General features: G+C 37.3%; 1 protein-coding gene across 3 annotated transcripts; it reads left to right on the top strand.

The window, feature by feature from the left end:
- Nucleotides 1–25,598: 25,598 nt before the first annotated feature.
- LOC114655114 (cortexin-3) lies at nucleotides 25,599–111,119 on the top strand. 3 transcript variants are annotated; one of them, XM_028805992.2, is made up of 3 exons: nucleotides 25,627–25,675; nucleotides 47,348–47,403; nucleotides 110,239–111,119. In XM_028805992.2, the coding sequence occupies exon 3, from the start codon at nucleotides 110,280–110,282 to the stop codon at nucleotides 110,571–110,573; it is 294 nt and encodes a 97-aa protein (XP_028661825.1). In that variant the 5' UTR covers nucleotides 25,627–25,675; nucleotides 47,348–47,403; nucleotides 110,239–110,279; the 3' UTR covers nucleotides 110,574–111,119. The 3 variants fall into 3 exon arrangements, with proteins under 3 accessions (XP_028661826.1, XP_028661825.1, XP_028661824.2); XM_028805993.2 differs by lacking the exon at nucleotides 47,348–47,403 and having other exon boundaries at nucleotides 25,599–25,675; XM_028805991.2 differs by lacking the exons at nucleotides 25,627–25,675; nucleotides 47,348–47,403 and adding an exon at nucleotides 86,760–87,344.
- Nucleotides 111,120–135,000: the final 23,881 nt, after the last annotated feature.

The raw sequence follows: 135,000 nt of genomic DNA, 5'->3' as shown, positions 1-135,000 counted from the left end.
GGAGGCGTGATGACGCAATATATTTTGATATATATCAAAATACTCGCGCTTCGCAGCGGCGAAGTACCGCTTTAAAATTTTTATTAAGAAGAAAAGTAAACCTTTTTAAACTGAGGGAAAATTAATCAATAATTATTTCTTAAGGATCTCTTTTTGCACACCATATTGTCAGTTCACCCTTCCGGTTGTAATATGACCAAGCTGTGTGCTGAGCTTACTCTTGAGCATGAAATCTAACGTGGTTCGTGCCCTTCAGAATGAAAACAGCATTTACCTTTTTAATAAAAGGCGAGCTTTTAAGCCTGAGAAATCACCCTGTAAATGCACACATTTAATTGCACATCTGTTAATATGTATGCTTACACAGTATTAAAAGACACTCAACAATTAACGTCATTTACCTTCGTTCCTGCGTTTGACTCGTGCTGTAAATCTCTTCCTTGTTTTCACTTCACGTGATTACGTAGGAGGCGTAATACGTGATGACGTGTTACGTGACTCCGCCTTCTCCATTAAAGTATATGGACAAAAAACAGGTTCCAGTTATGACCATTACGCGTAGAATTTCGAAATGAAACCTGCCTAACTTTTGTAAGTAAGCTGTAAGGAATGAGCCTGCCAAATTTCAGCCTTCTACCTACACGGGAAGTTGGAGAATTAGTGATGAGTGAATCAGTCAGTCAGTCAGTCAGTCAGTCAGTGAGGGCTTTGCCTTTTATTAGTATAGATATATACATATCTACATATATATATATAGACATACATACATATATATATAGCTATATCTATATCTATCTATCTATCTATATCTATCTATATATCTATATCTATATCTATATCTATATATATATATATATATATATATATATATATATATATATATATATATATATATCTATATCTATATATAAATATCTATATCTATATCTATATATATATATATATATATTGTGGAGGATTGCCGGCTTTTTACTCTGGCCCTCACCCCCAGGCCGCCAGGAGGAGCTCTCCCAGCAGCGTGGATGTGCCCCGAGTTCCAGCAGGGCCTCATGGACTATGTAGTTTGTATACACAGCCCTGCTGGATACCTTGGGGACCACCGGGAGTCGCTTTAGGGGGGCTCGTAGGCTCTTATATGCCCTATAACCCGGGAGTACGTCACAGTCACGTGACATGAAGGAACGACGTGCTCCTGGGGTGAAGAAAAGGACTGTTTACCCTGACCCGGAAGGAAAAAGGAACTGTGGACTGATTGGGCAGGAACACCTCTGGGTCAGGGTGTATAAACGGATTGTGGGAAAGCCCAGACATTGAGCTGAGCTGGGTGGAAGGGTGGCAATGCGTCTGGGAGTGGAGGATTGAGTTTATTGTTATTGATTTATTATTGAGTATTGTGGAGAGGAGGGTGCTTTGTGCACTTTATTATTATAATAAATATTCATATTTGGACTTTTACCTGGTGTCTGACGTGTAGTCTGAGGGTTCAAGGGGTCACGGAGACCTTAAACTATCACAATATATCTCTCTCTCTCTCTCTCTCTCTCTCTCTCTCTCTCTCTCTCTCTCTCTCTATATATATATATATATATATATATATATATATATATATATATATATATATATATATATATATATATCTATATATATATATATATATATCTATATCTAAATCCCCGCAAAGTACTGCTTTTAAATTTTTATTAAGAAGAAAAGAAAACCTTTTTAAATTGAGGGAAAATATACCAATAACAATTTGTTAAGGATCTGTTTTTTTGTGAAGCTGCCTTCACACACCCTCTCCGCTGTTTTATAAACGAACGCCATATAAGGTCTTCCTTTTTCCTTGCTTCGCCAACGGAAGCAGCCTTTTTATTTAATCTACGGGTTGTCCGCTGTTTTTTTGTTCGTTTATTACGATTGTTATAGTTCTGTTTGTATACCACGTTGTCAGTTCAGCACTCCGGTTGTAATATAACCAAGCTGTGCAAGCACACTCTTGAGAATGCAACGTATAGTTGTACAGGAGAAAAGCAATCATGCCTCAAATCAATGGCAACCTTTTGTAGGTCTATGAACTTAATTTAAACTTTAGGTTTACACGGTGCTTTGTTTCCGACGTGAAGCATTCTACGTGCTGTTAGCTAAGACCCGGCACTTAAAAGTTTCTCGCTACAGCAATTTTTTATCGTTACAAAGTCATCGAAAGTCTTGTTTATACCTCGTGTCTTCTCATTAAACTTGTATCTCGCGAATATGGTATTGCAAACGGCAGCGGGAGCGTTTCTCATTAAACTTGTATCTCGCGAATATGGTATTGCAAACGGCAGCGGTAACGTTTCTATATGCTTAATTTAAACTTACGTTTTACGCCGTGCTTTGTTTCTGCAGTATCGAAGTGATCACTCGTGCTGCATTCAGTCAGTTGATGTAAGCCGCTCTCTTGTGCCTTCTCAATTGTGTAATGAATGTTTTCTTCATCGCTCTTTGGGGCTCTTCCTTGTTTTCAGTTCACGTGATTACGTAGACGACGCGATACGTGACTCCGCCTCCTCCATTAGAGTATATTGACAAAAAAGAGGTTCCAGTTATAACCATTACGCATAGAATTTCGAAATGAAACCTGCCTAACTTTTGTAAGTAAGCTGTAAGGAATGAGCCTGCCAAATTTCAGCCTTCCACCTACACGGGAAGTTGGAGAATTAATGAGTGAGTGAGTGAGTGAGTGAGTGAGTGAGTGAGTGAGTGAGTGAGTGAGTGAGTGAGTCAGTCAGTCAGTCAGTCAGTCAGTCAGTCAGTCAGTCAGTCAGTCAGTCAGTCAGTCAGTCAGTGAGGGCTTTGCCTTTTATTAGTATAGATGTATATATATATATTTGGGAGGTACCTTGATGACGGAAAGACAAAAATAGCAACAAACGTTAACAACCAATATGACGGCAAAAATGGTACAAAATAATTCATAACAAAAGTAAATTTTAAACCAAAAACACGATGGAAGATTCAGAATCAAAAAACCTCTAAACGAGTGCTCAACCTCATAAATTGGTGGAGAAAAATTTATAAAAATAGCTCACCCTCAACCCCTCACCCGTAATACAATGAGCTACATCCAGGACACCACTGACATCTTAAAAAAACTGTCTGCTTTAGGCCCCTTACCTGAGGGAACCATATTGGCCATAATGGGTGTTGAGGTACATTACACAAACATCCCCCATGATGATGGCATATTGGCATGTGAAATGTACCTCAAACAACATGATTTACCCACAAAGTCAGTAATAGAAATGATAAAATTCACTCTGACACATAATCTATTCTCTTTTGGACACGATTGCTACTTGCAACAAATGGAGACTGCAATGGGCTGTCGGTTTGCACCTCACTATGCAAACCTATGTATGGCAAAATTGGAGGAAGATTTCATGTCAATGTGCATCGTAAAACCAATGCTGTATCTCCGTTACATAGATGACATCTTCATAATCTGGACTGCCAGTGAGAAGGACCTCCTCCATTTTCATAATGAATATAATTCTTTTCACCCCAACATAAAGCTGAAGCTGAATTATTTAAAAACAGAAGTCAGCTTCCTTGACTCCACCATTCAACTGAAAGACAACACCCTTGTAACTTCTGTTTTTCACAAACCGACAGACAGACGGACCTACCTGAAAAGTGATAGCTTCCACCCCAAGCATATAAGGTGCTCTGTTATTTTCAGCCAAGCAATACGGTACAATCGTATTTGCTCAGACCCGACAGACCGGGATAAACAAGTGCAGGAGCTCAGACAAGATTTCATCAGACAAGGTTACACCCCCAAAACAACAGACACTCAAATAAGAAGAGCTACTGCCATACCCAGAAACAACCTTCTGGAATATAAAAACAAAGACAACAAGAACCGCATCCCCCTTGTTGTCACCTACAACCCACATCTTGAAACACTTCGAAAAATTATAAAAGAACTTCAGCCAATACTAAACAATGACCAAACACTGAAAAATGTATTTCCTGAACCTCCCCTCCTGGCATACAGACAACCACCAAACCTTCAGCAACTAATTGTCCGAAGCTCCCTAAGTGAACCAACAGAAAATGGCACATCTCCATGCCTACAGAAAAGATGCAAAACATGTGCCCACATCTATGATACAGACCATATAGTTATACCACACTGCTGACTTGAACATCACATAAAGGGATCATTTTCCTGCAGATCATCTAATGTAGTCTACCTAATTCTCTGCATGAAATGTCCTGACACTGCACTCTATGTGGGAGAAACTGGACAAACACTCCGCCAGAGAATGAACTTACACAGGTTCCACATTAAACATGGCAACACAGATGTTCCTGTAGCGGCCCACTTCAATAGCCATGGACACTGTGAGAGAGACTTTAATGTCACAGTGCTTATGGGCAACTTCAAAACACAGCAAGAGAGAAAAGAATGGGAAGTTAAACTTATGCTAAAATTTAATACATTACAACATGGCTTAAATTAAGACAAGAGTTTTATGGCCAGATATGAGGACTGTTTACATCTCTCAGAATGACAGACAACCTGTCTACAGATCCACATTGTTTTGAAAAACTCATTACAAACTTCAAAAGACTTTGTTGGACAGTTATCTTATCCAAAGATCTTGACCATACATTGTTCTTCTCTCTCTTGTTAAATTAACCCTAGCCTGAATGAATCTATTAATTTTTTACATTTAAAATTTCTCATTTAAAGATTTACCAATGTTGTTTCTTGTCCTAGAGTGTGTATATAAACACAGAGAACTCCAGTTTCTGTATTACATCTTGCCTGAAGAAGGGGCCTGAGTTGCCTCGAAAGCTTGTATATTGTAATCTTTTTAGTTAGCCAATAAAAGGTGTCATTTTGCTTGGCTCTTCTCTACACTCATTCATTACAGTAATCTACTAATGTGATGTCAGTTTAACAAACTTCATTTTATGTATACTCTATCAAGGTCTGACTTCTGAGCGTGTTAAACCTACTTTTGCACTTGATGGTGGAAATCTTTTTTAGATTTTAAAACTTTATTACTTTGACCACAGATATGTTAGCAAAATATGGCCTGGTTAGATGATAGGCCAGCAAGGCAAGAACACCCTGTTATGAATGTCGTTTGGAGATGGACACTCAAAAATGAGGCTGCAGGTTTTTGTACATTTATTGGATTATTACTGTGACTCGTACAGAGTACAGTGAAATTCTTACTTGTTTGTGCTATTCTACATGCGACACATTACTAGTCTCTGGTGTCATGATTGGTGAGTATAACTGCCTTACCTCGAAACTTCTGTCTTCCTTATTTGAAAAATTTCAGAACATATTTATCATATTTGGATTTACTGTTGAGACACATAAAGTCATGCATTTCACAATCATACCTCACTTTTGCCCATACCCTAATCCTTAGCTCCAACATTTTTTCTGGAAGTCACCTGAGGCCCATTTGAGTCCTATTCATAAATGCATTTTTAGAGTAAGCAGGCCACTCACTCTCATTAAGCTTTCTTTTATTAACAGGACAACCAGATTTCTTTTTTTTTCTTAATACCATGTTATATCAATCCAAATTTAGGATACCACTTTTTCTTACAATAAATAAATAAAAACGTTTCTTTGTTCTTTCTTATAGATGCAGTTACTTATTCAGGTATTGCTTTGCACATGTCGATGTACATAGCTACTTGCTAGATGCAACATTTAACCTTTTGGCTTTATTCCCTGCTTGTTTTGGCTTTGTTACTCTTTCTTTCCCTTGTTCATTTTCAATTATTGCCTTTGGACAGATCAAAGTCAAAAAAGAGAATGAAACCAAAACAAATCAAATATTTGGCCTACTTGAAAAGAAACTAACTACACTTTCTCCAGTTGAAAGGTAGTTTTAACTGGCATCACGGCCGTACTGTATACTGTAGTGTACATCACAGACATGACAACCACTGTCATGTCACCTGTTACTCATGTCACATTAAAATTAAACAAGACAAAATACATTTATATTTTTTCCTAAACAAATTCCATACAATAAAAACCTTCAAAATCATATGTACTATGACAGTACCGTTGTTATGGTGTGACTTGGATGTCTCTGAATTGTAATTAACTAGCATTATCCTAGATTGTTAAATAACACAAAAAACCTGCTCACAGTGTTTTGATTAATTGTTCTCCCAGTTTTTGATCTTTGTGTAGTGTTTATAGCTAATAGCTTAGTGTTTGCTAACAGCTTCATGGGAAAACAGTTTCATGGTTTTGACCCATATTGTCTTCTCACATCTCTCTGCTGGTCCTTCCTTCTCATTTTGCATTGTGCCCTCCCTTTTCGGTTTGCCTTGTGTTGAGATATGAAGTTATGATCAAGGTAAAAAGGGGTGCAAGACCTACAAAAAGTCCCACTAAGCAGGCCATGACCTTACATGATCTAAGCAGATAAAGCCTTACTTCATGTAGCCGGTCCAAACTACTATCAGCATACCTTTACCCTTCTTCTTTCGGCTGCTCCCATTAGGGGTCACCACAGCGGATCATCTTCTTCCATACCTTTCTATCCTCTGCATCTTCAGCATACCTTTACCCTAACAGGCCAAAAAAATGGGAAGCTGGCTATAAAATCTCAAAACACTTCAAATAGTTTCAAAGTGTCCAAAAATCCCTTCAAAAGAAACAATCATCTCTGGCTTGAACAAGTTCATTCAAGTCAGTTTTGGACTTATCTGTTCAGGCCTCAGGCTTCAACAAATAAATCCAAAACAAGAATATTGATCAATTAAGAGCTTATTAGAAGAAAGTACAAAATGAGAAAAACAAGGATGTTGCCTAAGAAGGCAGCCCAAGGCCAATCTGTAATCCAATATTCAGAATCCACAGACAAAGAAAGAAGTCCACAAAGCCAGAAAAATCAAATGAAAACAATTCTTACAATAATGAACTCCTAAAGCTTTCAATAACAACAGGCGTGATGCCAGGATGAACCTTATCTCTTAAGAAACACAAAATTACATAAACCCAAGTAAATATATAACAACACTTGCAGCTAACTCTGCTCTCCCCTCAGAATTTGCTACTGTCAGCAAGGTGTCAATCCTTATTTCCCACACCTACAGAACATCTATATTTGAACAATGCCATCAGTGACTATCTGAAGGGAACTGTTCAGTGTTCAAGAGTGGCAACTACTCACAATAACCTAACAGACCAATACTTGAAATAAGGTATCTTTAGCCACTCTTTTACATCAGACTGCAATATTTATATCTGGCATTCATATAGTTAGGGTATGAGTGTATTAACGGCCTTTAGAGATTTACTTAGCAACATGCATTCATTTTCAATTAAATCATAAAAAGTTATTACACAATTTTCAGAAAAGTACACTTTAATGGTTCTGTAAAATGTACAAAAAAGGAAGTTAAACATTTAATGTACAAGGATTGTTCAATAAACTGGCTTTTAGTACTGGTGAACAGCTTGCTTTGCTGTGGGCTGTTGATATGTTCTGGAAGTCTCCTTAGAGTAAATGATCTGCTGCCTCTTTTTATTTGACTAGCCTAAAAATGATGTTTTTTAAAACATCATTTTTTAAAAACATGTTTTTATTTTCTGTAATATTAATCTATTTATTTCATTTTTTCTTACTTATTATGTGCAGAAAATGTTTTTCTGTTGACCTCTTCTCTCCTGCAATCTATTTTTTATTCTTTGCAATTTACAACCAATACATCTTCACATAGGAAGTGAAGGAAATAATTAGCACATGTTAGTCAGAGTTTTAACAAAACGATAAAAAAGTGTCATCGCATTTAACTTAACACACTACACATATTCATGAAAATAATTTAAAACAAACAAATCTCACTTCATAATTAGGAAAGTGAAATACTTAAGACTGCATCCCAAAATCAATATTGTATATATTCCTGTCTCTGCTATAAATGCCCCCCACCCCCATTCTTTGTTAAAGAGTTTAGCTTTGTGTTGTAATTTGCAGCATTCAGTGGATTCAGAAACTATTCTTCATTTTTTGCACAATTTATTATGTTGTAGATTTAATTTTAAATGATAAATTTGCAAATTTTGTCCACCTGTCACCACTCAATAACCAGTAATGACGAATTGAAAAAGTATTTTCAGAAAAGACTGCAAATATATTAAAAATCAAACAATGAAATCATTCATTTACATAAGTATTCAGACCCTTGGCTGCAGCACTCCAAATTGTGATCAGGTGCATCCTGTTTGCTTTATTTCTACAATACAATACAGTTTATTTTTGTTTAGCCCAAAATCACACAGGAAGTGCCGCAATGGGCTTTAACAGGCCCTGCCTCTTGACAGCCCCCCAGCCTTGACTCTCTAAGAAGACAAGGAAAAACTCCCAAAAAAAACCTAGTAGGGAAAAAAATGGAAGAAACCTTGGGAAAGGCAGTTCAAAGAGAGACCCCTTTCCAGGTATCTCCTTGCGATATGTCTATAACTTGATTGTTGTCCACTTGTGCTAACTGAATTCATTGTACACTGTTAAAGAAAGGCATACGCCTGTGTTTATAAGGTCCCAAAGTTCACACTGCACGTCAGCACAAAAAACAAACTGTGATGTCCAAGGAACTCATTGTTGACTTCTGCAATAAAACTGGTGAGGCACCGATTAGGCCATAAGTATAATTCTAAAGCGCTGATTGTCCTCAGGAGTACAGAGGCCTCAACAATAGTGAAATGGAAGAAGTTTGGAACCACCAGCACTCTGCCTAGAGATGGTCAGATGGCCATAGTAAGTTACTGGCTAAGAGAGGCTTTGATCTGGGAGGTCACTTTAACAGAGCTTCAGAAGTGCTGCTGAGACTGAAGAACCTGCCAGAAGGACTGGTTTGAGAGAGGAATCAAGGAGGCCATTTACGTGAAAAAGGAACGACCATCTCTGAACAGAGGAGGGGGCCTAAGGGTACATCTGTCGCCATCTTACAATGCTGTGATTGCAGCCATTCCTCAACCCTCTATGAATGGTTCACACGTCTACTAATCAGTGGACAATTTGCATATCACTGATCAACTGGCCCTTTGTCAATGGTGCTAGTCTCTGTGATTAAGCAAAGGTACTGTTTATAAGGTTGGGGAAACCTGCAGTCAATTGAGACTGAGGAAGAGACTTGGATAAGTCTCGAAATATTTCTCCCACTTAAAAACTTTGTCCAGATGAACAGAATCAAATTTCTAGGATCTAAGCAGCAGTCAATCAATCAGGTGTTTATGGTAGAGTGACTAACTTCCATTTTGAGTTTGCCAAATTGCATTTAAAGGACACTTAGAGCATTAGTACAAAGATTTTCTGGTCTGATGAGAACAAAAATCCAAGCACTATCTCTGGCGCAGACCAGGCACTGCTCATCACTTTTGTAATACTATCCTTAAGGTGAAGCATGGTTTTGGCAGCATACTGCTATGAGAATGCTTCTCAGTGGCAGGAACAGAGAGACTGGTCAGAACCGAGGGAAAGATGAATGTGGACAAATACAGGGAGGTCCTTGAAGAAAACTTGTTCCAGAGTACACATGACCTCTGACTGATGAAATAGTTCTCCTTTCAGCATGGCAATGACCAAAAGACAACACAAGACATCCAAGACATTTCTTGAGTGACTAAGCCAAAGGCCATAGAACATGTGTGGAGAGACCTGAATATAGAGGATTATAGACGCTTCTCTTTCAGTATAACAGAGCTTGAGAAGATCCGCCAGGAAGATAAACTACCCAGATTCAGGAGTGCAAAGTTTGTAGACATCCAACCAAGAAGATTCTAAGCTGAAATTTCTACCAAAGTGGATCCTACAAAGTTCTAAATTAAGGGTCAGATTACTTATATTAATAAAAACTTTCATTTACTGATTTTTAATAAATTTTGAAACCTTTCTTAAAGCAGGATTTCACTTAGCTAATACAGCTTGTTGAGTGTTGAAGGATATCTACAGGTGGTTAAATACTTTCTGAATCTAATGTAATATCTACCAAAAGTCGATTGTGTCATATTATCCTGCTTAAAGAACCTCATGCACACACTCACACTGGAACATTTTAGAACTTCTTACTAACCTAACCTGCCCATTTGTTGAGTTGTGGGAAGAAACACGAGTATCTGAGGGAAAACCCACCGAAACGTGGGGTTACCTATAAATGCTATAACACAGAAAGCAGCTGGACTGTGAAACAAACATGGAACCCAGAATCTGTGAGAGAGTAGCTATAATCAATACCCAAACAAGCCATCCTACTCATGTACCAAGTAAAATGTATAACTATGAGGGAAAAGAGTTGAAACTGCCTTCCTGTTAAACTAGGAAATCCTGACCTCATTTTCTAATTTATATGTACCAGTACAAACAAAATCATATCTAACATTTACCTTTATATTTTGTTCTCTGAAAACAGTTTACATATAAGAAGTCTTATTCTTTTTAACCAAGTATTACCCATACCTCTTCTATATTGGGACTTTACATAATAAAAGGGTTGAGGGTTGTTTCTAGAATATACTATTTATTTTTATGCCGAATGCTATAATTGAAATACTTGAGAAATTTGAGCCATATTTATTTTCTGTGGGTCTTAAACATTTCAGTGATTCCAATTCTGAGCACAGGTTCACAAAAATTAAAACAGCTTAATTAGATTTGTGCATATATCAATATGTTCCAGAGCAGGACATTTGGGGCACAGTTTTGTGTACATCTGTTTTAACATCTCTTTAACTCCCTGAAGACCTTCATTTAGATTGGTCTTTAACCTTTTCTTGCAGTCTACATGTTAAAAAGTAAAAGTCCTCTACAAGAAATATCCTTATAAAAGGCTGGCTGTGTCTGGCTGCCAGTAGGGAAAAACAATAAAAAGCAGAAGCTAATCTATGCCCAACACAATGAGGCACACCTACAGAATATGTGACTGCGGAGTCGCAACTTGCCTGATTTCCATGTAATCAGCTTTTTTTTTGCTTAAACTTTTTGTCTAAACATGCAGCATTTTACCCTAATGTCACTTCTGTAATTGTTACATAGGTTTTCCCTATAATATGTATATATTTGTCTTTTTTTTACTCATTTTCAAATGGCCACTTTTCTTACTGTTGCCTGCAGCAATATTCTTTAATTTGGTGAGTCTGTTGGCGGATATCAGTATGTACTCTATGTACTAAATGGTTTTAAAGACTACCGTTTTTTTCTATGATAGGCCAGAAAAGAAAAACAAAAAGAACAACTTTATTTGTCATTAGGGAAGGCTTTAGAAAAAGCCTTTTGGTCTAGTAAAGCATGATTTTAACAAAATCAATTTGTGAAGTGACTCATATGGTATCATTTCAAAACAGAATGTCAGAGAGCACTTTTATTTCCTACATCCAATTATGCGTCGTCTTTTTATATAAGACTTGGAATGAGCAAACAATGAAAACAGTGCAAAACCCTGCATGCGTCTGCATAAATTCTGCTGCATTAATATGCTGGAAGTCAAAATCATCATCTAAGCTCTAAAAAGAAAGAAAATGACTTATTAAAAATATACTTTTTCGAATCATTTGCAGCCAAAAGAGTTTTTCACTATGGCTTAGCACCCTGTCAGCCTAAAATAAGTTTTTTTTATAGCAGCATTTCTGATTAACTCTTTGCATCCAATTGTACTGAAATAGATTTAAATCCAAATAAAGGCAATGAATTCTAGCATTCAGAATAATACATTTTGAAAAGAAACAAAGCAATCACCCTGTGACCCTGTGTTCGGATTCAGCGGGTTGGAAAATGGATGGATGGACAAAGCAATCAAATATACTAGTTGTAAGGATACCTCAAGAATTTTATTGTTAAGAAGGTCTTAAAGAAGCCATTTTCTAGTATCGCCAGCAATGCTTGTTATAGAGCATTATGCAAAACAATTCCTCATTAGCTGATGAACTCTCTCATTTGATCATAAGTCGTGAAAAATACATGCAGAATAAGCAGGAAATAACATAGCTGAAATAATGTGGCTCAGCATTTAGTGTTGCTGCTTCCCAAGTCTTAAGTCCTGGGCTTAAATTCTGCTTTCAGTGACCATATGTGGAGTTTGCACTCTTTAGTTTTGTGTGTTTGAGGTACTCCAGTTTTCCCTCTATATTCCAAAAGACATGAGGTTTAGGTGATTGGTGACTACAAATTGATCTCTTTGTTATGAGCTTTAATGAGCTCTGTGATTTGGGATAGGCATTGTGTTGTGATCAGAGACATTTATAGTACTTCCCATTTTAAATAATAATCAGAAGTCCCGGAACTTCAAGGTTGATTGGGGTGCTTGACTGATCGTGCATTCACATGCAAATGCAATTTGTTGGATTATTAATTTAATTTTTACTCATGGGTAGAAACTGGTTTTTAGGGATTATTTATTTATTTATTGATGAAGCACTGAATATAGAACATTGTTGTATGGTTTAAATAAAAGCAGTTAAGCACTTTGCACCTACCCTTGCTGACTGTGTGTGTGTCCTCATTTACCCAGCTCATCCTCAGTTTTGTTATCGACCATTCTGGGTTGAAGGTATCGGGGACTGTGGAGCCATCCAAGATTGACTTAAAGTATAATCTAGATATGGCAATACATCTTTAGGTCCTCTGCCGTCCTTGTACGTCACAATGATGTGTGTGTGTTAGGTTGACTGGTCTTTCTAGTCGTTCTGATGTGTATGAGTATGGGTGTGTACATGAGTGTGCTCTATGATGGACTGGCATCCTGTTCATTGTTGATACATTTTTTGGTCACTCTGGTTATGTGTAACAAATAAATTGGTTTTAAAAAGTAGCTTGATGCATGATATGTAGAATTCTGCAACCAACCCACAAATGAATTTAATATTTCATTATCTAGGTATTTTCATTCGCAAGGAATTTAATCAAAATAAGGAACTACATCTTGGACAGGGTCTTTCAGACATTTCTTCTAAAATAAAACAGTTTAGTCAGCTCTTATGTTATTGGAAAGCTGCATTCCGCTCCATTGGTGAAAGAAGTGAATGCTCTCTAAGTGAAAAGGGAGCTGTTTTGTGTCAGACTGAGTTAAACTGCGGGATAACTGAATCACTGTGGAAATTAAGTTTTTTTTCTTACCTACTGCTCTGTGTTTCCAGAAGTAAGAGTTACAAAATAATTGAAAATATTATGCTACTATCTCTCAGTCTTTGCTAAAATCCGACCAAAGACCATTTATCTTTCAAGTATTTCTGTTTAAAGTGCAGCAGTTTTATTTAACATACAAAATCATAAACTCTTCTTTAATATGGAAGGTTGATCATTCTGGTTAGATTAGACACTGACAGATCACTTACATTGTAACCATCCTGTTTTGTTTTACTAGAGAATGAGAGCACCATCGGAGTTAATTTACTGATAAACGTGCTTGCTTCTCTTGTGCAAAGGAGGTGTCAGAGGGAAAAAAAAAAACAGTTTTGCTACATAATCATGAAAGCATTACACTTTGAAATATAAATCCTATTTACATAAAATGTCTTTACTGAGAATGCATGGTACACTTCAAAACTAATCATTTACATTTTCTCCTAATATTGCTGCATTGACTTCTGATTATTATAAAACCTTTAAACATAGAGTGAGAGCTTTGCAGTGAACTGCTAATATGTTTCCAGATATACAAAGTGAAAGAATACAGCCAAGAAAATGTAAACCTCTCATTATTAGATGGTACAGAAAACAGTTGCATAACATTTTTTAAGATTATATCAAGAATGAGTTCTTACATAATATTAAAAAATACATTTTGCACTGTAGACAGAGAAATCAGCTGACTTCGCGAATACCATTATCAGTTTAGTGTTCAATCGATGAGAGTCTGAGCCAATAAAATTAGAAATAATGAAAATAAACCAAATCCTTCTGACAAAATGTAAAAAAAAAAATTAAAATCATTGTCACTGGAGTCCAAAACTGATTGTGAATGTATCTCTCACTTTGCCTGCATTACTGATCGGATGCAAGAAAGGAACCAATGGTGGATGGAACACCAGAATGTCAGCACACATTAACACATTCACTTACTTACATGATAGCATGAAGACTCACCACTCAATTTAACCTACTTATCTTTGGGATGTGAGAGGAAACGAAAAATTCAGGTAGACACACGGCACATGCACAAATTCCAGACAGGCAGTAACAGGGCCAGGGACTGAAATGTGTGTTGTTGTTTTATTGGACACCATTAACATGAAGTGCCATTGGTAGAGATGCATAGAAAATAACAATACAGTATCTGTACAATAAAACAAGAAAGGCTACAGTATAAAAATACAGCACTTCCACATACCAGGAGAAGCTTGAATGAATCAGTGACTTAAGCTTTGATAAGCAAGTGTAAGGTTCTCCTTTACTCTGGATTTCTTTCCACATGCCAAAGACTTTATAGAAGTGTCCAAGTGTATGAGAGCAAAGCTAAACATTTTACTGCAACTCCCTTCACAAGTATGATGACAAATCAAAATGGTTCACTGCAATACTTTTGACCTTCTTCTTGTTTATCAAAGCTTTCACATTTCCGGGAGTGGATTTCCGATTCCTGCAATGTGACCTCTTACTGGACTCAAAAAGTTGTTTGACACATAATTTTCCTATAGTAACTTTGTTAATGTCTAATTGCAATAGATACAATTTGTGAATTACAAACACAAAATATTTTGTAATTTTTAATAACTGAAGTTAAATGCTGAACAAATACATATTTTTTCTATAAATACAAAAGGAATAAAGGGAAATGTAAAGATTCAAAAAGCAGTTGCTTATAATAATAATGTTCTCCAAAATCCTTCACTGACAGAGATCCACAGTCATGCAAAAGTTGTTTAAGTACATTTAAGTTGCATGAAGATGTTCTCCAAAATCCACCAATTACAAATCTCCATAGATACACAAATTAGATTTACTGTAAATATGGCGAAAAAGAATTGTGCTAAACAAAATCCTTTGCTAATAAAGACCAATCTTTTTCCATAGCCTCCTGTCCTCTGCATCTTGCTCTGTTACACTCACCACCTGCATGTCTTCTCTAACCACATCCATAAAAGTCCTCTTAGGCTTTTCTCTTTTCCTCTTACCTGGCAGTTCCATATCCTTAGCATCCTTCTCCCAAAATACCCAGCATCTCTCCTCTGCACATGTCCACACCAGCGCAATCTCGCCTCTCTGACTTTGTCTCCCAACCATCCAACTTGCACTGACCCTCTAATGTACTCATTTCTTATCTTATCCATCCTTGTCATGCCCATTGCAAATCTTAGCATCTTAAACTCTGCTACCTCCAGCTTTGCCTCCAGCTTTCTAGTCAGTGCCACCGTCTCCAACCCATATAACATAGCTGGTCTCACTACCGTCCTGTAGACCTTCCCTTTCACTCTTGCTGATACCCGCCTGTCACAAATTACTCCTGACACTCTTCTCCACCTATTCCACCCTGCCTGCACTCTCTTTTTCACCTCTCTTCCACAATCCCCATTACTCTGTACTGTTGATCCCAAGTATTTAAACTCATCCACCTTCGCCAACTCTACTCCTTGCATCCTCACCGGTCCATTGATCTCCCTCTCATTTACACACATGTATTCTGTCTTGTTCCTACTGACCTACATTCCTCTCCTCTCTAGAGCATATCTCCACCTCTCCAGGGTCACTTCAACCTGCTCCCTACTATCGCTACAGATCACAATGTCATCAGCAAACATCATAGTCCACGGGGACTCCTGTCTAATCTCGTCTGTCAACCTGTCCATCACCATTGCAAATAAGAAAGGGCTCAGAGCCGATCCCTGATGTAATCCCACCTCCACCTTGAATGCATCCGTCACTCCTACCGCAAACCTTACCACTGTCACACTTCCCTCGTACATATCTTGTACAACTCTTACGTACTTCTCTGCCACTCCCGACTTCTTCATACAATACCACAGCTCCTCTCGAGGCACCCTGTCATATACTTTCTCCGGGTCCACAAAGATGCAATGCAGCTCCTTCTGGCCTTCTCTATACTTCTCCATCAACATCCTCAGAGCAAACATCACATCTGTGGTGCTCTTTCTTGGCATGAAACCATACTGCTGCTCACTAATCATCACCTCCCTTCTTAACCTAGCTTCCACTACTCTTTCCCAAAACTTCATGCTGTGGCTCATCAGTTTTTCCCCCTGTAGTTATTACAGTCCTGCACATCCTCTTATTCTTAAATATCTGCACCAGTACACTTCTTCTCCACTCCTCAGGCATCCTCACACTTTCCAAGATTCCATTTAACAATCTGGTTAAAAAACCCACTGCAAATATCTCCTAAACACCTCGATGCTTCCACAGGTATGTCATCTGGACCAACGGCCTACCATTCTTTATCCTCTTCATAGCTGTTCTTACTTCCTCCTTGCTAATCCATTGCACTTCCTGATTCAATATCTCTCCACTTTATTCAGCCTACTCACTCTCTTATTCTCTTCATTCATCATCATCTCAAAGTACTCTTTTCATCTTCTCAACACACTCTCCTCACTTGTGTGTATGTTTCCATCTTTATCCTTTAGCACCCTAACCTGCTGCACACTTTTCCCTATTTAGTCTCTCTGTCTAGCCAATCGGTACAGGTCCTTTTCTCTCTTCTTAGTGTCCAACCTCTCATGCAACTCATCATACACCTTTTCTTTAGCCTTCACCACCTCTCTCTACACCTTACACCTTATTTCCTTGTACTCCTGCTTCTTTCTGCATCTCTCTGATTATCCCACTAATTCTTTGCCAACCTCTTCCTCTGTATACTCTCCTGTATATCCCCATTCCACCACCAGATTTCCTTTTAATCTTTCCTTTGTGCAAATGTCACGCCAAGTATCCTTCTTGCTGTCACACTTACTACTTCTGCTTTAGTTGCCTACCTGTCTGGTAACTCTTCACTACCACCCAGTGTCTGTCTTACCTCCTCCCTAAACTCAACCCTGCAGTCTTTCTTTTTCAGCTTTCACCATTTGATCCTTGGCCCTGCCCTCACTCTCCTCCTCTTCTTGATCTCCAACATCATCCTACTGACAGCCATCCTATGCTGCCTAACTACTCTTTCCCATGCCACCATTTTGTATTCTACAATCTCCTTTAGATTGACCCTCCTGCATAGGATATGATCTACCTGTGTACATCTTCCTCCACTCTTGTACATCACCCTGTGTTCCTCCCTCTTCTGAAAATACATATTAACCACAGGCATGCTCATCCTTTTTGCAAAATCCACTACCATCTCACCTTCTGCATACCTCTCCTTGGCACCATACCTACCCATCACCTCCTCTATTCCCTTCACCAGAATGTCCATTGATATTCTGCTCCAATCACCACTCTCTCTCCCTTGGGTGCACTGTCCATCACTTCATCCAACTCACTCCAGAAATCTTCTTTCTCATCCATCACACACCAAACTTGAAGGGCATATGCACTAACAACATTCATCATCACACCTTCAATTTCCAGCTTCATAATCATTACTCTGTCTGACACTCTTTTCACTTCCAAAACACTCTGGACATATTGTTCCTTCAGAAAAACCCCTACCCCATTTCTCCTCCCATCCACACCATAATAGAACAACTTAAATCCACCTCTGATTCACCTGGCCTTACTCCCCTTCCATTTAGTCTCTTGAATGCACAATATATCAACCTTCCTTCTGTACATCCTTACCAGTCATACTGCCAGCATTCAAAGTTCCTACCCTCACTTCCACTCTCTTTACCTTCCTTCTGTCCTCCTGCCTCTGGACCTTCCCTGTCTTCTTCTCCTTCTTCGACCAACAGTAGCCTGATTTCTGCCAGCACCCTGTTGGATGACAGTACTGTTGGCTGGCATTGTTAACCAGGCCCTCAACCGATCCGGTATGAAAATCTGTATTGTTGTGATATATTGATCTGGCGAAATTTTGCACTGGATGCCCTTCCTGACGTAACCCACTCCATTTATCCGGGCTTGGGACTGGCACAAAGAAACAGACTGGTTTGTGTATTCCCTGTGACTGGGTTTGTAATGTTTATAATGAGCCTCATAAAATAGAAAATTAGCACATACTATATTTAAATAGGAGGTGATTTTTTTTTTTCTTATAATAATCAAGCTTGTTATGTATTTAATATTGCTTATGTTACACCTGTGTTATGTTTTTAAATTAATGTGGTACAGATCAATAAAAGAAATAATTGTCCAGGAAGGTCTTGATACTGGCAATTTAATATGCTTAGCTTTAGAACAGAGTTCACAATGGGTAAGCATATCTAAGTAGTTTTTTCAGTAACAACTACACAACTCTAAAACATTTTCCTTTCGTTTACTTTTTACTAAGCTTGTTATTTTAAAAATATATACTTATATTCAAATACTACAGTATGAATTATTCTCAATCAGAAAACCATAACAACTAATTAAAGTTATTTATTTATAGCAAGTTATAGAAGTTTTTTATCTCCTTATTTTGGTTCTTAAAGACTTACTTGTTAGTTTAATTGGCAACTTTAAATTTGCCCAGCGTCATGGTGAGACATCTAGGATTAGTACCTGCCTTAACTTTCTAATACTGCCAGGATTGGCTTTGGCGTCTTGAGAGTTTACACTCTGAGTACCCTGAAAAATGGACATTTAGAGTTCTGACATCTAGCCATTCATGTCAATAAGGAATACAGTTTAGTAGCACCAGTACAATCAATTGAAAAGAAATACTGGAGAGAAAGTTGTAAGAATGGACAAGCATTATGGAAGATAGAGGATTGAAGATAAATATGATGAAGCCAGAATATATGAGGCTTAATCGTGATCAGATGTGATGGTGTGAGTTGGCTTCACGTTCCCCCTTCCCTTTGGGAGCCTCTTTAACCCGCCACCATCAATAATCATAACGAAGATCAGCTAAACACATGCATCTACACCACAGACCACTTATCACATAATGATTCAGAAGTTAGCCTGCAGGTAGAGCTATTGAAAACAGAGGATACATTTAAATATCCAGGATCAGTGGTAGCCTGAGATGGAAAACTAGATACAGAGATAAAACATAGAGAGCAGTATGGATGGAATAATTGGAAGAAGGTATCAGGAGTAGAGTGTGATCAAAGAATTAAGGTGAAGGTTAACGGTAAGGTTTTAAAAACAGTGGTAGAACCAGCAATGATGTGGTGTATAGAGTTGAGAAATGGAGAGCAGGAGAAGAAGTTAAATGTGGCGGAAATGAGAATGCTGAGATGAATGTGTGGAGTTACAAAAAAGAACAGAATAAGAAATAAGACAATCCGATGTTCAATGAAAGTGGTAGAAATATCTAAGAAAGCACAGAAAGGTAGGTTGAAGTGGTATGGACATGTGATGAAGAGAGACAATGAATATGTGGGCAAAAGAGTGATGGGAATGGAAGTACATGAGAAGAAAAAACAAGGGAGTCCAAAGTAGAGGTGGATGGATAAAGTACAAGAAGATTTGAAGGAAAAGGGCTTGACTGGAGAGGAGGTGAAGGATTGAACAGTTTGGAGAAGGATGATCAAGCACATCAACCCCACATAGAAGTGGGAAATGAAGAAGAAGAAGAAGCCACAGTATAATCAAACTACTGTAAATAGCAGGAACTACTGAAACTATTAAAAAAGGAGACGATTAAAAACCTGGAGAATATAGGCACTGTCTTCAGAAATGATGAGGTCTCATGACTTAATTTAGGAAGAGAGTACCAAAGAGAAGAAGGAACAAAGCTGTGTAAGCAATTGCATGGGGTCTTGTAATAGATTTTGAAATTCAAAGGAAGACTCAGAACGTATCAGTTTTATAACAGGTGTATATAACGTAAGCAATGGACAGGGACATTCCCAAAATCCTTTTCCTTGAGGGATAAAACCAAGTAACAAAGCACAAAGGTCTAGTTTGTCAGCCTCATATTGTTTCATAATTATTGTGCAGCAGTTTTTATTGCAGCTGTGTTATTATTATGTAATGATAATCACAAGATATCATTATTATGATAGGGGATATTAATGCTAAAGAAGGTCAACAAAGAGGTGGTTATTTCGTCAGGGCAGTTGGATTAGGAAACAAAACTAAGAGAGATTCATAAAATGATGTCATTTAAATAACCAGATAGTGACAGATGGTTTAAGCAGATTGTTGACTTGAAGAAGTCTAGACAATTGGTAACTCAATTAAATAGACTACATTACAAACAAATGTTTCAGAAATGCCATGTCACAGTCATATCCAGGTGCGGACCATAAGAGTGATCATTTTACAGTGATAAACGAGCTGTTGGCCAAACTAAAGCTTCTAAAGAAGCTTAAGGGTAATATGAAATTAAACCAACTTGACAGTGAATAACAGGTTAGATGCTTTGGTAGTGGAGAACATATAAATTTGGTTGTAGTTTAAAAAGGCAGTGGTGGATGTGTCTAATGAAGCAATGGCAAAACCAAGAAAAATGAAGAGGAAGAAAACTTGGTTGACAAGTGATGTTATGGATTTTATGAAGTAAAACAAAAAAAATAAAATAATCGCACCAAAGAACAGTGCCAAATGTAAAACACTGAGCAAAGATATCTAGCAAAAATGTAGAGAAGTGAAAATTAATCGAAACTGAAAAACTCTGCCAAAGTGTAAATTCTAGTACATCTACTAGGTGTTTGAAGGAGAAGCTGGACTGATACTCATGGCAAAGGATAAGTTACTGGCTAGGTGGTCTGAATACATTGCTGACTAGTGGAAGAAAGCAATAATTCCTAAAAATATACAAAAGCCACTGAATATAAAATTGTAAGTCAAAGAAGCAGTGGGGAGAATGAAAAGAACAAGGCCTAAGGAAATCAGATGCCATTGCTTCAGAAATAATTAGAATACTTTGGATTGGAAATGCTGACATATTTCCTAAGGAAAGAAAAGCTTGAATTCCTTGCAATTACAGGGAAAATTTAAATGAAAGAAAAACTGGGTTTGGCAGAAAATGACATTCATGAGTTAGATCAAGGGATGCATAGGTAAAATCTTTGAGGAGCTTATCAGAAATCCTCAGTATAGAGTCAGAAAGAAGACCATGACGCTAACATATTTGTGGTGCTCTTTAAGCAAAATTGAGTTTAGCATTCATTACACCTCCCGTTGAAGAGATGCTTCATCAGGGGATGGAACTAACCTTTTGGCCTTGTCAATCCACTGGCCATCTACACAAATGAAGAACAGTTGTTGTACAAACAGGACAATTTCATTTCAGAGGTTGAAACTCAGGAATGTTCCTTTGAATTTTTCCATCAGCCTTGCAATTAACTTGTACATCAGGGAATGATCCTGCATTTTGTTTTCTCACAGTGGTGCTGTAGCTGCGGTGGATGGGGCAACTTTCTTCCCTTTAGATATTTGTCAAATAATTCTAACTTCAAGCAGAAGACTTAAACAAGTTCCTACATGTATGCATTGGCCTTATTCTTGCCTTCAAATTGTAAACTGAGCTGATTTATGCAATTATGTCACACAAATAATGAGCAAATGCCATTCCTTTGCTGTCATTTAGAAAATTCAGAAAGGTGTTGGCCTATTGACTTTGCCTGCTGAATGAAAATAAGAACACTGCGTTCAACACATATCCCTTGCTAAATCAGTACACATCATTATGCAGCAACACTTTGTGATGCTCAGCTAACATTTCCTCCAGCAGGGTTCTGGAGAGGTGATGTTGCAGATTGAAACTCTTTAAAATGAAGCATACAAGCCTCATCTTTTTATCCATGACATCTTTCCTTTTCCCATACATAAAAGACTAACACTAGATGAGGCATTCAATGTCATTTTCCAAGCCATTTGCATTCATAAACAAAAAGTGCCATTGCGGCTGGAATAAATTTACATCAGCAACTGGAAATTAAACATTATTTTTTTATTTCATATTTGACATTTTCTTGTTTATTTATTTGAATTGTTTTTGCAGTTATTCTTGTTATTATTTATCACTTATGTGTTATTATCTTTGTAGTTCTTTTGAGACCTCTTATTAGTTATGTAAGAGCCATTTGCTAGTTATTTAGGTTATGTCAAGTAGACAGAAGTATTTGCTTAGTTACGTTAAATGTTGGCCTATAAAAAAAGTGCATAGTCTAAGAGGGGTTCTTAGAACCCCACAAGTTGAACTGAATTGGTATATTCTAATTGTTTCTTGTCCCTCCAACCATAGATTAGTCTCAGTTAGTGATCTGCCTTGCCATAAGTAAGGCATTGAGGGCACACGGTTTCACAACATGCTCTGTTGTATGTGCAGCGGCGTACATATAAAACGTACTGAAGGTGAAGTAAAGCATCTTTTAGTATAAAAAACAACTGAAGTTTAACAAGAAAAGTCTAAGTTTAGAGAAGAGACATTTTGTTCCCATTTGTTTTTCTTTTTATTCTACGGGTGTAACAACCTTTTTTCTTTATTGTTGTGTGGACTGTTTACTTTGATTTTTCACTAAACCTTTTAAAATGAACTTTTGGACTGAGAGATTTCTTTTGGCATGTTTTTGACCCATGCTTGATCCTGCCTTACCTATTAGCAGCTACAAGTTATATAATAATAAGTAATAAGACATGCAATATGTCCTATGTCCTGTTTTGACTCTTTCAATTTTATTCCTATATACAGTATGTGGAACATAAATATTGAAGGAAGCATACAGAAGATTTATGAATTGTGTGAAAACAGCGGGAAAATAGGTTATAGGAATCCTGATTTTGTTAGTATACAAAAACAATGCAAAATATGCATATTTTTTTACTTTTCATAATATTTTTTTCCAGATATTCCTAGAAAAGTACATTATACATTATGTAGCATCGCAATTACTAATCAGTTCTCTCCACTGATTCAATAATATTGGTCATTTTAGATCTTAAGTACTTGATTGTCTAACTTACTGGGTAATATTGTCATGTAACCAGTAGTCTTGCTGGGCCATGCGTGATTCTCAAATGAGAATACATGTCTGAGGACAACTCATCAAAAAGTTTATGGTAAATAGCAGTGAACTCCTCCACTGAAAAGTCTCCACCGACAGGGCATCTTCTTAAAACACCTGTCCCCCGTTTCTCCAGTCCATGCACGTTAAATCGCTGGGGTTTCCGGGTGAGAACAAAAGAAACTGAACAAAAGACCTGACACTGAAAGAAAATGAAAAGTTATAATTGTTGTTATCAATGCAGGAGTTCCGTACATGGTAACAGAAGCTTTGCTTTTTGCACATTGTAATGAGCACTGTGACAGGAGAGACAGACAGACATGTATGTAGACCACTGCAGGCATTTAGCTCCATGCATTTAAGAAGTGCTTCTATCTGCTATACCTTTCTGTCATTTTGGCTACTGCATCACTATATGGCAAAACATCAGGAAACAGAGTTTAGATAAGTGTTGTTGTCCATGTATTTATGACAGGTTAAAATTCTGCAGCTATATTCTGGTATGACATGTTAAGCATTTTCAAATAGACATTAATGTTAACTTCCTTTAGTTATCTGTTTAGACGTGCTGGCAGAAGCTGGATATTGTATAGCTTTGTCCTTACTTATACAGGTGTCTTTAGGCAGATTTACTGATCTGAGTGTTTAGAGTGCTGAAATCTGCATCTCCTGTGGCTTTTTGTTATCAACTCTCTTAACAGCAGTACTTTTCACTTCCTTTTGATAGGGAGTGTCACATCATTTACTTTTAATGCATTTTTGCAATTCATATTTTCACGAACTTAGATGCCAATTCATTCAACCTTACATTGACTCCAACATTATTATCCTAACTGAATCACAGAGCATGCACACAGTACTTGTGACAATGTTCATTCACTTTTACACAAGTCCATAGAGGCCTTTGAATGCCAAAGTATAATCTGATATTACAAAAAGAGTTTTCCCTTGCAACAGGTTATGTTTCTTTTTTTACACCTACAATGTTCTCTCTGCAAACACAATAATATTTATATGTTTATTTGTTGTTTTGTTTTTTTGGAGACTTTTACTGTAGACTATTTAGTGCAATCAGAGGCTGGCTATCTGTCAGTTCTGATTTACAGGTGTACCACTGCTCTTTACAGTTCAAAGTTACTGCCCCAAATTCTTACCTGCATTTACTAATCAACATGCAAACATTTCACAAATCTCTGCACCACAATTAGTGACTTATGCTGCATATTAATATCTGGTATTTATTTTTACTTTGAAATGTATTGTTTTTTTTGTCATTGCTGGGTCTTCACTGTAACTTGTACTTGTATTTTTTAATATTTCTTCACAAGTGGGAAGAACAACAAATATTTTTTATTGTGCTATAAGGTATATTGACAGTAAATTAAATTGAACTGAACCTGAAGCTGTTATATTTTGCAATTGCTGACCCATCCAAACCATACAATATAAATATGCTTGGCAAAATCTAGTTGAAGTTTTAATCACAGGAGTATTGAAGCAGTTCTTCTCTACCTTTCTGTCTGCTCTTCCTATCAGGAGTGATCTACAATAATGCCATTACACACACATAAACCAAACCAAATTACCTTCCCATTCAGGGAACAGCTAAAGAAGAAAGATTTTCTCATTTCAGCATTGCTTTATTTAAAAAGATAAGCACATTATTATTACTGCCTGTGTGATTCCACCCTGTGTGGCCCTTGAACAAGGCCCTTAACCTATAATTCCTTGGCATGACGTTAACCTGCATCCAGCAGGAAGACCCGCTTGCAGGGAAAACTTGGCACTCAAGCCACCATAAAAAAATCTCATACTGTTCCATTCCATTCAAACTAGTGTTGTGCTGAGGTGTCACCTGTTGCATGGCTTCACTTGGGTCCTAATTTGGGATCCTGAGTTGGGTGCAGCAACACACTGTATCAATGCACGTTCCCAACCTCTACCTACCTCTAAATACTCTTATAAAAAATTACAATGTGGTTTTTGATCATTACATACTGAAAGATGTCTATATAGAAAAGCCATGTTTCCACAGCACACTTATATAGCACCTAATCTTCAACATTACTAATACATTCAAACATGTTGGCTCTTATTTTTTCAGCTCCTGCAGAAGTAGACTAGCTAGGAATTGAGAATCACTTTTACATTCTCTAATAAAGCATTTACCCTGCAGTATGTGCTATACACAATAAAAAGCATTGATTCTAATAAAAAAAAATACACTTGGATAGACCTAATGTGTTTTTGCAATGCATATTGACATTTTTAATATATATTTCAGTATTCTTATAGTTAAGACCTTGTAGAATTTGAATCGATTTGAAGCGTATGGTAAGAGTTTTATAGTAATGCTTAAATGTGTGAAAAATCCCATTGGAAAACTATAGACGCGAAAGAATAGACCCACCTACCCTGCTGAATGATAATTTAACAATCAAGCTTAGATGAGAGAGGTGACCATCTACTGTATTGTACTGTAAATGGCTCATAAAGCAGCATGGAAGATCACTGTTGGCAGTTACTCTAAACAAGAAAGGGCAGCACCTTCCTGTGTTTCCTTCCTATGCTTTAAGGGCTGTTACTGTAGAGCAAGTTCTCAGGTTCAGTCGTGGAGACCCCTGTGACTGCAGATTTTTGTCCCAACCAATTTTGCAATCAGTGAGTTATTTTATATTTAATTAATCTCATTATTTAATTAGCCACTGTTCTTTTCATTCTTATTTTGCATTCAGAAAAGTGCAATACTATGAGGTTTATGTATACTTAAAAGAAACAAGTATTTTTGCTATATCTTTCAATGTTTGACTCTGTGTTGTCATTTTCTTTTTAGTTCACTTTTTCTTAGATGTTCTTTGCACTTTTAATTGTATCTGACTACTGACAATGATGAGATGAGCAGACACCATTGCAAACACTGAATGTTAATAGGAAGATATTTCACTATTACCCAAGTATGTGCTTGTTAGTAAATAGTAGCTTGAATAATCAGAATATTAAAAAAATTAAAAAACAAAAATAATGAATTCTTATATCAATCTAACATGATTCTTGCTTAATTCTGTAAATATTTACCCTATCCAGTTTGTAATTATTGGCTTGATACCAAAAAAGGAACATAAATTGGGAATTAACAGCTTTCTTAATTAAGATTGGAGTCTAATTAAAACCAGAAGCTGGATGGGATGAAAATCTGCAAAGAGCCCTGGGACTGAACTTGAGAACTACTGCTTTGAATTTACCTTTGGATTAGAACACCTCCTTTTTATTCATTTCACTCCCTGTCAGACAGTACGTGGTCTACCACCTAAACACTGACACTCTGTGCTTGCTCATGCAAATGAGTTTCAAGTACTAGAGAGATGTACTAGGTATACAGTACTTTAATTTAAGTTTAATTTTTTTTTTAACATGTGGCTAGAAATCAACATTCCCTAAACTTAAAGAAACGACTGAAGTTTAAAAACAAGTGTTTAAAGTTTCATCATTTTAGTCTTTGAAGAATTAAATTATTGCCTTAATTTGAAATGATAGGAACCCTACAGCACTTTGGCATCCATACACTTTATCTGCCTTAATATGTAAAGCCACATTGTCATCTGTAAGTCTTTATTCTAAGGCAGTGGCTTTAGTGTGAAGTGAATTTAGAAAAGCACAGAAGTGCAAATTTTACATTTATAAGACTTTTGGCAATATTTTCATTTTTGCTGCACTTTTATATGCTTAACCCTTTTTTTCACACTGATTTCCCTTTTTCTGTGTATTTTTCCCCTTATTTTTATACTAATAATGACAATTAACATTGAGCAAAGCTGTGCAGACACTTGGACCAACAACATTGAATGCCCACAGACTACAACTACTCTACCGTCAGACTCACTAACATGTGTCATTAGTAGATAATGAACTAAATAACCTGAACACCTGAAAAAGTAGAATAAAAGTAGGATGTAAATATCATAAACCAAGTTAAAAAACACTAAATTATTACCATCTAACATTCATAAATGCTTTACATACTCTAATAAAAATTTGGTCACTCAAGTCTGTGCACCTTTGGGATACATGAATAGAACCAGATTATCAGGAGAAATATGTGCTTATAAAAGGAGAGAAATCCACAGGATGTGTCTAGACTAGGATTCAGTCCCAGAACAGACTAATTCACCTGATGACTTTGTATTTGAGATATTAAAAGACTGAGCAACAATGTTAGGGTAGTAGACTGAACTGGGTCCCAAAACCTAACCAGAGCACCCTGTTACATATACAATTAGTGCCTAGTGTTGCTAATTAGACTAGCCAATTAGAAGCCAGTTTCTCTCCCTAATAATGATTGTACTATAAACTTTTAGATTTACGTTTTAGAGCCATTGGAAGCACATAGGTAGCTAACAGGCTCAGAAATAAGCTGATGTGATATTGCTTATACAAAACAGCACTCCTTAATGGTAGTATAAAATGTTCAGTATTGTGCTCGATGGGTTTGTCTGAAGGCAATATTTTGTGCTGGCAATTGTATTTACTCTTTGTCTGAAAGGAAACAATCACTGTTAAGTATAAAACCTGTGCTCATTTAATATTAAATTGATTTTACTCTGGCATAATGTATTATTCATAACTGCATTTTTCTCAGTCTTTTGGTATTTTGTTTACATAAATGCTATTGTGTTGTGATTGGAAATGAAGAGCATCTATTTTTAATATCAGCTGACGAAAACTATGGAGGGAAGAAAAATGGCTGTTTGTGCAGATTTGTAGCAAGGCCCCTCATCCTTGTGTACTATAAAACATGTTATCTATATATTTTTTTTGGATTTATACTTTTCAGTTTACTTGATAACAATATGCCACTTCAAGAAGCTAATATGTAAAAAATGTATTTATATATACATATACAGTCATATGAAAAAGTTTGGGAACTCTTCTCAGCCTGCATAATAATTTACTTCACTTTCAACAAAAAAGATAACAGTGGTATGTCTTTCATTTCCTAGGAACATCTGAGTACTGGGGTGTTTTCCGAACAAAGATTTTTAGTGAAGCAGTATTTAGTTGTATGAAATTAAATCAAATGTGAAAAACTGGCTGTGCAAAAATTTGGGTCCTCTTGTAATTTTGCTGATTTGAATGCCTGTAACTGCTCAGTACTGATTACTTGTAACACCAAATTGGTTGGATTAGCTCGTTAAGCCTTGAACTTCATAGACAGGTGTGTCCAATCATGAGAAAAGGTATTTAAGATGGTCAATTGCAAGTTGTGCTTCTGTTTGACTCTCCTCTGAAGAGTGACAGCATGGGATCCTCAAAGCAACTCTCAAAAGATCTGAAAAGAAAGATTGTTCAGTATCATGGTTTAGGGGAAGGCTACAAAAAGCTATCTCGGAGGTTTAAACTGTCAGTTTCAACTGTAATGAATGTAATCAGGAAATGGAAGGCCACAGGCACAGCTGCTGTTAAACCAGGGTCTGGCAGGCCAAGAAAAATACAGGAGCGGCATATGCGCAGGATTGTGAGAATGGTTACAAACAACCCACAGATCACCTCTAAAGACCTCCAAGAATATTTTGCTGCAGATGGTGTATCTGTATATCGTTCTACAATTCAGCGCAATTTGCACAAAGAACATCTGTATGGCAGGGTGATTAGAAAGAAGCCCTTGCTGCACTCACGCCACAAACAGAGTTGCTTGTTGTATGCAAATGCTAATTTAGACAAGCCAGATTCATTTTGCAACAAAGTGCTTTGGACTGATGAGACAAAAATTGAGTTGTCTGGTCTTAACAAAAAGCGCTTTGCATGGTGTAAGAAGAACACCGCTTTCCAAGAAAAACACCTGCTACCTACTGTCAAATTTGGTGGAGGTTCCATCATCATGTGGGACTGTGTGGCTAGTTCAGGGACTGGGGCTCGAGGGTCGGATGAATTTAACCCAATATCAACAAATTCTTCAGGATAATGTTCAAGCATCAGTCACAAGGTTGAAGTTGCGCAGGGGTTGGATATTCCAACAAGACAATGACCCAAAACACAGTTCAAAATCTACAAAGGCATTCATGCAGAGGGAGAAGTACAATGTCCTGGAATGGCCGTCACAGTCCCCTGACTTGAATATCATCGACAATCTATGGGATGATTTGAAGCAGGCTGTCCATGCTCAGCAGCCATTAAATTTAACTGTACTGGAGAGATTTTGTAAGGAAGAATGGTCAAAAATACCTCCATCCAGAATCCAGACACTCATCAAAGGCTATAGGAGGCGTGTGGAGGCTGTTATATTTGCAAAAGGAGGCTCAACTAAGTATTGATGTAATATCTCTGTTGGGGTGCCCAAATTTATGCACCTGTCTAATTTTGTTATGATGCATATTGCATATTTTCTATTAATCCAATAAACTGAATGTCACTGCTGAAATACTACTGTTTCCATAAGGCATGTCATATATTAAAAGGAAGTTGCTACTTTGAAAGCTCAGCCAATGATAAACAAATATCCAAAGAATTAAGAGGGGTTCCCAGGGGTTGTATATAAGCTACATGTGGTCATCGTGACAAAAAACAACTCAAAGACTCCCTAGCAGTTTTACTATATTTGTGAACTTGGAGAGGCATGAACTAACTCTTAAGAATTACCCTAGAGCTGAGGACGTTGGCGCACCAGTGCTTGCTGCTCCACTGGCTTTTGTAAGAAGATACAGGCGATATCATATCTGTATTGCTGGCATATAAATCCTATTAATCTTTGTCTCAAGAAAATGCCTCCAGATAGAAAATGTCCTCTGTTGCTGAGGTGTTTCACTTGCATGTTGTTAAGCCACGGCGTTTGCTTCCTTTCAACATTGCATCCCTTCATCTGTGTCACGACTATTTCTAGGTGTTCTGCCATTTTATAGTTACTAATCAATATTTCTGAATGGGTTGGAACCTTTGACCACAAATACAATGGCAAAAGAAAAGCTGTAAAGCCAGTTGTAGGACAAACAGAAACTGAACAATTGCTTGAATCAAGCGATAGTGATGCCAATGTGAATTAATCATCAGACATTGACTTCTTCTTCTTCTTCTTTCAGCTACTCCCATTAGGGGTTGCCACAGCGGATCATCTTATTCCATATCTTTCTGTCCTCTGCATCTTGTTCTGTCCTCTCTCACCACATCCGTAAACCTTCTCTTAGGCCTTCCTCTTTTCCTCTTCCCTGGCAGCTCTATCCTTAGCATCCTTCTCCCAATATACCCAGTATCTCTCCTCTGCACATGTCCAAACCAACACAATCTCACCTCTCTGACTTTGTCTCCCAACCGTCCAACTTGCGCTGACCCTCTAATGTACTCATTCTAATCTTATCCATCCTCGTCACGTCCATTGCAAATGTTAACATCTTTAACTCTGCTACCTCTAGCTTTGTCTCCAGCTTTCTAGTCACTGTCTCCAACCCATATAACATAGCTGGTCTCACTACCATCCCGTAGACCTTCCCTTTCACTCTTGCTGATACCTGTCTGTCACAAATTACTCCTGACACTCTTCTCCACCCATTTCACCCTGCCTGTACTCTCTTTTTCACCTCTCTTCCACAATCCCCATTACACTATACTGCTGATTCCAAGTATTTAAACTCATCCACCTTCGCCAACTCTACTCCTTGCATCCTCACCGGTCCACTGACCTCCCTCTCATTTACACACATGTATTCTGTCTTGTTCCTACTGACCTTCATTCCTCTCCTCTCTAGAGCATATCTCCACCTCTCCTGGGTCTCCTCAACCTGCTCCCTACTATCGCTACAGATCACAATGTCATCAGCAAACATCATAGTCCACAGGGACTCTTGTCTAATCTCGTCTATCAACCTATCCATCACCATTGCAAATAAGAAAGGGCTCAGAGCCGATCCCTGATGTAATCCCACCTCCACCTTGAATGCATCCGTCACTCCTACCGCAGACCTTACCACTGTCACACTTCCCTCGTACATATCCTGTACAACTTTTACGTACTTCTCTGCCACTCCCGACTTCTTCATGCAATACCACAGCTCCTCTCAAGGCACACTGTCATATACTTTCTCCAGGTCCACAAAGACGCAATGCAAATCCTTCTGGCCTTCTCTATACTTCTCCATCAACATCCTCAGAGCAAAAATTGCATCTGTGGTGCTCTTTCTTGGCATGAAACCATACTGCTGCTCACTAATCATCACCTCACTTCTTAACCTAGCTTCCACTACTCTTTCTCAAAACTTCATGCTGTGGCTCATCAAGTTTTTCCTCCTGTAGTTATCACAGTCCTGCACATCCCCCTTATTCTTAAATATCGGCACCAGTACACTTCTCCACTCCTCAGGCATCCTCTCACTTTCCAAGATTCCATCAAATAATCTGTTTAAAAAGTCCACTGCCTTCTCTCCTAAACACCTCCATGCTTCCACAGGTATGTCATCTGGACCAACAGCCTTTCCATTCTTCATCCTCTTCATAGCTGTCCTTACTTCCTCTTTGCTAATCTGTTGCACTTCCTGATTCACTATCTCCACATCATCCAACATCTTCTCTCTCTCGTTTTCTTCATTCATCAGCCTCTCAAAGTACTCTTTCCATCAGTTCAACACACTCTCTTCACTTGTGAGTACGTTTCCATCTTTATCCTTTATCACCCTAACCTGCTGCACATCTTTCCCAGCTCGGTCCCATCACACATTGAAACAGACAGTGCAACTGGCACTGTCCAAGTTTCAGTGATATTTGTGTTTGGTGTCTACTTCATACTACTGCTGACAAGCCTGTGCCTACTTGTTGCTCTTTCATAAGTAACCCTATTATAAAGATGTCTGTTGATCATAATAATTGATGAGCGAACCCTGATGAATTTGTTTTGCCTCAAATTCGGCAAAATCTTGGAAATGTTTGCGAACTTTGCTGCATTCCACAAGATGCATTGAAGTCAATAGGGAAGGAGCATCTGAACAGGTTTAAAGTGGATAATAATGGTGCAATGATTTTTTAAGTATTCCTAAAGAGCTAGCAAAATGTCTGCTAACTATGCTGGACCAATTATTGTGGCCAAATATGTGATCTGAGCTATGAGGCAGCAGATCTAAGCACCACAGCACCTTGGCTCAGACAACAAGATTTAGATGGAACAAATGGGAAAGGGTAGTTGCTAGGTATTTGTAGTGGAGAAGGGCTAAGTGAGTTTTTCATGGGATGATTGTGCATTTTAGTGTATTTTTGTGGGGCAAATATAAAGTCACATTTTAAATAATAGCACTGTGCTCCTCTGTGGTGATGTGAATATTGGCAATAAACAGAATTGACTTTACTGGTGAACAACAGATTACATACAGAAGCGGTACAGGACACTTTAAGGGGCAATAATCCTTATTTTTCACCCTCAAAAAAACATTTAAACCCCCAAAACACTCTTTTTTTTTAGTTTTGCATTTTGAAATTGCAAAATCGCTTGCAAACTTAAATTTTTCCGCAAATCAAAACTTTCCCGTTGCGCTCATCAATACTCACAATGTGTTAACTTACTGAGTTGTGATTCAGGTACTTGAGATTAGAGCAGCAAGTGGGGGGAAACTAAGCAACATATGATTTGTGTTTCAACTGCCACAATTTTAAATTAGTCCTCAGCTTCCCATTCATTTTTTGAAATCACAGTATTATAAACTCATTTATTTGGTTTCATACTAATGTTTTCTTACTGGTTTAAGTATTTCTAAGCAGTCCTTCCAGTACTTTCCTTATTTCAACCATTCACAAGCATTCATCACAGCATCAAAACACACTACAGTACAGCTCAGCTGAAACATTTGGAAAGCATCTTAAATCCTTTTTAATTAAGACTTGATTGGTAATCATTTATCATGGGGCCAACAGAAAAGACAATACAGTAATAATGATCGTGTGCTATTAATTTGAAAATAACATTCTAGAATCCAGGAACCATAATTGTGGGTGTGTGGCGTATAAATTTTATTGTTATGTCTATGCTGTTTTCTCCACATACTTGCTATTAAATGAAACACTCATTAGGATAATGGATGACTTTGGTTAAGTGTACCCTACAATACAACATCCTATCCAGAGCAATTTCTGGCATGTAACAACAGCTACTGGGATAAGTTAGCAAGAATGACGAGTTTAGAAAATGAAGGGGTTAAGGTCTCAACCTAATTGGGGGAAGAATGTGTGTTTAATTGTCCTGTGATAGTAAATCAAAAAATTCAACAGTAAAAATAAGAACAAGGAGTAACTCTTCACATTGAACACTTTAATGAAACCAATTTAAATAAATCAATAGTCTTGAGCTAGAAATACATTATGTCAGTGTTAATGTTGTGATCAGAATTCTAACTAATTTGAATTTGGAGAAATACTGTCTTATTTCCTTTTCTTTCAATAGAAGCAAAATCATTTTTAACTATTGTAATATTATTCTGGTTCATAAATATGCTGTATTTTAATTTACAAATCTCTCCATATTTGAAAGTTTGTTTGTTGTATCTAATTTGTACCTCATGCATGAAAAAATGATCTGCTTAAAAGCTCTTGACAGTTGAACTGCTTGGGGTAGAAGATAAATGGATTATTTACTTCTTTTTATTTACAGGCATATTCCCATCAGGCCAATCGTTTAATACTCATCTGCATCTAGTTTAAAACCACTTTAACAAATTTCTTTTTAGCGTAAATTATAAAAAGATCTATTTTAGGGTCCTACTCTTTCAAATTTCTAGAAGGTATGTGATTTTACTGAATTTGCAGGTTTTTATTGATGTTTTGCAAAATAAATGAACCTGCTTTATTCTTTTTTAAAGTTTAAACCAGAAAAAAACTGATAGAATGAAATGCATTAAGCTCACTGCTAAGCACTTCCCACATTATAATATAATGCTGGCAATTCATTGTATTTTTACTGTAAATATTTGAGTGATGTGCTCATTAAAATCACTGGCGTGCTGTAAACTTAAAATAAACAGGACAAATTCCATTTATAGCATTGAAACATACAGTATCTAAATTAACATTGACCTATTATTGATCTAATATATTCTTACTATTTTCAAATGACATCTTGGCACCATTATGTAGTGGTGAGGCTTCTTTGTGGCCATTGTCATTTCGGATTGCTTTGACTTCGAGACCCTGCAGAAACCTGGACTACCACAGCCCTATAGTTCATTGAGCAAGTTTTGAGTATGGTTCTATATATATATATATATATATATATATATATATATATATATATATATATATATATATATATATATATATATATATATATATACATACATGCACATACTGTATGTACACATATGCACATACATGCACATATACATACACATATATAAACAGAAAGAGAGAGAGAGTGGTAAAGATATTGTAATGAACCAGTTGGGTGACAAAATGGAATAACACTCTTACTAAGTTGGTGGACCTTAAAGGGACTACTTGTTACGCAGCTGTAGAATTTGTGTCTTCTTCCTTCGCTGTCTTCTTACACTGTGGCTGTGCTTCTCTAACCCATGAGTGTGCCTTTCCCCACCTTGACCTTCTGCATTAGGCACTTGTGTTGATTCAGAGTTTTCCTCTGTTCATGTGGGATCCAAAGGAAACAACTCACTTGCTCCTGATCTCCATAAATTAATCCATGGTGGGGTCTTTCCCAAGACTTGCCATGAACCACATGCCAAGACTGATGGATTTTTTTAAAGATGAGCTTTATAAGCGTTTCTGTTTTCCATTAAAGTGCCCTCCCCTAATGCTCTGCACAGGTAAATTTCATAGGAGACTTCTCTACCCCTCTGACAATCATCAGGAACCTGGCAGGGTCTCTCTCTGTCTCTCTCAGATCCAGGAATCCAGCTTCCATTAGTTCAGTCTATGGATATTACAAGTTTCATTATTACATATACGCACATGCACACACAGAATTTATACTGTATATATAAGATAAAACATTGTACAGTGGAACCTCAGTTCACGAACGTCTCGGTACACGTACAAATCGATTTATGACCAAAAAGTTCGCCAAACTTTTGCCTCGGTTCACGACCACACAATCGGTATACGAACAAGCCAGGTTCCCTTTCGGTTTGTACATGTTCAGTCTCTCCCTGTTCATTTCCTGTGCAGTGAGCAAGAGAGAGCGAGAGCGCGTGACACCCACACGCACACACACAGGCAGCGAGAGAGAGCGAGCCGCGCACACACACACAGGCAACGAGAGAGATAGAGCCGAGCACACATACAGGAGCGCGCTAGAGAGACACACAAACAGGCGCTCCAGGCTCGCAAAAGAGAGAGAGAGAGCGAGAGAAGGAGGGATGCATAAGGTAGAGAAGGCTTGTTTTTGTTTTAAATTCTGTTTACAGTGATCGGTTCGTAGCCTGCATTGTTGCAATGTTACTTTTCTTGGTGGTTTATTAAATTACGGATTTTTCAAATGTTCATTTTTCCCCTGTGCTTAAAACTCATTAAAAAAAAGTGTTTTTAGTGAGCGGTTCCTAGCACTATAGCGTGAACTATTGCAGTGTTAGTTTTCTCTGTTGTTCAAGATTTTCTCAGTGTTATTCAATGTTTTTACATTTAGTTTACTATTACGCTGTGCATTGTATGGTATAATTAACTTTATTTGTGCTTAAAAATTTAAAAAAATATATATTTACATACAGTTCGTACAGTCTGGAACGGATTAATTGTATTTACATATAATCCTATGGGGGAAATTGTTTTGGTTCACGACCAAATCGGTTTACGACCAGAGTTTTGGAACGAATTATGGTCGTGAACCGAGGTTCCACTGTATTCTGAACTGAAATTTACAGTAATCTGGTTAGAGGCAGTAGAATAAGAATTAAAAATTAAAATGAGGCAAAAAGAGAAACAAGAAGAAAAGAAGAAAAGTTCAATGCTCTCAGTTTTACAATTAATGCTTTATTATCATCCATGAGCTACTTTTATGCATTGTATGTTTTGTGCATTCTGATTAGCTGATTTTCAAAATAACTAATTAAGCTGATAAAACTCTTGCAGTACTTTACAAATGCTGAGAAATTATTTGTTGAAGATGCTTAGGTCTTACTGCAACAATGTCCAATTCTTGCATAATACAGTTCTGCCTGATGTATTCAAGAATGTGTCCTGATGATAAAAGTGACTAAAAAATAATTGCATCCTGTCAAATGTAAAACCACTTTTCACTTAACATTTCTTTACACATATTTTCTTCACAATGTCCAGCAATGGCATACCTTTTAACTGTGCACTTTGTGAACCCTTCAAGGTATCATGTTTTAAAGCTGTCTGTTGTTCTGTTAAATGTCTTGCCTTTCCCACAGAAATGTCAGTAATCCAGTTTGATGAGTCATTGATTCAGGATGTCTATAACCTGGCCATCCATCCAGCTATGCACCCATCCTTTATAACATCTATTTAACCTAGCTCAGTACTGCAGAGATCACGGCCTATTCTTGCAGTATCATGCACAAAAAGGTAAATCATCCTGGATTGGGAACCAGTAATTACCTGAAAACCAATTATTTTTCTCACATGCATTGTATTATTAAATTTTCATAATAGTCTTGTGGGATTTCTCTGTGTTCTTGTTTCCTTTAAGGGACCCATGTTTGGAAAATAGTTGGTTTAGTATTATACATTTTTGCAGAAATCATTTTCTGCTGTTTTTCCCACCTTTTTAAAAAATGTTCCATTAGAGAGTTTAAAATTTATTCATTCCCTGAACAGAATTTCATTAAATCAATTTACAACCTAGATAAGTTTATTAGAGTTTTGGAATGGTGCAGTGGTCACCATTGCTACCTTGCAGGTTTCACTAGATTGGGTTCAAATCCTGGCCCTGACACTATCTGTGTGTTGTTTCAGGGGCTACATGGGTTGTTCTCCCTCACAACCCAAAAGTAAACTAAGGGCATATGTGAGTGAATTTAAATGTAGCAAGAAACCTTCTAGCTTTCCATCCAACACTGGTGTCTACTTTGCACCTGATGCTGATGGCATAGAATTTTGCTCTCTGATATTGGATTGCAGTATACGGTTTCAGGAGAATCAAGTTTAAATATTAATTTAAGTCTCTTTTTCCAGGGCTTAATTTTACACACCTTTTTCCTTATATTGTGACAAGAAATTAAGCATTCCAAATTTTGCAAAAAGAACTTTCCCCTATTTTCTTGGGGCCAAGCCTGCCACTGTGACCATTGTGATTTCAGATCAGGTCAGATTGGGGAGCATTCACTGGTATAGCGCATTGCTGTACCCACCACATGACGAAACAGCTCGGGATCCCAGTTGGCAACTCCCCCAGGCAGACACATGATCTAGTCCCACCCTCTGGAAAGGACCATCTATCTGCCACAGTCAGGTGTTACGTGGACATCCCCTTGGCCTGGTCCAGCTGCTCGGGTCCTCAACAGTGAGGATCCTACAAGCTGTATCACCCTCGGGAATCGCACAACATAGCCATAGTGCCGTAACTGATGCTCCCTCACAATGCAGGTAATGTGCCTCATTCAGGACTCCATGAGCAACTGGACATTCGACACAAAGTCAAACCAATGGTACCCAAGGATTCTCCAAAGAGACACAGTACCGAAGGAGTCCAGTCTTCATCCCAGGTCACTGGATAGCGTCCATGTCTCGCAACCATATAGCAAATCATGAATCACTAGGATTCTAAAGACTTGGACCTCCGTCCTTTTGCAAAGATAGCAGGATTGTCACACACCCCTTTCCAGCAACCTCATGAACCCCCTTGCTCTCCCAATCTGTTTACTGACTTCATAGGAAGAGTCACCAGAGATTTCAGTTCACATACAGTATATAAAGGGAAATGTAAGCGAGTTCTCAGAAAACAGAAATTTGATGCCTGAAAAATGGAGGGCACTAAAAAGTAGTAAATAGACACTCTAAAAGACAGGCTTTTCATCTGGGACTTCACGAGTGCCAAATGTACTGTACATAAGACTGCCAGCTTTCACATTGACGTCTTTCTGCCCTGACTCACCATATAATTCCCAGTTGTTCTAAGTAAATAGGGCCTCGAGAAGCTGACAGGAAGAAATATACATTTCTAGATATACTTCATGGTTGAATGAACAAAAGGATGTAACTGTGGGGGAAACAGAAAAGGACATAAGTCAATAGAAGAGTTTATTCATCAAATTGTTCCCATCTCATATATGTATACTTAACAAAGACTAACAATATGTGACATCATATGTGATGGAACACAAAAAATAAGTGAGAATGTGCCATTTGGTACAAAAGTTCCCCAAATGTAAAAGAATTAATTATTGGCTTGCCCTGCTCTAATGTTGTCCAGGTTCAGAGAAAATAGTCTTAACAAATTATATAAAAAATTAAATTCCTTTAAAAATAGAAAAGAGTTCCACTTTAATGTATACCTTTCAAGTTAAAAGAAATAAAGTGTTCAGTCATTCATCTGTGTCACTTATGTTTTGGGGGGCATCTTAGTGGAAAACTCACTCACAGAATAAATGCCAAGGAGGCCAAGGTATACAGAATCTTGGAATTATTACATAACACATACATGAGAGAGATAAATAATACCGTAAGAACACAAAAGTACCAAATGAATAAAAGAAAAACCACAACCCTTCTGCCTTTACAGGTGCTGACCACTTGTGTACCACAAAGCACTCGTTTTTCTTACCTTTCAGCAGTTTCTTTTCCCCAAAAACCTGATCTCTCTTCCTCCCTACCATGGGCTTATGGCTGTAATGATTTTAATCTGTGGAACTAATTTCTCAGCGTTCCTAGTGAACTGTTATGAACACAGATATCAAAGTATATATTAAACCTAAAAAGTCTGCAATTGAGTTAAAACAAGTTCAAGAAGATCCATGGGTCCTTTACATACTGTCCCACCTCCTGATTGACCCTGGTAGGAGATCATCATGTATATTATTATTTATCTTTTCTCCTCCCAGATTTACATAGTCATCTTTGTAATTGTAGACATACTGTATTATCTAACGACACACATTCCCCTTCCAGGCTAAATCTGGGAACAAATAATTGCTGGCACATTTTTTAAAGGCACACTCTTTGTACCTTTGAAGAGGTTACTTAATGCAGTGACCCATCTTTTTATTGAGAAATGATTCCAACTGCACATTTTTCCAAAAAGCATTAATTTGGATCAAGGTCATCAATTTATCTTTATATTTTGGAGGCACTATTGCAGAAAGTTGTGATCTAAGGTTAATCTTACCTCTAGGTATCACCTGGAAAGTAATGACCAAAATGACTTCATTAATCAAGAACTAGGAAAATACTTCTGTTGCAAAGTACCGCAAATTCTTGCCTATACACCTTAAAACTTAAACGTTGCTTCTGACTCCTTGATCCTAAGTGTGCCAAAGAGTTTGTTGACAAGACAGGAGAGTCAGTTCAATAATGTGAAGTAGGAGAGAAGGTGTGTCTCTCTAAATGGGACACCCACCTGAAGTATCATCCTGGAAACACATCCAGATATATTGGCTTTGCAGGATGGGTACATGAATTGGTCTAGTCATATATTTGGGATCTGCACTGGCAATCGGAAGGTTGCCGGTTCGAATCCCGTATATGCCAAAAAGGGACTCTGCTATGTTGGGCCCTTAAGCAAGGCCCTTAACCTGCAATTGCTGAGCTCTTTGAGTAGTGAGAAAAGCGCTATATAAATGCAAATAATTATTATTATTATTAATCCAGGGACCTCATGTATAAATAGTGTGCAAACACAAAAATGTTGCGTACACCTGTTTCCACCCTTACTTCAAGATGTATAAAAACTAAACTTGGCGTAAAGCCATGCACATTTTCATGGCAGCCCCACACCACGCATATGATCTTTTCTGCTCTGCTTTTTTTTTTGCAAACTGGCAGCACCCAGCATCAAAGCAGTGTTACTGTTTCTGTGGTCTTTCTTTATTACATTTACATCCATGACACAGACTGTATCAAATACACTGAAATTAATTGCATATCGTTTACAAATTTAAGGTACTTGATTGTAAACATTCTGTAACAATATAATAGTGCATGGAATGGCCAGACTATTCCAAATACCAAAGCTGCTTGAGCATTGCTACTCTCAGTGCACTAAAGAGAGTATTTTAACCTGTTTATTGTATTTGTGTGCAGTATCATAGCTGCACAGGTTGTGTCGAGAGCACAGAGGATTACAGCTTACTGCAGAAGATACAGCTTCCAGCCCTGGGGAACATTTATAGCACACACTGTCTGAGGAAAGCTACTAGCATCTGCATTCCATTCATCCATGCCACAGTCTATTTGAACTTCTCCCCTCTGTCAAACACTTCAGAGCCTTTCCTGCATGGACATTGAGGCTCAGAAACAGTTTCATCCCAAGAGCTATAAATGCACTCAATCAGTCCAGCGTTCTAGGCTTGCATCTGGTTTTCAATGTATTACAGGTGCTTATTGGTTACGTGGAGAAAAAAAACAGAAGGAAAGGAATTGGGGGTTGGTACGTTTGAAAGAGACAATACTACTGCAATAAATTATTCCATCCACGGTCGTGCACATCCCAGCAAACATCTTGTGGGAGGCAGAGACAATCCCCAGACGGGGTTCCCACTTATCACTACCACTGTGCACTGTGCCCTACACATGTTTAATACATGCTTTAATGCATTTTTTCATGAAAATGATATCAATTATACATCTTAGTATTCTAAATTGTTCAGAGACCTGTAATATCATGAATCTAATGTATCCATTGTCTTTAACAAAACAATGGATAGAAGGTGCTATTTACATCGATTTGCATATTCAAATATGTGGAATTCTGGGAGGAGTCAGGGTGGGGCTGTAGGCACATGCATTTGCGTTAAAATTCACATTGATTGGGATTTATAAAGGGGAAGTGCATGGAACTTTACTTACACACAGTTTTATACATCTGAATTTTTTTGTGCATACGCATATTGCTGTTTTTGTCTGTACTCCATGTTTTGGTGTGAATTTTATGCGTGAGGCCCCATGTGTACAAAATTGAAGCAGATGGAGAACAGGAATTTGAGATATTGAAAATTTTGTATTCTAAGTTTCCTGGTTCATGAAAGAACTATTTAGTATATTAGAAGGAATATGGACTACAAGATCACTCCTTGGATAGGGTGGAGGACATTTGTGAACCTCAATTGCTAACAAATTTCTAATTTCTGAATGGCAACATTTGAAGCTTGAGCCCTAAGAAGTCAGTTCTGTCATTTTTGAAGTTTGTTTAATGCTAGAAGACATTAGTGGTGTGCAGTTACTTTTTCTATTGCAGCGTCACCTGTACTGTGTGTTGCCCTGTCTGCCATAAGCTGTTCTGCCTAGAATGGCCTCACCATCTCTAGCTAGAGAAACAGTCACCCTCAGCTCCTTGAAAATTACCTGTTCTTTAGCATATTTGGGAAGAAAAATGAATGTTTCCTCTTTGATCACAACACTTTGTCTCCTTCATTTGAGCCTTTGGCCATCAAATGAAAAATATTTAACAGGAGATTGACCTTTTTATACTTTTTCTCATTTATTTATTTACTTTATTACAACTATGCTGTTTTGTAATAATGCCATTATCCCTCCACCATTTTAGATATTTAATTCTTATAATGCTACTCATCATTAAGGAAAATGTTCTATGTATGTGAGTTTATATGTGACATAATATGGTTTGATGGCCATCTCATTGAAGACATTTTTCTGAGAAAGTGAAAGCTAGCTTCAAACTTCTGTGATCTGTGCAACATCTGGGATCTATTTTATGACAAGAAGGAAATTTTTAAATATTATGTATTGTTACAGATAAAATGAATGCCCCAAACAAATACCAACAAAATATACAGCAATATGGATTTACCATAAACTTTCTTTTAATGATATATGAAGACTCACATGAATCTTATAAACCTGCATTGGAGTGATCATTGCACATGCTCAAAACAAAATTTAAAAATGTTTGTGCTGTTAGTCTTCACCCCAAAATAGTCTCTTCATTTTTATAAACAGAGTGAGAGTAAGGCTGGTGCAGTTATCTTAGAAAAGAATTGTACAAGAGAAAGAAGAAAAGCCAATATTGAAAAAAGTTAGCTGTCCTTGTGTCACATCTATCACAGAGGAATTCCAAATTATGTATGTTCATGAATCTTTATTAAAAGACAGAGTATCCACAGAGAGATGTTACACAACCTCAGAGAATGCAACATATCTTTTACATTGCAGATCATCAGTAAACAGGTCAGATGTCTATGGGGAGTGATGAGCTAATAGCTAGATTTAGTAAGGTAGCCTTACATTTTCTAATCTTACTTTTAAAACCTTTTTAAAACAAAGCATGAATTTTAAAGGCTATGTGGCTGAAACATGATTATGAAGAGTGAAGAATTTATTGGAAGAGACCCCACTGCTAGGTGGTATATTTGTGATTAATCACTCATGTTTCGGTAAAACATCAAATTAAATATAGTTTAGTAAGCTATTGACTTTTCACACACCAAAGAACCCCTATGTCACTATTTAGGGAGTGGATGTAGTGGTGGTGCCCTTCTACAAGTACTTGGAGGTACATATCAATGACAGGTTGTACTGATCTTATAACACAGAGGAACTATAAAAGAAAGGGCAGATCAGACTCTTTCCTTAGAAGAACTGTGGTCCTTTAATGTGGGGCATGACATCCCTCAAATCTTCTACAACTCTGTGATGACCAGTGTAATTTTCTATCTTTTGGTATGCTGGACTGGTAACATCAATTCAAGAGAGGTCCATCGAATCAACAAGGAACTTAAAAGGGCAATCTCAGTTATAAGACACTCTCTGGATTCCTGGAGGTAGCAGTACAGGAGAGAATTAAAACAAAACCTGCTGCCACTATGAACAACTCTGCACATCATCTCTCTGACACACTAACAACTGAGGACTTTCAGCTAATGAAATATTCAGCAAAAGTGTGTTAGGAAAAGTTACTGGTGCTCCTTTATACCAACAACAGTATGCCTGCATAATGCCTCACTCTGACTGTGATAATCATTTTTTAGTTATTCTGGTGTGTGTTGACACCACAGTGTGTGGTATACCTGTATACATACAGTATATTTATATCTATTTATGTATTCATTTCTATGTTGATAAAACTGAGTCGAAAAGTCCACACCATAAATGTTTTAGTCTATTTGTTCCAACAGGTGAGTCTGCACTGGCATCCTTATTGAGTTTCTGTGAAAAGCCAAACTTCTCCCTGGGGATGAATAAAGTTCTATCTATCTATCTATCTATCTATCTATCTATCTATCTATCTATCTATCTATCTATCTATCTATCTATCTATCTATCTATCTATCTATCTATCTATCTATCTATCTATCTATCTATCTATCTATCTATCTATCTATCTATCTATCTGTGTGACCCTAAAGTACTCCAGTGTCAGTAAGTGAGTGTGTGCTGAAATAGACAAGCGACCTACGTATCCAGATTTGATTTACTGCCTTCTACTCAATGCTGACGGAATAGTCTTTACAAAATTGGATTGGATTAAAATAAAAATAATAATTTGTAAATCATTTTGGATAAATGCATCATATGTATTAAAACAGAGTCACTAACAATGATCTCTGTTCATCCATCCATTCAGTCATTCATTTCCAAGCTTGCGTAGTCTAGTCCAAGGATGCTGAAGGCAGAGGTCTTTCATAAAACCATAGTGTGTAATGAAGGATCTAGTTCCCAAGGTGTGTGTTATAAGTACTAAATAGGTTATTAGAAAATCAGTCTATCCATGTCTGTTCTAACATGCTTAATTAAAATGTAAGGTTTTGAGCAGAGGAGTCTATCCTGGCAACTTTAGCTGCTAAGTATGAACCAGCTGTGGTGGAGGTGCAGTCTGTTACAGTGAACATGCGACTCATTTACACCAGGCCAGTTTATAGTCATTCATGAACCTGTTCTTAATGAGATGTGGCGAGAAAATCAGATTCATATGAGTGATATATAATGATTTTGTATATATATATATATATATATATATATATATATATATATATATATATATATATATATATATATATATATATATATGTGTGTGTGTGTGTGTGTGTGTGTGTGTATATGTGTGTGTGTGTGTGTTTGTATATATTTACGTATATTATGACCACTAGGGGGAGTACCAGAACCCCACACCCCAGACACAACTGCCAACACACAGTACTGGGTTCAAACAAAGATTAATTTATTCATCAAAGTACCTTTAACACACTTGTTTTAAAATCAGTCCAGCACAGTACCATACAGTACAGCAGAATCCCATCATTCCTTTCATCTGTCCATCATTCCTTCCTTTTCAACTCCACTCCTCTCTGAGTGAACTTTGTCTATTTTCACTCTCAACTCTGACTGCCTGAGTGAGGCAGAGGATCTCCGTTTAAACCATATGCTGTAGTACTTCTGGTTTAACAGTGTGTCCTCCTGGAAGCATCTCCAGGTCAAACAGAACATCTTGGGAGGTTCTAGTACTGGCACCCAAGGACCCCAACAAGGACACAAACCAGAATTCCAATTCCCATGTGGCCATGCAGGTGTCCAAATGGAAGCCATACAAGACGAATGCTCCCACCAAGTATACTGGGGGGACACCTGGTACTGGGAGGCAGTCTCCCTCTGTCCTTCCATTATGGACTCCCATCTGTGAAAAGTGCCACCATCCTTCTTTACTATGTATAATACCCATACAGCACCTTAAATGAATAAAAGATGTCCCTTTACTGCACGATTTTTAAATTGAAAGATTTCAGGTCTTATGCTGGTATAGATATAAAAAAATAGAGTGTTTTTTTTATGTAATGTTGCGAGTACTCTGCTATAGATAATTTAACATTGATTGTTCTATCAAATTTCTTGAAAAATTCAATTGCCTACAACTAATATTGCTTGTTTATTTGACATTATATTTAACATTGTTTGATAGAGGTTAATAAACTATGACAGCTTTTTTCACTTTTAATGAAAGCGTAATTACTTTTTTAATACCAGTACTAGCTGTGGACAATTACCTTTATTCAAATAGGCAAACTAGCCCCGTATTCTTGTACATGTTTCAGTCCTGTGTTCAAATTTGAAATTTAACAATCATTCAGTTGCAATCATTCCTCTCAATTAATCACTCATTTAATGCTAGTGTAGCGAGTAGGACATTAAAACCCAGGGGAATGCCCCATGGAGACATTTGCTTAGACTGAGCCATGAGATTCTCATTAACCTTGTGCACATGTAAGTATCTTTTATATGGAAGTCAGTAGTTTATTAAGCAGAATGAAACATGTTTTTATTTTTTTCTGACTATTTATTGATAATTGACACTATTCTGGTTGCATGGTGAACAAGATCTGTGAGCCAAGGTAACTATTGTAAACTATTTTCTAGATAAAATGTAAACTACTGAATACTGGTGCTAGTTAATAATGCAATAATGTACTCTACTGAACTTGTCTTCACACATAGTATGGTACTTATTACCACCTCTGGAGCTGAGAGATGGCAGTTTTAGTTATTTTCTTCCCTTTCACACAAATACTCTGTATGTTTTTGTTATGTGTTTTTTGCCTTAATAGTCCTGTTATAAGAAGGACATTAGGTGAAAGGGCAAATAAAGATGATTTACCTGGAGACAATATTGCCAATGCTGCTTTATTTTATGAAAGTAAACCTCTTTCTTGCATTTTAGGACATCAGTAAGGGCAGCTTAACCATACTGTCTTAGTATTTCAGAGAACTGGTGTTCATTCCTGCTTGTGTTAATGTCCATTTGTCTGCATTAGTTTTATTTTGGATTCTCCGTTGTTATCCTTCACCTACATAATTATCATACAGACAGCTGGATAAAAAAAAAATAATCCAAAATTAGAGCATGCACTTGGATAGTTCATTAATCAATTTTTTAAGCAAAGAAAGTTAAATAAAATGGGTTGATATAAAACAGTCAGCATAAAGTACTACTACTATACTTTTGACATAAACAACAGTGTCTTTTTATTTTTATTGCTAAATGAAACTCTCTTGACAGCAAAAAAAATAGAGTACACCTGTCTATCCTTGCCATATCTATGTTAACCATTTCCATGTTAATCATCTTTACTTTTATTTAAATCACAAAATAAAATTGTCTGGCTTCAATTGTAAATCTGTACATTTTTAAAAAGTGTGGCTGCTCCGTAATATCAGACAGCCATTTCTTTTCTTCCTCTAACTTTCTCACAGTGATGCTTGCACCAGCTTCCCAGAGGGAACATTGCTAGTGTTGGCTGCTGCTGTGACTGTGCACCCTACTCAGAAAACTTCTTTGTGTCTGTTTTTTTTTTCTGTGGGGCCATCAGTATGTTGAGACTGACAGCTTGTCAAAGTATAAAATAATTCAAAGCTGGGTTTAAAAGCAAACATAAAATCCAAGACACTCCTGGCAGTATGGAGTTTATTATAGGATGGCAGAGGATTTTCTGTGCTGAAAATAGACTGGACCTCCTAAAATAAATCTTAAGTGATGGGAAATTAAAAAAAAAATCACTGACACATTGTGAAGGCTTTTTGCAAAATTTCTTGCCATAATGTTCTTAAATTTTACAATTTAAAGGTGGGGGAAACAAATCTAGACTAGACACTATGAAATCATTGGAGTCTGGCACATTTATGTCATGGCCCCTATTAAACCTGACTAAGAATGAGGCATTATTCCATACTGTATGGATAACAGGAGAAATTAAATAATCAATTACATTCTCTTTCCCATAACAACTTTCATTGAGTACTTTATAATGCACATAATACAGATTCAGAAATTTGCGATGTGCAGCCATTTTTTGAGCTAGAAAGTAACAAAGATAAAAGGTCTCTATTCTTTAAAATTAAATACAAAAACTATTTGAAACCAATTGAATATGATTCATAAAAATCACATTTTGAAAATAGCATTATGTATGCTGTATATATTAATAGGTACATCATTCAGATCAAGTAAATATCAAAAGTCATATTGAAAATTCAGCAACAGCTCCAAAGGATTAAATCAATACATATAATGTCATATGTTTTTTCTGTATTAAGATCTTAGAGTCAACAATATTTAAATGAAAAACAAACAATAAAGTAAAACCATTGTATTGCATTTATTGACTAAGTGAGCACAGCCTTTAAATAATCCTTCATAGGGAAGCCCTCACTTGCTTTGAACACACCATTAGATGTTAGTGAGCAGTCTCTATCAACTTAGCACTGCTTTTTGCAATTTTGTCTTATTCTTCTTTGCAGAAGAGTTCAAGCTCAGTCAAATTGTGAGGAGATCATTTGTGCCCAGTTCTTTTAAGGTAAGTCCACAAATTTTGTTTTTAGGACTGAAGTTTAGGCTCTGACTGTGTCATTTCATAACACTGATCTTCATTTTTTAAAGCCATTAGAACATTAATGCCATCTTTTTTTTAAAGTAACAGACTCAATTGACTGTACTAATTCCCTCCATAATTGCAAACACTTCAACTATGTCTCATCTATTCGATACTATAGTTTAGTGGGCTATGTGCTACCTGTACAGATCATTGTCATTTTAGTGAAAATGCTAGGTTTCTGGGAGGTGTTGCACTAGAATATCTTAATATTTAGGGTTGTTTATTTTCACCTGTCTGCTGATCAGAGCCAATGTCCCTGTTGAAGATCAAACCCATTAGCATAATGCTGCCACCCTCAGAATGGAGAATAGATAATGTGATCTTTTTCATCATGGGACTGATCCTGGACTCACTAGAGACACTAACACAAAAGAACATGATGGCAAAATTAGAGGCATTGCCTAAGCTGGCCATCATCTTCATCATCTCCATGGTGAGCTGTCCTTGAGCAACTCATTCTACTACAGTTTGGTATGAAGAGCTGCTGGGTCTTTTTATCCCTTACACCAATTAAAAAATGTCTTATCATCTTTATTATACCTAGTTAGAACAGACATGTTGTCATAATGACAATGTTTAATTAATGGCACTATACCCTTAATGTACTTAAAGATATATTGTGTGTGTAGTTCTAGACCTTGCACTTGTAATTTTTATTGATTTTAGAAATTGGGTAAGGGTAAGAAATAGGAAGACTCAAAGATTCAGTGTGAGGTACAGTACACACACAAAAGGGAGAAAAGAGGCAAAGCTAATTTAAGCATCGTTTGAAACATACTTAATTAAGGGGCAACATTAATAAATTATGTCAGATTCTATAAATGTTTTAATTAGTTCCTTATAATGTGAATTTGATTTGTTTGTAATTTTCAGTAAAATAAGGGGAATGTTTTCCATCAGTACGTTGCAGAAGATTTTTAGGGTACCCTGCTAGCATTTTAGTGAGATAAACCATAATATGTTTTTCATTAAGCAATGACATGTTAGCAAGTTTTACTCTCGGTAAAGCTGTTAAGGGGTTAGGAAGCCAAAATTAAAGGTCAATGAAAATATTGTTTCAAAAATAATTTGGAACATTTCCCAAACATCTGACTCAGTGAGGGATGTAGAAAATTAACATCTACACTGGTCAACCAAGCTCTTGATTAGATACGAGTACATTTTTATTGTCTGATTTGAGATATGTATAATGGATAGCTCAGAGTTAAATTGAACCATGTTTTGCATGAAATGATGATGAACGAATTTCATTGATAGTTGATTTCTAATCATTACCTGAAAGATTTTATTTCCAATGCTGCCTCAGATTACCTGGAGTGCATTTTTTGAAGAAACCAGTAGAATTTTGAAATGCAGCCAACATTTGTAACTGTAAAACAATATAACTGTCACAGAAGATACTGAATGAAGATTATTATTCAAGTTGGGCAGGAATCATTTGGAAAAGTCTCAAACTTGCATATAACACAAATGTATTGCTGAAAGGTTATTTTTTAGGCATAGTCATTCATAGCATGCAAAGTATAATTATCAGTATAAAACTCTGTAAAAGCTTCAGTAACCGGGGACTTCCACATTTTATAAATCATGTAGTTTTCATTATATTGAGAATATATGATTGTCTTGTAAACATGCAATTGATAGTACCATATTCCGAGTGAGTGTTAACCCTCCTGATTTTCTCAGTAGTTAATAATGATAGGAGCACAGAGCAACGTATGCAGAGATGCTAAGGCAGGATTTCTGCTCCATGATTAACCAACCCTGTACTGTTTCTATTTTTTCCAATATCTGCCACATTTGCAAACAAAGAATATTTATAATACAATTATCAGAGTTGAAAGTTAAGCAGCCTCATGCTGTCTTCTAATTTAGATATCTGAATAACTGACATTTTTTGTCCATGGCTTGTTTCTCAAATGAATGAAGTTATAATTTTGTCATATATTTGTATGTAAAGGAGAATTTTTTTATATCAATGATAAGCAAAACCTGCGAGATTCTTCTCAACATGAATTTGGTGAAATCACAGAAATGTTTTGGAAATACGGTGAATTCCATTTAAATGCATTGAAGTCTATAGGGAAGGGGGAATTGAATAGTTTATAGGCTTATAATGATGTAACAGTGATGTAACTGTCCCTGAGAGCTACAAAAGCAACTACCAACTATGCTGGACTGATTATAATGGTAAAAAATGTGATCTGAGCTGTGAAGAAGCAGTGTTAACCACTGTACCACTGTGTCTCTGATAACCAAAGACGGAGATAAAAGGATAACCACAAAAAAACAATAAATGAGCTACAAACTAGCAATAATAGTGAAAAAAAAAAAAATATATATATATATATATATATATATATATATATATATATATATATAGTAAGAAGACGCTATATAGCGCCTGACCCGACACAGATTGGACACGGGAGGCACGTGTGAAATACCAGGGGCCTCATGTATAAACGGTGCATGCGCACAGAAATGTTGCGTAAGAATGTTTCCACGTTCAAATCGCGATGTATAAAACCTACACTTGACGTAAAGCCACGCACTTTTCCATGGTAGCTCATACACTGTCGTACGCAAGTTCTCCGCTCGGTTTTGCAGACTGGCGGCACCCAGCGTCAAAGCAGTGCTACTGTTCCTGTGTGGTTACCCTTTCTTAGATCCACAGCCACGACGGCGGCTTTATCAAATACACTGAAATTAACCACATATCGTTTATAAATTTAATGCATCTGATTGTAATTAACCTGTAACAAATATAATGGTCCACAGAATGGTCGAACTATTCTAAATACCATAACTGCTTTAGCGTTGTTACTCTCACTGCACCTTCTTCTTCTTCTGTCAGCTGCTCCCGTTAGGGGTTGCCACAGCGGATCATCTTTTTCCATATTACTCTCACTGCACCACTCGGAGTATTTATATCACTGTATCTGAGTGTGAATCACAGATCTACAGGGATTGGAAAGAGAATTATTGGTATACAGCATCAAGCACTCGCTGCCTCAGCCATTCGCTATTTGAACTGCTCTCATCCTACCAACGCTTCACAGCCTTTCCTGTTCAGACCTCACGGTTCACAAACAGTTTCATCCCAAGAACTATACACACACTCAATCAGTCCATCAAGTGCTCCTTGTAGAACTGTTTGTACTTGCAAGTTACAGTGAGGTAATTGTACTTATAATACAGTTATAATTTTGCACAACCTGAGCCACTTTATAAAGCACGTATTTACATATGATGACAATATCATTTTTAAGATGAAATGCAGCAAAATATGTTGATTATATTATACAGATAAAACTTTAACTTTAACTACATGGTGCCGCAGCGCTAGCGAGCTTGAGCTTCGTTCACGGATTGTTCCTGCCTCGTGCTGTATTCATGCTGTGGCTGGCGCGACACTGGAAGGATAGATAGATAGAATAATTAAACATTACGAAGATATTTCGATGTTCCTTAAACGTTTTGAAGAATCTGCGTTCTAAGCTTACAGACTTAAGGCTTAACGTCTATTACAGAGCTGATTGTGTAGCGATTGGGTATTCGGAAAAAGAAAAGTAAGGACAGGAATTGGGGGTTAGTACGTTTGAAAAAGATAGTACTTCTGTAATAAAGCATTTCATTGAAGGTCGCGCATGGCACAGCAACCAACTTGCTGTAAGACATGAACAATCACTGCGCCACCGTGTTCCCATGTTTAATAACATGCTTTAACTTATATCATCATGAAAATAATATCACGTATACTTCTCAGTATTTGAATTATTCAGAGAGCTGTAATATTACGAACGTAATGGATTCTGTGTCCTGTCGGAGGAAGAGCATGTAGTGATTTAGGCACATAGAGCACATAGAAGATCAAATACACAACAAAGCATTTAACGTGCTACTTTAGTTACGATGGGATTTGAGAAACTAGTAAATTAAACGATTTTAAGGTGAAGTTTATGATGTTCTACTTTAATGACAAAATAAACTACGTGGTTAAAGTGGAAATTTCGAGATTAAAGTTGACATTTTGTGCTTTTTTCACACTGTGTGCCTTTTTTTCACTGTACCCTAATAAGCTTTCATATGACACTCAGACGGTGGGCTACGAGTCGCCTTGTCACGCCGACTTTGATATGTGACAACTTTTTTTATTTCGGGCACTATGCGACTTTATGAACTTGAGCTTTCGAGTTTCACCGACACACTATGTCACTCGATCAACATCTTTTGTTGCTTATATAACTCTTTAAACCAACAAATAGTACGTTTTTCTTGCCTCCATTTGGTATTCGCTGAAATTCTTCTGTTTTTCCTCGTACTTTGCCATTGCCTTTTCACAGAACATTGGGCTTAAGGGCTATTTGTTTTGATTTGCATATCCAAAGAGGCGTAATTCTGGGAAGAGTTGGAGCGGGACAGCAAGCACGTGCACGTGCGTTTATTTCCATGCTGAGCGGGATTTATGTAGCGGAAGAACGTGGAAGTTGGCGAACGCACAGATTCTTGCATCTGGATTTTTCTGTGCGTAAGCACATTTTGGCTTTTGTGCTTACGTCATGTTATAGTGCGAATTCTATGCACGGCATTATGCATGAGGCCCCAGGACTTTTATTTATCTTCAGCTGGAGGGCACGTCTTCTCCTTAATCCCCCCAGCCACAACACAGTCCCAAGCACTAGTCACCATCAGTACAGCACAAGCACAAACACTTTCTTCTCCTTAGCACCACCACTCCTCCTTAGCAACCTTGTCCTCCTCCACCCGACTCTGGCCACTGAGTGGTGGTCGCTGGCTCCTTTTATAGGTCACCTGGAAGTGCTCCAGGTGTTTGATCACCGAGTTCCGGCGGTACTTCCAGGTGTGACGAATCTGTTGCCCACACAGGCTCAGGAGTCCCAAACACAGCACCCCCTGGCGGTACCTGTGGGACCCAACAGGGCTGCCCCCAACTCCAATTCCCAGGGAGCCCTATGGGAAACCCAGGCACTACTCCAGCCCAGGGGGGTGGCCATCTAGTGTCCAGGGGGAGGTATTGCACTTTCCAGGGCTGCTCCCCCTGAATATAGTGTGCAGGGGCGTCCCGGCAGGGCATGAATGCCAGCCGCTTGCCACTATATATATATATATATATATATATATATATATATATATATATATATATATATATATATATATATACTAGCAAAATACCCGCGCTTCGCAGCGGAGAAGTAGTGTGTTAAAGAGGTTATGTAAACATATATATACATATACATATATACATATCTACATATACACATATCTACATATACATATATATACATATACATATACACATCCACATATATATACATATATATATATATATACACATATGAACATATATATATACATACATATACACACATACATAAACACACACATATACATATATACATACATACGTAGTGCATTGTAACATGGGCTGTGATTGTTACATGGGATGGAGACGACAAATCACAGCTTCCCGCTTTCTAATCGGGCCTGTGATTGGTGCTTTGACTGATGCCCAGATCCCACAGTATGTCCCCTTAGGAGAGGCGTTAGGCGAGTGTAATTGAATAGCGGTGCTGCAAGTTTAGCTTTACACCTGTTTTTAAGGCTTATTGACTGAAAGGGGCTTTCATGAAAAAGTTAGGGCTTTGCTACAGGATACATCCTCCACAAGTTAAGGAAGTAAAAATAAAGGTATATATTTCTGTTTTATTTAAACCTTTTAAGTTTGTATGCGGGCGGCATGGTGGCACAGTGAAAGGTGCCAGTTAGGAGTCCCGGGTTCGCTTCCCTGCGTGGAGTTTGAATGTTCTCCCCGTGTCTGTCTGGGTTTCCTCCGGGTACTCTGGTTTCCTCCCACAGTCCAAAGACATGCAGGTTAGGTGCATTGGCGATTCTAAATTGTCCCTGGTGTGTGGGTGTGTGCGCCCTGCGGTGGGCTGGCACCTTTCCCGGGGTTTGTTTCCTGCCTTGTGCCCTGTGTTGCAAGGGATTGGCTCCTGTATTTAGGATATAGCGGGTTGGATAATGGATGGATGGACATTTGTATGCATAGCCCCATTTGCCCGTTTTCATTTTTTTTCTTTCTTCAGTAATATTTCAGCAAACCCGGAGCTTGTCAGTTCAAATCCTGGTACTGACACCACTGTGTGACCCTGAGGAAGTCACTTCACCTGCCTGTGCAGCAAGAAACAAAAGTAATGTAACAAATTGTACCTCAGATGTTGCAAGTTGCTGGAATAAAGGCATAAGTAAAATAGATAAATATGTATTATACACATAGGAACTATTCATTTATTTTCAGTTAAGTCATCTGCAGCAAACCTTTATAAATGAGGGTTTCTCCTTTTTAGATAGTGCAAACTGTTTCTTCTTCATTGAGGTTTTCTCTTGGAGAGCTTTTTTCATTTCATTGAAAATTAAAGCAGCAGCTGCCAAAACATGTAGCTTTCTTATTAATTTTTCAACATTATGTAAAATAACTTTATAAAGTAACATAAAAGGTTTAAATACTGGTTCTCCCTTTACACTAAAATATTGCTAAAGAGATACAAAAAAAGTAAAATGCACATGTTGTTTTTTTTTTAAGGAGATTAAATATTACTGAACAAAGAAAAAAAAAAACTAAAACAGCCAAATGGGGCTATGCATACGAACTTAAAAGGTTTAAATAAAACAGAAATACAGTCATCCCTCACGTATCACGGGGGTTACGTTCCAGAGCCCCCCGCGATAAGTGAAAATCCGTGAAGTACCGACCTATATTTATTTTATTATTTATATATATTTTAAGGCTTTATAAACCCTTCCCACACTCTTATAAACCTTTCTGTCTCTCTTTTTAACCTTTCCCACACTCTTATAAACACTTCCTATGCTCTTAAACACTTTCTACACTCTTAACACCGCAGAGCAACACTACACGCAGCGATCAGACGTTGATGTGTCTGCCACTCGCTTTGTGAAGAGGGGGGCAGGTGAACGCACATTAAGCAGAGGTGGACTTTGTGCTGCTTCTGCCAAAATGCCTGCTTGTCACTTTGCGCGTTCTGAAGGAGGAGGAGGAGGAGTGTGTGTGTGAGGGCTGAACGCACGTTCGCTCAAACCCCCCTCTCCGAGGCGCGGTACGCTCCTGCCACTTCGCGTTGTGAGGGGGGGGGGGGGGGGGCGGGCTTGCTGAATGCACGCTAAGGAGAAGTGGACTTTGTGCTGCTTGTCGCTCTGCGTGTCAATAAGCCTGTACAGCAGCTGTTTTCCTGTCTCACTGCCTTGTCTTGCATGAACTTAAAATGTTTTATAATAGAGAGATGTTACTCATATCCTTAGTCCGACATCTACATATCATATGTGTTAACAAAGTGTGTTTTATAAGTTTACATGTGTTTAAAAGCGTGTGGGATGGGTATTGTAAGGCTTAAACTATAAAAGTGTTTATTTATATGGTCTTTCTATATCGCGGATTTTGACCTATCACTGATGGGTCTAGAACTAACTTCCGCGATAGGCGTTTCATGTAATTACGTAGGAGGCGTGATGACGCGATACGCGACTCCGCCCCCGTCCATTACAGTATATGGACAAAAAATAGGTTCCGGTTATGACCGTTATGCTTTGAATTTCGAAATGAAACCTGCCTAACTTTTGTAAGTAAGCTGTAAGGAATGAGCCTGCCAAATTTCAGCCTTCCACCTACATGGGAAGTTGGAGAATTAGTGATGAGTCAGTCAGTCAGTCAGTCAGTGAGTCAGTGAGGGCTTTGCCTTTTATTAGTATATATATATATATATATATATATATATATATATATATATATATATATATATATATATATATATATATATATCATTATGTTCATGGAGCTCCAGTCTTGGGGCACACATTAGGCGCACAACAAAGCAGTGACATGAGAGTGGCTCATTCCATTGTTTGAAGTGGCGGTACCGGGTGCAGCTGGAAAGTCCTTTTTTGTTTCTGATCTCTCACAGATGCTTTGCACTTTTTTATTCCATGAAGAAGATAAAAACGACTTGTAAAAAATAATGAATTTTGTGTTTTTTTTCTTTGAGGAGGGCTCCTTTAAGGCTTTGTTTTGGATTGTAGCTCCAGCACATAGCTAATTATGCAAGCAAATTAGCTATACCACGTTGCACTAGGGGATCAGTATCATCAGGTAGTGACACCGGGCATGGTCGAAGCAGATCAACAATGATTCTTCAGTACAGATGCATGAAAGTTCTGCCCATGGCTGCTTTAGCTCTGTGATGTCACTCTTACCTCACAGAGCATTATAGAGCAGTGGGTAAAAAACATTTGTCTAAACCAGCCACAAGGCAAATTTACAGGAAAATATTCTGTGAACATTGTCACTGGCAATTATAGCATATTTTCTGTGAAGAATGGCAATTAATATAGGGATGTTCTAAATAAAATATATCAACAATTTGGAAGCATATTCAATTTAAAAAAGTTAATTCCCGGAACTAATGGAAATTGTAGACCTGCCAAGCTAATAATGTCGTTTAACACTTTACATGAGGTTGCTAATTCTAAATGTAAAATTTTCTGTAATTATAATTCCTAAGTGTGTGAAATACTGTGGGACAGTTAAAGTAAATTTCAAGTTTAGCAGATATGCAAAGCCATTAATAAAAAACAGAATGCCCTTGTTCAAGCTAATCTTAAATCTTGGAATTACATACATTTTCTTTAAAATAGTAATGCCATAGTAATGGTGACAATTGATCAAGTTCCTTCTTTACACTTATGTGAATTTCTAATTGTTTACAAACTGCAAGGAGTTGTATAGCAAAGGAAAATAAGGTTGGTGAGAATGGCAGCCCTGTCTACTTCCACATTCTTGCCCTTCTGGATTCTTGTAAAAGTTCAAGCAGACTTATTAGTAAATTGACCTGCAAAGATTTTTTGGGATGTTGCACACAAGAAGTGAATTGTCAAGTTCAAGGATGTTTACAAAATTTTATCTCATGAAAGGAATTTTTAAAGTACAACTTTACACAAACACTAGATTTTCTCACACAGTGTTTTCTTTATTTTCTTAAAAAATTTCAGATATTTTAACCATTTGGCCATCTTAAATATCATAGCCATTATGGTGTCACTGATGACATTATGTGAGTATCATGTGCCTACTAACCACACAGCATCACAGCAACCAGAAAAAACATGGCAGCAACAACAAAAAAAATACAATGTCTATATACCATATAAAAAGGTGGCAACATGGTAGAAATAATAATCAAAAAATAAAAGAAAACATAGAACATTAATTGCATAATCCTGACAAGTGAAATAATAAAGTATATATTTTACATGAACATAAGTATTGGGACTATAGTAGTTTAATCTATGCAAATATTTCAACTTTAAATCCACATCTATGATGTTTGGCAAGCAAGTAACTGTATTCAGCTCTATCAAATGTTTTTTCTGGGTCCAGATATTGCAGGACCTCAGGGAACTCTGTTACCGTTGAGGTATATATTACATTAAGTGTATGTCAAAGGTTTTATAGTAGTTATGTTCCTTATACAAATCTAATTTGATCTTGCAAGACTGACATACTCTTTCTGTTATATTTGCTAAAGTTTTGGCTAGAATCTTAACATCTTGTTTCAATAAAAACACTGGACTATAATATACACTTTCTAAAAGGTTTTTTAGTTTTCCTGAGAAAAAACAGTAATTGACCCTTGGCTGTTCTTCCATGAGTGAGAAAGCAGGCAGCAAGGAAAAGCAGGACTGGGAGACAAAAGAAAAATTAAAGTCTAAAATGTGTAAGGAGTCAAAAACCATAAGTTATAATGAAACCGAACGTTCCAAAAGTAAAATGTTGGCCAGAAATCATTGTTGAAAAAAACAAGCAAAAATCCTAACTCCCCAAAGTATTTTTGAAGTAACTACACACATGGTAAAAGTTTGTTTTAATACCGAGAGAATATATCAGCATATCAGATACATGGGAGTGATCAGGTAATACATTATGTGACCCTTCCATGTCACATGACTAGCAATGGGCATAGTGACTGCAAACAAAAACAGTCGCAGCCATGCAAAAAAACTCTAACTAGAGTCACCTGCTATCTAAATCATGAAACATTAACTATAAAAAAAATTAATCTATTGAAAAATTATTTAAATGTGCAAAATAACAATGGAGTGTGAGTCAGGACTGAGATTCTCAACACTGGAGTAGCACTTTAGGTAAAAGATTGTCTTCGGCAGCAACCATTAATGATCTTAAATTATCAAAGAGTTTTAAATTGTGTTGGATAGCCATCTGTGTCTGCTAGCATATGAAGAATATGACAACTGGTTTTAACATGGAGGGAGAGCCCAGTTACTGCCATAATTTCTTGTAGGTTCTTTAAGGCTGCTGGTGGACTCTTGGTAACTTACAGGATGAGCTTTCTCCCTAACTGGTTATCAATAAGTTTGATTAATAGTTACTGTTTGCAGATAACTCTGCAGTTTTAGAGAGGTAGGATGAAACTGCTGTGTTTTATGGACTGGAGACTGAACATCTATTTCTAAACGTGTTCATGAATGCACTATATGTACTTTATAAAGACTGTTGCTGCTGTCACCACACCAAGAGCTTTCTGCTACATCCTCCACTGCACAGGTATGTCCACGTGCAGAAATATAAAGTCACTGAAGACTGTATTTAAGGCAGAAGTTTTTACAGTACTGTGTTGTAAATTAAATATGCTCAGAAGTGTTTTCTGAAACCTTAACTAAATGGTTGAATAATTAGTTTAAAGTGTGCAAGCTTTACAGCATTGTAGTCTAAGGTATTGGTTGGCTATGCATGTTTTTTCTACTATGGATAATGAAAAAGTAATACTATAATGCATGTATGACTTCATAAGCTGTTACTAAGCTATTTAAGCATGCTCTGCTATTGTAATGTTAGAAGTATGAGCTAAAGCAGCTGATTTTGGAAACATGATTTTAGTTTTGGGAAATTGGATAATGGCAAAAAGATAAGATTAGTAAATGAACGGATTAATTAGAGGAAAGAGATGAAAAAGCTGATCAGAGGCAAGACAGGAGAGGAATAAGCCAGTAAAAGAATGTTCTTACTGACTTCTGACACTTCACAAGAAATGGGCTGCCTGGAAAAGACTTAACATCTGGTAGTACCAGGTTGTATTTGTGTATATTGCCACACTTTGGTTTTGCTTTTGTTTTATGACACAATCTACTGTATTTGATCTGTAAAACTTATGTATAACTTTTCTTTTGCTCTGTCTAATTGTCTGAGACTACAGAAGGGGAAGTGCTGAACTACAATACCTGACAGTGTGGTAAGAGTATAGGATTTGAGGCATTCTGTTAAGGTCTACATAATGAAGAGTATAAAGAGAAGAAATATGATCACCCTAGGACTTATCTATTAGAAAACAAACACATACTCAATTATTGGCTAATACACACACCACAATACACTGAGATGCACCCACCTACACAGCCAGAGAGAACTCTTCACCCCACTGTATTATATACTCATGAACTATTGCCTCTAAAATTTTTACATGCAGTTTTATTCTAATTAACAACTGTGAACTTTGCATTTTGAACAATCAATTGTATTTTGTACAAAAGTTACACAAATGTGAAAAGGTAACAAAGTAGAATTGTTACTAAATATACTTCAAAAATTACAATTGTCCTCCATAATCTACTCAAATTCAGCAATTTCAGTCAATATAATTTGTTACTTGACACCACTGTCTAGCACTAAGTGGGTGTATCTCAGTGTATCGCAGTATGTGCATTGGTTAAGAACTGAGTATGCACTTCTTGGAAGCAACTTATAGCTTTCTCTAATTCTAAGAGTGGTGCCAAAAAGTAGAACAGAGCAGAGACAAGGTCAGGAACAGGCAATAGGGTTAGAATACCCAAGAGGAATCAAAAGTACTGATCAGCAAAGCCCAATACCAAGAAACAAAATTCAAGGTTGAAACTGAGGAACTATTCTGATTTGTTTGCCCTAACTACACTAAAAAGATCGTTTTGTTTTTTTAAAGAAAATCCAATCTTTTAAGGGAGTTGCTTAATGATGTCACATGCTGCAGTATTGGTACTCATGAGTTACCAGCGGGTATTGTCAGTATACACAAATGGCAGTACCCTTGAACAATGAGGTACAAAGATGGTACTGAAATGACATAATCATCATACCAAGAAAATATTGTAAATAACAAATAGACAAACATGCACACAAAATAGTTAAAATAGCCGCAAAAGCCAAGTTATAGCAACTTATCCAGCATTTAATTTTCTTTATATATATATTTAAAGACAAAAAAGCAAAGGGGTACAAACAAATAAGCAAAGTTCAATATCAAAAACAGAATAAAATTCCCATCCCAAAAGTACCCCTCTCCACCCCACTTCCCTGTGCTGGCCACATGCCCTACACATCCTGATTACTACAGAATAAGTTGCTTTTAATAAGTGCAACACCTTTTTTCTAAAGATAGTAAATGGAGAAGAGAAATAAATGTGAGCTGCTGGAAGTTCTAAAAGAATTGCCTTGTAAAATAAGTTCTTCCAGGAATTTACTAGACAGCAACTAAGAAACCTCACTGAAGTTTTTAGAGGGATGAAAAATCATGAAAGATCAACAAGTAAAAAAAGCTGTGGAAAACAAGGAATGAAGAAATACAAACTGAGAGAAAGAGAAACGGAAGCAGAGATTCACAAAGATGTGGCAGAAGGGCAGGACCAAAACACAAGCATTAATTACCAACTGGGTCAGGGGTTAAATGCATTAAACATCATTTTAAAGCAGTAATGCAGCTAATAATAATATGCTAATATGACAAAGTCATGATTCCCAGGAACATGATTTCATTGCTGAATAATTGTGTTGTTTTTAGTTATCAATTAGTTGTTTTGAATTTGATTTGCCTTGTTCATTTTCTTTGTGGACATTGTCTTAATTTTTTTAGACTAAATATCAGACAAATGACTAACTCCCCCCCAACTTGATTCTTAAAATTTGATGCAGGACATTGGCCCTAACTAGTTTTTGGACTTTTCTGTAACATCTTCTCAACTTTAACTACTTTTGTTAGTATTTTAGCTCAGTTCACTGATCATTTCTGTGTTCCCAGTTTTAAATCCAGCTTGCTCTTTCTTTTCTTGTCCCAGCCCCTTGTTGACTTGTCACCAAATTGTTTTGTTTGGCAATACAAGCCTATAGTATGTACACATCAATGTGATTCATTACAGTACCTGCAAAGGAGGAATCACTCCCAAAATTTCCTTATGTAAATATGGAAACAGTGATAAATTATTACATCAATTTCATATGATTCACATCAATCATTTTTCTTTATTTATGCCTTTTTTTGCTCCACCACATTTATTTGAAAATGAAAAATTTGTATTAATATGACCCAAGGCTTTCACCATTTTAAGAATATTCTAAAAAAGTCTAAATCTAAGGGAGCAAAGGCTAAGCATTCAGTTGGAACTGTGCAAACGATATAACAGTAAAGTTTAATCCTTGCTTTAACACACCTCTAATACCAGTCTGCAATACACAGCAAGGACTGAATTCTTAGTAGGGAAGTCACTTATATTATTTAGTTAGGACATCTTGCTAACTGCAATGTGAGCTTGAAGAACCGATTAAATATGTAGAACCTGCCTAACTTTCCCATTATAAACCGTGACAGAAGGTCAGTACAAGAGCACAGTTTTTCTCCCCTGCCGTGTTTGATTGCTGTCACATCTTTCACAGGTGCTGATGTGATTTGCTGTAAGAATTTCTAAGCTTTTCTGACTGAGTGAACACATCATTGTGGGAAAGAGGCTTGAATGATAAATTGATTTTTTTATGTAAATATAACCATAACACTGCTCAAACATAAACAGTATGTCTGAATATTAAAAATCAAGACCAGAAGATATATTTATGAAAAAATATATACAGGTTTTGGAACATTTTATTTGTGACTTTTAATTGAATTAATCATTCTTTCAACTGTTACAAAATGTTAGAATTAAAATGACTCTTGAGATATTCTGGTAATGTTTGCCATTAATGCTCTCTTCTCGGTATTCAAATGTGGCACTTGCGGTCCTTTCATTGGATTGGCTGGCCCACTGTTATCCCAGCTGTGGAGTGGCCATTGGGGGAAGGCAGCTTGATGGCTGAAGTCTCCAGGACTCTAAACAAGTCCAAATCATTCTACGTGATATCATCTACTGTTAAATTATGCTCTGTATTTGTTTTACTATTATACTGTATTGAGGATTACTTGTGTTTTGTTCTATGTATTTTATTGTATTAACCCCCTTCTCTTTGACACCTACTGCACATCCAACCTACCTGGAAAGGGGTCTCTCTTTGAAGTGCCTTTCCCAAGGTTTCTTCCATTTTTTTTCCCTACTAGGGGATTTTTTTTGGGGGGAGTTTTTCCATGTCATCTTAGAGAGTCAAGGCTGGGGGGCTTGTCAAGAGGCAGGGCCTTTTAAAGCCCACTGCGGCACTTCTTGTGTGATTTTGGGCTATACAAAAATAAATTGTATTGTACTATATGATAATAGCTTAGTCAAAGCTCCAGAGACCTGTGATTGAGTCCTAAGCCTAGATCACTGCATGGAGTTTGCTTATTTTCCCTGTGTCTCTATGAGTTTTATTCTAGTTGTCAGATTAATTAGCAAATTGGAGTTGGGTTCATTGTAAGAGATTGTGGGCATTTTCATGAGTGAGGCTTGCAATAAGTTGACATCCCATCAAGGGTTGCTTTTCATCTTTTCCTCTATGCTGTAGGGATAAGAACCATTTCTTTAAGACATTCAACTGGATTCACAGATTAAAAACAGATTCAAGATTTGAATCCCTGAAAAGTGACTGCCTGTGTGGAATTTATACTTTCTCAACCATGTCTCCAGGTACTCCAGTTTTCCCCCACATCCCAAACATGTGCTTATTAGATTAATTGCAAATCTAAATTGGCCCAGAATGGATGAGAGCAGCTGTATGTGTTTAACTGAGACTAAGTGTGCCCTTAAGTACACTGGCATGCCCTGTAGGGTTGAAGCCTGCCTTGCTCTCAGTTCTGCTGAATAGGCTGTGGCACCAGCAACCCTGAACTGGATAAAATGGCTTTATTCAGAATTGGTAACACCCCCCCAATGTAATCTTAAACTAGATCAAATGCTTGAAAGTGGATGAAAAATGTTTGGGTTTGAAGATGGATGAATGTAACAAAAAGGCAAAATGACACAACCCACATATAGTTCTGTAAGAAGAGTCCCACAATGTAGATTAGTCTGAATGGCTTATTAATGCAGATAGAAAAGTAATACATTTTGTGTTTTTTCCCTTTTCCCCTGATTTTCACTGGTCTTTGTAGTGTTTCCCATGGAAAGAGGGGTTAGTCTATATAACACTGCATCTTCTTCATATACTGTCAGGAAACATTGCTTGCGGTTTAAAGATTAACTGTATATCTTGCTGCAGGCTCAATATATGACCTCAAGCAAAACTTTTAACATTCCTGCATTGTAACTTTAAATGTCAGTGAAGTCTCTGCAGTGCATGTGTTAATACTTACACTTTATGATAACTTAGGTAAAAAATAAGCACTGGTTGTCTGATTAATTTAACATAACGTTCTCAAACCCATTTAATCTAGGGCTGCTAACCATCCTCATTGCCCAGACATGTCCTCATTTTGAATGCGCCATGGACTGTCTGGGAGGAATTTATAACATTTTGAAAATGTCCAGAATTTTGGCTCCTAAAATTTGAAAATCTCCACGTCCTTATCATTGGTAAAAATTGAAAGCCATACACTAATCAGCATTTGCGGAAGTAGTGCGCACACTTTTTTTCCCAGAATCTTCACTTCCATTCCGGCAGTAAACAATACAGATATTGACGAGAATAATCGATTTCTGTCCAACTTGGCTTTTTCACTTCATCTTTTGAGTTCAGCTTTATCTTCTTGGCGAGCAGACAGTTCATTATTAATGTTCCTTTCCTTAATTATTTGTAGTTCTAATTTGCCTTAACTAAGTGAATTTATTCAAAAATGAAATTACAATTTCACGATTTCTATGTAAGATCTTATTTTTGATTCTTCTTTTAGCAGCTCTCATACATCCAATAGCTGTCGGCCATATTTAAGTGTGAATAAGTATTGCTTTGTAATATTTTAATGGAAAATATTGTTATTACCACTCGTTGTTCCAAAATGGATTTATAATGTGAATGAATGAGTCAACTACGAGGGTTGTTCAAATATAAAAAGGAATTTATGAGTTACATTTTATTTATTGAATACAATCAAACAACTTATACACTATTTTTCTATGTGTATATCTATATGTACTCTCCTGCCTCTGCAATCTACTTGTTCCAGTGCTCAGGAAGCTTCATTATCCCACAAGAGAAAAAGTCTTTTGACTGCATGTTGACCCATTCTTGCCCAGCGTCAATAACCTTGTCATTCAACTTGAATTTCTCCCCTCCTAAAATTCCTTAAGTGGACTGAAGAGATGATAGTCGCCCTCTGAATAACTTGCACCAATCGTACACTCTCGACTGAGAGAGACACTCATCTCCAAACTGCTTTTTAAGTCTTGAATAAATCTGAGATGTAATGACTTCTTCATTTGTCAAATATTTAAGAATAATTTGCTGCACAACACTACTGTGTACCTCCTGTTCTGACATGTTGATTGCAACTGAAAGGAAGGGGGGAAAGAGCAACTAGCATTACTAATGACAAGTTCAAACATTCCTGTTTATAACTGAATGCCCCTCGTATTAAAGTTTCAGTTGATTAAAATAATCACACTTTTATTCTGTTATATAAATGTAATATCTTTTTAGTTATCTGTTGATAAAAGTAATAAGTCACTTCTTCAAGTAATTTAATAATATTTTCATAATTCTTTCATTTACATAAATTCAGAAATACCCATTACGCAGAAAAGAAAGTGCAAGTTCACAGACTACATGAACAGCAAGTATCCTTGTTTTTTGAAAGAGCAGAACAGATTCGATTAAGGAGCTAATGCTCCCAAGATTCAATTTCAGTACCATGCTGTGTAAAGATTTCTGTTCACATTTATTCAAGAACCCAGATTTACTGAGAAACATAGCTTCAGTGGAAAAATGTAAAAGAATGTAGATAAATGAAAATAAACTAAATTGAAAAGAGTAAAATTATTTTTATTTTACTAGAAGTGAATTTACCATGTGTATCATTTTTTACAGGTTTTCGACGGTTAAGCTATTCAAATAAGCATGGAAGGAATGCACTCTGTTAATTTAAGAGGTTTGACATATTAAATATATTTAATGGGTTATTAGTTTGCCAGTGACTATGATTGTGCCCATCATATTATAATTATAGTGGTAAACTGCTACTAAAGGTTTATATAATTTAAAAAAAAACAAAAGACAGCATAAACGGCATATTATGGCATCATAGGGAAAGGCGTCCTCAAAAGTCCTCATTGTTCGACCCAAATGTCCTAATTTCCAGAGAAACAAAGTTACCAGCCCTACATTTAATCCCTTTTCAAGTCTTGTAGGGGCCCAAAGCCTAACCTAGTGAACACTGATTTTTGTCAACATGACACATAGTCAGGCTCAGACACTTGTCAAATTACGGACTAAAGTAGCCCCAAACAGATGATGGAGCAGAATTGTCTGGCAGGCATGTATAAGTTGTGCCACTTGATTTACAAGCATTTCAAGAATATTCTACACATGACTTGTATTTACTCTTCTATTGATATAAGATATGACAAATCAAATATTTTAGTAAATAATGATTTACATTTTAGCAGAAATTACAAATGAATCTCTGTCTGAGAAATTACAAAAGAATCTCTGTCTGAGGTTATGTCATTTTTATATAAAAGCTACATTTTTGAACAAAAACGATCCTTGAAAAACTCCTTGAAATTATGATGTAGTGAAAAGTTCATAGCCCTGTAAAATTTGATTCCCATGTGCTTTATGAAATTTCAAAACGATCACCACACATAAGACTCTGACAGCATGTTCACATCATAGAAAAAGAAAGAAATTCCTAAAGAAGCAGCAACTACCCCTGTGTCACGTTAATGCACTGATCACAGTTCAAGGTGACATACTTCAGAATTGGTAACGGTATTATTGTCATGAAATAAAAACATTGCCAATGTTAAAGCAACACTTAAAAAATAAAAAAGTCATTTGGGAGAGAATTGATCATAAACATTCCATAGCAATTGGAGCTCATCTTGTACCAAACAACTTTTGTAAAACTAACTCATTAGATAAAATAAAGAACTGTTTGCTTTACAGCACTGTGCTTTTGTCTGTCTGTCCTGTATTCTTCTGAGCTTGGTTGCATTCTATACCAGTTGACTTCATTAACCACCATGCTATTAATTTTGTTGTGAAAAGTGCCCCCCCCCCCCCCCTTACTGAATGGATTAAATTTAAATAATAAATATTGACTATATGCTGTCAACTGATTTACTTACAATGTGATTTTCATGTGGCTCTGAATTTTTCACTTCAACGATAACACCATCAGCATTACAGTTTTTGTAAAATTGTTGTGACTGGTAATTAATTTGCCATTTGCACATGTATACGTCATTCATACTCTACAAAATGTAATTTAGATGCATCAGATAACCAATATAAAAAGCTGCAAGGAAAGTAAATCTTCCAAAAAGGGTGATTTGAGACTTTGTAATGAGCAGGATTTAATAGAGAACAGGCTACATAATAAGAATGAACAAATGAGAGCACAATTACAATCTGCATTTTTGAAAAACTGCATTTTTGTCTGTCCATAATAAAATGCCACGCAGGAGTTTTCAGAAGTATATGTTTCTGGAGTAAAGGTATCTGGAGAGACATCAGAAGTCTTCATTTTCAGGGGTGGAAAATGCTAAGGTAGTGTGGACAAAAGGGGAAAACACAGACTAATGTATATATTTTTAATCAAAATCATAGTAGTGTAGATGGGCCCTGAAACAATTGATGCTGCGATTTAAATAGTTGTTAAATACAGATCTACTACATTCTTTGCAGAGTTCTGGGATGGCATTTAATGAGCCCAGAACTCAGAAAATGAAAGTGTTTCTCTACCAAACCATCCATAACAGAGCATTTTTGTATTATCATCAGTTTCCAGTGTATAGTTTAAACCAGAGCTTGAAGTGTGCCAGCATGCACTTGAATGAAGCAGCAGCAATTTTCCATTTTTCTCCATAGCATACCAGCATTAAATATTGCAGACCAGCAGTAAATAGCTGCGTATCAGAACCTTCTGCTCTGACCTTCAAGAGGGACCTCCCTTGGGATGTAATGAACAAATATCATCCCAATCGAATAAAGGAGCCGACAATAATAGACAGTAGCGGCTCTAATTTGTTTCAACTTGAGCAACTGGTTTACACTTTTAAAAAGTTTCTGTTTGATTTTTGCAGGTATAAGACTGTGTTCCTTTTCTGTTCTATTTTAACCTTTCAATGATATTGCTTTTTTTGTGATCAGGGGTTTGGGGACAGCAGTCTATGGTAATTGAAGGTTTGACATATTCATGAAATTTGCCTCATAGTTACACACTGACTGAAAGATGAAGCAGCTCTCATAAAGAATTTTTACTTGAAGGTACAGTGCATAGTGTAAAAAGGATCTCATTTGAGGGTGCCATGTATAGATTTTCTAATAAACAGTAAAAGATTGTTGCCTCTTCATCTTCTGCTACCAAGATGTGTGCAACACTGGAAACGTCTAATTCTGAGATGTAGTCTACATGACAAAGGCTGGTTCTGCTGCTAAATGCCTGTTTCATATTCATTTATGCTTGCACTCCCCATAGACCGTAATCCCTACAAGCTTTAACTTAGCAATTGTTGCAGCCTTCTTATTTTTCAATTTGCCTGGGAATCAATACAAGCACTGTAATTAACCCGTCACTAGAACATTAGCCCTCATCTTATTCAAAGCACATTCCTGCATCCACCACAGCACTAAGAATGTTACTTACTACACTCAGTGACCTTAGCAGAATGCTTCTGAAAAGAAGCATGGTGATGTGATAGACCACATTATTATACAATAAAAAACAAATTTGTCATAAAATGCCAAACCATACTACAGAACCAGAAAAAATATAAACAGGGATGCCATGGAATGGAGGTAGGGCCTAGTAGTAAATCAAAAAAAGTAAACACTAGCAGTGAGTACACACATTAAGTACGTTTACATGCACTTTAATAACCAGATTATTCACAGAGACCCTATTTCTAAAATGTCATGTAAACCCTTATTCCGGTTAAAGAAACCAGGTTATTTGTCTCTGAGAAACCGGGTTAGCAAATGTACTGTAGATTTCTCTGGAACTAACCCAGTTATTTGGCCATGTAAACATTTAACCAATTTAAAGTTAAGGATTTTGTAGTCAGCATATATCGATTGCACTCTTTTAAATGATTTCCGCCCAGTGGCACTCACATCTGTCATCATGAAGTGCTTTGAGAAACTGGTGCAGAGTCATATCATCGCCTGCCTGCCAGCAGACCTGGACCCATTTCAATTTGCTTACAAAGCAAAGAGATCCACGGAGGATGCTGTGGCCACAGCCCTTCATGCTGCCCTGACCCACCTGGAGCAGCAGGGGAGTTACGCCAGACTGCTCTTTGTAGACTTCAGCTCAGCGTTTAACACCATCCTCCCACAACGACTGGTGTCCAAACTGGCAGATCTGGGACTTCCATCACTCACCTGCAGTTGGATACTGGACTTCCTGTCTGGTCGCTCCCAGAGGGTCAGGCTGGGTCTCCACACATCCACTGCTCTCAGCCTCAACACCGGGACGCCGCAGGGTTGTGTGATCAGCCCGCTCCTCTACACCCTCTACACATATGACTGTGTTCCCACTCACCACAGCAACAAGATTATAAAGTTCGCGGATGACACAACGGTGGTCGGACTCATCTCGGGCAAGGAGGGTGAGCTGGCATACACGGACGAGGTGGAGCGACTGTCAGAGTGGTGCACAGTCAATAACCTGCTCCTCAACACCAAAAAAATGAAGGAGCTTGTTATTGACTTTAGGAAAAACAAAACTGACATCCAGCCACTCATCATTGGCAGGGCCTGTGTGGAGAGGGTCCCGGTGTTCAGGTTTCTGGGTATTGAGCTGGAGGATGACCTGACCTGAAGCGCCAACACCAAGGAGCTGCTGAAGAAGGCGCAGCAGAGATTGTATTTTCTGAGAATTCTCAGAAAGAACCATCTCCCAAAAAATCTGCTCCTTGCTTTTTATCACTGTTCCATCGAGAGTGTGCTCACGTATGGACTGTGTGTAGGTACGGCAGCTGCACTTCCTCAGAAAAGAAAGCGCTCCACAGGGTCGTCAGGACAGCGGAGAGAACAATTGGTTGTACCCTCCCCACTCTGGAACAAATCTACACATCCCGATGCCGCAAAAAAGCAATAGACATTTCACAGGATTCATCACATCCCGGTCATTGCCTCTTCCAGCTTTTGCAATCGGGGAAGAGATACAGAGCAATGAAAACCAGGACAAACCGCCTTAAAAAACAGCTTTTATCTGAAAGCAATCATGGCCCTGAACTCAGAATAAAACTGCTCCATATCATTCTACCAATGTGCAATATAGACCTTAAGTCAACAAGTGCAATTTGTATATTTATTACTATTCAGTTTGTTATTATTTTCTCTCTTCTTGTCTTTTTGTCTTTTTAACTCTTATTCCTCACACTGAGTCGACTGCACCTTCAATTTCGTTGTTCCTTTGTAAAAGTGACAATGACAATAAAGATCTATCTATCTATCTATCTATCTATCTATCTATCTATCTATCTATCTATCTATCTATCTATCTATCTATCTATCTATCTATCTATCTATCTATCTATCTATCTATCTATCTATCTATCTATCTATCTATCTATCTATCTATCTATCTATCTATCTATCTATCTATCTATCTCTTTTAGAATGTGCACATGCTTTGCAGCAGCCACAGGTAGAAGCATCTTCAAGATAAATTTTCTGAAGCAAATGCTTGAGCAATCACATTTTGTATTCTCCTGGCTGAAATAAGCTGTCTTGGTATTTCAAAAATCACTAAATTCATGGTGATGAGCTGAACATACCGTACATTGCTAAGCATCGCTATTTAGAAGTGTTGTGGGTAATGCATTTAAAGTAACTTGCCTTATGTAGTGCAATTATTTTTTAAAGAAACAAGTAATAATTCAATATTTATTTTATTAAAGTAAAAATACCTACTTTATTATTTTCCCAGCAGTACTGGATGTAAGACAAGAAGCACATGTATCGGAACGCCTCTCCTTTGTAGGGCTCAGGTGCACAGCCAAGCAGAAAAGAATGTGCTGTGTGCAATCTGCTAACAGAAACATTAATGAAGTGTCAGCTTAGTTTCCATCCAACTATTAGCTATAGATATGTTGAAACTGTGTGATTAGGTGACACAACAGCCAGTGTTCATCCTGCTGATCATCTGTGGCTCAAGTCGAGGATGTAAAAAAGGAATGAATGATGGTTGCTTCAGAGCACATTAAGGACTAAACAAATTTATAAAACACAACAAAATTATCACAGCCTCCATGCTTGTTTTCAGATTCATTCCAGCCAATGATTAACGACTTGGCATTGTTTTGTCAAAGGAGAACTTCTAAAGCATAGTTACATGTGTAAACTGAGGTTTTTAAGAAACCATGTTTCGACCTTAATTGGGTTACTCACTTTTTGTATTTGCATGTAAATGCATTCACTGACTCAATTATATGGAGCAAAGGTCAACGATGTAGGTCTCTTAGAAGGACTATCACCATGGATACCAATACAGGTCAAACTGGATTGAACCCTTAAAAGAAACACACAATATTATTCCAGGACACTAAAGCATATATAACCTAACAAGTGTCATGGTTTTGTGAGCCTTCCTGTAAAGGGAACATGGGTTCTGGAGGTCAGCAAGTAGCCAACAAAGCATCAGAGCCAACAGCTAGCTGCACATAATCACTAAATGTTGAGCTGGGTTGAGGTAAGGAGGACTGAGAGGAAGCAAGTACTCTTATACCTGGCATCTAGTGGGCAGCTCTGGGTGGCTCCTGTAGGGAAATGAGCTTGACAGCTGCTTGAAAAACCTGGCTCCATGAGAGATACTGAGGATTGATTGGTGGAGGTACTTCAGAGACCAGTGTAGAGATCTCTAGTCTGGTTTCTCTATCGGAGAAGCAGGGCACCTTCCTCCCAATTCAAAAAGAGATTCTAAGATTTGGCTAGAAAGACCCTGGGAATAACTTTAAATGCATTTTGAACCAGAAGGCCATGGAGTCTAGATGTAGGAGGAAAGTTGGAGCAACATTTCAGCTTTAGGAGGAAGAGAGACTAGTATCAAGACAGAGAGAGAAAGAGGTGGCAAGACATATGGGCTTGTGGGTGAACTAACCAGTAGGTAGAAAGGGTTTCCAGATCTTTTCAAGTAGATCCCAAAAAGAAGCAGAGCATTGGTTATCTTTTGTTTACATTACTAATGTGCGTTCACACATTTGTGTACATCTCCTTTTGTGTAATAAACCAATATACCATTTTAGATAGGTTTACATATTCTATTACTGTTGTCTTAAAGCAGATGACACAGTGATAAAATAGACAGACACAGGTCCAGAGCTCTGGCATAATATCCCATGATCATTTGTTCTCTTTCAGTGCCCGTGTGTATTTTTCTGGTTGTTTTTTCTTCTGACATCAGTTTTTCCATCTGTGTTAGCTTAACTTCATATTTGGCCATGTTGGATGTTACTGGAACAAGCTCCAGCTATTTGCAACTCAGAATTCGATTCACCAGATTAAAGAAAGTTACATTATCTGTATAAATAAAATTGTAAGTTCTTTGGGAATCTGTGTGACTATTTGCTTATCTGTTTGCTTGTTGCTCAACCGATTTTTATGAAATTTTGTATGTGTGGTGCCATTGGTCCAGCCTAAAATATAGGATATATGTTGTGTTGAGGAGGGGGGGCAACGCAAATATCAGTCCTGATACCAGAATTACAATTCTATTAAGGGGTTGATGGGAAGGGCACCTTCAGTGCACAAAGTGTTTTGTAGTGGCCAAAGCTCTTCTAATATGAATCATGTACATTTATACAAAGTACCTAAGGTGTGCCAAAGCCAGCTTCTATTGGAACAACTACTGCTGGCTCACATGCATTTCCAAAAAGGCAAATCTGATCAAGGAAAATTGGCCACCCTGCCTCTCTTTGGACTTTTTACAAATGTAACAGTGTAGGCTATTGTCCATGATATACCATGGGTGAAACTGAACATCCCAGAAAATGTCTTAATAATACTATCTTCCAAAATCACTGTGGAATGTTTCTTTATTATTGACTAGCTGTCCCCCGTGGCTCTGCCTGCATAGTAGTGAAACAGGAGAAACTTTAAAAATCAATTAAATTAAACAAATATTGACAGCTAAGCAGAGGCAAGGTACACTCCAACATGTGGCGACAGGTATACCGACTCGAACGGAGGCTGGCACGCTCCTGAGGAGAGCCTCGCTCAGCTCCCCGCTTCTGAGGTCCCGCTTCCCCCTCCCCTCGACCTACAGCCTCTGCCTCAGATTAGCATGAATAAATCACTGCTGCAAGAGATCTATGATACTTAGCGCGATGAGAGACATGACAAAATCAACCAGAATGTTCAAGCAAATTCTATAAAAAAAGCCCAATCTAAATCTGTTAATAGTTTTCTCATGAAAAGCGGACAGACATACAGAGAGACAGACAGACAGATGTTGAATTTTATATATAGAGAGACTAGCTGTCTCCCATAGCTCTGCCTGCGTAGTAGTAAAACAGAACAAACTTTAAAAATCAATAAACAAACAGGTATCACTACCTAAGTGGAGGCAAGGAATACTCCAAAACGCAGAGGTAGAGCGACTTGAACGGAAGCTGGCACGTGAGTGAGGATGGCCATGTCCAACTCCCTACTCCTGACGTCACGCTTCCTCCTCCCCACAGCCTCTGTCTCAGAATAGTGTGAATATATCGCTCCTGCAAGTGAACTATGATTCATGGGGCAATGAGAGAAGTCGCAAAATCAACCGGAATGTTCAAGAAAATTATAGAAAAAAGCCTGATTTAAATCCGTTAAGTAGTTCTCTCATTCGCTAGCTAAGCAGTGGTAAGGTACACGCCCTGAGGCTGGAGTGTGAGTGACGAGGGCCCCACCCCCCTTCCCCTCAGCCCGCTGTGTGTCTCTCGGATTCACGCAAATAAATTGGTACCGCAAGCGAACTATGGTATTTAGCGCAATGAGAGAAGTTGCAAAATCAACTTGGACTCAAAGTCAGTTCAGATATTCTAAACTATTGCATCATCAATATTTGCCACAGTAAAGTAAGATGTCTTAGACCCCAAATGATTGTAATCCAAGAGTTACACTATGGCTGAATTTTTTTATGCCGCTGGTTCAATCCTCTTCCTGGCTACAGAGAAACTGCCAAGATCAGGGGTCTCAAACTTCAGTCTTGGAGGGACACAGTGGCTGTATGTTTTTGTTTCAACTCTGTTTATTAGTTAGATGCTTAATTATTACTGCTGAAGTTGTTGTGACTTAAGCATCATTTTTGAGCTTCATTTATTTGACCCAACAAAACAATCTCTTACCTATTTTAAAATTCAGAGTACTTTGAAAATTCCGGATGCTTAAACTTAATCCACTGAGTGTATTAGAATTTAAAAATGCATACTGTCAGTTTCTTGATTATACCAAATTTGCACTACTTTTAGCTAAAAAATAAAAATGATTTGTTTTGTGTTGATGGGAGCCTTCCCTTGCCTTGCCCTTGCATTCTGATTACCTGCTAGACGTCTCCAAGCCTCCATTGCTTGCTCACAATTATTTACTTGCATAAATATGCCTTTAATTACCTGATGTTCTGTCACAATTATGGGTCCTTTGGACTCCTAAGAAAAGACCTGAAATTGCTAATTAAATTCTTCTCTAGAGACTTGAAAAAGTTATTTTCAACTTAATTAGACCTGACTAGACTGATTTTATACATTTATCTAAGTTTATGAACCCTTTTTGTAGATTATTTAAGTGTTGCATTTTACTGCTAAATTGTAGTATAATCAAAAACCACCCTTAACTTTCTAAAATGTTTTTATTATGACCAATTATTTGTATTGATTAGAGGAAGTGACCCATGCATCAAAAAAGTAATAAGTATACAAATAACAGATCTTGTACAAAAGTAAGAGAATCTTTTGATTTAATAAGAAGTGGCACATCCATTAACAGTTATAACATGAACTGTTTGTCTTTCTTGCAAATTAGTCTCTAATATTTGATTTGAGGGATTTGATTCCATTTATACTTAGAACGCTTCTTCAGTGATTACACATTTGTTGGCTATCTTGTAGGAAGAGACTTTTCATGATTTGCCAAAACATTTGTTTTGGATTGAAGTCTGAAATTTGACTATGCCTTTCAAAAACACAACTTTTCTCCTTCTTGATCCCTTCTTTGGTATATAGTATCTTTGTTGGAATGTTTACAATAATTGTATGCTCAAAAAGGTATTTCACTGCGCCTTTAAATTCTGATATTCTTTTCTAGAATATTTTGGTATGACTCTGTGTTCATAATTCAGTCAGTGATGGTAAACGTTCCACTTCACTTGGAAGAAGTACAAGGCCAAATATTAATGTTTAACAGTGGTAATAAATTAATAAATCTACATTAGAGGTAACCACTGGCAGGTTTTTGCCCAACATCATACATTTTTGGATGATGCCCAGAAAACACTGTTTCAAAGATCAATAGATGGTCTTTTGCATCCGTGTTACAAGCAGCAATGTTCTTGTTTGAGATGAAAAGTCCTCTTCTGGCTACTCTACCACACGTGTAGTGTGGCGCATTCATTGGCTCTCAGTAGATACACTCTACATCTTGCAATCTCTATTGCTAAGTAGGCCTAGTTTTAGTTTTGGTTTTGACCTTACTTTTGCCAGTAAATTATGATTTATTTCTCCACTTTGGCTTTGATAGCCACTGGTTTATTACAGGCATGTTTTTTTCTCTGGGTGGTATTTATAGTTGTTTTATTATTCTTTTTGTTATGATTGAATTATTATTTTCCTTTGTTATTTATGTAAGTGTTGTGTACTATTGTTTATTATATACTGTTTCTTTAATGTTACTTCTATTTCATATGCTGTATTGGTGGAACCCCAAGAGGCAGGGCCACCTTGATGTGTCTTCTGTGGCCTTCCTCTGGCTGCTTCAATCAATCATAAAGAAAGAACTGGCAGTAGGACATTGAATGTTGTTTGGATTCATTGAATTACAGTTTCTTTGCACTTACTGTTTTTTTCTTTTATTTCTTTACTAGTTTCTGTGATTTTCCTTTTGGATTGTGTATATGGCTAGTTCATCTTGGATTGCCTTTTTAGGCACATCTTCATGCTTATTTGTACTCTTTTGAATATTTATGTTCTACCTTTTATTCATTACAATAAATATCCTAATTTATAAAAACATTTGTTTAACTCATTTCTACAAGCCAGAGTTTGGTGGTTTTATCTCCCTTGTGGGGCATTTTTGTTGTTGACAGGTGGTAGTTGGATTGGGTGAGCCTCTTCTGGGCAGACCAGTGAAGTTTGTGGCTAATTTACTGTTTTTTTGGAGGCCTCACACTCTTTTGTCATATCATTGACACCATGTTATAACAGCCATGATCTCTGTGTCTTCCTAGGTTTTGAACCTTGGCTCTATCTGTCCTTTTGTTGTACTAAATAAGTTTTGGTTTACTTCTTCCTCACAATAATTTTGGGTGTCTTTACATGCCTTTAACACAATAATGATTGCTACTGAGGTAAGAGCAAGGGCATCAATTGCACCAAGAGAAGTCTAGGGATCATTGCATGTAGTCTTGTACTGTTCTTTCTAACATCTTGCTAAGGTTTCCTTGTTGCTTTGTTGAATAATTCTGGATAAAGTTATTGAGGTCATCACTGAAAAAGTCAAAATATATTTGTGAGGTTCATTGCCCACTGGTTAATGGCAGCCAAGCCCCTAAAACTTTGGCTTTATCCAATCACTATTTTTATGCTATTTGCACTGAAACTGTACTTTTATGGAATACTCATGTTGCACTCTTATCTACTCTGTTCTGCTGCTTTGTATGTCACCTTCCTAAGAATTCCACCAGAGGCTCCAAAACATGGGTTAGTTATGCATGTGTCTCTGCATACGCTTAGGTGTCAATGTCAGGGGATTGATACTGGGAAGGTGGTGGTTTGATGAAAGTAAAAGGGCATCTGTGATTTCATTTATGCCCATGCAAGGTTTATGTTTTTTATATACTGTCTTTCATAACAAAAATGATTGATTACAAAAAAACTGAAAGCAGTGATACATTTTTTCTCTTTGATTAAATGCAGATATTAGGATTTTTGAGCCCTTGTTTATGTTGACATCTTTTCCTTTGTCAGGCATATGTTTAATTGTAGCTATTGTATCTCTCTCAGTTGCTTATGCTGAGCCCAAAATGCAACCTTTTTGTCTTCTGTGATCTTTTTGTGTTTCAATATGTAGAGTACAGTAATCCCTCCTCCATCGCGGGGGTTGCGTTCCAGAGCCACCCGCGAAATAAGAAAATCCGCGAAGTAGAAACCATATGTTTATATGGTTATTTTTATATTGTCATGCTTGGGTCACAGATTTGCGCAGAAACACAGGAGGTTGTAGAGAGACAGGAACGTTATTCAAACACTGCAAACAAACATTTGTCTCTTTTTCAAAAGTTTAAACTGTGCTCCATGACAAGACAGAGATGACAGTTCCGTCTCACAATTAAAAGAATGCAAACATATTTTCCTCTTCAAAGGAGTGTGCGTCAGGAGCAGAGTCTGTCAGAAAGACAGAGGAAAGCAAACAAATCAATAGGGCTGTTTGCTTTTAAGTATGCGAAGCACCGCGGCACAAAGCTGTTGAAGGCGGCAGCTCACACCCCCTCCGTCAGGAGCAGGAAGAGAGAGAGAGAGAGACAGAGTTTGTTTTTCAATCAAAAATCAATACGTGCCCTTCGAGCTTTTAAGTATGCGAAGCACCGTGCAGCATGTCGTTTCAGGAAGCAGCTGCACAAAAGATAGCAACGTGAAGATAATCTTTCAGCATTTTTAGACGAGCGTCCTTATCGTCTAGGTGTGCGAACAGCCCCCCTGCTCAATCCCCCTACGTCAGGATCGGAGAAAGTCAGCACAAGAGAGACAGAAAAGTAAGCCGGGTAGCTTCTCAGCCATCTGCCAATAGCGTCCCTTGTATGAAATCAACTGGGCAAACCAACTGAGGAAGCATGTACCAGAAATTAAAAGACCCATTGTCCGCAGAAACCCGCGAAGCAGCGAAAAATCCGCGATATATATTTAAATATGCTTACATATAAAATCCGCGATGGAGTGAAGCCGCGAAAGGCGAAGCGCGATATAGCGAGGGATTACTGTATCTTAAAATCCTGTAAAACAGATAATTTGTTGATTTGCATATTTTTTTCTTCATTTGAATGTTACTATTCTTGATTTGGTAAGGTTTATTAGAATTTCCCTTTTTCCTGTATTTCCCTGCCTAATTTTGCATGTACCTTTTTTTTGGATTCTTTTGAGTATCATTTGCATCTTATGTGTTTCAGTTCAAACTGTATTTCTGTTGCAGTAAATAGTTATTATGAGTAAAACAAACAAGAAAAATATGTAAAAATGTTTGATTATTTTAACTTATGCCAAAGTTTCCCATTCCCTTTGACAAACTGGTCACTAACACATGCCCTCATTTTCTCAGAAATTACTAAGTAAGTATCTTGCCCTCTTTATTCTGGGACGGCAAGTGCATATACAGTGAAACTCAAATAACCACTTTGCTTTCAAGTTTGAATAGTCATAGAACAGATCAAAATTAAATTATGATGAAAGAAACCGTAATTTAGAAACACAAAAAGACTTGTGTTTTTTTTAATAAAAAATATATCTAGGAGGAGGCAGATATGATGCACTGTGGTGCAGGGAAGACCATGAAGTCTTGTTAATTTGATTTTATTTGCTTGAATTTCCTTTGGCAGTCCCTAAGACCATGGTGTCTTTCTATAGTTGTTAATGGGTCAGGTCTCTTGAACCCCTTCTCTTAAATGGGCAACATGGTCTTGATGGGGTGTAGGATTATGACTAGTTTTATGGCTAGACTTACCTTTAAAAGTTCAAATTGTTCATAGCACTTTTGCTTTTGGACTAACTGCTCAGTCTACAATCCTTAATTAACTATAAGCAGAATTCAGGCATCCATAGGCCCTGCAGGTTAATGTATGCTATGGTATTGCCAGGAAATAATTCCTACATTTGCTAAGATTTGCCTCCAGGTATATAAAAGGAGAGAGGATGCATGGAACAGATCTCTGCTCTAAAGAACATCATTGAGCAATGTCTGGAATGGAATAGTCCATTGTACAGTACATTAACTTTATTGACTTACAGAAAGAATTTGACAACCTGCAACATCATACTCTATCGAAGATCTTAAGGTTATATGAAGTTACTCCAAAAATAATTACCATGGTATTTGGAATGATTTAGGCAGAATATCGATGTTTTGAAGCCATATTGTGTACCATTGTCAGGGTCACTTTCCACGCTTCTAGGGGGTGTGGTCTCCAGGGTTGTGACCTTGACTTAATCAGCAAACGGCATAAAAGGTCAGCCTTTTGATTTGAGCCTTATCCGATCTTCAGTTAAGATCCTTTTTTTTATTTTGACTTACTAATTTGATTGCTTTTCATGTCTTGTCTGTTTTTTCACTTACTGTGTGTTATTTGACTTAGAATTTTGCCTCTTGTCTGGGTTTTGGTCACTTCGGTTTATTTTTATTTTTTTTTGTTTGCCTTTTGCTTGTATCTCCTGGTTTTCTCCCGAGACTATTTATCTGTTTTCCTGTCATGACAGTAGGGTTGTTTTATCAAAATTTTAAATGCAGCATTATTCTTGATGACACACTAACAAATTAGTTCCTGGTTGAGAAGGGTGTATGATAAGATGGGGTTGTTTCCTTCATCCTCTCCTAGTTGCCATTGACTGGATCATGCAAAATACCACATCAGACAAATGCAGAGGCATGCAGTGGACTCTATTATCCCCCATAAAGAACTTGGACATTAGTGATGACCTTTCTGTACTCTCCTCTAAACATGTCAAACTACAAGACAAGACTGATAAACCAAATATATACAGCAAACAAACTTGGTTGATTATCAGTCCCCCTCACAACTAAACTGATGTACATCAACTCAACAACTCATGTACCCGTCACAGTAAACAGTAAGACTCTTGAGAATGTAAAGGAATTTACTTATTTGGTGAGCACTGTTAGTACTGATAATACAGCCAATAAAGATATCAGGGCAAGATTAAGGAAAGTTGGCAGCATGACTGCCTGACTTCAGTCTATCTGAAGGTCAAAGCAATGTAGCTTCCAGCATAGATCCTCCTGTATAAGAGCAATGTGAAGTCTGTTTTGCTGTACAGTGCACAATGCTGGAGCATAACTCAAAGGAAAATGAGATCTCTCAACGGCTTCCATAATGGATGCCTGAGAAGGTCAGGTCAGGTCATGATGGGGAGCATGCAATGGTACAGTGTATGGCCACACCCACAGCATGACGAAACAAGCTTGGGATCCTGGTTGGCCACCCTTCAGGCAGACACGCGGTCCAGTCCCACCCTCTGGAAATGATCATCTATCTGCTACAGCCAGGTGTTACATGGGCGCCCCTTTGGTCTGGTCCAGCCGCTCGGGCCCTCAGCAATGAGGATCCTGCGAGCCGGATCACCCTTGGAGAATCGCACCACAGGACTGTAGTGGTGTAACTGATGCACACAATGCAGGTAATGTGTCTCATTCTGGACACCATGAGCAACTGCTCAATCGACACAAAGTCAAACCATCGATACCCAAGGATTCTCCAAAGAGACACAGAACCGAAGGAGTCCAGTTTTCGTCTCAGGTCACTGGATAGCATACATGTCTTGTAACCATACAAAAAAACAGAAAGCACCAGGACTCTTAAGACATGGACCTTTGTCCATTTGCAGACATATTGGGAACGCCACACACCCCTTTCCAGCGACCTCATGGCACCCCCATGCTCTCCCAATCCATCTACTGACTTCACAGGAAGAGTCACCAGAGACATGAATGTCGCTGCCAAGGTAAGTGAGAAGTATCTGTGGAAAATAATGGCAAGCTCTACAGGAAGATGAGATGCCTAAATGTAGCACTTGAGATCAAATGTTGGTGTCTGAGATGGCTAGGGCATGTGTTAAGAATGTACCAAGACCGTGTCCTAAAAGTAGTTCTCACATGAAACATGAAACAAAAGTGGCCAAAAACAACATGGTAGAGGACAGAAACATCTGAACTAAAGAAGGAAAATTGAACATGTTGCCAAAGACTGGATTTGATGAAAGTAATTCACCTCAGCCTAATTTCCCAGTTGGGACGAAGAGAAGTAGTAGTAGTAGATACTGATGTTGAAAAAAACTCCAGCCACTAAGACAAATTAATTAAGGAACTGTACTATAGAAAATTAGCAAAATGAAGTTAAATTAAATTGGGAATAAAATAACAAAATGAATGTCAATACTAAACTAATTGAAAAAGGAACTCAATTCAAAATAGGAAATATGTCAAAAATTTAAAAAATGAACATAGTTCCAAAAGAAAATGCCAAAGCCAAAAGGCAAAACACACTATACTAACACTATAAAAATAATCCAAAAAGTCCAAGCCATACTAAAATCTTAAATTTAAGAACTTAACAAGCAAAATCTGAAGTTTAAATGCCAGAGATGCAAACAGTAAAATTCTAAGACCTCCAAAAATGAAACTCACACAAGAACATTCAAAAGGGGAGCAAAGACAAAGTAACCTGAAGGCTAACTAATGCCTCTCCATAAAATGAGTGGCAAATGCAGATTTTTACAGCCCTGGTTAGGTAATTGCCCTGCAATTAAGTTAAGCTACAGAACCTGAGGGCAATTACCTAATCAGTTTTATCACAACAAAGCTTTATTACATGAGTGACAGTCATTACATTGAAATAATTAATAAAGATTAATTTAAAAATTACCATAAACTAATAATAAACACTAAACGAAACCAATTAAATAAATTTAAACTAAAACAGAACATTTCCAAGAAAAAATGAAAACCAAACACACAGAAAATATAAAGGTTAAGATAAACAATAAAACAAAACAACCTTCCCTATATCCTTCACAAAGTGCAATATAAATAAAATTTATTATTATTATTATTAGTGTATTGGCCAGACTTATGGAGCACCTATACACTTAAAAGGTTTACCCTTGTGATGATGCCTTTTGCATTACCATACCCTGCATGAGTTTTCCTTTTACTTTTCCAGGCTTTTTTTTTTTAATCTTGTTTCTGTACTTTCCTAACAACCCCTTGCCCTCCATGCAGCCTATAACAATATATATTTGTGTATGTAATATACAGCATTACATCCTCCATTAATATTGGCACACTGAAGACATAGTTTGATATCAGTCAGTCAGTCATTTTCCAACCCGCTACTATCCTAACACAGGGTCACAGGAGTCTGCTGGAGCCAATCCCAGCCAGCGCAGGGCACAAGGCAGGAACAAATCCTGGGCAGGGCAGCAGCCAACTGCACGTCACACACACCCACACACCAAGCACACACTAGGGACAATGTAAGATCGCCAATGCACCTAATTTTCATGTCTTTGGACTGTGAGAGGAAACCCACACAGACACGGGGAGAACATGCAATCTCCACACTGGGAGGTCCCGGGAAGTGAATCCAGGTCTACTTACTGCGAGGCAGCAGTGCTACACAATGGTTTGATATATACTCAAGTTACTCTGATATGAAAAGCAAAGGTGACAATGAGAAAAAAGTACAGCCTGTAACCTTTACATTATTTCTGAGCATTTATAAACACACACAATGGATATTTTATTAGATATTCTCATTTGCTATCGCAAATACCTTGCTTGCCAAAACAACCAATCATATCTTAGTAGGTCAATGTACAGTATTTACTGTAGCATACAGGCATGATGAAGAGGTTTAGTTGTTTCAGAAAACATTACAATGAGCAATTTATGTTATCTAAGCGACTGTAATGTGGTAAGAATATTGGTAGCATATATGATAGTTCTAGTATCTCAGAAATGGCTGTTGTTTCTCACAAATTTCAGTCACTAGACTTTACAGACTAGAGAGTATAAAATAATAAAATCCCAGTGAGAAGCAGTTAATGAGAAAATTCAGAGGGGGATTGCCAGACTTGTTCAAGTTAAAATTAAAACCCCAAAATCTCCCATAAAAACTCTTTACAGACCTGATGTGCAGACAAGCATCTTAAAATGTACAATGAGTTGAACCTAAAGCAGCAGAAGGCAACAAAAAGATGACAGTTTAGTGGACAGTTGATCACAAAATGTGAATCATCAAGGATTGTAAAAATGTGACCTCGTAAGACAAATCTCAATTTCTGCTATACTATGAATTTAGTATAAAGAACATGAATCCATTGGTTGATATTTTCATGTGTGATTGGGACTGGTTGTTAGTGTTAGTATGATGGTTTGGGTAAAGTTTTCTAGGTACAGTGCCAGCAACATCAGAACATGTGGCATGAGCACCTGTCTCCCATAATGCCACAGCTGCGGTCTGTCCTCATGGCAGCCTGCCAAATGGAGCGGGGTAGATCAGCAGTCTGCAGTAAGGTGTATGTGTGTGTTCACGTGCTGTGATTCACTCATCTTGTCAAGTGTGTTACTCACATCCTCTCACCAGAACATGAATTTGCTGCAAAAGCCCAAGAAAAATTGTGAAACTAGAAGTGATAACATCTAGGTAAAGCACTGTAGTAAACACAACTAGGGTTTGTTTTAATCATTAGTGTTATTATTAAATGAAATTTTATGTAGTTCAATGATATTTGAAAAAAAAGGAGTAATGTTAAGCTCTCAGGAATGCTTAAAAATGTTTGAATTTAAATAAATTGTAATTAGGTGTGTATGTTATGAAAATTCACTTTATGAAGGAGTTTTTAGAAATGGGTCAGCTCTTTCTTAAAGTGAAGGAAACTTGTATGCCTTTCATATTAGCGCCTACTCCACTAAATTAAGATGCAATAATTAAGCTGTCTGAACTTTCTGCATGTCATTACCTCAGGTTGCAGTTACTTGGCTCATATTTTAGTGATTGTAATTCAACTCAAACAAAAAGAACAAAGAAGGAATCATTGTTAAGTCTGCAAAAGTTGTTTTTGACTGTAAAGTGGATAGTGACACAGCAGTTGTGCTGCTGCCTTGCAACATGGGGACCAGGGTCTAGTCCTGGGGGCTCCTTGTCTGGAGTTTGCATGTCCTCCCCTTCTCTGCTTTAGGCTTCCTCTGGGTTCTCCAGTTTCCTCCACACAGTCCAAAGACATTGAGGTAGGGTGAATTGACAACGATAATTGTCCCTGATAAGTGTGTGTCTATTGATTCTGCGATGGACTGGTGCTTTGTCCAGGGCTTACTCCCACCTTGTGCCCAAAGCTTGCTGGGATAGGCATCCAGCTTCCCTACAATCCTGCAGGTTTCAAAAATGGATGGATGGATATAAAACAGAGAGATCCTACATTTACTAGTACTTTTAATGATTAAGCACACTTAATATCAGATATTTTAAAACTTCTACTTGAGAAGTTTGCTCATGGGCAAATTTTACTTTTATCTGCGTAACCTTTCGGAAAGGTATATCTACTTTTACTCAAGTATGTCTGAATACTTCATGCAACACTGAGCATTTTTACTGACCATTTATGTCTATTCTTATTCACAATCTGTTCTTCTTCAAATAGTAGACATGTAAAAAAAGCACTCAGTACCTCCAGCTGTTCCTACAAACATGAAAGTGATTTCAGTTCACTCTAATGGCCTCTATAGTCCCCGGTTCTTAATCCAGTACAGCAAATGTATGATTAGGTAGAGAGACTGCATGAATATGTGGGGCTTGAAAAGAGGCAGAAACTGCATGATACTATCAAGTCGGCAGAGACAAAAATCATAAAGGAATGTTTCCGGTATCTAGTTCAAATTGAAGGTTTTAGGCTATTACAGAGGCAAAAAGAGATTTTTACCCAGTACAGGTAAACTGGACATTGAATGTATATCCTTTGACCATTTTTGAATAATTTCTTTTTTTTTCATTGTGCAAAGCAAAGGACAAAAGATGAAACCCATGGGAAACATACAAAGAAGCCACACTGGAGGAAGCATAAAACATTTGTTAGGCGCTGGAGGGAAACAGTAACTTCATGGTAGCAATTTTGTTCCCCAAACCGATAGATGGCCACCTGGGAAATTCTAGGTTTCTGTTTTATACTGTATGTTACACTGAATAAAACTGCATTCTGCATTTGTGTAGTTGATCCCCCAGCTGGGACATTAGCAAATATCATAAACCAAACTTCATTTTCTAAATGAATAAACACTGTTTGCTATGCTTTAAGCACCATTATGATTTGCTTTGATAGTCTTCTTTTTGCTCCCCTTTGGCATTTCCATGATGTGAATACCAGTAATGGACCAGTGCTCATATTACTATATTGACTTTTAATTATATTCTCATTAAATTACTTTGAGTAAGAGTCGGCTCATTGCATTTGTGGATTTTACTGTCATTTTGTACAGGTTGGAAAATATTTGGAATCATTCAAAAGGTGAAAGAAAGTAAAAAAACTGCAGCCCTCTACCTTAGATTTTTAGAATACTGTATATGACTGTGATGTTTTTCTTTCCAACTCTAATTCTTAATTACTGAATGAATGACCAGTCATGCTTGCTCTTGGTGGCAAGTGACCTTGTCAAGTCATTTAATATGGCTTTCAGCTAAGAGATAGAAATTAAACTGAGTATAAACTGTCCCTGAAATTAATCGCATTCTATTTTGTGCTATTAATATGATTGAGATGGGTGTTACGGTGGTGCAGTGGTTAGCACTGCTACCTCACAGCATCTTAGTTCAAATCCCATCTCTATTTGCATCTGTGTGAAGTTTGCATGTTCTCATAATGTCTACCTGTTTTTTCCTCTCTGAGAATTCCTGTTTCCCCCACCACAAATGTATGTGATGGCAACTTTAAATTGAGTGGGTGATTGTGTCCTGTAGCAGAATGGTACCCTGTTCTTGGATCTTTCCTGCATTGCATGGCTAGGCTCTGCAACTAAGTGTTGGATTGAAAGGTTTCAGTAATGGATGAAAGCACCTTGAGTATGAGAAAGGTGCTGTATACATAACATGTATTATTATTATGAATATATCAGCTTTTTTGCTCCTTTTCATGTAATGAGCTCTTTTTTCTGTGTAGCACAAAATAATGCTTGTTTGATTGTTATCAATAAAAAACACTTCAGTTCATTGTTTTCACAACTTACTATATAATGAAACATAAAAATAAGTAATATAAACTTGACAAATATGTATATTTTGGGTTGTTTAGTAATACATAGACAGATAGATCTTTGATCTTTGCTTACTGAGCAGTCAGTGGGTATGCATCTATGCACTGTATATGAAGACATTTTTGAGAACCTATGCTCTTTCTCGACCACTCAGATCTGCTGCTGTCAGGTGTCTGGTGATGCCACCTCTGTGTGGTCTCAAATCGCAGTCCAGACTCTTCTCATGTGTAGCTTCTGGCTGGTGGAATGAACTGCCCATCTCCATCATAACAGCTGACTCCCCCTCAATGTATTTCAGAAGCATTTGAAGACTCTCTTGTTTAGTGAAGTTGTTTCTAATGTATAATAATTGTTAGGTTTTGCAATCTAGGCATTGTAACTAGCTTGAATTTTATTCTGAACTCTTCACTGATGGTTATTTTTGAACCCTTGCTCTGTAACACTTCTTTTCCAAACAGTCCATAAACTGATGACTACTTGATTATATTGACCTCCTTTGTAAGTCATTTTTGGTGAAAGTGTCTACTAATAAAGTACATGTAAATGTAAAATGTAGATAGATAGATAGATAGATAGATAGATAGATAGATAGATAGATAGATAGATAGATAGATAGATAGATAGATAGATAGATAGATAGATAGATAGATAGATAGATAGATAGATAGATAGAGTGACACAACGATCACCTTGCTTCATTGCAACACTTGGAACCTGTTTCCAATTCTGACTCTGCGCAGTATAAACGTTCTCCTCATGTTGACTCATTGTCTCGTTTTCTCCCATAGTCCACAGTCGTGCTGCTTGGTTGATTTTCATCTCTGCTTTGTCGTATATTTCCTACAGTTTCTACACACATGCAGTTGCTTCAGTTAGTGCTCCACTGTGACTGTGAAGACCTACAGTAAGTACGCATGAACTGGCATCCCGTCCGGGGTTGGCCCTGCATTGCGCGCGCCGCTACCTATAGAGCACGGCTCCCAAATGATGAAATAAACTGTATAGCATGATGACCATTCCTTACTGTTTTTGATAAAACCATTTGTTGTGGATTTGACTTCATTCAGAGATAGCAAGTGTACAATACGTATAACCTCATATTGGCGTGCTTGTTTTCACACTGTCAGGATTCTCGTTTGCTGCAGTATAGTGATTCTGTACCGGGAATATTACCAGCGCTTGACAATGGAAATAAGCCGAATCTTCTACAGCCTTGTAAATTGAATTCTCCATCCTGTCATTCACACTTATTGAAAGTAGGCACCATATAACCCCTATATACCACGCACGGCGTTTCATTTCTATGCAGTTGGCATACGCGTTCATTTGTTTCTGACACCTGTTATGTAAACCATTGCAGCGGTTTCCACGATGTTTTCAGTGCTAATTACAGCACATGGCTAGAAGATCTATGCAATTAAAGTCATGTCGATTGCAGTGCCTGAAAATAGACCAAAAAGATCGTTTTCATGGCTTGTGGGAGCATGGTCAGGGAATACCGTTATTTTGTTTGCCTGCCTGCAAATCCGAAGGGAAGATTGAAGAGGACACGAGGGAGCTGGTGACTTCAAGTAAATAGCAGACTGATACAACTGGTTGCTGCCTATTTAGTTTAGCCCGTAACTAAGAGCACATCTGCGAAGGATGCCAATTAGGCGAATTTGCCTGCAGGTTACGAGGTGGAAGAAATCAATAGACGTGGAAGCGCGATAAATAGACTGAATCCTGCGCGCGTGCGCATGTTGGTTGATGCTGGCATTTGAAGTATGCAGTCCACGGCATACACACAGACACACACACAAAATGACTAAAGAGTGAAAGATCTGCTTATCGTGAGCGGGTGTGAATGTATGGGATTGCCCGCTGCTTTTGTACTCCTGTTGAATTTTAATGCCTTCTCTCCCCGATCTCCACTCCGTACCCTCCCATCCACTCTCGAGCCGCAGTCTCTGTGAGCTGAGCCGAAGGCTGGCACTGAGCGCGCACGGGTGCGTGAGTGAGTAACTAGTTGAGTGCATTACGGCTTAAATATGAGTTTCTCCAGCGGCGAATGGAAGTGGACATGGGGAAAGCCGCATGGCACCTGGACACTTTGAAAGGTGTGGCTACACCTCTGAAGAGCAGCGCTGCAACGGCCGTCGATCATGGGCGGAAGATAAAAATCCTGCCATTAAATATTTATTTCTGGAAATGGACCTGGCTCTCTTGTTTGCGGATAGAGGTAGTGATATATATATATTTTTGACTTTTTCAAATTTGTGTCATATGCGACTTCTTTAAGAGAATACTCTTGAATTTGCAAGACTGGTGAAAGGAGTACTGCTTCTTGATAGAGGCATTTAACCCACTCCAGTTGTTTCAAATTCAGACATCCGCAGCACTTTTTCAGTGTGGATATAACAGATGCTATGTTGCTATACATTTCACTTGTTGACAGTTTTTTTTACTTATTTTTTTCCTCCGTTTTTATTAGCTTTCGAGAAATAAAAAAGTCTTTACTGTTAAAAGGTATCTTTTAGGATTGTTATTGCTTCCTCCAAATTATTATTACTGCTGTCATCATCTCCCGGCAAGCGCCCGAAGCAGCTGGCATAGGTAGGCTCTGGCGTTGCACGATCTAGGACTGAATTGATCGAATTCAGTTATTATTACTGTAAAAACTTTAAGCAATGTTTTAGGTAGATGAGATTGAATTAGATTAAAGATGAAAAGACTTAACAAACATAAAATGGATTGTGCGGCTTCATCCAAAGTATTATTTTGTCAGAAATGTTGCTACGGTATACACCGAACACGTTTCGTTATTAATTCACTCGCTTTTGCTTCCCTTTGTTTTACATACTGTTCCTTTACCATCATACACTTTATTTTTCTCATTTCATCCAAACTGTCACTCACATTGCATCAAAAATACAATCCCTAAATTAGAAAAACAAAAAAATTACTTGTGCCTCCAAAAGTTACATTTACAGTAAGCATTTCAACACATTCTTTTCTCGTTCTTTTTGCATAGCCTTACGTCTGTGTGCAAATCGTTTATATGTAATTGTATTTTTTTTAACAGAATCTCTTTTTTTCATTATAACGAGCAATGCAACGTGAAGATTTTGAAAAAGCTTCTCTTATGGAAGTTAGATGAAGTAAGTTTGATGAGATTGAAGGGGTTTCAATTATTTCTCAAGGAAGCTTATTTATTTATTTACAGTATATGATATTAATGTCGCCACTGGCTTTAAAGTTGTATATTTGGTTATTCGATCTTGATTAAAATACAACAAAGGCTGACTACTTAAATAAACTACCTTAGCAAATCAGAATATTCTTGTAGCTGACCTGAATATACTGAATAATTCAGAACCCTTTGCTGTTTTCTTGTCTTCCAGCAGTTTTACAGAGATTGGAGTTAAAATGTTATACCACTATCTTATTCTTTAAAAGAAGATATTCTGTTGTCTAACATATGACAGTAATAAAATTAATGATCTGTTCTTTGGTGTTTCCTGAATACGGTAGCATACAGTATTTTACAGTGTGTAGAATTTTTAAGGTCTTAACTTATCAAATAGGAGTAATGTGACATAAATAAAGATATTAAAACAATGCAAGGAATATATGAAACATGAAATTGCTAAATGTAGCAGTACAAAGCAATTTTTATAAGTTTAAATCTTGAGGGAAAGGCATCAATGGATGACAGAAGCAGGTTCAGCTACTTTCCAAATTATTTCTAGTATTATCATCTGCACTCTGGCAAGGCAAAACAATGGTATAAACAGTGCCATTTTTAAACAAGAGTGATTCATGCATCTGCATACACTTTGGCCTTATTTTTAGCCACATACATTATAAAATGTATGGTACTGAATACATGACTGTATAATTTAAGCAGTTTAATTATTGATTAGTCTTCAATGGCCTATTTCATTGCAGAGTACTCTCATTTGAGCACTAGTAACTTCAAGAATAATTAAATTTCACCGTTTGCCAAGAGCAGACTGCTTGACTTTTAAGTTCTTAATTTATTAGGGGACATGCAATTTAAGGAACATCAATTTATTTAAATGTATAAACAGGTACATCTTCTTGGTGACCTGCAATTGGATTAAACAGGTTTAAAAATGTATATATTATATATCATATGTATATGACAGAGCTGTTCTTGTTACTGTGTGTCTTAAAGCATGCTGACAAATTCAAAATGCATTTGCAAAGTCCATTGATTACTGGCTAAAGACAGTTAAGCCTCTGAAAATTTTTATTATGCAATTATTATTTTTCTTATTTGGATTGGATGGTATACTATACTTATAACTATTTTTACCTATTCCATGAATTACCTCATGTCAACATAAAATTTGGTAGACATGTCTCAGCTTAGAAAGTACTCATTCATCTCCCAAGCGAAAAGTCTTATATAGTCTTAAATGAGGAATTTAGTAATTGTATACTTGCAGTCTAGTACTATGGGATGGATGGAGTTTAAATCAGGTCCTTCTATTCTTTATAGCCATATTTAGGTACTGTTAGGTGTCTTGCCACATTTCATTTTTCAAACTTCAGCAATTGTCTTGATAGAATGTTGTTATCAACGCAAATTTCAATTGTATTAACAGAACATACATTTAAGTCTCTGCAAAAAAACCACTATATGTAGATATTTACAGTATTCAAGGTGAGCTCTACATTCTGGAAAAGGCAATTATAGAGTATATAGGTCTCTTTTATCTGTACTTTTCCAAAGCAATGGAAAATTCCAAGCAATGGAAAATTTTCTGGTAACTCAGTTTGTTAATGTTTATGTGCCTGACACCCACAAGTACTGTATGACCATTTATGAGACCTTGATTGTTCAGAAGTAGATGCACTACTTAAAGAGAGGTGTAAAACTTTGTTGCTCCTGAAATTCTAGCAAGTGAAGAGGCACAGCACTTCACTGTATTGACCAGCAGGTTTTTATGTGTTCATCTTCTAAAACTATTTTTTTCCTCTTATGATTATGGCTTGATTATTATGTTTATAAACAATTTAATTTATTTTCATAACCTACATTTGTCAGTTTTATTCCCTCTATTTGTGCTAATTGCTTCTCATAACCACAGCCATGTTGTTCTTAACTGAAGATTGGTTGCTAGATACATGATCTGAGGTTGTGCTGCATTGCATCATCACACTTTTATTATGTACTATTATGTGTCTCTATATTCTGATAAATACAACATTCCAAGAATAAACACTAAGTAGTGCAAGTTACGAAAAGGCAATCTTAGTTTTTATTAACACTTGTTTTTTGTCTTTTTGACCAATGATTTTTGTGTAACATCTTAATTTCATTTGCTAGGTCATTTTTATCTCCTGATGTAGAACCTAACAACATATTTTCACCTCTCGTTTGTTTTACATTTTTTTCTCTCAATCTCCTGGTCCCTACTCATTTAGTTAAAACATTTTAGACTGGTCATTTACTTCCCTTTGGCAATAATAAAGCTTTGCTTGCTAGAGGGTTTTGCCTGAGATTCGACAGTCACACAGCCAAAATAACCTAATGGTCTCAGTATAACTGTTCAACAGTTATGGTTTTAATTTAATAACTCACAGGCTCATGTAGAAAATCCTGAAGTGACTCAGGCAGGTCCATCCATAAAACACCTCATCACAAACATTTTTACACAAGTAACTACAGAGGCACAGCTGCTTTGGCCAATATGCATTATCCTACCCAAATGATAGGTCAATGACAGCATGAGTTTAGAGTTGCCACCCTTCATCTAGTAAAATTTAGACAAGGAAATAAGTTGTTTGGCGGCTATATTGTAATTTTGAAAATCCTGGCAGCTGGTGGGGGCAAACATGTTTTAAGAAAAATATGAGATGGCATATTACAGTCTTGAAGAAGTTATTAGTCTTGCCATAAAAAGATATACTCCTTTTGATTACCATAGAATTGAAAGCACATTCATTTAAAACCAGTTATTGTATAACCATATAAGAAAAGACAATAAAGAATCACATAAATCATTGGATAAAAAAAAAAATGGTATATTTCCCAAAAATAGAGGGAAGGTTGTGGAAAACTGAAGTACTCACCATATTTAGGGGGTTGGGTGGACATTTGTAGTTAATCCAATTTTAGAAATTGCATTTCAGTGCTGGTTATTATCAGTAGTTCTATTAATATTGGTAATGGGGGAAATTTTATTAGTTAATTTCTAATGAATCAACTTGTTATTCACCCTTTCGCAATGAAGCACAAACTACAAATACTCTCTACAGATGGAGGGCCTATTGGAAATGGTCTATTGACGTTTGTAACTTCTCCTTTGCTTCTTCAAACTGTCAGCTTTCACACTGAGAGGACATCATGTTTTTATAATTGATTGTTTTAAACCTTGGGCTATCCAAAAGGTTTGGATTAACTATTTACTTCCCTTCAGCTAAAATAGAAATGCAATTACTTGCTTAAAGTTTTGGAATGATAGAGTGCTGACCTGCTAAAATTGTTCAACATTCTTCATCATTTTGGTAGTTTTGAATGATATCTTCAGCATCTTGTATTTCTAGTTTTTTGTCTACTTTCAGATTAACCGTGTAGCGCTTTGTAATATTTATCTCAAAACTGGCCTTATTAATAGACTGTAGAGTCAACTGTAATTTTATTAAGCTGCATAACCTCATGGAGGACTGTTCCTTGGTCATCATATAAGGGCTATCCTGTAACTTCAATGCAAGGAGCAGAGGGGCCAAGACCAATAGCCTAACAACCAAAACAGCAAAGCCCTCAATAGATCATCCTGCATAGTGAATCAAGGAGGAGGAGGTTGGGAACATGCATTGATACAGCACATTGCCGCATTCACCACACAATAAACCACCTCAGGATACCAGATTAGGGTGTGAGGGCAGCCATGCCTGGGTGACACCACAGCACCACACTTGTTCAAATGGAATGGGACAGTGTGAGGTTTTTATTTTACAGTGGCTGGAGTGCCATTCCTGCCATTCCTCCAAGATTTCCCTGAAAGTTGTAGGACCCGCTTGCAGGGCTGGGGGCAAGTTAACATCATACCCAGGATGGAGCAATTACAGGTTAAGGCCCTTGCTCAAATGCAATCACTTCTGTCATTTATGGGATTCAAACCAGCACAGATCTCTAAACTAAGAGCCACCACTTTGCCCACTCAAGACTTTCAACAAATACAGCATTGTTTGGTGTAGATTATCAAATGAAATTTGTCCTCACTTAACTATAGTCTTTCACACATTTCTCTTCAAAATGTTGAAAGTTGAAGCTTTCTGTGCTCCAGAACTTCTTTACAGTATAAAAGGCAGGGGTCTGAGAACATCCACAATTTCATCAGTGCTTGGTCTCCTTCATCCAGTTCATTGTCTTCTCGGTGAACAGTTTCTTGAAATGTGTACAGGTGCTCAAGTAGTATATACTGGCATTTTTTATTGGGGTTATTGTACAGTATATTTGGTTGACACATTAATTCAAGGCATCTTATGATACCAGAATATATTTTAATTGTCTGCATGCATTTTCTACAATTGCAGCAAAGGCAGGATAAGTTATGGTCACACAGTTAGTTGGAGGTTGGAAATAAACTTGCACTCTTATGGTTTAAAGCCCAATGCTTTTCTCACTTTGAATGATGCAGACGAGTCAATTGGCTCAGCATTGTAATGACATGCCTTGGTATCTTTTCTTCCTGGCTGAAGATGGATGCTCCCACATATCTGAGTTTCAGCTGTTTAGTTAAATTGATTTTTAGCATTGGACTTGTTCTGAAGCCAGGAAAAAAATAATTGTGCAAGCCTGGTCTGCATCATATTTCAAAATTCCCTGAAAAATGCAGTACTTCATTAACTCAAATGCAGTACTCCTTTAACTCATCAACATAGCTCGAAGGTAACTGACTCATGAGTCTATCTACAGTACATGGTACCCTCATTTCAGGTCATAGCCAGTCTCACAATCTAAGATTGAAGAATAATAAGCATGGAATAATTGAGGAGTGTAAATGTATCAAATATTTCAGTATTCAGTTTCATTAATGAAGCATTAAATCTTTCTCTTATTGTGAAGCCGCTAACAATTATACCTGCTTTTATTACTCAATATGTGAAATTGTGATGATTAGGAATATGCTTTCTAACAAATGCTGTAGCCAAGTTGTTTTCACCAAGTAGATTCAGGGGTCCCATAATGACATATGCTCTTTTTTTTAGGTGGGAGTGGAATATCAAAAAACTATTTGGGGTCATTTTTCTACTGTCTAAGATTAGTTGTGATACCTTACAATTCTCACCAGATGTAATATTAAGCATCATATCTGGAAATAGCTGCCATGAAGGCAGAAGAATAAATAATTTAAGATGAAGATTTACATTAATTCTCTCAGTGTGGTCGTCCGAGGAACAAAATTAATTGGGCATCAACCCAGCCATTCCTGTTTACTTTAAATAATAACAAAGAAAACAAATGCACAATGGTGTTAAAACCACAACAAACAATACCCTCCTTTAAGCTTGGGGAAAGGTAATTCTGTTATTTAGGTAATAGAGGAGCTCCTTCTCTTTTGTTGCTCCATCATGAAGTGACGCCTCCTTCCAGGTGGTCATGCTTTTATGGCCCAGGGACTGGAATAGGAAAGGTCAGTTGCCCTCACTTGCCGTTTTCTCGGTACTGTGGAGGAAAAGGAAAACAATGTAATTAATGCCAGCACCCCCTCTTGGCCCAGGGTGGAACTACTTACCTGGGAGGAACTCAGAAGTTGACCCTCTGACACACATGCTTGACACCATGTTAGATTGAACAGTTTGCGCCTCATCATTTAGCCAGACAGACTAAAAAGTAGACTCAGATTATCAAAACATAATATGAAAAGTTCCATTCATTTCTTCAGTGTAAGTTACAGGTTATGATTTGAATAAAATGAATGGCTGCATATAAGCCTGAGTGGGCAGAGCTCTGAAATAATTTTTAAAAGCGGATAACAAATTTTAGTTGGTATTCATCTGCATTCAGCATAAAAAGCAGATGATGAAATTACAGGATGGTATGTGTATTGATATGCGCTAGAAGAATTTGTTTTTTTTTAAGATTTTATGCTTCTATAAAATATTCATTTGAGAGAGTTGAGAGTTGGTGGATAGCTGCTATTCGGTTGCAGCTAGTTTGTCTAGTAATTTTTTGTAATCTGTTTTGCTTATCTGTGATGCCAGTTTTGCACACAGCTTGCATCTTCGCTTCTTTGATCACTGCCATTGATAGCCTTCCAAGTCTTTCTTGTATTTGTTGGACAAGCTTTTCCATTTCAACACTTTTTTTCTCTTTGAGGAAAGCAGAGAATGAGTCATTGAGAAACAAATCTGTCTACTATGTTGTTATAAGGCTTCACAATACTTCAGTGGATATTAAGTGTGCATGCCTACATGTACCTGCAAAGTGCATCGTTGTCCTTTTATACAAAGTGTATGTCACAGTTTTCACATCCATTTTCCTGCTGCTTCTTGAGAGTATTCACATAGTCAATGCGGAAAAATCAGTGTGAACAAAAATGTAACATTCTGCAGAAGAGTATGATTATCTGAATTAGTATCTAAATTAAATGATTTTGTCCAAATGCATAAGTGTGGACCCACATATGAGAAAGCAAGGTTTTGCCCTTTGAGTGAGTTGAGATTACATACTGAAGCCTGAACTTTAAAGTTACTTCATGCATACTGCATTGCGATTCTATATAGCTTGATAAAGATGGTACTGCTTCCCAGTACTGTTTGACCATTAACATTTTCTAAAGTAGCAGGACTCAAGTTTTGCTGTAAATGCAGAAGATAGTGATTGATGGACTGCATGTAGGGGACTGTTCTGAAGCCAGAGACCAAATGGTAAGAGGAAGTCAGTGAACATACTGTATAAAGGCTTCTGACACAGTAAAGACTTTACAGTAAACATGTTTGGTTAGATCTTGTAGGGTTAGTATTTCTGGATATTTTTGTTAATGCTCATCTTATCTGACATGGTACTGTGAATAACAGTAGTTAGAGTGACAGCAGTTTCCCCCTAAATTAGCATGTGATAACATTGTTGAGCAGAGTCTAAAACACAGGAAGGAGACTATGAAGACTCTGTATGTTGCTGCTTACAACCAAAAACTTTCACTTCACTTTTTGTTGCTGAAATTTATCATAGCAACAACAAGCAAAATTCCACAGGTTATTTTCTGTGTGCTTAACATGTTCCGTACATAAAGCAAAAAGATGTAGCAAGACACAAAGTATATTTTCATTCAAACAAACAGATAAATAAAGCAGGAAAAATATATGAAACTTGAGAAAAAGCACCTTAAATAGGGTTCAAAGAAAGATATCTTCAGTGTCGCTGCTTACTGTTCAGAAATGAGTTGTGGTGGTTAAAGCAATTAGAATACAGGCTAGAAAAAAGGAAAAAGATATACAGTAAGTTACAGATTAAGTACAGAGGTTTAATGTTAATATAGTTTCCATTTTTAACTATTAGATGGCACCTGTGGCCTGCAGGGAATGTCTCATAAACTTAAACACCAATGCAGCAGACCAAAATGACTAAACAAAATAAAGGCTTTAATAACAAAGTCTCAATAAGTGACACAGGGGAACAATAAAGTACAACCAAAATGAAAAATAATAAACACCTCTGCCCTCAGGGCCTAGCTAAACAATAGTAGCCCCTGGCTAATCTGTTAACACTTTTCCCCTGCTCATTTTCCACTACTTGGATCTCCTTCCTCTCTCTGTCCAGCTGAGTTCTTATCACCAGCTGCCTCCCAACTCTAAGCCCTCAGAGCAAAGGAAGCAAGTCTGTTTTACACTGAGTCTTAACCACCTGCTGGGTACCCTGCTGTAAGCACTTCCTAGGTTCTGCTTGTCATTGATCTCTGGTGTCGTATGGGAAGGAGTCCTCCTAGCAGCACCAAAGATTCCTGCATGTAATCCCCACTTCAGAGGCATACTGGAGAGGACCAGATTGGTTGTCCTCCCCAGTGTACCCATGAGGCCACAACATATTGCCCCCTGGCAGTATGAGGAACCCCAAACCCTGTAAATAGGACTCATATTGAGACCTCCAGGATCCTGAAATACCTCTTGTTATGAGGGAATCATTTTCTGCTTGTCAATAAGGGAACTACTTCTCAGACAAACTTCTCACACTGCTCAATAAATTAGAACTTCTCACCCCTTCTTTTACCTCAATTAACAATTTTGCTTAGTCCATAGCTGAAATTGTTAGAAGTTTTGTGAAAAACAATATGCCTAATTTTCCTCACTTTCCTGCAGTCATCATTCCTGAAATAATACTGGCTAGTTTTGATCAAGAGAGGAGTAATATTTCAAGGTTTTATTAACAATTTTAAAATTACTAAAATGTCTCAGGGAATGTTAGGGAAACATTATATTTCAGCTTAATGCATAAATGTCAATTCTTAATTTGTAAGAATGTAAGTACTGTTGTGTAACCAGTAGATATTTAGAGTAACGTTAATAAACAATTCAAAGTTAATTTAAACAATGATATAACATATTCAAATCTATGTTATACCTTTTGAGAAAATGTGCTTGTAGATGGTTATCAGAATATATTTTCTATAGAATCAAGATTATTTTCTTTTTAGGAATTAGCATAAATATTTTTAACAGCATATGTCTTTGTATTAAAAATTGTATTTATGACAGGACCTGTTAAAAAGTTGTATATATATGATTTAAAAAGTTTGGAAAAATAAGTAATCTATGATTTTTAAATATGTAGTATACCAACATAAATAGAAATATGGGTCTGCTTCACTTCTTTGAGTTTTAAATGTGAGAGTAGTATTTGATCCCATCTTACATGAAAAGTTTTTATTTAAAAAATTCAAGGCTGTAATTTGAACAGTAAAAGTGTCCTAACAAATCTATTTGTGACTAATCTTTTAAATAAAACTTTTTTTTTGTTAGATTATCTTTTTTTACAATTTTTTTTAATATGACTCTTATTAAGTTAACATCAATGACAAAGATGATATGTAATATGATCTATCAAAGCCTTGCAGAGATTTTTCAAAATACATTACCAAACACTTCAACTTGAACCACTTGAGTCAGGAATAGTAAAATTATTGCTAATGTAGTGGCCAGCAGATGAAAGCACTCACTGATTGATGGAGGCCAGCTAGAGGCAGGGTCTGTGGTGTAACACAATCCGCATGCCCATATCTTTGTATCTCTCTCATCTCAGTCCTTTTTACATTTTCGAAAAGGGCATCTGGAAACCCAGAAGAAAGTATTTACATTTTGTAATTAACTTGCTTTCAAACTCAAAAATTTTCATTTCTTAATAAAGACAAAGTTGACCTCTACACAATCCTAATGTAAATTGAGCTATCACATAAAATAACGAATTTCTGGTACAGATCAGACAAAGCCGGAAACTTCGATGTACTTTATGTTGTGACCTGTAGGCGGGGTTGAAGCACCTGTACATTCAATCCAATACCACCAACAAGGATTGCAGAGGTTAATGCATCACTTCCAGTTTCTCATGGAGCATCGCAGTGTCCAGGGGCCTCATGCATAACGCTGTGCGTAGAATTCACAGTATAACATGGTGTAAGGATAAAAGCGGAAATGTGCGTATGCACAAAAAAATCCAGATGCGTAAATCCCGGTCAGCATGAAAAGTAACACACATGCACGTGCCTGCTGTCACTCCCCAAACTCCTCCCAGAATTACGCCTCTTTGAATATGCAAATCAATATAAATAGCCCTTAAGCTCAGCGTTCTGTGAAAAGGCAATGGCAAAAGAACAGGGGGGAAAATAAAAGAATTTCACCGAATACCAAGTGAAGGCAAGGAAAAACTTACTATTTGTTTGTTTAAACAGTGGTATAAACAACAAAATGAAGTTGATCGAGTGACATAGAGTGTCAGTGAAACTCGAAAGCTCAAGTTCACAAAGTCGCACATTGCCCGAAATAAGAAAGAAGTTGCCAGATATCAAAGTGAAAAGGCGAGTCGTAGCCCACCATCTGAGTGTCATATGAAAGCTTATTAGGGTACAGAGAAAAAAAAATAGGCACACAGTGGGAAAAAAGCTGAAAATGTCAACTTTAATCTCGAAATTTCCACTTTAATCGCATAGTTTACTTTGTCATTAAAGTAGAACATCATAAACTTCATCTTAAAATCGTTTAATATAATAGCTTCTCAAATCCCATCGTAACTAAAGTAGTACGTTAAATGCTTTGTTTTGTATTTGATCTTCTATGTGCTCTATGTGTGTGAATCACTACGTGCTTCTTAAACGGGCTTTCTCTTCCTCCAACAGGACACAGAATCCATTACATTCATAATATTACAGCTCTCTAAAATACTGAGATGTATACTTGATATCATGTTCATGATGATAGGAGTTAAAGCATGTTATTAAACATGGGAACATGGTGGCACAGTGATTGTTCCTGCTTCACGCAAGATGCTTCCTGCGCCGTGCGCGACCTTCAATGAAATAATTTATTGCAGCAGTACTGTCTGTTTCAAACATACTAACCTCCAATTCTTGTCCTTACTTTTCTTTCTCCAAATACCCAATCGCCACACAATCAGCTCTGTAATAGACGTTAAGTCATCTGTAAGCTTAGAACGCCGATACTTCAAAACTTTTAAGGAACATTGAAATATCTTCGTAGTACATGTTTAATTATCCTATCCATCTATCCTTCCAGTGTCGCACCAGCCCCAGCAAGAATACAGCGCGAGGCAGGAACAATCCATGAACAGAGCGCCAGCTCCTCGCTAGCGCTGCGGCACCGTGTCCTCACATGTTTTATTAACAATATAGATTATTTAAATGAAGTTAAAGTTTTATCTGTATAATATAATAAACATGTTTTGCTGCATTTCATCTTAAAAATGATATCGTCATCATATGTAAATACGCGCTTTATAAAGTGGCTCAGGTTGTGCAATATTATAACTGTATCGCAAGTTTACAGTGAGGTAATTGTACTTATAAGTACTAACAGTTCTACAAAGAGCACTTGATGGACTGATTGAGTGCGTTTATAGTTCTTGGGATGAAACTGTTTCTGAACAGCGAGGAAAGGCTCTGAAGCGTTTGCTATATAAAAGCAGTTCAATAGATAGATAGATAGATACAATAGACAGCATGGCTGAGGCAGCATGTGCTTGATGCTGTATACCGATAATCTCTTTCCAATCAGCTGCTGTAGAGCTGTGATTCTCCACTCAGATACAGTGATATAAATATTCCGAGTGGTGCAGTGAGAGTAATATGGAAAAAGATGATCCGCTGTGGCAACCCCTAATGGGAGCAGCTGAAAGAAGAAGAAGGTGCAGTGAGAGTAACAACGCTAAAGCAGCTATGGTATTTTGAATCGTTTGACCATTCTGTGGACCATTATATTGTTACAGGTTAATTACAATCAGATGCATTAAACTAATAAACAATATGCGGTTAATTTCAGTGTATTTATAAAGCCACATCAGGAATGTGGATCTAAAAAAGAAAGGGAAACCACACTGGAACAGTAGCACTGCTTTGACGCTAGGTGCCACCAGTTTGCAAAACTGAGCAGAGAACTTGCGTATGCTAAGCATTTAGCTACCGTGAAAATGTGCGCCAAGTTTAGGTTTTATACATCGCGATTTGAGCGTGGAAATGGGCTTACGCAACATTTTTGTGTGTATACACCGTTTATACATGATGCCCCAGGTTTCTAGACTATAGTACAGTTTGGTACACTCTCTTTTCTGCAACAAGGAGGCTTTGGACTCATCCATCAACTTCTGATTTGTGATTCCATTTCCAGGTCTCCATTTTGGTTTTCCTCGAGTGCTTTGCGTTCTTCCCCATGATCAGCTTTGACCATCTTCCTTTGATGTGCATGCTGCTCTGTCCGTCCTGTTTATCATGGCCTAAGGAAAGAGGATTGCAGGAGATGGCTAGCTACAGGTTCACCTCTCAACTGGTAAACAGACATTTTTTAGGTAAATTGCTCACTGACTGTTTTAATCTTGTAGTGGTTATAACCTGGGCAATTATTGAATCTCCCATGAGGACTTCCAAGATGTTCAAAAAGAAGTACCATCTTTCTTTCAGTTGGGACCTCCTGTAAATCCTTTTACAGAGACCCACTTCCTACCGCATCCTTCAGGCATGTGCGTGAACACATCTCAAAGGCAGATTTCTAGGTCCCTGAAATTGCTCCTCTGTTTGAGCATTTTCTTCCTTGTGGTTATCTTATTCTGACCATTACAGTTTTTCAATGTATGTTGCACATTCTTTCTAAGCCGACAGCCAGCAATCATGCTGACTACGCCACTTTTGACCTGTAGGGGGCTTTGCAGCACCCCCAAACCACAGACACAACTGCATAGACGCAAGTTCCGGGCTCATATGCAAGGTTTATTAATTACAATACCTTACAAAGGCTTCTCACTTGTTGTATAAACACAAGTATTCACCTCTCTCTCTCTCTCTCACTCTCTCACCCTTTTTTCCTCACAACTCCAGCTCGCCTGGCTACAGCAGAGCAGCTCCTTTTATCTGAGACCTGGGAGTACTTCTGGTACCAGGGCATAGCCTGCTGGAAGCACTTCCAGGTCAAAGAGAAGTCCCAGAAACTAGGGTCCACGAATCCCAGCAGCAACCCCTGGCAGCCCCTACAGAACCCAAAAGGGCTGTCCCATGGAACTACAGATCCCAGCATGGATTGTGAGTTACCATGTGGGAATCCTAACCCAGGGATGCTGACATCTAGTGTATCAGGGAAGTAAATAGTTTGAACAGGACAACTCCCCTGATTCTATCACTACTGTATATTGGTCTCCCAGTCAGGTAAGGAAGCGGAATCTATCCCAGCAGGGATGCTAGCATAACTAATTGTCTGGCAGGGAACATCCTTCTTTTTTTCCTTCTGGCCAAACAATGGACTGGAACCTATGCGTGTTGTCTATTATAATGTCTACTTCAAAAGGGTGAGAATGTGCAGTGCAACTCGTGCAGTGAAACATAAAAGATAGCCATACTTGCCTTCTCAAATGTTATCTGAAATGGAATTCCTGCTCATCAAGACATTTACAACATTTACATATTATTTTCTTGGAAACATATGAGCATATGTTCCTCCTGTGTTCACATGGGAATTGGTGCTGGTAAACTGGCCCATTTGTGTGTAGTTGATCACCCTGCGACGGACTGCGATGGCACCCTGTCCAGGTGGTGTTGCAGCCTTTAGACCAATGATTTTAGGTTAGGCTCCAGTTGACTTGTGGCCATATGCCAGATAAGTGAGTTAAAAATGATGGATATGAATATGCTATTTACATTAGTCATTTTTTTTATTGGGGCACAATAACAGAGTCAATTGTGGAAATCTTTGGTTCAGGAAGGTTTCTGTCAAAAGGCACTGAAGAGTGGTAGCATCATCATTTATGACTGTGTGCATTTTCTGAACCAACCAGTAGATATTCATTAATCATACCCTTCTTAAGCTTTAAATGAGATATGTGTTAACCCACAAAGTAAAAAGGATCAGCTCCTTCACCTTGGCCATGTTATAGATATAGGAAGGAAAGCTGAAGACACTCTTACAGGACTGGGGACAAAAATATAACAGTATGATGGAAAGCACTAATTACTAAGATAGACTGAATGAAGAGTACAGATTGCAACTCAGAAATCAGATATAACAACCATTTTTCTGCATGTTCATAAAATTGCTCTAGAAATTTAGTGGCTCACTTGACTCATGCTCTTTAAATGAAATCTGCTCTGTTGGGAACACACTCAGTAATAACTAAAGCACTATAATGCCACCCACATGAAAGCCAATACCCTGTGAGCATGGCGCCAGAGAGTGATAACATGTTTCATGTTGATTTGCCATGAAAGTAAGCATTTCACAGTACTTTTTTATGTATGACAATAAACTAAACTAAATGCATAAGTAAACTGGTCATTTTCTGGCTGTTATTTTCTGCCTGTTGTCTCATGCGGATGACAAGGTAGAATAGCTACTGTGAGTTTTATATTTGAACTCTTGCTTTGGTTGTTTCACACCTTTTGTTTCGGCTCGAATTCCTATTTTTCAGCAACATGGAAACACAAGGGTACTTATTCCTGTTTATGTTGATCAAAGCATTCAATATATCTTGGAAATTTTAATCTATAATGCAAAAGTATATAGCAGTGATAAACAAAGCAGGCAAGTTTTGATTTGCATACGTTTTTTTGAAACTGCAGCAAAAATTGTTTATTTGGTGATTGTGCAGTTGTAAAATGAGAAACTCAATAAAAATAAGTTTTTGGATGTTTTTAATGCTTTTTGGGGTGGTAAAAAAATTAATGTTTCTCCCTGAAGCCTTGTTTACATTTTAGTATTGTCCTCTGTTCTCTTCTGCAGCTTCCTAATGCATATAATCTGTCAACACAAATAAAATCAATTCTGTTTATTCCTCTCGTTGACATCACAGTGCAGTATGATTTTAAAAATGTGACATGCTGCCTCTTTTCAAGACAAAGACACACTAAAATGGACTACACAAGAAGCTGCCACCCACCCTTATCGCCATTATTTAGCAACTGCCATTTCCTGTTTCTTGATTCCTACAAAAGAGATTGAGGATAACCACTCTACAAGCACTATGGAGTTTGAAGATTCTTTTCTGCCTCCAGTGCATTTTTACGATTGCCATCACGAAAACTGTAACCACAATTGGCAAAGTTTGGGATCATACTACCAGAACACATCTGGCAGCCCAACAAAATGTCAACAAATGACAGGAAATGAGTCTAGTCATTTTCTTGTTCTTCTTCTTGTTCTTCTTCTTGTTCTTCTTCTTCTTCCGGCTGCTCCCCTTAGGAGTTGCCACAGCAGATTTTCTTCTTCCATATCGTCCTGTCTTCTGCATCTTGCTCTGTTACACCCATCACCTGCATGTCCTCTCTCAGCACATCCATAAACCTCCTTTTAGACCTTCCTCTTTTCCTTTTGCCTGGTAGCTCCATCCTTAATATCCTTCTCCCAATTTACTGAGCATCTCTTCTCTGCACTTGTCCAAACCAATGCAATCTCGCCTCTCTGACTTTGTCTCCCAACCGTCCAACTTGGGCTGACCCTCTGATGTACTCATTTCCACTAAAGATATTTATTTAAATAGTAAATAACAAGGATATGCATGTGTAATTAAAGCAGATAAATACAGTGGAACCTCGGTTTGCGAGCATAATTCGTTCCAGAAACGTGCTCGTAGTCCAAAGCACTCGTATATCAAAGTGAATTTCCCCATAAGAAATAATGGAAACTCAGATGATTTGTTCCACAACCCAAAACTATAACATATAAAAATGATTAATACAAAATATAAAGTAAAAATACATAAAACAAATTAACTTGCACTTTACCTTTTAAAAGAATCATGGCTGGTGTGAGTGAGTTTCTAAACTCTTGTGGGATTGCACCCAACCGGACGACACGTGGAAGAGCGTCCCAAAGCAATCGCAGTCTCCCAGTGCTGTAGCAGTTCTCCGTAAAAGCGAATCCAAAAAGATCGCGGACACACTATAAGCGCCTGCCGTCAATGGGTGATACAAGGAACAAGGAACATTATAAATTTGCAGGGCCCTGCCTGACTGCTGTGTCTGTGTATAAATAACCGCGCTGTTGCTGTTTCAAGCTGAATAAAGCTTGTGTTGCTAAAGTACTGAGACTCAGCTTCGTGTTTTAGGGTGCAAGACGGGGACTCGCACGTTATAGCACACACGCGCGCGCGAGCATACACACACACACGAGCACGCGCAAGCACACATACACAGACACACACACGAGCGCGCGCGTGCACACACACACACGCGCGCGCACACAGTCACAATGCTAATGCTATATTAAACACTATACGCTCGTACAGATGTTGACTATATGAGTGAGGCACGCCGACTCAGACGGAGAATAGGAGACGATTGCCCACAATCCCGCAGTGAGAGAGAGAGAAGAACCATCAGCTCAGTTGTCATCACATGACGCTCAGCAGATAAACTACTCGAACTGCAAAACCTCACTCGTTTATCAAGTGAAAAGTTATTAAAAATTTTTGCTCATCTTGCAAAACACTTGTAAACCAAGTTACTCGCAAACCGAGGTTCCACTGTACTTCCAGACAGGACTAAACACCTTTCTTCTTGTGTCAATGCCACAAATTTCTCTGGAAGCAAAGTACAATTTGTTTCCCAAATTGAGTTTTGTTGTGAATTCAATATGGTGTGAATTGGTTTGCTCATCACAAGTGTACAGGCTAATATGAGAGAGGTTATGAGAAATGGGCATCATACATAGCACAAAAAGTTTAGAGAACAAATAATAACTAAACCAATTAGTTTAATAAAAAACAAAAATTATCAAAAGCTTTGTCTAATATCTTCCATGTGGGTAATTACAAAAACACTTATAAGGTGAATTTGATGTAGTCACTAAACAAGTAAAACACTGTAATATGAGTGGAAAATGCTTTACATTTCACACTGACCCTAGTCTTTGTTGTGTGGTAGCATATACGCCAAACTATAGTAATATAAGGCGAATTTACCTGGGGCCTCATGTATAACGGCGTGCGTAGAACTCACACTATGACATGGCGTAAGCACAAAAGCGGGATTGTGCGTACGCACAGAAAAATCCAGATGCAGGAATCTGTGCGCACGCAAAATTTCACGTTCTTCCACTACATAAATCCCGATCAGCGTGAAAAGTAACGCACGTGCACGCGCCTTCTGTCCCGCCCCAACTCCTCCCAGAATTACGCCTCTTTGAACATGCAAATCAATATAAATAGCCTTCTGTGAAAAGACAATGGGAAAAGCACAGGGGAAAATATAAGAATTTCAGCGAATACCAAGTGGAGGCAAAGGAAAAACGTACTATTTGTTGATTTAAACAGTGGTATAATCAACATAAGAAAGTTGATCGAGTGACAGTGTCGGAGAAACTCGAAAGATCGAGTTCACAAAGTCGCACAGTACCCGAAATAAAAAAGAAATCACATATCAAAGTCGCCGTGAAAAGGCGACTTGCAGCGGACCGTCTGAGTGTCATATGAAAGCTTATTAGTGTACAGAGAAAAAAATAGGCACACAGTGGGGAAAAAAGCACGAAATGTCAACTTTAATCTCGAAATTTCCACTTTAATCACGTAGTTTATTTTGCCATTAAAGTAGAACATCATAAACTTCATCTTAAAATCGTTTATTTTACTAGTTTCTCAAGTAGCACGTTAAATGCTTTGTTCTGTATTTGATCTTCTATGTGCTCTATGTGTGTGAATCACTACGTGCTTCCGTTCTTTCTCTTTCTCCGACAGGACACAGAATCCATTACATTCGAGATATTACAGCTCTCTGAATAATTAAAATACTGAGATGTATACGTGATATCATTTTCATGATGATAGCAATGAAAGCATGTTATTAAACATGGGAACACGGTGGTGCAGTGATTGTTCATATCTCACGCAAGAGGCTTGCTGCGCCATGTGCGACCTTCGATGAAATAATTTATTACAGAAGTACTGTCTCTTTCAAACATACTTTTCTTTCTCCAAATACCCAATTGCCATACAATCAGCTCTGCAATAGACGTTAAGCCATCTGTAAGCTTAGAATGCCGATTCTTCAAAACTTTTAAGGAACATTGAAATATCTTCGTAGTACATGTTTAATTAATCTATCCGTCTATCCTTCCAGTGTCGCGTCAGCACCAGCAATAAAACAGCGCAAGGCAGGAGCTATCCGTGAAGCAGCTATACGCTGCGGCACCGTGTCCTCACATGTTTAATTATTAACAATGCAGATTATTTAAATGAAGTTAAAGTTTTATCTGTATACTATAAGCAACATATTTTGCTGCATTTCATCTTAAAAATGATATTGTCATCATACGCGCTTTATAAAGTAGCGCAGGTTGTGCAATATTATAACTGTAGTGTAAGTTTACAGTGAGGTAATTGTACTTATAAGTACAAACAGTTCTGCAAGGAGCACTTGATGGACTGATTGAGTGCGTTTATAGTTCTTGGGATGAAACTGTTTCTGAAACGCAAGGTCCGTACAGGAAAGGCTTTGACGCTTTTTGCCGTGGTTGAGGTAGTGTGTACTTGAAACTGTATACCGATAATTCTCTTTCCGATCAGCTGCTGCTGTGATTCACACTCAGATACAGTGATATAAATACTCCGAGTGGTGCAGTGAGAGTAATATGGAAAAAGATGATCCGCAGTGGCAACCCTTAACGGGAGCAGCAAAAAGAAGAACAAGATGCAGTGAGCGTAACAACGCTAAAGCAGTTATGGTATTTGGAATACTATGGCTATTCCCTGGACCATTATATTGCTACAGGTTAATTACAATCAGATGCATTACACTAATAAACAATATGCAGTTAATTTCAGTGTATTTATAAAGCCGCGTCAGGAATGTGGAGCTAAGAAAGAAAGGGTGATCACACAGGAACAGTAGCACTGCTTTGACGCTGGGTGACTCCAGTCTGCAAAACCGAGTGGAGAAATTGCGTATGCCAAGGTATGAGTTACCGTGGAAATGTGCGTGGCTTTACGCCAAGTTTAGGTTTTATACATCACGATTTGAGCGTGGAAATATTCGTACGCAGCATTTCTGTGCGTACGCACCGTTTATACATGAGGCCCCTGGTCTTTAAAATTGTCAACCATAGTTTGGGGCTTCAGCCATTAAGGTTTATTATAGAGTAGGGTCACAGGGTTGTTGAAGTTTATCCCAGTAAGTACTGGGTTCAAAGCAGGGACAATCCCTGGAGAGGGTGCCAGTCCATTGCAGGTTGAACACACTCACAAGTACATACACACACCCACTAGGGCCAATTTAGCAATGCCAATTTACCTACAACCTGCATGTCTTTGGACTCTGGGAGGAAACTGGAGTACTAAAAGCAAGCCCATGTGGACACAGGCAGAACATGCAAGTTCCACCCAGGGAGGATCAGGAACATGAGCCCCGGTATCCTTGTTGTGAGGCAGCAGCACTACCACTGTGGACCTGTACCGACCCCTTACAAATAATTATCCAATAATATTCTTAAACCGACTCAGTCTAATTCATGACCACAAGGGGATGGCACCAATCCCAACAGCATCAGACACAAAGTAGAAACAAGCCCTAGTTTAGAATCATTAATTACCCTAACCAGCATATATGAAAACACATTTCTGAAAAATAGCCACCTTAGAATAAACTGCACAACTAGAAAGTATTTTCAAGCCCAATGAAATCTGAGCATTACATTAAGATTCATTTACTGTCATGGAGTATTATAATGCATGAAAGGATGCACATGATAGGCAAGAAGTTTGAATATTCTTAGACATTCAAATGATATCAGGGGATGCATTATGTGTTATGAAAACGTGACCATTACACCAATGCCTATGGGTAGATTGTTGACACCCAGGTGTATGGATCTATTGACCCTTGAAAGTCTATTTGGTTGGCAGTGGCAGTCCAAATATGCTTCTTATCTTCTGTTGTCTGGAGTTTGTCTAGACATTGGAACTTCACCTTCTTGATTTTTTCTAATCATATTGAAACTTTATTGCTGCACCCCATGCATGAAAAACTACAGCAGCCTTCGCTGCTTATTTATGTAATTGGATAGGAGTTATAAATACCAGAATATGAAAGGCTGTGGTAGTCTCCAAATATAGGGTGATTCAAAAATATTCATCCGATTTCAAAGTGCCATATTTTTACAACCGTGAGGCACCTGAAATTGAAAGAGGGGGTCATAGAGTTTCTGACTGTCACCGGAAAATGGCTACCTTCAGTCTGTGCATTTCTCAACAATGAGCTCCATCATCGCTGGATTGGCCGTAACGGAGCCCACAATTTGGCACTCCACTTCTGGCCCCCAAGATCACCAGATCTCACGGAATGTGACTTTTTTTGTGGGGTTACGTTAAGGATTCTGTTTATGTGCCACCACTCTCAACAACACTGGATGATCTCCGAAATCGCATTGAAAGAGCCATGAGTACAGTGACACCCGACATGCTCAATCGAGTATGGGATGAATTTGACTATCGCGTTGATGTTGTCCTTTGTGAACATTCCAGCCCAGATCACAGACAGATGCTAAGGACACAAGTACCAAAGCACGCTTGATTTTATTATTCTATTTACACAGTTCCAACAAGCACCAACACACTTTACTTTTTTTCTATTTCTTTTCTTCTTCTTTATCTCTTTCTTTCTTTCTCCTCCACTCTCCCTCCAGCAAGCTTCATCCTCCTCCTTCTGACTCTGGCTCCCGGAGTAGTGTCTGCTAGACCCTTATATTTGGGCACCAGGAAGTGCTCCAGGTGTCTGATGACGTGTTTCCGACAGCACTTCCAGATGTGGCAGAAGAGCTGCTCTCCAGGGCTCAGCAGTAATTGTAGCTCCCCCTGGCGGTGCCCGTGGATCCCAAAAGGGCTGTACCAAACTCCAATTCCCATTAAGTCTTGCACGAGTTCTGAGGCACTGCTGCAACCCAGGGGGGCTGCCATCTAACATTCCAGAGGAGGTAATGCTGTGGCCACACTTTCTCCCGTGGTGCTCCCAGCGAGGAGGCATCCCATAACTGAAGTTACTATTTTTGTATTTTAAAGGTCATTATAACCTGGCTATTGCATTATACAGTAAATAATCTGTATTTCTATGTTTGAATAAATTCACATTTGTAAAGTTCTTCAACACAGCTATAATAAGGTTTTATCATATAGGCACATGCATTTATATCAAATTTAAAAGTTTAAAAGTTTAGCTGCTGCATCAATAATTCATTATATTTTTCTTTCTCTTCAGTATTAGTAGAATTTAAAGGAATTTTGATGGCCTGTTCAGTTCTTTTCATACACTTTTTGCTCCAAAACCCAGGGTCAGTATCCCAAGTTGGTGTGCAGATATGCTTGTCTTCACAGTAGTGGTTTCCAGTCCCAGTCCTGTGGGGCCTAGTCCTGTGGGGCCCAGTGTGGCTACTGGTGTTTGTTCCAACCAATTTCACAATTTTTCAGTCAGTTTTACCTCTCATTGTTTAAGTATGTGGTCTTTTTACTACTCTTATACTGCGAGATTTACATGCACAAGAAATGTAGAAATATATGAGGTAAAATGATTCAGTAATTGTGGGGCTGGATGGAACAAAATCCTGTAGTCATGGGGTCTTGGATTTGAAACCACTGCCCTATACCACGTGTCAGGAGGCTGCTTTCAATGATATTTGCTTGGAAGGCATTGCATGGTTTCTGGCTGAATTATTCTGCATGTTCCTTTTGAGAAAACTAAAAGGAATTATTAGCAAGATGTATCAGCAAATGTATAGTTTGTCGATTGTGATTTATATTCTTTATCAAAGTACAGCCATGAACATTTTACTTTATTAAATGAAAATCCTTGAATTTTGCAAGGACACACACTTCTCGAGAAATTTTTCTATTATTTAATGACCTTATGCACAACCTCTGACCTTTTCTGGAATTACCTCTATGATAATGTATAAGTATTTTCTGCTCTTTGAGACAGCTAAACAGTAAAAATGCAGCCAGCAGAGGAACACAATTCCCATTATATATTAAGACTGGATAGATTAATGGTTCCAAGTCTGTGCCAGTTCGCAAAGTGAGGTTCACTTAATGGCTGCAGGTGAAATGTGCAGACATTTTAATTGACTTTATGCTATGCCTTGGCATGGACAGAGCGACATTGAGAAAGTACAAGGGCACTGAAGTATACCAATACCTCCACAGTGAAAAAGTGGGTCAAATTCTCCTTCACCAAGTTAATGTTATCGATTTAATGTTTCTGATGACAGAGCTAAAGTTCAGTCATTCAAATAAAGCATATAGTCAAGTATGAGTTAATATGAATGCAAGTTTTATATGTACATATATTTATATATATGAATACAGCAGCAAAAACAAGTTTTTTTTAAGTCATTTCAAATGTAAATCACTGCAAAGTATTGATTAATGTTGTTTGACTATTTTTACCACTTCCTACACTGTTCTTTTTCAGATGAAGGTGCTTATCCAGATATCTTCAGTTATGGAAAGTCAATGATGAGAAAGAAGATTTTCTTGAGATATCCACGTCAATTCTACTGTATGATGGATGGCGAGCCTTTCACTTCCACTCTTCTACCAGCAGGGGATGCTGTCCTTGACACCGGAATGACACTCGAGCAAAAGACTACCTTCGTCTTTGTCATTTTCCTTTTTATTTTTCTTGGGATTCTTATAGTTAGGTGCTTTCGGATTCTGCTGGATCCCTACAGGAGTATGCCCACATCTACCTGGGCCGATGGGCTCGATGGCTTAGAAAAAGGACAATTTGATTATGCATTGGCATGATGTGGTGTTTCAAAGTGACTCTTGGTGAAATTGGGAGATTAAAGGAATTGTTTTTTTTTGTAATGTTCTTTTTCTACATTAGGGTATAAAATCTATTGTTTCTATTCATATTTGTAAATGAGAAATGTACAATGCCAATCAGCAGACATTTCTCAAAAGAGAAAAAGACATATTATGCATAGATGAAGGGTCACAAGACTTTCACTTTCCCATTCTTTAGTAATGCACTGTGAAAAATGAGACCTATATATGATACCAAATTATAATACCACATCTACAGATGGCAGCTGGAGCACCCTCCTAGTTACCTTTCATTAATAATTTTCTGAGACTGTTAGGCATCTTTGTACTAAAAATGCTACTGTATAAAGTATATTTTCAATTTGATTTCTTGCACCAATTGCTTTCAGCAAGCAGGATGCAAAAGAAATTAGTTGTGAATATTTTATTAGAAGAGCCAAGCTGCATTAGGTAGAGGGCTTTGATTAGGATGCTTGCACAATGACCTCTACACTGTTGAATACATTATTCCTAAATTGAAGTGAACTTATTTTGTATGCGTCCTTTTATTATTTTTGCAGAGGAAGAGAAATTTTTTAAAAATTCAATGAAAGATAAATTTAAATTCAATTTAAAGATAATGTCAATAACATTTGCTTGGCCAAGTCAATAGGGTATAGGGGAAATATTGGACTGGGAACAAGTTTGCAATTTTTCCTTATATGCCTCTTCCAGTCTGATGGATTGCAGAAGGTAATGAGTAAATGAGCATCTGCCCATATAATGCAAAGCACAAATCCAGATTTATCTTTACTAATAGACCTAATTTTGACAGAAAAATGTGAGTTTCTTTATTTAATAAAAAAAGTAACTGACATTTTCTCAGAATCCCAAAACAATGGCAAGAGCTCAGGTTTCCTTTATTACTACATTATAATTCCATGCAGTTCAAACTGAAAAAAAAATTCAATGCTAATGTCATTTAATGTTTCCATATCACTTAGCAGGATGACGCAATTCATTTTGTTCATTCTAGATCATATTTAAAACAATTTAATTAAGCCAAATAGAATGCATTTAATACAAGCAAACAGACTAACAAGTAATATTTTGTGAAATTTGTGCTTCTTTCTGGAATAAATTAAATTAATGGAAATGGTATTGTCCTAATAGTAGACTGGTAACAAATTTTCAGCATCAGTTCAGCATCCTTGCATCATAAAATTATATGATAGGGGACTATACTGCAAGATGTTTATACTCTACATCACAAAACATCAGCCTATGGAATTAGGGTTTTCTTTAGAAAATAGATTGCTAATAATATTAATAAAGGAAAAAAGAAAATGTAACATAAAATAGATATGTATATAATGAAATTACAGGCTTTAGACTCATACACATAACAGTAAATATCTGTAGAAGGGGTGCAGATCAGTTAATTACATCCATCCATTATCCAACCCACTATATCCAAACTACAGGGTCACGGGGGTCTGCTGGAGCCAATCCCAGCCAGCACAGGGCACAAGGCAGGAAACAAACCCCGGGCAGGGCGCCAGCCCACCACAAAGTTAATTACATATGGGGTGGAATTTTAAAGCTGAGGAACTGGGCTAAATGAATAATTATTCAGTGGTCTTCTGCTTGTTTGGTAAGATGAAGATGTGAAATTTAAGTGCAATGGCATACTAGGTGATTCGATGAAACACACAATTTATTATGGGGCACTGGAAATCTAAACCATCTTTCAAAGCAATTGTGTACTCAACATGGAATTCATCTTACAGTTTATGATAAACATGGAAAATACATGCAAAATTACAGCATCAGCAGTTACTCTAGGAAGTTTTCATATGATGGAGATGATGATGATTGTTTTTGTGTTAGTGTGTGATTACATGTCAGCAGTGTTGGGTGTGAATTTTATCGTATTGCAGATGAGACAGCTTTACTCAGAAATTAGTCTGAATTTGATTATACAACTGATATTTTTTTACAAATGATAATTTAAAACACTAAATGGCTTGTGGAGATTAGAAAAGCATAAAAATGAATTTTTCTTTTTATTTTATATTGTGACCTTCCTGTCCTGGAAGCATCTGTCACTTGGAAGGAACAGACCTAGAATAGGGTGTGTAAGAAAAACACAGAAAGATTATAAAAGATTATAAAGAGTTGGGAAATCCTATATATTTGATAGCAAAAAAATAAGAAAATTTCAAATACAGTGAGAGACGTCTTTTCAGACAAGAGAGAAGGCGTAGACTGCTGAAGATGGTGGTGGAACTAATTAAGAGGAAGCCAGTGCAGAAGAAGCAGGCTTAGGGGTCCATGATCCAGAAGTGACGTCATTGGAGAGAGGAGGAGACGCATTAGGCAACAGTGCTAACCCTAGAATCGGGGTGGAAATACTACTTGACAAGTCCACAGATTGCCTTCCAATCACATGTGTGTGACAAGTGCTAGTCCATTATAGACCAAAAAAAGACCTGGTTCCTCATGGACCTAAGACTTTCTGTAAGGAGTTTACATTATGGTGATGCAATGATTCATCACCACTCCAGACCCCTGGGTCATCGCATCCTCACTTGTGGTATTTGCACATTCTCCTCCCCTCTGTTTGGCAACACTGGGCAGAAGACAGCAACTAGATCTGGACAGTGGACCCTCTATGTCAGGACGCACTTATGCAAACCTCAATCATTCATATGGGACAATTGTTGAGTTGTTAACTAATCTAACAAACATGTTTTTGGGATGAGAGAAAAAAAAAACTTGCTTATCCAAAAACACACATGAATAAAGATGGAACAAACAAACTCCACACACATAGTGACCAGGCTTGATTTCAAACCCAGTCTCCTGGAACAGTGAAAGCAGCTTATCTTTTACTGGCACTGAAAAACATGCTCTTTGTGAACTTTCCTTATGTAAATCTACCTTTACTGTCTTAGCATCCATTACTGGTAAGAGAATTGTGTTACCTTTTACAAATGAGCATTTTTCCAGTTGAATGTTTGATTCCATTGCACCACTGCAGTTGGAAGCAACTATAGTTGTAAAGCAATCTATAGAGTGTGCTTCACCAATTTATCAAATTTAATTTATTTCTCACTCCTGAATTTTGGTAGCCTTTCACATTAGGAATCATCTTTGAAGGAAAAGTATTATTTATATTTCAATTAAATATAAATGATTAATAAACTCTAGATGTACTGATGTCATTACAAAGTTGTAGGGTGCAAAAGCATATCACGTGTCATCACAAGCTACACACATGTGTACACCTACACTCACATACATCTGGATAATCAACCAACAACCTAAACTACAGTTTATGTCTATGGGATGATGAACTGAAGTAAATGGAGACAAAATATATGAATTTGAAAAATCCATCAAGACCATGACCTGATGGAAAATCACAGTATATACTGCAATCTACTGTGTCACCATGCCACTCAACAATTTAATCTTTTGTATTTACTTCAGATTTGATTTATCTGATAGACAAATCTCAATTCTGTGACTTTACATCAGTTGATTCTCAGCATTTTAAATGGACGCATCCCTGCTATTATCAAGAAGAATGGATGTTCCTGGCATACAAAACTTGCTTATGAACTTTAATAATTATTGCATTGTGTATGGTAATTGGAGAGAACAAATTTTATTATTTTTACTCAAAGTAAACAATAATAATTTCTGTCAGAAAATACAGAACAGGGAAATGTATGAATGTAGACAGGAAGGAAAAGCCTGGCTTCAAATTGTCTTCTTGGCCATGTTTCATTCCTTAAAAAGGGATGAAATGGAAAGAAACGTTTAAAAATACATCAGCACATTGTTCTCTCCATCAGTGAAATATACACTTGTAACCACTAGCGGGTACTTCTGAGCCCCAAACCACAGACACAGAAATACCCAACACAATTCCAGATTCAAATAAATTATTTTAATTTGACAAAAACACCTTTTTATTGGAATACCAGCACAAAAACACCATTCACAATCCTCCATCCTCCTCCAATAGGGCATTGCTAACTGCCTCCCGACTCTGACTCATCTAAGTGAGGTGGCAGGCTCTCTTTTAAAGTCAACCCAGGAACTGCTTCCAGTCTCCTGCCCAAGTTGTCTGGAGCACTTCCAGGGTGTGTGGAAACCAGGGCAATCCTCCCTCAGCAGTGTCCTCTGGCAGTTCCCAAACAGCCCGACAGGGCAGTGTTTCCAGACTTCGATTCCCATGCCACCTTGCGGGTGTCCTGATTGGGTTCAGCCCTGGACTGCCACCTGTCAAGTGGGGGAATTAACTGGTCCTGGAAAGCCCATTCCCTAGTCTATGTATTATGGCCTCCTAGCTGGGTATGAATCCCTCCTTTATCCCAGCCAAGATACTTGTCCTTCCTCCCAGGAACTAACAAGGCCATATACTGTCAGGTCCATAATTATTTGGACAGTGACACAGTTTTCATAATTTTGGTTTTGTACACCACCACCTCCGCAATGGATTTGAAACAAAGCAATCAAGATGAGATTGAAGTGTAGACTTTTAGCTTTAATTCAAGGGTTTAACAAACATATTGCATAAGCTGTTTTGAAAAGACAGACATTTTTATATACTTTCCCCCTATTTTCAAGGGCTCGCAAGTACTTGGACAAACTAACATCTATATATATAATTCACTAAGCCGCCGACAATTAAGACACCCATGGCGCACGCAGGAAGGATCCACGCCCACCAACTCTAAGACCATTGGATACGACGACAACTCGCAGAGCCGCACCCACCATCTCAGACGCGACGCCTCGGAAAACATGCCATCATTTCTGTTTGTCTGTGCCACACTCCACATGCAGCTCTGAGCCACGTTGACTTTTCATTAGTCAACCTCAGTGGAACCTTGGTTCACACAGAGGCAGCGCCAGAGAGAGACAGAAGCACACACAGGCAGCCCGAGAGAGAGAGCCGCGCACACACAGGCAGCGCGACAGAGAGAGCCACGCAATCCTTTAAAACTGAGGTTAAAACACAATGAAGGAAGCAGTCTTTAAAAACCAACAAGCCCTGTGCCTCTTTTTCATTAGCGTCTCACCTGCTTCACCGCCCTGCAACAGTCGAGACGCTTTCTCAGCAGCTGACCTTCTCTGTGCCTGACTCCACTACTGTCAGTCGCCTGATTAAAAATGGTGAACTCCTGCAATGTTATTATCTTGGTTGGCTTTTACATAAAGTTTGGATTTGTTCAAATGTTCCTTTTTTTCCCCCAGGCTTTGGGGCTGGGGAGGCTCGCGTGCTGCTGAGAGAGAGAGAGCCTGCGCATGCAGGGAGCCTGGGTTTTTTTCCCCCTGTGCTTAAAACTCATTTAAAAAAAAATTGTTTATACAACTGCTGCAATGTTACAGAGAGAGAGGGCTGGCGTGCTTCTGAGAGACAGAGGGGGAGGGAGCTCGCGTGCTGCTGAGAGAGAGCCCGCGCCTGCATATGAGCAAAGACAATTTCCTGTTAGATTTGCCTTTGCAATGACAATTAATAAGGCACAGGGCCAAACTTTCAAAAAGATGTGAATGTATCTGCCAAAACCAGTTTTCAGTCACGGACAGTTGTATGTTGCTCTCTCCAGAGTTCCATCTCTTCATTCACTTACTGGTATGCCTGCAGGAACACATGCAGCGAGCGACACACACACGCATACAGGTGCGCGAGAGAGAGAGCGCTGGACGCATAAGAATAATAATACTTCATTACATTGATATACCGGTGTTTTCAGTATTCAAAGCGCTATCCACACAGGGAGAAACCGGGAAGCGAACCCAAAATCTTCCACAGTCTCCTTACTGCAAAACAGCAGCATTACCATTGCGCTACAAGGCAGTTAACGAATGCACCGGCCTCGATTTTGTTTTCACTTCTGTTTACAGCGATCGGATCGTAGCGTGCATTGTTGCAATGTTACTTTTCTTGGTGGCTTATTACATTACGGATGTTTCACATGTTAATTTTTTTCCCTGTTCTTAAAAGACATTAAAAAAGTGTTTCTCAACTGTGACTCCGGAACATCTCAGTACGCAAGCTATATTAAGTATCAAAAACGAAGACTCGCTACACCTTAATGAACAAGTGCTGAAACTTATCCCTACCGACGAAGTAACTTTCACCAGCGTGGCCTCCATCGTCACAGACGATCCCGCTTTCAGTCACGGACAATTGTATGTTGCTCTCTCCAGAGGTCCATCTTTTCATTCACTCACAGTGGTATCCACAAACCCACCCCATTTGGACAACTGTGTCGTTCAGCAAGTGTTCACCCATCAATACATAATTATGTGGCGTATGTTACGCCGCGGGTTGGCTAGTAATTATAAATATAATGCTCAGTTTCAATATTTTGTTGAAAATCCTTTACTGTCAATGACTGTATGAGGTCTGTAAACCATGGCCATCTCCAAGTTCTGGATTTCCACCCTAGTGATACTTTGCCAGGCCTTTACTACAGCTGTCTTCAGGTGCTGCTTGTTCGTTTGCTTTCTGCCATCAGCTTTGTCTTCAGCAAGTGAAAGGCACGTCCAATTGGGTTGAAGTCAGTGGATTGACTCTGTCATTGAAGAATATTCCACTTATTTGCCTTGAAAAGCACTTGGTTTGCTTTCACAGTATTTTTTGGATCATTGACCATCTGTACTGTGAAACATTATCCTATCAGTTTTGTAGCATTTGGCTAAACATAAGCAGATAGTATAGTGCTATAAACTTCAGAATTCATCCTGCTTCCTCAGTCAGCAGTCAAATCATCAATAAACACTAGTGACTGATTTCCATTTGCAGCTAGGCATGGTCATGCCATAAAATTGCCTCCACCATGTTTCACAGATGATAAGATGATGTGGTTTTCATTAGATCATGAGCTGTTTCTTCTCTTCTTCATATCTCTTCTCTTTCCAACATGCTCATATATATTGATCTTAGTTTCATTTGTCCAAAGAAAATTGTTCCAGAACTGGACAGGCTTTTAAAAAAAATGTTTTCTGGCAATGTTTAATCTGTCCTTCCTATGCTTGAGGTTTACCAGTGGTTTGCACCTTGTGATAACCCACTGTCTTTACTTTCACAAAGTTTTCTCTTGATTATAGACTTTGGCAATGATAGGTCTACTTCTTGGAGAATGTTCTTGGTTTGACTAAATGTTTTGAGGGGATTCTTCTTCAACAAAGACAGAATTCTATAATCATTCAGCACACTTGTCTTCTGTGGTTTTCCAGGCATTTTGGAGTTGCTGAGTTTACCAGTGTGCTCCTTCTTTTTAAGAATGTACCAAATGGTTAATTTGACCACTCCTCATGTTGCTGCCATCTCTTTAAAGGGTTTGTTTTGTTTTCTCAGCCTAATGATGGACTGTTTTACTTGCATGGGGAGCTCTTTGAACCTCATACTGAGAGTTCACAGTGACACCTTACAAATACAAATTTCAAACTTGGAATCAATTCCAGAATTTTTACCAGCTTAATAGTTAATGAAATAATGAAGGAACTTCTCCCACCTGGCTACCAAACAGCTTGTCAGTCAAATGTCCATCTATTTTTGAGACCCTGGAAATGGGGGGACTATGCAGAAAAAATGTCTGTCATTCCTAAATGGCTCATATGATATATTTCATAATCTCCTTAAATTAAAGCTGAAAGTCTACACTACAATCACGTAATGATTACTTTATTTCAAATCCATTGTGGTGGCATACACAGCCAGAATTATGAAAATTGTGTCACTGACCAAATACTTATGGACCTGAAAGTAAAGCAAATTATAAATTAGTATTTGCTTTTTTGTAATATTTTCAAAACCTCCAAAATGATGTTGCAGAGAAAGCATTTGTATCTGCAAATGAAATGCTGTGATTTGCCACTCAACCAAGCAACGACAAAATGAAAACATGATGATAAACTTTAGCAATGAGCCAGGCTTTTTTATTATATGTAGCACTTTTATAGTATACTGTATTACTAATGACAGTTTATGTGTTTTGTTCATCACAGCCACTTATACTTAATAACATTTTGCTCTCTTGAATTGATTTCCTATTTACACCTTTATACAGATGTGTCGTTAATCAAGTCTCTCCTCATGACGGGTTATACAAATAGTTATTGTCTTCTTGCATTTTGTAACAGAATCATCTCATCTTATTTTCTGGTCTCTTATACATGATTCAGAGATGTGGTATTTACTGATTCATGCCTGTCTAATCCACTTTAAAGTCCTTGTTTTTAAGAATGTACCACATCACATAAAATCACATTACATAACCACATCACATAAAGTCACATTTAAGTCTGCAATGGGTATTTATAAAGAATAACATTTTATGTGAACTATTCCAATTTTACTTTAGAAAAAAGTCAGAAAGAAAACAAAAAGCTTTTCCCAGCTCTCGACTGGTAAATTGCACTAATAATGCAAGCATACTCAAATTATAAAGTTTTCAAATAGAAATACTTGTTTATGTATTTCAACGATTTTAAAAAAGAAAAATGTCCCTTCTTTATTCCAAAGATTCACAAAACCTTATTAATGAAGGACAAAGCAATTTTCTGTTACATGTGCAGGGCCTTTCTGGAATTATTTGATGACTTCCTGTTATGATTAGTAGACAGGTTAAGGGTGTAGTGTGAATCGGTGTGGATGAAAACCAAAAAGCAGGTTAACGTTTCCAGTGGAATGTGTATTTCACTATTTTTATTATCTTAAATTTGTATTAGTTGATTTATTTGTTTATTTTACAGTTCACTGTAAATTTGCTTTGCAGGTTTTACATGAGCCAACATTTATGAAGAAGTTTAGCACAAGAGAACTTGGGAAGGGTTGGAGTTCCACAGAGAAAACCCCTATTTACTGTCATTATGATGTGTGAAATTCATTGATGCTTAGAAACAGCTATTTTGGCAGCTGTCTGAAGGATGGACATTAAAATCAAGGAAATCCATTGCTGTGTTTCCTGGGTTTTTAGGCCTAGGCATCCAGCAGGGACAGATCAGATGATGGAACATGCATGGAGCTAGTGGTCATCATCCAGATCTTTAGCTACCAGGCTAGGGGACATTGATAGGCATTTGAGTTACTGTGCAATTTCAAAATATTTCCCTTTTAGTTCCTATAAAAAGCTACAGGATCATCGTACATTTGACATAGTTCAACATTATCCTGATTCTTGTATAGCATCAGCACTGATGCCTTTATCCACAGAAATCACCATTTAAATTCAAATATTACTATCTATGAATTAGTATGTGAATTTTAAAATAGTGTATGATCATGTTCATATTGTGAAACATCTAATAGTGTGTCAAAATACTTTTACCACTGCTTCACAAATGAGACTTCTAGCAGTTGAAAAGTGACACATGATTTCAATGGACATGGGATGACTCTTCTGCAGAGAGAGGAATCCACTAATGCCTTCATTGAAACAATAGCATCCATAAAAAATATATCTAACCTCATTCATCTGAAGTCGCGGCAGTATACACGGAGAAAAAGTAAAACCATTTAAAACATAATATTAATGTCGACTTCTTTGTAAATTGTAATTTTATTTATATGAACGGCTTTATTAGAAATTATGAAAATGCACAACATGGACTTGAAGGTATCACCATTTTATTTACAAGTAAAACTTTTTTATTGTATTGAAGAAGTGTCATCAATAGTCAAAAACATTTTGAAAAAGTTAAGAGGTTGCTTTTTTCAAAAAATCAGAACAATTAACAATTTTTAAAATGTGGGCTAATTTTGCTTTCAATGTTGTCTTTTTTAAATAAGTTATTATCCATTATTGTAAACTGATTTAAACAATTATTTAACTTTGATTTAATTAGTATTCTGAATAATGCCAAGATACAAAACAGTAAAACTGGCTAAAAAGTCAGTCAGTCAAGCATTTTCCAACCTGCTATATCCTAACACAGGGTCACGGGGATCTGCTGGAGTCAATCCCAACCAACACAGGGTGCAAGGCAGGAACAAACCCTGGGCAGGGCGCCAGCCCACCGTAGGGCACACACACACCCACACACCAAGCACACACTAGAGACAGTTTAGGATCGCCAATGCACCTAACTTGCATGTCTTTGGACTGTGGGAGGAAACCGGAGCACCCGGAGGAAACCCACGCAGACATGGGGAGAACATGCAAACTCCTTACAGGAAGGGATCAGGATGGATGCAAAACCTGGTCTCCTTACTGCTAGGCAGCAGCGCTACCACTGCGCCACCATGCCTCCCCTGGCTAAAAAGTAACTTTAATAAAATTTGGATTAACAGTAAACAGATTCTACATGTGAAAGTCTTTATGTAATTTATGTTGTTTCTTTTTACTTTGTAGTTAAACTGTTATTCTGAATATATAGTAATTATGCAGGTTTTATTACTATGCCCGTGTAATATATATATGTACAGTTTTACATTTCTGTTTACCTTTTAGCATTTTTTTTAACATGGAGCTTGCACTTCTTACCTTAGCTTTCACTTTAGGTTATGTTTTAATAGTATCGAATTTGGTAACCACTTTTACTTTTTTATTTACTGTATATTAAATCATTTTGGACACGTGCCATTATATTTTTTGTAACTGTAATTATCCAGTAATTCTGAATATAGAGTAATTACATACATTTTACTATGCCCCTGTAATATTTGTTCAGTTTTACATGTCAAACCTTTTTTTGTTTTTTTTGTCAAATGAAAATTTCATTTCTTACCTTAGTTTTAACCTTAGGCTATGTTTTAATAGTATCAGTATTAGTTACCATTTTTACTTTAATTATTTATGTTAAATCATTTTGGTCACTTGCCAATTATATTCCCATTCTCTTTATTGTGATATTTGGAATAGTTATGTCACCAGTCTATCCATTATAACATGGTGGCACAAAACATGTTTAGTATTCCTCAGTGTATATACCATTATTGTATTACACAGTAGTCTAGATACAATGTGTTATTAAACAGCCACATGTGGAGAGGGAAACCAGCTGAAAGCTATGGCTACATAATAAAAATATTTGATTATTTAATTTAAATAATTGTATTCAATTAAATAATCAAATGTTTTTGTTATCTAAATTAAATAAAGAAAGTAATCAAAAAGATTTAAAATGCAAAATTATCAAAATCCAATATGGTAAATACAAAAATGCAAAAGGAGAACAAAACACTGCAATCAGAAAAACAATAAAAAGACAAAAGTACTGTGCAAGAAAGAAATGAAATACTGGTAAAAAGTCAAGAACAAAAATCCAAAAATTGTAACATAAAAGCCAAAATTAAAAAGTGCTTATTGAAAACAAAAGAGCAAAGAGTGCACTAAAGAAGATTAATGACATGTGAAATAGCAATGACAGCAGGGAGCTAATTTAGTCCTCCAGTTGCTGTATGGATAACTGTTGTTTAATTAGGGATGTCGGTCCACCAAAATCAAAGACAATTAAACAATTAACATAATCACCTTTGATCAGAATATGAATTGGGCTAAAATAAAGGCCAGAAAGGTTGTGACAATAGAGGCCACTGTCGACCCCTTGAACCCTCAGACCAGACGTCAGACACCAGATAAAAGTCCAAATATTGAATTTATTAGGACAAATACGTGGCACAAAGCACCCTCCTCTCCACAATACTCATAAAAATCAATACAATAATCAGTCCTCCACTCTCCCAGACACATTGCCACCCTTCCACCCAGCTCAGCTCGACGTCTGGGATCTCCCACAATCCTTTTATAGTCCGTGACCCGGAAGTGTTTACAACCCCCCAGTCCATGTGACTTTCCATCAGTTCCGTGTCAGATAAAAAGTTTTCTTCTTCTTCATCCCGGGAGCACGTCATTCCTCCTGTCGCTGTGACTAAGACATACTTCCGGGGCGTAGGGCACGTAATAATCCTTGGGTCTCCCTGCAGCGTCCTCTAGCGGCCCCCATGGTATCCAGCAGGGCTGTGGATAAAAACCCCATTGTCCAGGATTCCCTGCTGGCCTTCGGGGCACCTCCATGCTGCAGGGAGAGCTCCACCTGGCGGCTTGGGGGTATTGGCCGGGATGAACGGCCGGCCATATTCCACAAGGTATTTAACAGTAATATCATTTGAGACAACTAAACCTGCAAAAGTTTGCAAAAAGGGGGAAAAAAAACAAAATACAAAAGAGCAATTAACCAACACTTTGGGGTGAGACACAGAGTGAACAACGACACACTGAAGTTAGGCTAGTAATCACTTTGTCACTACATTGTAATAAGATATATTGTAAACTGTGGCAAAAATGTTCAATCATTTGTACACCCGTTTTCTAAATTTCCACAATCCAGTTCACTGGTCAAAGTGTAACAATCGGCCCTTAAAAGGAGTGACAGCTACACTTCATCACCCATTATAGGGAAATACAGTATGATGTTCAGATGGTTGCCAATATTGAACTACTTTGGCAAGGGCAGTAAATTAGGAAAAAATTGTGCATTTTTAACATTCACAATATTTACACAAACACCCCTGATTAAGTATATTTACAACAAAAGTGATGTTTACTATTGGTGACCCCTTTTCCTCACGGACACCAACCCTCCTGAACAATTTGTTGAATTTTCCCCTGTACTGAATACACTTCCACGGACATTAATATGTATAGTCAAACAAAGAAGAAAAAAATAATTGCAGTTTGATGATAAAATTATTGAATGTGCAGTTTTATTGTTTAGGTGCAGTAGTCTTAAAATTGGATAATGGTCAGTAAATGTATATATCAGACTTGGTGTTATCCCAACAAAAAGAAAACCAGTTAAAATGGGGTCAACCGGAGTACAACTGATCTTTGTACAGTAACACAAATGCTTTCCTCTATAAGTGTTTATCTGTGTAACTGCCTTCTGGATGACCATCTCAGAATAGTAGAAGTCTCTTGGGTGCAGTTCATCTTGGTTTCTTTTATTATCTCTGATAGCTGCCTCCTTGTTCTGCCTCTCATGATTTCTTTCTCCTTAGTTAGTGGCAGGCATTCAAAAGCAAAACATTGCTTGCTACAATGCTACATCACTCTCTCCATCATCATGGTTCTACAAGATTAGTCGTCCCTTCTAGTGCCTGCCTTGCTTCTACAAGCACTCTAAGTTCCTATGCATTGTTGGGGCAACAACCATAAAAAAGAACAGCCAGAATGTGTCCTTCAGCATATGTAGATTTGCTACAACAAGAAGTTTTCTGAGAGCCAATTTCAGCCACAGCTTCAAAGCAATACTTACATTAAGCCTTTTGAATAACTGAAGATATTAAACTAGCAGTAAATGAGAGTGTGCCATGACACAGTGACACATCTTTACATCATCACAATAATAATGGAAGACTGTCTACCTCCATGTTATTAACCATGACTGTTGTAACCTTACTTTATAATAGGTTCACAGGATCAATATTGTCCAGAGTACAGTTAAATTCATGCTTGTACAAAACAGCATTAGTTAAATGTACAGTAACTCTCACTTTTATCTGTTCTATGTATCCGAAAGATTTGATTTTTGTGTATTTTAAAATTTATGAAGTAAAAAACATTTTTTCACTCATCCAGTTGAAAATTATACAAGCTACTCTATGATATCCTAATGGCCCCAGTTCAGCTTAGAGAGTTTCATAATGTTATGTTATGCTCTTTCACATGATACTGTATTCTGTTTGACAATCTTACCAAAAAGTAGGGGCGCACCTTTTACAAAAAAGAAAGGCAGACTATACACACCAACAAAGCTAGCTGGTTGATTAAATCCTAAAACTACTAATGTTTTTTAAATACATCCTCAAACTGAAGGGGTGCTTTTCAGTACTACATGGCAGAGGAGGTTTTAAACATTCTGCCAAGCATAAACATTACATTTCATGATGCTGAAACTTGCAGGACATCACACTGTTAAACCACAAAAGGATACAACTGTGAGCAGGAGCATAATTAATTCACATGACATTTAAAACAACAGATTTTAATTCACACTGTGCTGCCTGCAATCTCTTCTTATCAAGTGTTATATTAAGAACTTCTTGACAAACTTGCAAATGAAAATTCACATTTTCTCAAAATTTAAAAAGTTGTAAGCTTCATAAAGTAATGATTAGCCTTACTTTGTGATCACAGTTTGAAATTATTACAAGTACATTATTACATTAAAATGTAGCCATCCACAGACTTAAAGTTACATTCTTTTTCCCTGAGGCTAAACATCTAGCTGTGTATGGTGCAAGTGCATCAGTTATTAAACAGTATCTGCAGGTTTTTAGCTTTTCTTCACAATGAGCAACAGAAAGTTTGAGAATGATACCGTGAGTACAGACTCTATTTATGAGTACTGTATATATATTTTATTCTATATATAAATGAAAAACAATATCCTTTTCTATAGCAAGAACAGAATGAACATTGTTTTTTAACTTTTTTCCCTTCATCCATTTTTAAAACTCATTTTATTCATTGCTTAGCGACACATTGTAAATATATTAAATTTAAATGGAAGTATTAAATGAAGGCTTCCACTGTGTAGTAGCTAACAATGCTGCTTTACATCTCCAAGAGGCTGTGTTTCTATCCCAGGTCAATTACTGTCTTTGTAAATTTCCATTGGCTCCAAAAAGGTATTCTCTAGATTCCTGTAAGTAGGTTTTAGTTAGCATTCTTTATAATGGACTGGCAGCCTGACATGTCTTACATTAAAATATTGCCAGGATAGAGTCCAGTCACTTTGAACCAGGTAACTTAGAACAGAAAGTTAATGGTATGGAAATGGACAGTAATTCAAACACTGGCAGCAATAAAGTGTTATATGTACAGGATATTTCACCAAGGTTTTCAACACGTAAAACCATTAGCACAGTATCTGCTGCATGCAATATGAAGTACAATTTGCTGGCAAAACAAAGGAAATATGTGAATTAATAAGGGATACACACTGCTTAAAGGTGATGTGAAAAAAAAAATCATTACATTGGCTGCCATGGCTCAAAGAGGGATTTTTAAGAAAAGACTGACCTTGGGTGACCACAGTTTCAGGGATAAAGCAGATGTTTCATAAGGAACAGTGGCTAGTGCAGCATTGGCATGTAAGTTGGAGAGACAATCAGTTAGGAGCAATCATGGATGAAAGTGCAAAGAGCCTTAGTAATGATGTGTTTGCATTGATTCAGAGTGCAAAGAAGAGCACAATCTGTCATGGAACTCTGTGTCATTTGATTGCACATGTCAATGTAAGGAAGGAGAGATTTTATCATGAAAGGTCCATTGAGATTTTCAGGAAGAGATACTATGGTCAGGCAGTTGCCCATAAAAACTTTACATTATTCTGGGTGGTAAAAAAGGTCAAGTGGTTATTCACGTTTCTCTCATTAAGTTCTATGCCAAACTACAATAAAGCTATTCTGGTGATGTTTGCTTAAGGGCTCTGGTGATAGTAATTCCCCACCATTCCTTGTGTGAGTGCTGTGTACTAATGCCTTTTCTCTTCCCTGCGCTGTAGACCAGAAGATTGACAGCTTTAACATCGATGATGTCATTTCTGGTACTCATCCACCTGGACCCTCCTCTCTTATGGCCCTGCCAAAATGGGGAATGATTAATACTTCAGGCTCAACACTCCATTTCCTCAGCAGTGTCTGAGTGAGGAAAACAGGAGGAGCACTGCCATCTCACTGGGCAGACAGCCCCAATCAACGACCTAATCACCTATCAACCTAGAACTGCCAAGTTAATTTCTGAAAAACTCACACAAAAGAAATATTTGATTGTCAGCATTCAGGAGTTTACACATCTTTAAACTATTATTGTCTTTCAAAAAAAAACATACAAACTATTAAATGTATCCATTTAACATTGTATAATATGTAGACTACTACTCTTAAACCAGAAATACGTTTGGTATAAATATGTACACAATTTATCTCAATATGTCACACATCATCTTGCATATGGCACTGAAAGAGAGATAGACAGAGATATATAACAGTTTTCAGGCACCAGTAGGCCAACCATGTATAACTGAAACAAAAAAAAAATGTTGTACAAATGGCATAGAGCAAATGATATATTTTTAGATGCAAATCTAATCCTTGGCCACCCAAAATGGTGGCTCCTTTGGACTTATTGTAAGTACTTCTGGCAGGAAGAGGCAAGTCTAGGTGGACAGACACTAGAAGTTTTATCATTGATGTTAAAGCTGTCAATCTTCTGGTCTGAAGAGAGGGGAAGAGAAAAGGCATTAGTACACAGTGCTAAAGTATGGAATGGTGGGGAATCACCATCAAAAGAGCCCTTAAGCTGTCCCCTATGTACGTGCGCGTGACAGTATACTTTTACTGTTCATTTGCTTTGAAAGAACATCATTCTGTAGTCTGGAGGAATGGAATAACGCTAGAAAATAAAACAAAATCAATTCAATAAGGAATAACTTTGCAAAGAATGGTTAAAAAAAAAGAATTACTTTGGTAATATTTCTGTTTCAGTGTAATTTTCATAGCATTAACAACTGGGGCAAGGAAGCAAAGCAATAATGAACTATGCTGAACACTGTAATTATGAAATACTATGATGCACTTTCAATAGTGAAATAAACTAACGAAGCAATAGTTAAAATATTAATGCATAACAGCACATCTATATTATCATTAATGTGGACAAAATCTGTTTTATTATTGTGACATTACATAGATAGATAGATAGATAGATAGATAGATAGATAGATAGATAGATAGATAGATAGATAGATAGATAGATAGATAGATAGATAGATAGATAGATAGATAGATAGATAGATAGATAGATAGATAGATAGATAGATAGATAGATATTACATGGTGTTATGTATTTGTTTTAACTAAATTATATAGATAAATGTGTAGAGAAAGTTATTCTGGTCAATAAGATGGGTGCTATATATAATGTCTGTATACTGTATATTTATTATGAGTTACACTGAAATCTGTCTATACTCCACTAATGTGTAGTCACTGTTAATGTGCCTTGTGTCACTAGTGTAACCAACCACAAATGTCCAGTTCGATTAACCAATTAATCTAAAATGCATAACTCTAGAGATTTCAGAAGAAAGACCATGCAGACGCAGGGAAGACATGCAAACTCCAGAAAAACAGTGGTAGGGTTAGGGATTCAAACTCAGGATGATGGGTCTATAAGGTGAATTCACTAACAATATCACCACTGTGCTGCCCTAATTAATAATTAAGAAATAAAAAAGATAAAAAAACAACAAAATAAATATTGGGGCACCATTCAGGCACAGCACATACTGATGATGTCAAGCAGAATGTAGACCCTAGCTTAATTCCTGGTTTTGGAGCCTACTGTGTGGTGTTTTCATGCTCATCATTTAGCTGAACAAATTCTGGCTGCCAAAAATAGGAAAAGGAATAGAAGAATTAAAGATGTGTCTTGGAATCTGACTAGGCAGTCTATTTGGATTTTAAGAATATCACTTAATAAATATTGCAGACATTTTAAGGGTGCATGATAGTTAGTGTTAGTACTGCACTTTTTCTTTTCTAGACTGTAGTCACATATAAAGTCTAGTCACATTATATGACTTTTCCAATGGTTTCCAGTTGCAGGCTTTATTTACATCATTTTAGCAAATAGGAGGCAGTTGTGGTACAATCCCATGACTGTCAGACTTTCATACCCAGTGACTTGGTCCAACTAATGTGCAAATCGCTCCAACAAGATAACACAGGTCTGATTTTGTCTTAAGTTGTGGGAGTGGGCTTTATGTATGTGAGAGTTGAGAACCTATGAGTACTCAGCAAGAAGTGAAATGCAGCTTCAAGGAATAAGCAATGTGGTTGTTTTGGACCTTGCAAACAAAAACGGAGGCTTGTTTATCTGATATCTTATGTTTTGCATACAATGACATCAACTCATCACACCTGTAAAGAACTCATACAGCACTGTCAGGAAGCACATTATTGATTGTCAGAAAAAATTGTTGAGGTTGTGATATTTTGGAAGTATGAAATGTTATAATTTGTCATGCCCTGTTATTTATAGTCATTTAATCTAACATACTCAGGCAAAGAAATCAGCAGCACCAGTTATCACGTTTGACATCCCCAGTGAGTAGAAATCATTTAATGCACTACCAGCTTTAGGCAAAATGGCAAATACTTGTAAGCCTAGAGATTAGTTCTGCTGGTTCATAAGAGTACAGATTAGTTGTGGTTCATGTAAACTTTTCACATTCTTTCCTGTGTCTGCATTAGCTGTTCTCCAAGCACCATGGATTTGTCCTGTACCTGACAGATGTGGATGTTAGTTTCACTGGATATGTGTGATTGTGTGTGCATGAATATCCTGTACAGTGGACTAGAATCTCATGCAAGGTCGGTTCCTCTCTTGTGCCTAATGCTTCAGGGATATATCTGATTTTCTCCAGCCTTGCATTAGATGAATTAGATGAATGTTAACAAAATTGGTGTACTTGACTATTTCATTCTGCAATTTAATTACAGATGTTTTGAAGAGTAATGGTCAGGTGTTGAAAGTACTTTCTTAGATGGCTTCAGATATTTTGATTCGAAAACACTTAATGTACTTCAGAGTCAGCTGGCTAAATTGATGATAAATTATAATTCTGTCAGATGTTCTGTTTTTATATTTTAGCCATATTGAAAATAAAATATATTTAATGTTTACAAAGTGTTTATATCTCTTTTCCTACACAAAGCACTGCACTTGCTATACCTAAATGCATTAATTAAGCCAAATACATTTATTTTACCAGCAATAAGAGATTTAAAAAGATTTGTTTTAACATTTTGGATAGGCAAGAAGTGTTGCCATTTCATGGTGCTTTGATACCAGTTAGAGTCCCAGCTATGGCATATTCTCTTTGGAGCTTTTTAGTTGATATTTTGTATTTTTTTTTTTTTAGATTTTTTTCCAAAACTCAGACTTTTGCGTATTTCTTATTTTGATCTATTTTGATTGATTGGGGTAAACAATTATTATGCATACATTTTTTTCTTTGATGCCTCTTGAGACTGCCAACTATATATTTTTCTCCTGAGGATCAAAGCATGACTTTTTCTTTTCTGCTTTAAACATTATTGTTATAATTAACTATTTAAAACGTCTTTGATGTTATTCTTTTATTAGTTTTTCCTGATTTTTTTTTATTTCTAAAATGTTGATGGTTCTATAATCAGTGGATTGTTTTTGTAGTGACGGTAGTGCATGGCATGTTATTTCTCTCCACATTCTCCCCATTGGCTCACAAAGATGGGCTGCCGTATTTAATTAATGTGTTTAAATGTTCCAGTAGTGTGTGAGTTTATGGTTTGTGTGAGCATTCCCTGCAAAGTTAGTAGGCAATAAATATTTAAACAAGTAATTTAAAATGATTAAGGTGAATGTGACACTGTGGAAGAAACCAGTGACCAACAGACTAAAGAGGAAATGACACAAGTAATCCAAAGTTTTTATTTTTCTGCACTTTAAGTGCAATAAATTATAGTATGCAATTTGATCATTACCTGAATAGAAGTTATTAAATAGTCTGTGAAACTGGTGATCTGTAATTGGCCTATTCTGTATGTGCAAAATACATAATTGAATTCAATCTCTTGGTATGTTTTGTTGTATAAAATAAAGAATTTGTGGGCCATACTGTTGATAGATAAGGAGAAATTCACCCTTTTTTGATAAACTTCAAAGAAGCATTAGGAAGCATTCATATTTAATATAGAAGTGTCAGGGATTCATGCTCATAACTATTGAATTTTAACAGTAGGGTGTCCTCTCATAGTGAACTCTAAGACCTGAAATGATACCAAAAAGAGCACAAAATGTTAAATATGGGTGTGCAGTATTTTCTTTAAAAGTGAAGAGCATATAAGACAGCTGATGAGAAGGAAAACTCAGTATACTGGCTAAGCAGAAAGGAAACTAAAACTTGCCTACTTCTACGAGTTTAAACCCCTGTCCATTGTTTGGGGTGGCTTGTCCACTTTCCTTCCACACCAAAGCACACCCTTTTTGTCAGTCTCTGTCTTTCTTCAGATTTACAAAAGGAAGCATGTTTCGAACCATTTAATGGTGTATAGTCACAGCACAACAGCTATTTTAATGGGCCGAAATGTCAAGTGTTTGACAGCAACCTGTTTACGTTTACCCTATATGATGTAAAAAATGCTTTTTTCTACATTTTTACATCCATTATGAGATAAACTAGAAACATACTGTATTAATCGTTAGAATTGCAAATCACCGTAAATTTTTGATTTGTATAAGGATGCACATAATGGACTATGATTAGAAGAGCTATGTTTCCACTTGAATCAATATAATGTTCTTCTACTTTACAAATTTCTTTTACTGTTTTTCATACAATTTGGGATTATTTGAGTACATTTTATTCTCTTTAGTGGATTAGTGAAGAGCTGAATAGTTAAATTGGGGAAAAATGGCTGTTTTGATAGCACATACAATTTAAAACTGACCAACAGAACATATTCCCCAAATTAGATTGGCCATGCTGTCAGTTTGCCCCCTTTTATTCAAGCTGTCTTATCTTTCATTTAGGATTTAATAATCCAGTCATATACCTGGAAGGATAATTCCTGAAAACAGATGTCCTTGAATACCTGGAAAAAGAATGGTTTCTAGTTATATCTGGAGGCTGTGCTTCTCCTGTTTATTTGCAAAAAATATATATACAATTTAAAATTGAGTTGCTTTAGCGAGTAACAAAAAGAAGTGCCTGTTTCAACTTTCTTGTAATCTGACACATACCTTTATTGCAGCATTATTGTTACATATTGTGTTAAGGGGTGCATGGTTGGCACTGGAATTGTAGACAAGTCAAAGATGATAAATTAAATGCTGCTGGAAGCAGTAGACCATATACTTATAAAGGGTGCCTCAAAATAATCACTGCCAAGGTGCAGATGTGGGATTAGGGAAATGGATGATGGAAAAATTTAGAAGAGGCTCCTGTAGGTGGCAACAGGGAAGATAATAATAATGTATGTGTATTCCCTACTATGCATTACACCTCAGGGGCCCATGAAGTTCTTTAAGTGTGTGCTGGGGCACAGGATTGTTAGGTTGTTGTTGTGTTCAGCAGAGGGATTTCTACAAGAATGGCCAAAGAGTTCCTAAAGACATTTCTGACCCTGGAATTCTTCAGAGGGGTATTTCCAAAAGTAATTGCAGATCAGGGACTAAAACCTCCGTTCCAATAAGAGGGACTAAAGGAAGAAAAATACAGGAGGCAATGACAGAGTGCTTAAATCTGTATTTTTGGTGGAAAGCAGATCAACTACCCTACAGCTTAGAATGGAGATTAGACCTGTATATAGGAAGGCAACAAAGAAATTTTGTTATAGTTTCTCTTTGTTTAACTTGTGCAATTTTCACTCCTTCTGAAAGTTTCCTCTCATGTTTTCATTTATTATATAATTTAGCTTTTCATTAAATACTTTGCCACCCCTTGTTTTTAAAGACAGTTTAAGAATGCCACCTGTGGTCCACAGTGGTTCTTCTCAGAAGACAGGCTTAGAGTATTTGCAAAGATTTTCAAAATATCAGCCTTTGTAATCATTAATATTTAGGTGAGTTAATAATGGAAATTACAGAAACAACTGACTTAATGATCTAGAGAATATCTCCCAAACACAACAAAATTCAATCCAAAAATAGGAATTTATTAACAGAAATTGATGGTTCCAGCAATCAGGTAACATAAGGACAGGGTATAGGACATTATACAAACAAAAACAACACAATTATGCTCCCAATGAGCCCACCTATACGAACAGTCTCTTCCTTTCCTCTTATCTCACTCCAGACCTCTGATCGCTCCTTCCCCCTCGATGCCAGGTGAGCTGTTGTCGGCTCTTCTTTCCTTAATCCACACTCATTGGCTGTAGGATCTGTGACCCTTTACAAAGGTGATTCTGGAAGAAAAAAACATTGGGAGACATGCAGATGTACCTTTACAGGGCATGGCACCCATAACTGTGGCCAGTGTTGAGAACTGGGAGACCTACTTTTTTGTGCTTTGAATATTTTCTTTAGTTACCTTTTCAAACATAAAGTTCATGTATAAGTTTGAATTTCATTTATTTGCCTAAAAATATTTACTTCTGTCAAGTTTTTTATTTTGTAACTACATCACATCCTCACGTTAAAAGCTGCTGCAAGAAGGCAATGCATTTCTGTGGGACCTTCCATTCTTGCTAGGGACTGCCCTTCAGACATGAGTTGATAAATTATGATGCAGCTCTGTCAGATTTTTTGTTTAAGATACCAGTTCATACAGTGAACTCATGGAAAGCTCAGTATTTCAAAAATCCTGGCTTTGTCTTGTGCTCCTTTGTCTCCACTTGATTTTCATCTTTGTGTTTATCATGTCTAGCATAACAAATGGAACACAAGAATGTCCTCCTGCTGCTCCTGTAGGACTAAGTCCTGACTTTGTGATCTCTTCCAGCTGTCTTCAATGGCCTCTCTGTGTTGTGGACTTCTTCAACCCCTGGATGACTCCTTGTTATCTCATTCTGGTAGTGGTCTATGCCAAGTCCCAGATGATTACTTGGCATCCCATGGGCTATTTAACATCCCTTCCAGGTAGTGTTCCATACCAACCTCTGGATGGAGTGAAAAATCTTTGCAGTGTGGCTCACCAACCCTGCTTTTCTTTATAGCTTATAAAGCACTAATCATAACATGAGAATTGGACTCCCTGTAGAGTATTTATTAGAACACAGCAATGACCATCTAATAGATGCACTATAGCAAGCCCTTAAAGCATCTCAGACAATCTGTACATTTATTAAGTATGTGACCCATATGATTGTTATCCTACAGACTCTTATAATTTGTCTTTAGAAGTACATTAAACAAAATTGAATGTACAGTGGGTATGAACATAAATTTCTATAGCTATTAAGCAGAATCTAGGTTTGTTTTACACAGACAGCTTTGTTTTCAAGCCACAGACTAAATTCAGCACTTTGGTACTTCCCACCATACATCTGATTTCTGACACACGATATACTGTAAGTTTTGACCTTTGTCCGGCAGTGGGGTGGCTTGAAGTTGGATCAAGTGGAAAGAAATCCTGTAGTGTGATTAATTAATGGAGAAACAACATGTGTTATGATGGTGGGGTGATGGTTAACACACTTGCTTTTCAATGAAGAAATCTGGGTTTGATTTCATTCTGTTACCTTTAACCTTTTCTTTACTTAGCCATTTCCTTCACATTTTGTTTAATTTCCCTAACCTGCCCTGCGTCGGGCTATATAGTCCACAGAATTAATCATCATGATTTGATGTTTTTGTGTCTGAATGAAAAGCCAAAAAGCTTGCATAAAAATTAGCTTTCCAATAGTAACAGTAGTTATGTAATAAATACAACTTTAAGTTAATTAAATTTAGTTTGTAATTACTTTTTACTTGTCTATTAATTTATTTTTCAGAAAGAATGTAGCACTTTGAATTATATTCTTTGTATGAAAATAAGCTATACAAATAAATGTTGTTGTTATTGTTCTTGTCCACTTTTTGAAGCAGGTGATAGCTAGTAACTCAACTAGTAAACTGAAAAACGTGTTGCTGACTCACAGTTCTATGTGCAATACAAGTTCTAGCCAAGTCACTGCGAGGAATTTTCTCTGTGCATTTTAGTTTTCCTCTCACATACCAAAGATGGGTGTTTGGTCAGGTAATTGGTGACTTTGAAATGGCTCCCTTTAAATGAAAGTGGATGCATTGTTGAGTGTATTAGAACCTTGTCCACAGCTAAGCCGAAGCTGAACTGGATAACCATATTAGAAACTGGATGGATGGAAGGACAGAAAGCCAAAGACAGATGCCTTATGTTTTTTAATGGAAAGTGCCAAAAATAAAGTTTACTACACATACATTTGAAATAGGTTTCAAAATCAATATCAATATATTTCTTCAAATAGTCTGCGAAAAATGTTATTTCTTCTTCATAGACCTGTAATTGCTATTGACAGTGCAGTGAAGTAAATGGAAGCTGCAGCAATTATTCCGGCAGTCATTGAATGACAGTGATTGTACTATAAGGGTAAAGTGAAAGCCATACATTTAATTGCAACTTTAACTAATCTCATATTTTTCTAAAGAAATTTTCTGTATTTTTGGAACATGATCCTGGATGTTGCCATTATTGGACACTAACAAATAATTTAAAATAGAATTCTGGATGAATAAAGAAAATATCCCAGGCAACTAAACAAAAGAAAGCAATTTCTTTGTTGCTACAGATAAACAGATTCACTTACTCATTTATGGTTTACTTTCATTACTATAATACATTGACCTCAAACACAGATGTCCCTTTTATAATTTATATGGAGCTGGTCTTGTCA

The sequence above is a fragment of the Erpetoichthys calabaricus genome, chromosome 7 (genome assembly GCF_900747795.2).
Source record: "Erpetoichthys calabaricus chromosome 7, fErpCal1.3, whole genome shotgun sequence".
Classification (NCBI taxonomy): domain Eukaryota; kingdom Metazoa; phylum Chordata; class Cladistia; order Polypteriformes; family Polypteridae; genus Erpetoichthys; species Erpetoichthys calabaricus.
Note: the sequence above shows the minus strand (reverse complement) of the source record. Positions and strands in the feature narration are given on the sequence as shown.

Bases quoted from the DNA above. Each gene is read 5' to 3' on its own strand.
- LOC114655114 (XM_028805991.2), top strand. From the start codon at position 87,200: ATGGCACCTGGACACTTTGAAAGGTGTGGCTACACCTCTGAAGAGCAG. The intron at 87,345-110,238 runs GTAGTGATATAT...GTTCTTTTTCAG, and splicing joins TCTCTTGTTTGCGGATAGAG to ATGAAGGTGCTTATCCAGAT.